General features: G+C 38.2%; 5 protein-coding genes, 1 non-coding gene and 7 pseudogenes across 9 annotated transcripts; 5 read left to right on the top strand and 8 right to left on the bottom strand.

Annotated features, from left to right (window-relative positions):
* Positions 1-247: 247 nt before the first annotated feature.
* LOC131780940 (GFP-like fluorescent chromoprotein amFP486) lies at positions 248-10,528 on the bottom strand. 2 transcript variants are annotated; one of them, XM_066167586.1, is made up of 6 exons: positions 10,476-10,524; positions 10,231-10,362; positions 1,950-2,047; positions 1,495-1,713; positions 921-1,130; positions 248-476 (listed from the first exon to the last, which is right to left on the bottom strand). In XM_066167586.1, the coding sequence occupies exons 2-6, from the start codon at positions 10,246-10,248 to the stop codon at positions 290-292; spliced, it is 732 nt and encodes a 243-aa protein (XP_066023683.1). In that variant the 5' UTR covers positions 10,249-10,362; positions 10,476-10,524; the 3' UTR covers positions 248-289. The 2 variants fall into 2 exon arrangements, with proteins under 2 accessions (XP_066023683.1, XP_058953550.1); XM_059097567.2 differs by having other exon boundaries at positions 10,231-10,528.
* Positions 10,529-24,692: 14,164 nt separating this feature from the next.
* On the bottom strand, positions 24,693-24,765 carry Trnap-cgg (transfer RNA proline (anticodon CGG)). The gene has a single exon. It is a non-coding gene; the product is annotated as a tRNA-Pro (tRNA).
* Positions 24,766-28,306: 3,541 nt separating this feature from the next.
* Positions 28,307-32,998, top strand: LOC131780864 (fibrillin-1-like). Its single transcript, XM_059097454.2, has 4 exons — positions 28,307-28,723; positions 29,189-31,057; positions 31,238-31,603; positions 31,876-32,998. The coding sequence occupies exons 1-4, from the start codon at positions 28,603-28,605 to the stop codon at positions 31,959-31,961; spliced, it is 2,442 nt and encodes an 813-aa protein (XP_058953437.2). The 5' UTR covers positions 28,307-28,602; the 3' UTR covers positions 31,962-32,998.
* Positions 32,999-33,002: 4 nt separating this feature from the next.
* On the bottom strand, positions 33,003-35,153 carry LOC131780853 (piggyBac transposable element-derived protein 4-like; annotated as a pseudogene).
* Positions 35,154-41,836: 6,683 nt separating this feature from the next.
* LOC131780854 (fibrillin-2-like) lies at positions 41,837-51,584 on the top strand (annotated as a pseudogene).
* A 147-nt stretch (positions 51,585-51,731) lies between these two features.
* On the bottom strand, positions 51,732-54,128 carry LOC131780866 (piggyBac transposable element-derived protein 4-like; annotated as a pseudogene).
* A 4,164-nt stretch (positions 54,129-58,292) lies between these two features.
* Positions 58,293-65,015, top strand: LOC131780865 (fibrillin-3-like). Of its 2 annotated transcripts, XR_010718069.1 has the most exons (5): positions 58,293-58,552; positions 60,744-62,243; positions 62,424-62,789; positions 63,046-64,071; positions 64,136-65,014. XR_010718069.1 is itself a non-coding variant. In XM_066169266.1 (4 exons), exons 1-4 carry the CDS (start codon positions 58,399-58,401, stop codon positions 63,117-63,119), a joined length of 2,094 nt encoding a protein of 697 aa, XP_066025363.1. In that variant the 5' UTR covers positions 58,293-58,398; the 3' UTR covers positions 63,120-65,015. The 2 variants fall into 2 exon arrangements, 1 of the variants encoding a protein (XP_066025363.1); XM_066169266.1 differs by having other exon boundaries at positions 63,046-65,015.
* A 6,570-nt stretch (positions 65,016-71,585) lies between these two features.
* Positions 71,586-73,628, bottom strand: LOC131780921 (GFP-like fluorescent chromoprotein amFP486; annotated as a pseudogene).
* An 848-nt stretch (positions 73,629-74,476) lies between these two features.
* On the top strand, positions 74,477-76,276 carry LOC131796337 (GFP-like fluorescent chromoprotein amFP486; annotated as a pseudogene).
* Positions 76,277-88,948: 12,672 nt separating this feature from the next.
* Positions 88,949-95,213, bottom strand: LOC131771776 (GFP-like fluorescent chromoprotein amFP486; annotated as a pseudogene).
* A 4,098-nt stretch (positions 95,214-99,311) lies between these two features.
* Positions 99,312-100,560, bottom strand: LOC131771766 (uncharacterized; annotated as a pseudogene).
* Positions 100,561-110,478: 9,918 nt separating this feature from the next.
* On the top strand, positions 110,479-121,474 carry LOC131771726 (GFP-like fluorescent chromoprotein amFP486). Of its 2 annotated transcripts, none has more exons than XM_059087581.2 (5): positions 110,479-110,614; positions 119,399-119,496; positions 120,039-120,257; positions 120,613-120,822; positions 121,259-121,474. In XM_059087581.2, exons 1-5 carry the CDS (start codon positions 110,597-110,599, stop codon positions 121,380-121,382), a joined length of 669 nt encoding a protein of 222 aa, XP_058943564.1. In that variant the 5' UTR covers positions 110,479-110,596; the 3' UTR covers positions 121,383-121,474. The 2 variants fall into 2 exon arrangements, with proteins under 2 accessions (XP_058943564.1, XP_058943570.1); XM_059087587.2 differs by lacking the exon at positions 110,479-110,614 and adding an exon at positions 112,040-112,188.
* Positions 121,475-125,633: 4,159 nt separating this feature from the next.
* Positions 125,634-128,280, bottom strand: LOC136279078 (uncharacterized). Its single transcript, XM_066162485.1, is given in 4 exon segments — positions 125,634-125,783; positions 125,785-126,462; positions 127,577-127,640; positions 128,186-128,280. Coding segments are annotated over 4 exon segments (987 nt in total).
* Between the last annotated feature and the right edge of the window lie 15,899 nt (positions 128,281-144,179).

Below are 144,179 nucleotides of genomic sequence, written 5' to 3'. Positions count from 1 at the left end.
AGTACTCTTTCCGGGGAAGCGCATTGAAAGACAAACAGTCGAAATCAAGCTAAAGTGACAACAGTCATCCAGTAACTTTCTATTGAAGAGGCGGGAGTGGGGGGTAGGGGGGTTAGGGAGTTTCAGATTACACAATGGGTTTTTAGGACTATCAGAATATTCCTCCATAACTCGTATAATACTATTTTTTCAGAGTTACGTCTAGCTATGAATGCAAGGTTGCTACAAATTAACACTCCGATGCGGATCATTTCACTGGTGCTTTATTATCCTTCTGTTCTCACTCGCGTTACAATACTTTTAAAGTATTTTCAGGAACTCTGATTTTTAGCACGTTTCCATGATCTTGCAAGGGGTTAACATGTGCCGCAGCATCTTCCTCAAGCTTGACAAGGTTGCCCTCCCTGTCAAGGTCAGTTCTCACAATACGATGTTCCACACAATGGTTGGGTGGTAATGAGACCGGCTCCTTTGTTCTGTAAAATGCAAAGTAAGGGAAAATTTGGTCAATTTCCTTAAGAGTTTCATTATGTTTCAAATTTGAGCGATGGACTTCTTCAATTGCTGAGTGTTGGTGGATTCTTAAGAGAGGAAGGAAATAAAAAATCACTAGACTTGGTGAATACCGTCAGTTGTTGACTATTTTCCACGTAATTAGTTAGGCTTAGCTCAGCTTGGTTGAGAGCTGTGTTTTCCATCCAGCTTAATAAATGTACCAATACTGCTACAGTGGTGTTAGTTTTATACTTCTGTATAATAATCTCACCCACAACCTAGAGAGTTCACTTAACATGAAAGCGCTGAAATGTCTTTCTAAATGGCTATGTTTGTCGATGTGCTCTGTGGAAGGGAGCCCAGAAAATTATCGAGAAAATGCCAATATAACGTCTCGAAGGTGTTCCAACTACAATAGACCTTACTTGTAAGTTGTATTGAAGTGGCATCTGTGATAGCCTCCATTTTTGAGTAGGAGGAACATAGTGACGTCACCCTTCAGAGAGCCATTACAGACAGTCATTTTCTCAAAGGACGGGTCCCAGCCAGTTGTCTCCTTTTTCATGACAGGTCCGTCTGCAGGAAAGTTTACCCCATGAAAAATAGACTTGTGCTTGAAGCAGTTGCCTACGAGACTGTCAGGTGCAAAGAAGCAAAGCATCCATTTCGTGATAATAAATCTTAAAACAAGGCAAACTCTAAGGCGTTTGTTACTTATAACGGAAAAACTGCTCATAAACTATCTTTCACTTTTCAAAAGTTAAGAGGAAATGGCTTTAAAAGCTGCAGCCATTCACGAACAATTCAGCCTGATGAAACGATGGACTCTTAGTTTCCAATGGCTCTTAATGCGACTTTTATCATATCTATATATGTTTCTAGCTGACTACTCTCAAATCTTTCCCAACAGTACAGTATAAGTAAAAGATTCATATGCAAATAGAAAATAGCGATAAAAAGGTTGAACAGGGTTAACCGCATTTGTAATTTATCACATACCTAATGTGTCCACTGGCTGTAGCAACTCCTCCATCCTCAAATGTAAATGTCCTTTCATACGACATTCCAGCAGGAAATGCTTGTTTGAAATAGTCGGGCATGCCCTCAGGATACTTAGTGAAGCATCTATTTCCATATTGCAACGCTGGGGACAGTAGGTCAAAGGAGAATGGAAGTGGTGCCCCTGTGATGACTTTAAAATTGGCCGTCTGTTTCCCCCTAAAATAAGTAAAAAATAGTTGGAAACATCAACACATACAATTGACCCATAATTCTAAGTTGAGAGGCGAGAACTGACAATTTCCCTCAACATTCGCCTTATCAGATGTCTTTCAACATTTGTTTTAGGAATTTCTGTCTGAATTTACTTTTAGTTTAGTTTTTTTAGCTGCGCTAAACAAATGATTATTTTTGTAGTATGTAAATCTATGCTGATCTGTTTAACAGATACTTACTCGTAAGGTTTTCCGTTACCTTCACCTTCAATGGTAAACTCATAGCCATTGACCCAGCCCTTCATTTCATATTCCATTTTCACGTCATCTGGGATAATCTGGATCAAGGAAAAACAAAACGCAATAAAAATTAAACAAGGCTATCATCAAGGGTGGACTCAAGGGTGTATTAGATGCTTAAAGAATTAAGAATTGGTTCATGGAAAGCCATCTAACGATAGCCAAATAATACGAATTTTTAGTCACTACCAAGTCGTGCCCAACGAAATGACGTGCTTTCTATTATGTTTATTTCACTTTTGCTATTTGAGACTTAAAAAGAGAACCGATGAGCTGTTCTTAATCAGTTGATTCCCTCTGCCGCTATTGTTATTCTCACTTAGTAGATGGAGACATGTTAAATGCTACAACCTAAGACTAATCATGTATAGTTTGTGCGTGTCTGATCCATTCCATGGTGTACTGCGGAATCCGAAGGTCTGAGGTTCGATTCCTTACGGGAATCTTTTTTTTTGTCCCACGCTCGTGACAAGACGAAAAACATTTTCCTTTAAGATCGTTTTACTCTTTGCGCAACCCAGTGGCTACGTGGGCAGTCGCCTTATTATGGTTCTCTTTTAAAGCTCTTACTTGAATGTTGGCACAAGGTCACATCATTTTTCGAAAAAAACGTTTTTGTGAGAAAGTCGTTTTTTATGCAAGGATTTTTGTGCATGTAACTTTTGAAGTTGCTTAAGTCTGAATTTCCTTTTATCCATTGGCAGAAATATCGGACAAGATGGCGGCCGCGCTTGCGCATTTCGTCCATAATGGCGTCCAAATAATTTAGGAAACTGTATGGAAATTTGTAAAATTTCTAAAATATAACAATCAGGAACTCATGGCTCCGTCTGCTCTCGATCGTATATTCAGTACTGATTCTGCTATTCATCAAACCTCAAAGGGACTCAATAAATAAAAACAACTTAATTCCCGAGCCAGTTTTTTTGTCATTGTTCATTGACCTAAGTCGCTATACAGTTCTTCAAAATCCGTCGTTCTCCATCCCAAAAACTCGCCTATTATAGGAAAGTACATCAATGAAGTCAACTGCTCTCGATCGAATAGACTTTTTTACAGTTCCCGACGCCATATTGGATCAGTAACCACGCACACACGTTAACGAGGCTGGGGTTGACCCGGCGGTTCTTTCAAACAGCTGATTTGCTGACATTTCACGATCTAATGCACTTTTCAATGCGATTTCTCCCTTCAAAATAGTTCTTTAACACAACAATATGAAAATTTCGTCGTCAGACGACATCCAGAAACTCGAAGCAAGAGATCTCAGGGAGATTTTAAATATGATTTAAAATCGACGGACTGAATTAGAGCCGACTTAGTGTTGAAAGTTTATGCTTTGCTGATGTGACACGTCCTTTCATCGAGTAGTGGAGAAAACCGAGAACTTCTAACAGATGTCCAGGATCTAGAACAAAACCAGAGCGACTTCAGATACGAAGTAACTATGGTAAGGATTTCAGCCCTTGGATGGCGAGCAATCTCCGTAATTTACCCGAGCTGAATTTCAGTCAGCTTTACGATTACCCCGTTGTTTCACGAGAATATCGCCACATCGTGTTGAGAGGAACGCATTACAGGAAGTACCACAGAAGCTGTTCAGTATGGCTTAGAAAGCGAGGCAAAGGCTGCAGCCCTCTAGGTAGAGGAGATTTGTTATTGCTGCTGTTGTTGATGTGGTACTTTTTGTTGTATCATATTCTTCAGTTAAAGTTGTTCCCATTTTGTTCACCAAGATGTCTTTTAGTTTGCCATTTGTACATTTTATCTTATGGGAAACTATACAATAGAGCCTGTAGAACCACTTTATTATAACCCTTGTTTCTATCAACCGACGAGGAAAACTGTTACTGACAGATGTCATAATATTTTCATACCCATCTGGCCCAGGCCAACTTATGCTCGTGATACATCGAAACCATTTCAGTTCGTGACTCATGGTAATTTATTAGGTGGCAAGACACCATTGAAAGAATCAGACCAAAATATTAGACAATTTAAAAACTCACAGAAGTGACTGATTCATGTAACTTCTCCAAACACTATCCAGCAAACAGATAATGTTAATACTGAAAGTTATCAGGCAAAAGTTATCTTGATCTTACATCAAATTCTCTTAACTTATTTACAAGTATATGTGTAGCAACTAAAAGGGAGAATTGACAATCAGATCTTGGGTATTTAAGGGTTAAAGGAAGAGAACAGAAATCTTCCTCTCAGCTACTGATCTCAACAATGTTAGTCCTTTACACACATTTAAGTTTCTGTCAGTGATAAACATTCAGTGAATTGATATTCCCATTCTTGGCACTCAGAGGTTTTCTGACGCAAAGGTTTGCTATACTAGTTCTTACTGCATTGTGTTAACCAATGTTATGATATAATTTTGAGATGTAAAGAAGATACTTAAAAGATTGAGAAATATATGCAAATCAAGATATTTATTTTATCCTGTCATAGTTACCATAAGATTTGTTTGAAAGAGAATCTTTCAGACCATCGAAATGTATGAGAAATTATTTTTTGCGAGACTTCTATCAAACTTTTTATCATGAGGACAATTTTGTGAATAATAAAATTTAGTGTCATAGTTCATCTTTGTCTCAAGAACTCTTTTAGTTGGAGAAACTCACTTTTTCTTTTTTTCAATTTGAAGCATCAAATTGATTGATACATAAAGCACACAAAATATTTTTTGAGAGTTCCATGTGGCATCTATAGTGGATTACTATCCTATCATAAAAAACAAAAACAACAACTACTGAAAACTGCTTTTGTCACAATTGCTACCAAATTTGGGTCAGTTTTCTGGGTCTGTCATAATAAGTGAAAACTCTGAAGCTACAGTGTCATGGTTATTTTATTTAAAACAATTACTTTCCAAGAGTTTCTCGGCTAGGAGTGTTTTAGGCAAGCCATGTAGTAAACAGGTGAGCAGCACTGAACTTCTTGACTTGCTGCCAGAATAAAAAAAACTCTACTGAACTTAAAACAATTCAGGTACCTAATAGAAAATTTTTACTTATTTTGTAACAATAGTTACCCTCATCCATAGTTCACAGAGAATACGATAAGTATAGAACGATAAATACTTAGCAAAAATACATGCCTCCGAGCATAAACTTGAAGAAGTGAAAGCTCGTAGGCAAACCATTGGGGCCATAAAATGTATTTGAACAACCAAAAGCGGCACACTGTTTTCCTTTCTTTTTGGGAGAAAAATTAGCTTTATCGAGATTTCGGCTAGGACCATCCATTTTCCTTAAAAATCGAACAATTTTACTGCTCACGTACGAATTTCACCAAAAGCTCTCACAGAGATTCAACGCGAGTCAACCCCAGCCTCGTTCTCACGTGTGCGCGGTTACATTTCCAATACGGCGCTGGGAACTGTATAAAGGTCTATTGACTGCTACTGAGTTCGAGGCGTCAAAATATCCTGTAAAATCGTCATTTCCTCCTAGCAAAAAACTTCCCAATGCGGCAGAATATCCCTTATTTTCCATGTTGAGTAAGTGACGAGACGCCATATTAAAAACTGACTGAAATGGTCAAACACGAGCCACGCTGATGTTCTTGCTAGGAAATAAATTAGTTCTCAGGTCCTTTTCGGAATAAAAATATGCTAGGCGTTAAATGCAAATTCAGTAATTTAATAAAAGCAAATCAAAATACTGACATCAAGTCATCGCTCTGCCTCGAAAAATCCCAAAAATTTATCTTCAGATTTTCATCAAATAGAAGATCTGTAGTGCTCAAATTGTGTAAGTCATGGTACGAAACACGCTTCTTTGCAGATCGAGCCGTGGTTGCCGCCATATTGAATTCTCTTGATATTCTATTGTTCCGATTGTTCCGGAGTGTAATACGATATACCTCTGATAATAGGGTCCTTTCGACATTCTCGGACGCGTGTTCCTGAGAACTAGAAACCAACATGTGAACGAGGCTTAGAGGACAAAATGGATGCCAGCTCTGATGCGGGCATCTTCAGCACTAAACTAGTTCCTTGGTTAAAAGAATATTTAAAACAAAGAGGCATTCAAAGCTCGGGAAAGCGCAAGAATGAACTAGTAGAACTTTCTGTAAAAAGTGAGGAGATAAAAGTCCCGAAAATCTCAGAAGAAGAAGAGCCAGTCGATCCAGCAATTTCAATGAAAGAGCAACTGAAAACTAACAATGAAGGGTACTTGGCCAATTCGTTGAACAAAGAAAATCAGGCTTTTGGTAAATGGACCCACAATTTTTCGGAAGTACCAGACTTTAGATTTCCTGATCTTTTTAATTATCTAGTGGGAAAGGATCCCGGGTATAACGCCGAAAGCCTAAAAAGTTACAAATCTCTTCTGGGATACAAGTTGTACTTCGATGGACACGTAGAAGACCTTTGTTACCATCCGCCACAATCTAGTGCAAGCAGTTACAGTTATTTTCTGTTTGCTGTAAAGCCAACTGAAAGGTCCAAGGCTGACGATGGGTCAGCAACATATAAGGGTTTTTTTATTTTAAAGAAGGATGGAAGTGTGCATTCAGCCTACTGCCCATGCAAAGGAGGGTATGTATTTTCATTTACTCTTACTATAAGGTAATTAGCCTTAATAAATTGTGGGTCCATTTACCAAAAGCCTGATTTTCTTTGTTCAACGAATTGGCCAAGTACCCTTCATTGTTAGTTTTCAGTTGCTCTTTCATTGAAATTGCTGGATCGACTGGCTCTTCTTCTTCTGAGATTTTCGGGACTTTTATCTCCTCACTTTTTACAGAAAGTTCTACTAGTTCATTCTTGCGCTTTCCCGAGCTTTGAATGCCTCTTTGTTTTAAATATTCTTTTAACCAAGGAACTGGTTTAGTGCTGAAGATGCCCGCACCAGAGCTGGCATCCATTTTGTCCTCTAAGCCTCGTTCACATGTTGGTTTCTAGTTCTCAGGAACACGCGTCCGAGAATGTCGAAAGGACCCTATTGTTAGCGGGCTCGAAATGTCTTTGATTTCTGGCGATGCGTTTCATTGCGGCCCTAACCATCTACAATACGTTTGGCTGATTCATCCCTTCGTTGTCTTTTTGTTTTTTACTAAGAACCACTGGATGGTTTCGCTCACCTTTTCAGTAAATTCAGGTCAGTTTGCGGAAAAGAGAGACTAAAAATTCTCGGCCTGCATCATGAAAATGACTTAAAAACTCAGATCTCCAAATAAATCAATTTAATATCAAAGACCTTAAGAGCTAATGTCAGCATGCATCAAACAAACAGCGGCAAGTCACCCAAATTTGTTTTCCCTCCTACTTTTATATTTTGTAGCCCAATGTGTTCTAATAATTGTGGTGTAGTTTTTTTGTAAAAATATATTTTAGTTTTCGAGAAATAATTTTTTACGTTCGACCGCTCTAATATGCAAATTTTCATCGTGAATATTACCCGGTCCCCGGCGAGGCTCAGTTTGAAAAGGAGGTAGGTTTTAGATATATGAAAATTCACATATTTGCACTGCGGTGGAAAGATGAAATTAGAAGATCCTCGCAGCTAAGAACACTACTGAAACTAGTAGTTGTAAGTAGGACCTGAAAAAAATTTCAGGCCCGTACGGGATGGAGGAGGTAGGGTTACCAAGCTGGTTTTCAACGGTCTTGTGTCAAGGTTGATGTGACCGCGAGCTGTTAGAAACCTCTAAACTGGAAATTTTTGAAGCAAACTGCGGCTTAGTGTCGGTTGCGCGGGGAAGATTGAGTTTTTAGTGAATTGAAATGAAACTACAGTATATTTGCTTGGATTCTGCGTTGGATTTGTGATCGCCCGGTCATTTTAAGCTTGGATTTTTCGCTTCTCGGCTCAGGCGTTCGGAAATGGAGTGTTCAAACGTTGAAAACCTCGAAATGAACAACTCGCTAAATGGGCTCTTTTCATCAAAGTAAGCGGTCAGATAACAAATGATACACTGTGGAAGTAAGGCGAGGTATTTTTTTTGAGAATTTGACGTATTTTGTTTATTCCTGAGGGCGGTCGTAAATATGCCCATACAAACACTCTTATAATTCCGCCATAACTGTTATTGCGCAAGATGATTATGTCACAGCTGGAGCTTGGGCCGCCTATGGTGGGTTTAGTTATCGAGAAGACCAAGTCTTTCCCTTGCGTGATTGTTAAAAAGACATTTCATGTCACTTGCGAAGTTGCAAGTTTGCAGATCCAGAAAAAGAAGTTGATCTTGTTTTGTCGCGTGCCGGCATCTTCGAGACACCAAAAGATATCGATGATTTTACAAATTGCCCCACTCATAGACCAAATCTCGGTGTTGGGTGGAATCGTAGTTCCAATGGCAGATGTAGGGTGCCATAAGAAATGTCCGGCCATGGTAAAGGTAGGGTTAAGTCGATTCCAAAACTGATAGGGGGAATTAGCAAGCGTGTATCACAGATAGTACTCAAGATGTCTGGAAAATTCATACAATCTGGCTTCGGTAAGTAGGCTACTTGCCACCGTGAGCAAAATTACGCGTGGCGTCAGAGTTAAGTCTCTATTGGGAATTGGTTAATAGGCTACCAAAAATTCAGACAGAGGCGGAGTTTTCTGTAGTAATGCCTGAACACTTTGTTGGCTTTCCGCCGTATGGGGGGACGCGTAATTATGCACACGGTGGTAAAGGGCCCTTCCGCACTAGCGACTAGACGCTGACAAAACAATGTTTCTCTTCGCCAAAATCACATCAGAATTTGTCCTTGCTAAATGTCAAGTGTGCTGCACGTATTAGCACCCCCAGGGGACCCCCTTACATAAGAGGGCGGGGGTGCGCGCCTGGAATTTCGAAAACGATCGCTATAAAATTATAAAAGGTAATTAAGTCTTATACGTGTTGGGGTGGCAACAATTAGCCAGTAAAAACAAGTCTTTATGTCCTTTTCTGTCTTTTTCAATGCTTCCCTCGCTCCTACAGAGGATTCATACAAATATGAGAGCCGTGCCGCGTTTACATTGTACAGGTAGAAAAGGCCTCCAGAATGAGTCTTTCGTTCTGTAATAAAAACCCCAATAAACTCACTCAGAAATGACTCATTTCGAATAAATTTTACGCTGGTTATTATGTGGCAACCGGTATGAACTCGTTCTTTTACAAAACTCATTCGGATATCATGTAAAAGGCCCCTAAAAGTTTTTATTCCCAGAGTATCACGCTTTGCTCGCCTGTCTGAATACTAAAAATTTCAGTAGCGTTGAAGCAACAACCCGCTTTTAACTGCTTCGCTGCCGCTGAAACAACGATTAGTGAAGAAAGCACATATTTTAATATTTTCAATTCAACGTAAACAAAAATCTTTATAAATGGTAAATATTCACTTGTGTCGGTATCAACTATTGCGTGACTAGCTTATGATATAAATGAGAGAGGGGAAAACAACGCAAAACCTGAGCTCCGGTCAAAAAGTAATACCCAGACGTAATATAATAAAAGAAGTGGCTAATAAAATCATAAATAAACAAGGTAAGAGTGTTATGTTAGATTTTTTTACAAGTTGTATTGATTTATGTCAATTAACGGTGGCGACAAGTGGGCGCACCATGTACATTTCATAGTCGCTATCCAGTGAATTTTGCCGGACTTTGACTTCGTCTCAAGATAGAACAACGCAAATACACAAGGAAATTTTTACAGTAACCTTATAACCATCCTTTAGTCTTTAAAAAGCTTGAAGCTCAGTAGATTATGTCGTATCGGTCATTGTCAAAACTGTCTTTGTTTTGATGCTACTTTTCGACATGGGAAAAGTATGTCGGACAAAAATATTCATCAAAAAATAAATATTTCCTTGGCAGCTTCAATAACTACAGGGGATTAAATTTAGATGATAAAACAAAGGATTATGTTCACAGAAATACCGTAGGTCTAGTACATTCGTTACATGAGGTCACACAACTCGGGTAATATTCACGGTGAAAATTTGCATATTTGAGCGGTCGAACGAAAAAAGTCATTTCTCGAAAACGAAAATATATTTTCGCAATAAAACTACACCACTATTATTAGAACATATTGTCAACAAAATATGAAAGTTGGAGAGAAAACGAATTTTGGGCGACTTGCCACAATATTTCAAATTTGTTCGATGGATGCTGACATCCTCTCTTAAGTTTCGAGTATGAAACGGCAGACTGCATCGAAATTTCTCCACTTTATTTCTTAAGTAGATTAAATTTTATTCGTTGCTTAGATCTAGGAATTCACTTACCTGCTTTGAAAATACCATGCTGAGAATGAATAGCTTGCTAGCTAAAAGACTTGTATCTGGTGAGGCTTAACTGCAGTAGTTAACTCCTTCACTGGACGCGTGAACTGATCGCAAAGTTAGGGTGGATGAAGTCTTTAAAGAGCCAAATAGAATTACTCCTGGGAACCAAACATTGCTTTCATTGGTAGATTGCGTAACTTTGACATTTACGTCATTAGTAGTTTTACGTTATTTCTTCAATTCACCTTTTGAGCTTTCACAGATATCTTTATCCTACTAGATTGTTATATTTAAATTAATCTTCCGCTCTTCATGGTATCCGGGCACAAAAATGAATGCGAAGGACCCAGTTCCTCTTTTGGGCTTTAGATTTCACGTGTAATTTCACGTGAGTGTCACGTGACTTTTGAAGTAAACAAACCCCGAAAGTTCGGAGTCGAACTCGCGCACGTGAGTGCAAATTTCGGCTTTGGTAATTTTTCTTAAATAACTGCCCACCTTCAAGAAACATTTCTTCGCTCAAAATTGGCATCTTTCTTCTATCATTTATTTGATCGTGTGTCAAGCAAGTTGTCATTTCGCTGCCGTTGAAGCAGATTCGAAGAGTGTTACAGGATGCGTATGGGCGACTCTTGAATTGAATTCGTTCAAGCAATTTCATTTTCCCACGCTGGAAAGATTAGCTCTGAAATCCGAAAAGAAACAAAGGACAAAAGATGGGTGGGGCGGCCATTTTTGAGGGTGTCAAAGTTACGCAATCTACCGAAGTAATGTTTGGTTCCCTGGAGTGATTCGATTTCGCTCTTTAAAGAGTTTATCCACCTTAACTTTGCGTTTGGCGGATTAAGAATTCATTACGAAAATAGCCCTTTTCCAAAATCCCACGAGTCAGAGATCGGTTGCCGAAATAAGGGTGATCGGAGCAAGGATGAGTGGGGAGTTGCTTTCGACGGCACGAAACATGTAAATCCAGGGAAATGAACTAAAAGTGATAAACAATGGGGCGGACATTTTTTCAAGAGAAACGAAAAATAGAAGCTCTCAAGGGAACTTTTCTGGCAATTGTGTCGAATATTTCGTGTCGTTTACAAAATGGTTTATTTTTCAGTATCTTATGGTACCAACGTTCTCGACTCCGCTCTGCCAACCGTTTTCAAACCGAGCAAAGACAGCGAAGAATGCTCGCAACGACTCAGAAACCGCCGATGACATCAAAACACCTGAGGCAAGGCTGCACACGATGCCGAAAAAGAACTCTACAACAAAACAACAACAACAAAAGTTTATTTATTGTAGCAATTAAAAAACATATCAAACAATCCCTACCTGCAAAATAGCGAAGCTAATCGAGGCTCTGGAATGTTACAGAGACTGCACGTCCGAGCAAGGTGACAATCAACATCTTTTTGAGATCTTCGGCAGCGGAATCGGTTAGTTTTCTCTGTTTCATTGCTGCAGATTTTTAAGATTAATCAAGCAGTTTCGTTTTCGCTTTCTTTTGCCAATTATGAATTCCTCTCTCTCTCGCAAATAGTTGTAACTCGACCACTTTAAGAGGCCCTGCGCCTAAGAAACGACCGATGATTTCTAGCTAAAAATTAAAATCGGCCGATTTTTATCTTCCAAGTGGAGGTTACCTAGTACTATTTAAAAATGAATTTCTTTTGCTTCAGTTTCGCTTTAAACCAAAAATATCGATCCGCGAACTTGTTACGACTGATGGCAGCAAAATCTGTCCCAAAATATGCCCTTTCAAAAACCGGTTCGAAAATCACTATCGCAACACAAAATAATGAGAAAACTACGCAGTTATGAAGAAAAAGGCCTTTTAATGCAATATCATTCGATAAACATCGAAAAACTGCAGAAGCGAATGAAAAATTAATTTTCAAATATTGCATATCAAGTTAGATGGAGCGTTGGAGGTGATTTTAAAATAATTATTTCTACAAAATCCAACGCTGTTGAAAGCAATCACAGTGATGAATCAGACATTAGAAGGATATACATTGCGTTTCTGGAAAAATATTTTTCGGCCAAAGTATATTGACCTTGCACGAAGCGTTCAAAGTTGCAGTGTTTACCGTTACGTTGCTACTCCGGCGAAACACTTCTCTGTTGCCAAGACGTCCATGGACAGCGTGATAAATGTCACTTTAAACCTTGCTAGGCGCTTAAATACCATCCTGAATAGAATGATATGGTATTAAATGAGAAAGGAAGATAAAAAATAGGTAAAAAAAGAAAATCATTTATATTTACCATCTGCTGAGGTGAATTGAATCTTGGAAATGTTATCGCGTGACAGCACTCATTTCTCCAAACTACGGCGGAATCCAAGCAAATGCGTAAAATATAAGTTAAAAAACAACTCTTCCGCCACCAGAAATCCTGAAGTGAAACAGTTTTGTATTATTGCCGTGAGTGATGATGAATTCAGGTGAAAATTAGCCTCAGATAGTGTCGATTTAATACTTTGGTGGGCTGCATGTGTTTCGTTACATTCCAACGGACGTTACGGGTCAGCACTTACAAGGGTCAGTGGACGTAAAAATAGAAACAACCAGGTAATCATGGCGGATGCCTGTTCTTTGTCAAAAAAGGGTTTCCTGGACTGCGGATCCTCACGTGGTCGCACGGAGACAGTGTTTCTGTATGAATGTCGAGATGATGTAACTACACGTCTAAAAAATTATTTTTTGTCGCGTGTCGCAGATCTGAGCGTTCTATTTCATTACAACATAGGGCGTCAAAAGTCGACGCTTCGGGTCAGCGGTCTATTGAAACAACTCTGACCATTTTTAACTCGTAAATTGCGCGCATGCGCAAGAGCGAGTTATAGATACGATGTGGGGAATGGCATTCGCTCGCTCGCTCGCTCGATTGGTCGATTCCTGTAAACTTTTTTTAGATTTTAGGCTTTTGAGTGCATTTGATAGTTTTAGGCGAGCAATAAACAGACGAAATGGCGACCTTTGTTGCTAAGAATAGTGGTGGGGTGAAAAAAAAAGCCAATGATAATCTTAAAAGACTTTTTTTTTTGTTTTAGTTTCAACAAGCGGCGCCAGCGACTGGCAGGCATGCAAGGATTCACACTGAAATAACAGAACAACCTTCGTTTTTTCATAAAATTGTAATTTACAATCCTTGGACTTGAAAACAATCTGAAGATTCATTGAAAATATCACTTACTGCGAAGCGCTCGTAGTTTACAGATGTTCAAAAGCTTTTTCTGTCATAGCGTGAGATTGAGGACAAAATTGATCATTACGTTTCGTCGCGTGTGTTTTTCCTGTCTGAAGCAACAGAAGATGCCGGCGACTGACGAAATAACAAGTTAACACGAAAATCAAATAACACCTAAACAAACAATTTTAGCTACCGGTTTTCAGTGAATTTTTAAAGAACAATTTTCTTTTAAGTTTCAAGACAATTTGAAGATTCAACATACATACAACGTACTAAAATGCGAAAGTTACACACCAAAAAATTGATAAATAGGCCTGAAATGAAATTTGATCTTGTTATTGATTATACGTTGCCTAGCACGTGACTTAAATCTACCCAGGCGGAGATCCAAAATGACGGTGGCAGGCTTGGCTTAGTTATATCACTCAAAACTCGTTCCCGTTTGTCTCATTTGATAAAGAGGGAATCGTTAATGTTTTCATTAAGACAGTATTGCCTTGATTTTCTAATATTTACAACGAAAGATAGTAAATTTCACTTTTCACCCACATTTACTTCCAACCTTTTCTTTTGAACCAGAAACAAAAATGATAGACGTTTAAAACACATGACATCATCCACCTTGTCAAATGTAATAGCATGATCATTTCAATTGTAATGCCTTCTTATCCCAACGTTACTTTGTTTCTTTGTTACATTAGCGAACACTGAACTACTGCTCGTACTCTAGATATGACAATCAACCACAAAATTCCCTAAACAAGATAACATTAAACATAATATAAAAAATCATGTGTCAATTCACGAGTTTGCTCACAGAGCACTTTGATTTCATTTTCGGGCCTGACGATAATAATGGTCTTTAAGGAGAAAAAGATTAGCTTACAGATTGAATTCTTAGGAAACTGATTAGCCTAGGGTTAGCGTTTTTTGAAAATCAAAAACTCGGCGAGGACATGGTAAAAACAATTAGGAGAACGATAGAATTTTAAATTCAATGAAAGCGATGGAAAGTGCTTCACTTATTTGGGAATTTTATTTCCTAAAATACTTCATTTGTTTCCTGCGAAACTTCACTTTGCAGAAATAGATCCTTGTAACCTTTACAACGAAAGAACTGTATATTTGATTCATTAATAAGATACATTGTTTCCATTATAGTATTAACAATATTGACATAATAATCATTGTACTACGCACAGTCTGTGATATAAACTCATATTGCAAAGTATCTGAAGTATGACATTGGACAATACCACGCACTCAAACTCTTGTGCTGTAAAGATCGTGATACAGAATTAAATTACTCTTTGCTGCACTCGCATTCCTGTACAAGTTCTGAAACCTTAGCTAAAAGGTCTCTTTTTAGATCTCTAGATTTGTAGGGTATTTCGAAATACCCGCACATGTCTTTTAACATACTGACATTGAAAGATGATAACTTGTTGCTATGGTAATATTGACAAAGATTGTAAACATCAAATATAATTGGGTGTTTAAGCCCAGATTCTTTACCACTTCGTAGCTCTCCAACTTCGTCACCTTCTTTATACTTGTGTCAGCCACGTGCCAACCCTGCCTTCTTCTCGAAGATGCCAAGCGAGAAAAGAATCCTTGGACTTGCAATTTTGTAAGCCATTCTTCCCTTCCAAAACGCCTTTGGTCATCGTGAGTTCTCGCATTGCGCATGTCCTTTGCTACCTGTTCTGTAGAAACTTTCTGTCCAGTTTTCTCAAAATGTCAAACTTCTTCGTTAGATAATCTTTTACCTTTTCAGAAAACTGAGTAGGACCACTTCATGCCTTGGCCAGAGCCCATCCCATGTTTGCTTCGGGAACAGATTTTTCTCTGTGAGCTCATGTTGAATCATTTTGGCAATGCTGGGTTTGACGATCATAGCATAGCATAGCAACCCAGTCTCGTTTTAGTTTATCATATATATTAAGTTGCAGATCGGCCGGTTCGTTTTGTACCACGTGCTCTCCTACATCTAAATGAAGTTCAAAGTCTGAAAATTTTTCAAACGTTTTTGTGCATCCAGGCTCGGGACAAACAAAAACAGTTGCGCTTTTAGGCTTGGTTTTCGTCTCTGGTTTAAGGACTCGAGACACACTTATGGGGAAAAATGCTTCCTTGGTAATGAGCGACGGTGATTTTTGCGGTTTCACTAAATCGCCAGACACGAATGCCTTCACCCTCGAAAGAGAAGTTGTGAAATTTGCTAAAGCCCTCTAATATTTTAACCTCAGCGTTCTTGTTTGATTCATCAACAGAGCCTACGGCTGCAGTTGTCCCTTTCACCAGCCGTTCTTTTAGCGCCGTGTGGATATCATTAGCCGTAACGATATCATGACCTTCGTTGCAAAATGTTCCTATGGCAGCTTTCATTGGACACAAAATACGATCACAAATGTCTTTGCCGTGTTGCGGCTTAGAATGATCAAAGCGTTTGACCAAAATTCCAGTGCGTTCTCCGATGCTTGGTAGAGCTGTGATGAGAGAGTTGTTATGGTAACAACCCGCTTCATCTGAACGTAAATACACTTGAGAAATTGAAGGATGGGTGGACTTGAACTTGACAAGCAGATCTTCTAGAATGGAAGCGACTGAATACCAGTCTTGTGTACAGGAATCGAACAGATGAGCATACGATTGCACCTCTACTTCTTTGCTGTTTTCTTCTTTAAAGATGACACTGCTTATGTGCCAACTTAATCCACGTTTACCAAACCACTCTGACTGTTTCTCTCTAAACTTCATTTGCTGAAATTTCATTGCCCAGTTCATTACAACGATTGCCTCGGAGGTGTTTAAGTTCTGTAAGAGGTCTTGTTTTGCCTTTTCTTGATTGCATGACCTAAGAATGTGTACTTTCCAGTCAAGGATGTTTTGTTTTGCTCTCACAAAATCATACAAGATACCTTCTTGGTGATCTCTGCTGTAAAATGCAATGTCCACGTTTCTTTTTTTGGTCTTCCATTTCCCGCAGTAGGTTCTTTAAGGATTCACAATTGCTACACACAGCATCGTGGACATGATTGCATTCAAATTTAAAAGCATCACCACTAATATCACCAAGAGCAAAATTACAGTTGTGTTCTGGGCGTGTACTCTGCTGGCCGTCTCTACAGTCGACAGGATACTCTGTTTTTGTGTGGGATTTCCCACACTTTGTCAACGCCCGCGAAATTTATTTCTTTATTTATTTGTCCACGAGAGAGAAGTGCTTGTCACGTGGTTTCTATTTGCGTTCAGTGAGCCGTGAAGACTGGATTCCAGTCGGCGTTTTTTCATAGTGTATTGTACGGCGGCCATTTCTCTTCTCAGTCGTTGGGTTTTGGAGAACTTATTCGGAATTTCATGTTTGTTTCTTGGGGATTTTTGTTTCCAAGGTAAGGATAAGTCATTTCATATTTTCACGGGTTCTTTGCGTGCTTTAACTTTTAAATTTTGTTGTGGGAGCTTCACGATTAAGCTCTCACGAAAGGCGATTACGTTTGTACACCTGGTTTGTGTTCTTTCTTTCATAATCTGAGGCGTTTGTTTCGTTATTTCTTCAGGTGTCTATAACAAAAGATTTTTTCACGTAAGTCAACACGCTGAAACGCGACTTGTGTTCAGTGCAGGTTGCACAGGAGCTTTTACGCTTTCACAAGCCAACATTTATCGGCTTGGACCTTCGGTGCGGGTTGTGTCAGATTGAAAGGAGTCATTGTACTCTCGCAAGCCAACATTTGTCGGCTTGAATGTACTTGTGCGGGTTGCGCTTCAAAGAGTCTCAGGGTGTCTCACGAGTGTCTCAAAATGTCTCACAAGTGTCTCAAAATGTCTCAAAGTGTCACAAAGTGTCTCAAAGTGTCACAAACTGAAAGAAACTATTGTTTGCCTTGAACTGTCAAGAGTGTTATCTATTTTAATAAACTGAGTTTCTAGTTAGTTGGATTGTTGTTGTTGCTTGCTCAAGCACACAAGTAAATATGGGGATCTCCATTGACCAATTCCGTTCAAGGATTGGATCTCATGAAGATTTACATCCTGATTTTAGTGAAAACTATGACCTCTTTGATGATCTCAACATTTCATCAACATCGCTGAATAATGAACCACTGATATTGAATGAATTACCTGATTTTGATTTTCGTCAAATGGTCCAGACACCCGATAAAGAGCAAAAAGAATTTTTTTAACACATTTTACATCAGATTAAAACCTCAGAAACCCCTTTCTACTGCTTCCTCAGTGGAGGGGCTGGTGTTGGCAAATCGCATTTAACAAAAGCTTTGTATCAGGCAGTGCTTAAGTATTATAACACTAGAGCTAGTGATGATTTTCATCAGATCATAGTTATACTATTAGCTCCAACAAGTAAAGCTTAAGGGTGACACTCTTCATAGCACTCTGGCCATTCCTACCAATCAATCACTGAGAAATTACAAACAGCTTGATTCAAGTAGACTAAACACTTTGAGAAGTCAATTGATTTTTGTTGATGAAATCTCAATGGTAGGAAATGGTATGTTTGCAATACAGCTAAACAATAGGCTTAAAGATATAAAAGGCTGTAGAGAGGATTTTGGAGGTGTGAGCATAATTGCTATTGGTGACTTATTTCAATTAGAATCTGTTATGGATGCTTATATTTTCAAAGACCTCAAAAATGTAGATTTATGCTGTTCTTTCTCCCAGTTTATGGCATAAACACTTTAAAATGTTTGAACTTAATGAAATCATGGGTCAAAGAGACAGCAAATTGTTTGTAGAATTACTTAATAGGTTGCGTAAAGGTAAACACACAGTAGCTGACATTGCAAAACTTAAAGAGAGCTATACAAGAAGACATCAACAACCCAATAGATGCAGCTCACCTATTTATACAGAATGCTAAAGTAGACGAATTTAAACAAAGGGCCCATAATGCAGCCACAGGAAACAAATTCACAATAAATGCTCAAGATAGTGTTATTGGAGCTCTCTCCAGAGCTAAGAAACAAAATACTAAGACAAATACCCAATGATCCAAGAAAAACAAAACAGTTAGCCTCAACCCTTTGTCTTGCTGAGGGTGAAAGAACACACCTTGTCATGAATGTACGAACCGAAGATGGCATGACAAATGGTGCTGGAAATGTTGTTAAACTAGTTCAATTACATCAACAAACCAAACCATCTGGTATTGTATGGGTACAATTTGACCACTCAGATGTAGGTCAGAAAACAAGGAATGAAAAAAGACATTTGAATGTACAATGAATTGAACACACATGGACCCCAGTAAACCCTGTGACTACACAGTTTGCAGTAGGCAGAAACAGAACAGCACAAGCTGTTAGAAAACAATTTCCACTGCGTCCCGCAGCAGCAAAAACAATTCACAGGTCACAAGGTGATACTGACAGTAGAATTGTTGTGGATTTTAGTACCAGAAATACTATTCCACACATACATTATATGGGACTCAGTAGAGTGACTGCTATAGAAGGCCTATATATTTCTGATTTGTGTGAAAGCAAGATTGCTGTTAATCCAGATGGAGAGATTAAGAACAACTGCAAAACTTAAGCTTTGCATCTCCCTCTCCATGACATAACATTTTCCCTTCTTAAACTGTGTTATCTTAATGTAAGGTCTCTTCACAAACACATAGAAGATATACATAAAGACTTAATTTATCTAAGTGCTGATATCAATATTTTCACAGAAACAAGATTTAATTCTCAAGATAATAATGACATGTATGACATTGCTGGTTATGTTCTCTTCCGTAATGATAACCTTAATTCCAGCAATGGATCAAGGTCTTATGGTGGTACAGCTGTGTACAGTAAAATCCCATACTTACCTGGATACCCCTATTGTCACAATATACATGGTGTTGAAATAACAGTAATTAAGTTAGCAAGGTTTGAGGATTGGACAATCATAGGGATATATCACTCCCCAAACGTGCCTGTAAGACAACTTTATGAAGCAATAACTGAGGTATTAAATAACATTTCACCAGACAACAATATCATTACTAGAGACTTTGATATAAATTGGCTTGTTGAAACAGACAGAAGACCTTTGTATAATTTACTAGTGAGGGATAACCACTAAGTTCATATCAACTTATACAACTGACAACAACACAGTAATTGATCATATATATACAAATACATCTAACATTGATATACAAGCAGATGTTTTAGAAACACACTTCACAGATCATAAAGCTGTTTGGGCCTCATTTCACGGTGTCCTATAACAAATTACTTTATCATGATGTACATTGTTTTTAAGTTAAGAGAGCAACAAAAGAAAGCAGTAAAATTTTTTTCTTTTAAAATTAAGTTTGAAGTCATCTTTCTAAGAGTTGTCCAGTTTAACAACCATTTACAAAAGACAAAAATAAACTACATAACACACAGTCCTGAAATTTCAAGGCAGCTCCCTTAGCATCTTGGCTAATTTCTAACTGCAACCTTTATTGACAACCCTGCATTAAACAATTATTCCACAGTTAAGTCTGCAACCCCTCCTGAAATACTCCAGGATACCAAAAAAAACAACAACAAGCAAACAAACATATTAGTGAAGTGAGCAAACAACCACATGCGTGACTTTCACGTAATATAAAATTCGTGATTGCAGCATTCCCACGTGCGTAAAGTGCTTGTAACTTACGGGAAACACATGCATGTTACACCAAAAAAACCCGCGTGTAGTACAAGAGGCCGATTACTCGCAATTTCTCGTAGTTTTGAATTTCCCTTTTGTTTTTCAGAACACCCATATACCTGTACTTTTTTACACCGATGCGATAGAAATTAATTGGAAAAACATTCCTTGAAATAGGAAGTCGTCCTGTATTTTCAGCGAAAAAGATTGTCAAGTGATCAAAACAACACCAGCCAGATTATAGTCACGTGCTCGGCAACGACTTGTGGAAAGCGATCATCTTTCATTCTTACCATCAAAACAGTCACGTTTGCATAGAAGAATAACAAAACGAAACGATTACAACGGAAAGACCCAAATTGGCGTAGAAAGAAATAATGCTGCAAATTACCATTTTTTTTATGTCATGTGTACATGTTTCCGTGGGAATTTCTGTGACAACAGCTTGCTGTCACTCACAAACTCTTCGTGATTCTCGCTGGTCCTCGTTATGTTCAGCGCATGGACGATTCGAAGACGCTTCAAATTTGGTTTTTAAGTTGATCATAGCACTAATCTGAAACATTTGAAGTCCATTTCAATATAGTAAATGTCGAAACAGGCGTGTAAAGACAATAAATATCGCAACGATCAGTGCAATCATAATAGCGCCACGACTTTGGACTTACTTCTTCGGAAGGATAGATCTCGAGTTCGAAGCCGACTAATTACGACTAATTACGAAGAGTCCACGCTAATTTGCATATCGCAAAGCGCTCACAAGAACTCGTTTCTACGCTATCGTGTATCCACGAGTTAAAAAGTAGTAGCAGAAATTTTTTCAATTTTTTTTCAATGACTGTTACGAAAATATTTACTGCTCCAAGTATTTCCAGTATTGCCGTATAAACAAATAAATAGCCTAAGCCACCAAGAGGTAATTTATTTGTTGAAGACGATTACCAAACGTTCAAAAACACGCCAAAAAGCTTCCAGGGAGGGAAGGAAAGGCTATTGCTTGATAAAAGGAAAAGTTAATACCCCAGATCCCTCCTGTGAATCTGTATTTGTTCAAATAATTCCCACACAAAAATTACTATTCAGACTGTTGATTCCAGGCCTAATATCACCCCTGTAGTACAGTTGACTCACAGTGAGCGACAGGTTTGCTTCCGCTCAAAAACCCCTTCCAAACACTTTGTCAATAAAATCCCACACAAGTACGCATTGCGGACCTATTTTTAAGTACCGTTTGCATCCCCTAAGGGTTGTCGTGCTTTGCGTACACCATTTGGACTCAGCATCCAATGAATTCAGTTCATCTATTACTTTCTCTAGAGTCTCAAATGCAGCTACACCATCAGTAGCGATATTGTCCAAGCCTTGAAGTGACCTTCTCTGGGATGCCTCCCTTACCTCAAGAATCTTAGAAAGAGTTCGGGTGCTGAGGGGTAAGAACGCCTCCTCTTCACAGTACTGTAAATACTGGTTAATCATGGTAGTTCGAGTTACGGTGCGCACGACGTTAGGCATGGCCAGTTTCTCTCCCGTTCCTAGTTTCATTTCTCTTCTACCATAAGCCACGTCTTGATAGAAGTAAGGCCCATTAACAAAATCGACGAAATGATCGACGTTTGCCATTAGAAGGCGAATTCGATGTTGGACTGTTTTTTCCTGTGGAATTCCAGGTCCTTTTTCTTTAGCATGTTTCCTGGCTTGTTTTATTTGCCAGCGCGTGACGGGCTCATCTGGTTCGTGACATTTCATAAGTTTTTTTTGTAGGGAATCTGTAGGCATACAGACTTAAAATCTGTAATTTGACGCTTTCACTAGGTGCATCTCTATAAGCCGTCATCAGCGCAGATAGTTCTTCACTAAGATCGTCTTCTGAAGCTCTTGCACTCGATTTGGATAGCACCTGAAATAAATCCCCTTTTGCGTTCGGGGCTACCACCTCACAAACCAGAAGACAACCTTGAAGAGCTTTTTCCTGGCTTTTCTGGCGATCGAGTTCGGTAATATTTTCCCATGATGTCTTTAGGCGAGATGTTAAGGGGGAGAAGTTGTCTGCAGACGAACTTGACATTGCTAATTTTGACATTGCCGTGTTGTACATATGAAGAATTTCAACATCTCGAGGAGTGTAAAGGGCTCTTCTTCGTCGGAGCTACCACTGCCTTGTACACCCTTTGCACCCAGGGTCCAGGCTGGATCTTTAGGACTCGTGACGATTGTCTTAGGCGTTGCTGCAAAACCTGGACTCGGCTCAGTGTAGTGTTTCATCATCATCATCATCATATTTTTATTTGCCTTATTTACACAATACTAAAAAATTTATTTACAGCGGTTGTAGCTATAAGGCGAGGGGACCCAGGAAGCCACCGGGCTTATGGGAGAGCCATATAGTCTTAAGAGGCTCTCTGTCACAAACAAATTATTTTTAATTTTTATTTATTAATGTTGCCTAGCCTTGTAATCAAATTAAACCTTCATTTATTACTCACAGAAAAGATAAAGTGAACATATAATGAATTTTGTGTACTGTCATGAAACACCTATAGGGTCTCAGCCCGTACTTACTCAGAAAAGATATTTCTACAATTTAAGCATACCTTAAGTTGTACGTTTTTTTAGTAGCATGTGTTTTTGTACAATCCTCTTTAGGAGCAAACAGTGTAGAATTCGTATCTGCTTTATGTTTTTTTACGACAGGGTCAACATATAGCTAATGGAAAGATAAAAGAAAAGTAATCAAAAATACCCTATAAGACAAGCACTGTAAAATAAGAAAATTTTTTACGACAAAGAAATCTTCCAAAAGTTGTATGTTTTATTCTTACGGGAGCCTATCGGCATAGATATGTCAAACAACCGAAACACCTCCTTGGCCATGGCAGGGTTGATCACGTCACGACTTTTTACGCTGGTAGGTGGTCCTTTGTGCCCTGGATACTGACACAGCTTTGAAGGCCTCCAGTACTTGCCCATACCATAGCGATGGCGAGCACAAACGGTCGAGGCCACCCCCTTGCAGGATGACCTCGTTTTTTTTCTGGTTTGCACGCGACAAAAAACAATTTTTTAGATGTGTAGTTACATCATCTCGACATTCATACAGAAACATCGTCTCCGTGCGACCACGTGAGGATCCGCAGTCCAGGAGACCCTCTTTTGACAAAGAACAGGCATCCACCATGATTACCTGATTGTTTCTATTTTTACGTCCGCTGACCCCTGTAAGTGCTGACCCATAACGTCCGTTGGAATGTAACGAAACAAATGTGGCCCACCAAAGAACTAAATGGACACCATCTGAGGCTAATTTTCTCCTGAATTCATCATCAATCATAGCAATAATATAAAACTGTTTCACTTCAGAATTTCTGGCGGCGGAAGAGTTTTTTTTAACTTATATTTTACCCTTTCGCTTGGATTCCGCCGTAGTTTGGAGAAATGAGTGCTGTCACGCGATAACATTTCCAAGATTCAATTCACCTCAGCAGATGGTAAATGATTTTCTTTTTTTACCTATTTTTCATCTTCCTTTCTCTTTTAATACCATATCATTCTATTCAGGATGGTATTTAAGCGCCTAGCAAGGTTTAAAGTGACATTTATCACGCTGTCCATGGACGTCTTGGCAACAGAGAAGTGTTTCGCCGGAGTAGCAACGTAACGGTAAACACTGCAACTTTGAACGCTTCGTGCAAGGTCAATATACTTTGGCCGGAAAATGCTTTTCCAGAAACGCAATGTATATCCTTCTAATGTCTGATTCATCACTGTGATTGCTTTCAACAGCGTTGGATTTTGTAGAAATAATTATTTTCAAATCATCTCCAACGCTTCATCTAATTTGATATGCAATATTTGAAAATTAATTTTTCATTCGCTTCTGCAGTTTTTCGATGTTTATCGAATAATATTGCATTAAAAGGCCTTTTTCTTCATAACTGCGTAGTTTTCTCATTATTTTGTGTTTCGATAGAGATTTTTGAACCGGTTTTTGAAAGGGCATATTTTGGGACAGATTTTGCAGCTATCAGACGTAACAAGTTCGCGGCTCGATATTTTTGGTTTAAAGCGAAACTGAAGCAAAAGAAATTCATTTTTAAATAGTAATAGGTAACCTCCACTTGGAAGATAAAAATCGGCCGATTTTAATTTTTAGCTAGAAATCATCGGTCGTTTCTTAGGCGCAGGGCCTCTTAAGTTTCGAGTGGTCATCGCTCGCTTTTCAGTTGTTTATCCCTTTTATTTCATTTCCCTGGATTTACATGTTTCGTGCCGTCGAAAGCAACTCCCTACTTATCCTTGCTCCGATCACTCTTATTTCGGCAACCGATCTCTGAATCGTGGGATTTTGGAAAAGGGCTATTAATTTTCGTAATAAATTCTTAATCCGCCAAACAATACTTAAGCAGTAACGGGCTGACATTGAGGCACTCTGAAACGAAAGGAACGGCACAATGAAATAAGAATTAGTTTTCAGCATTTATAACTCGGAGTGCATTTCGAATTATTCTTGCAAGATCTTTTTAGATAGAAATAAGAGAGAAGGTAAGTTTTGAGCTCGGTAAAGAAAGAGAAAGATGTTTTTCGTCATGTCACGAGCATGGGACAAAGAAAAAAATCTGTGTCTTCACGAGGAATCGAACCTCAGACCTTCGGATTCCGCGTTCCGATGCTCTACCACTGAGCCACAGAGACTCCAAGGCTGGGATCAGCAATGTCGATGGCCTAATGTTTGTAGATAGAAATAAGAGACTGAGAGATAGTAAGTTTTGAGCTCGGTAAAGAAATAAAAAAGATGTTTTTCAGACATTGCGGATCGTAGCGGTATGCAGGACGAGTGTGATATAAGACTTGTGATATAAAGACTTGTACCCGGTGAGGCTTAACTTCAGTAGTTGACTCCTTCACTGAACGCGTGAACTGATCGCAAAGTTAAGGTGAATGAACTCTTTAAAGAGCCAAATAGAATCACTCCGGGGAACAAAACATTACTTTGGTAAATTACGTAACTTTGACATTTACGTCATTGGTAGCAATTTCTTCAATTGCGTCTTTCGCATTCATTTTTGTGCCCGATACCATGAAAAGCGAAAGATTCGTTTAAATATAACAATCTAGTAGGATAAAGATATTTGTGATGAATCGTTGGTGGGTCAATGTGGAGAGTGTCCAGATTTTGTCCGGTGACTCTTGAAGTGAATATATGGCGGAGGCTACAACTTCCACCTTTTTGAATAAGGTGCGCGTACATTTTATCTTATGGCTTGTTAGGCGCACATGAACTGCGCCTTCGCTGCTTTGAATTCGTTTACGCAATTGCATTTTCCCACGCTGGAAAGATTAACTCTGATCCGAAAAGAGACAAAAGGACAAAAGATGAGTGGGGCGACCACTTTTTAGTTACTCAAACAATTTGGGGGATAAAAATTTACTTAACTGTTCTAGTGCACGAATTAGCGTTCAGTTACAGTGAACTGGGAATAACAAATTGGCATGAGAAAAATGCCATCTTGGCAAATATCATTTAAGTCGTCATAAGAAAATTAAGAGAAAAATACAGTCTAACGTCGTTTGAAAACTTAACTCATGAACTGATGATAAAAACACACCAAAAAGGAAGGACAAATCTTCACCATTCGCAATTTTTAAGTGGCGCTTACTATTCAAGTTGTGTTTGATACGGTGAAAACTGGAAGATTTGTTTCAATATCACAACCAATCAGGATAAAGATATTCGTACACCACTTTTAGGACGTTTGTTACTTTTGAAAAAAAAAAAAAAAAAAAGTGGACGCTCTAACTTATCGCGTGTTCAACTTACACCTAGAACAGCTTTACATTGCCTCTCTGGTTTGAATTCGTACAGCTCATTACATTTTATTATACTGGTAGGATTAGCTCTTGATCCGAATAGAAACAGCAAAACCAAAGATGAGTAGGACGCGCCAGTTCAATTGTGAACCCCTCTATCGCACCGACGAGCGATCAGTTACAGTCTGCTGAACTATCACCCTTAGTTACCATTATGTTTCTCTCGAAATCAATCTTTATAATGAACGGAGCCGCTTTCCGAGTGAGAGAGAATTGACTTGAGTCAACGTCTCTAAAGTTTTCTTACAGCAGTGGGTACACAATCATAGCTACATTTTTTTTTCTCCATTTCTTTTAAAAATAACGCTGGCTTTCATTTAGACCTCTGCTGGATACCTGGCAGCTTTTGTTTATTTCGTGAAATTTCTACACTTCACAAAATTCGATGAATTCTACGATCATGTTAATTAAAATCTACTTAAACCGGGTGTGAAATTCAATTCAGAGTAACAGTTGATAAATTTTCAAGGTGCCTTATTTACATTGACCGTCTGATAAATTTTAGGGTCTCACGAAACAATATTCCATGATCTTTCTCCATTTTAATGGCTGAGTAATTAACTATTGAAAGCGTGGTAGAAGAGCTGCTTGTAGCTAATGATGTTATCAAAATATTATCTGGGTATATTATCTGGGTGTATTGTTGGTGGGTCAATTGAAAGAATGTCCAGATTCTTATTTTTTTTTTCAGGAGACTCATACAGCAAATATCAGCCTAAACCCTACTACTTAATTGAAGTATATTGAGTTACGCTCACTTGAAATACATCTTTACCGCTTTGAATTCGTTAACCTGATTGCGTTTTCTCAAGCTGGAGATATTAGCTCTGATCCGAAAAGAAACATACAGCCTTTCGGTGGAAATTCTGTGAAAACCTCTGACTGCCGTACATTTAGCCACAGAGTTAAAATTAGTCTGCTTAAACCTTTGTGTTTTTACTAAGTTATGCAACATAATAGGAAAGAAGTATTTTTCCAAGTGTGTTGTTACGGCTTTTCTCAGGGCTGGAAATCCTTGTATAACACCGTAGTTTGTATGATAAAATGATTTCTCACAACATTTTACGTCGAATGTAAAGTAGGTTGGATTATGTTTCGCAAACATATCAGTTTTAGGCTGCTTATTTGTTTTCGGTTTTAATCTTGTTTATCATCTGTTCATGCACAAAGATAGCTCAGCTCAATACCCACATCGAATAAAATTTAAGGCTTGAAACCACATCGAGGCTTCGGTGTTTGTCTGGGTTCCGGCGTTTATTTACGGTCGAGCCCACAAAAAATTACGCACAATTGAACAGCACTTCTGTGACATACTGTTGCTCTTAAATCTGTTTTAAAATTTTCAAAGGAAGTGCACCCGTTTAAATATCATGACAAAAATGAATGCCAAGGAACGAAATGAAGAAGAGCTGTTTGCCATAATCCAGACACATTCTTTTAATCTTGATTTCATCATCTGGTGCAATACGCACGCCAATTGTATTAATGCAATTTTTATACACAAATCAGGAGCGTTGAATCGAAATCGACCATAGCGTGACAAGGATCGAAGTCGTCCTCTCTGAGGCTACATCAAATCTATTACATGTACAGCACACAGCGTGACATGATTTAATGAACAGGTCAATTCTTTCCTTTTTACTTATTTTATTTTTTTTTCGTTTAATTCAGTCGAGAACCAACAAGAAGCAGTTGGCCAAATCAGTCGGGGGTTCCCCAGAATTCCGAGAAACTAAAGATATTGAAATCAACAAGATCATTGGTTCTTTGTCGATTCTTCGCTTTTGGGAAGCGGTGGCGTAAATTTTCATCTCGTAATTATCCTTAAAGATTATTAACGGGAACAATTATATCACATTAAAAACCTGAAGTGAGCTTCTTGACCAGAAAAATTGATATAGACATTAAGGTAGACAGCGCCATCCGTAAGAACATATTTCTGTGGATTGTGTGCCGTTCGGAAATCACCCTATTGATCGTTTTGGCCGTCAGGCTAGTTATTACGAGCACGTATAAACTTAGGAAACTACTACGTATCACTAACAACTCGCTGAGTTGCCACAGAAACATAATTGTCACAATTTTCTACCATGAATCATATTAACGTTTATAATTAGGTTTAATTCACTTGCTTGATATGCGCTTTAGTCTTGTTTATTCTATATTTCTTGTCATATCTTCGATCAACACAATGCTCAAACATTATATTTCTATTTTTGGGTGGATCTTTTCATTAATAGTTGTAGTGTAATACCTGTAACAGTAAACAAAAGTTATGAAATGGCAACTGTCTGTCAAAATTATAATTTTGCATTCATTTCCCTGACCAATGACGTAATTATTCGATGCTAACTTGCTAAAAAAAATTTTCGGTAAAATTCCCAGTATGATACGAAATTGTTTATATCGGTCAGCTCAATAACCAATGAGAGGTTAATACGTAGTAGCATTAGGGGGTTCCCCCGGCAGATTTCTGAGAAACCGAAAGAGCAAAAATATTCTGAGGTCGTGATTCACATTTGGATAGCGAAACTCGTACGTTCGACTCCCTTTTGAATATTTCCTTGGAGATAATAGTACATCATATTAGTAAATTATTAGGGGCAAAAGTAGACTCATCAAGGGAAAGAAGCGAAGCATTAGGGCTTCTTCTTAACAGCCATGAACGGATCGACCAAGTCGAAATGGATGACAGGACTTGTGATTCTGTTGATCGCGATTGCTTGTATTGTTGTGGTATTTGAACTGATATCATTGCATAAAAGATCTCTCGAAGATAAAGGTGAGTATTGAAACTATCTTTTTATTGCTGGGTAAAAGGATTGAATACAGAAATCACAGGAAAATTTTTGCGAGTATAAATCTCTGAAAATACAACTGTTGGCGTGAGAGTTGCTCAACTTTCTTACACAAGTTAACCAGCTCATTCATCAATAACTAGTTTCAGCAACGACCTTTTCTCCGATGTTTGCCTAAGTCTAAACTTATTTGTTAAAGATACTAACAGAACAGCGATGGATATCAGCAGTTTAAACTTATTTTCGACTGTGAACTTGAGAACGAGAAAATGCTTCGATAGGCATTTTGCACGAACTGATGTAAAGCTTTTGACTCTCGGTTTGATCTGCTGAATAATTGATGTAGGGTCTCCTGAAAATTCGTTGAAATTATAAAGAAAGTTCATCAGCCGTCTAGAATTTTAAAGTTCGGTAGAAAAATTTTTATCCCTCTCATCTCTCCTTAACAGATGCACCAACACTAGCGACAAGTTTTAACTGCCGTCAAAAGCCATTTTGTGATGGAAACGCTACATGCAAAACAAATCCGAAAGATAAGACTCATTTCAACTGTGTTTGTAATAATGGCTTCCAAGGAGATGGATTCTCGTGTAAGGACGTTGATGAATGTAAAAGAAATTCTGCCACATGCAGTCAGCATGCGTTTTGTGTAAATTCCATCGGCTCGTACGATTGCCGCTGTTTGACAGGATTCCAAGGCAACGGTTACTCCTGCGAGGATATCGATGAGTGTCAGAGCAAAATGCACAGCTGTAGCGACCATGCAGTGTGTGACAACACTGTAGGTTCCTATAAATGCAGTTGTTTCGACGGATTTGCGGGCAACGGACGGTCTTGTTACGACATTAATGAATGCAAAACTAATGCTCACAACTGTAGTGTTCATGCATCATGTAATAACGCTGTCGGCTCCTACATGTGCAGTTGTCTGGAGGGATTCCAAGGTGATGGACAGTCTTGTCATGACATCGACGAATGCAATACTAACAGACACGCTTGTAGTGTTCATGCATCCTGTAATAACACTCAAGGCTCCTACATGTGCAGTTGTCTGGAAGGATTCCAAGGTGATGGAAGGTCTTGTCATGATATTGATGAATGCAAGAGTAACACACACGCCTGTAGCGGTTATGCATCCTGCAATAACACTGTCGGCTCCTACAAGTGCAGTTGTCTGGAAGGATTCCAAGGTGATGGACGGTCTTGTCATGATATTGATGAATGTAAGACTAACTCACACTCCTGTAGTGTTCATGCATCCTGCAATAACACTGTCGGCTCCTACAAGTGCAACTGTCTTCAAGGATTCCAAGGTGATGGACGGTCTTGTCATGACATCGATGAATGTAAGACTAACACACACGATTGTAGTGTTTATGCATCCTGTAATAACACTCAAGGCTCCTACACGTGCAATTGTCTGGAAGGATTCCAAGGTGATGGACGGTCTTGTAATGATATTGATGAATGCAAGAGTAACACACACACCTGTAGTGTTCACGCATCCTGCAATAACACTGTTGGCTCCTACAAGTGCAGTTGTCTGGAAGGATTCCAAGGTGATGGAAGGTCTTGTCATGATATCGATGAATGCAAGAGTAACACACACGCCTGTAGCGTTTATGCATCCTGCAATAACACTGTCGGCTCCTACAAGTGCAGTTGTCTGGAAGGATTCCAAGGTGATGGACGGTCTTGTCATGATATTGATGAATGTAAGACTAACTCACATGCCTGTAGTGTTCATGCATCCTGCAATAACACTGTCGGCTCCTACATGTGCAGTTGCCTGGAAGGATTCCAAGGTGATGGACGGTCTTGTCTTGACATTAATGAGTGCAGTACCAATAAACACAACTGTAGTGTTTATGCATCCTGCAATAACACTGTCGGCTCTTATATTTGTACGTGTCACAAAGGATTCATGGGGGATGGACAATCCTGTCATGATATTAATGAATGCCATACCGATAAACACAAGTGTAGTGATCATGCATTTTGCAATAACACAATCGGCTCTTACGAGTGCATTTGTCGACGGGGATTCGTAGGGGACGGACTGTCGTGTGATGACATTGACGAATGTGGCGATGGAACTCACAAGTGTGATAGAAATGCAGAATGCAAAAACATAATAGGCTCTCATGAATGCGTGTGTCGTTCTGGGTTTTCCGGCGATGGTTATGTGTGTCAAGATGTTGATGAATGCAGCGACGGAAGTCATCTTTGCAGCCCTCACTCCAAGTGTGTAAATATCCCAGGGTCGCACAGCTGCATATGTAACAACGGCTATCGTGGAAATGGACAGTCATGCAACGGTGAGCATAAAATTAGCAGTTGAAGCGCTATAAATAGGTAGCCAATGGCCTTCACCATAATGGCTCTTTTCTAGACACTCCTGGTCTTGTGGTGGGAGCTTGATATTTCTATTATTGCTGTTCGTTTACTATTTTATCGCTGGATGAGAGGAATAATTAACTTATTTAATTCCTTCGTAGATATCAACGAGTGCAAGGAAGGGACAGCCCAATGCAGTTCGAAAGAAAGTTGCATGAACACGCCTGGTTCTTTCAGCTGTAAATGTATTACGGGATACCAAGGCAACGGGAAAATTTGCCACGATGAAGACGAGTGCAGTAGTGGTTGGCCTTGTGCCTGGAATGCAGATTGCAGAAACACTGATGGCTCTTATAGATGCAGTTGCAATTCTGGCTTCCATGGTGATGGTTTTTCGTGTTTTGATGTGGATGAGTGCAAAGAGGGTAACCATGGCTGTCACGCAAAAGCTCAATGCATGAATAACTGGGGATCATACAGTTGTTCCTGTAACAAAGGATATCATGGAAATGGCAGGCAGTGTAAGGGTAAGCAGGCTGTGCTTCTAAGTTTTTTTTGCTTTGAATTTATCACAACCTTCAGTTAAATGGCTATCACCTTGCATCAATAGCTAAACCTTCAGGCGGAGTGTACTGAATTTGTGAACCATCATTTAATTGTTTAAGGGGTGGCATGCCCCCCACTTGAGCTCACCCAACAGCCTTAACAGTGTTACATCTTTGAATGCACTTATGAAAACCTTCATTTGCAAGCAATGCTGATTGAATCTGTTTTGACATTGTTTTTGTTTGTTTTGCAGCTTCTTCTGCTGGACGGCCCCACCCACTCATTGGAATTTTTCTATTTGGCACTTTCATCGCTTTTATGTTATTATTACTTTGTTAGTAGAAGAAATAAGTTGTTGCATGGAAGTTGATGCATGGAAGTTGATGCATGGGAGTTGATGCATGGAAGTTGATGCATGGGAGTTGATGCATGGAAGCTACTTACAGTTTCCTTCAACACCATCCCATAAAGGGTTTGTAATGCATTTCAGCATGCTGACCTTGAAAATAATAACTTGGTCCTTAATCCTTTGTTTCTAAAGGTTTCCAAATACAATGACAGTAAAGTTAAAGAAGATTTAAATATTCATTGAAAATTAATATAATTAGCTTGTATGTATTAACAATACATACAATGTAGAACATGGGTAAATTACAATAACAATAATGGGCAGGCAATCATAACAGTGATAGCCAATTACTGTGGTCCCAGAAGTATTAAAATAGTAAAACGATAATTGATAATTAAGAACAGCATGGAGTTGTTTTCAGGCTGCCATATGAATTAAATATTGCACAGGTAGTTTTATGAGTCCTGGCATTGTCAATGTCATAGATCTCTTGGAGTGCAGTTGAATAATAACATATCAAAGCATGTTTGAAGTCATTTACATTGTTAATACTTAGATTAGCTTGCCTGAAAGTGTGTTCCACATTCTTATTATTTGTACAATAAATGACTGTAGAAAGGTTGAAGTCTTGCATTTAGGTTCAGAGTATTTGGTAACAGCTGTATTGGCAGATGATCATGTGTGTCTTTTAGAATGAGCAATAGGAACAATTGTAGGGTCTATATCCACCAGACCATGGGTAATCTTAAAGAACAGTAAAATATCTAAGTACTCATGCCAGTACCTGATAGGTAGTAAGGAAAGGGTTTTTAGCCATTGTTCATAACTCTGACTGCACGAGAATGGTCGTGTCAAGATATATTTTGTAGCCTGTCTCTGTATCTTTTCTAGATTTGAGATAAGATAAATAGATTGTGGTACCCAAACTTGTGTAGAATAGCCCAGATGTGGTCTAATGATAGTTAAATAGATTGATCTTCTACATTTTGTATAAATTAAGCCAATAAAACTGTTAGTTTCTAACTTACCAACTTTGCACTGGTATCAGTCCTGTTTTAAAATCTAGTTGAGAAATAAAAATGTCAGCACACTAGTGTGCTGACAAGTTTTGTTTTTTAATATACCATAAATTTTATTGCAGAGTTTCTATCATCTCATTTTTTGGACTAAATTATATATTATATTATTATTATATAGTATTATTGTGTTTGACCATACTTGAGCAAAGTGTTAGAGTTTGACATTGGTTTTGTTTTATTCAAATGCTATCTTAGTGGGTCCAGTTTTGTTAATATAAATATGTGATGCCTTTTATAATTTACCCCTTAGCATACTGACTTTGAGGTTCAGGTTACAATCCTTACTGACTTACTGACTTTATTCTTCATAATGCACTTCTACATGACAGCATTTTTTTTTTCTCAATACAGTAGCAAGACTGCATATTTGTCAAGTCAACACATAATCAAAATTACGAGTTTATATACATTGTTTGGTTTTGAAGTAGTTCAAAACAGTCAGCTCAGTCATATGGGTCTATGTTGTAACTTTATCTATTTCTGTGTTTGAATTGAATTCAAAACCTAACAAAACCAAACAAAAGATGAATAATGGTTATGATTAATCAATAATGGTTATAGTTAATGAATTAGTTTCAGCATCCACATTGTCATTATTAGCATCATGTCTTTGAATGTAGGCAGCAACATACCTGAACAGTGTGGTACAACTGGAAGCAGTCTTGCATACAGAGGGCTACTTTGCAGACACTGCACTGAAAGCTAGACTCTTCTCCTGACCTCCACCTTTTATCTCCTGTCCTTTTTAGGATCTTCTTTAGGGCAGGAAAGCAAACCACATATGCCCAGGTGATGATGAACTTCTTCCCAATGCCCAGTATTTTCTCTGGGAAGTGACCTCCAACTTAAAGAGAATGGGAGATGCCAGAATTCCTAACAAGCTCCTTCAAGAGCTCCCTTTGAAAGGTCCTTTGCAACACAGGTGACCAGGCTCTTTGCTTGTAGAGAATATAAGCATTCAGGATCAAGAAAAAAAGGTGGAAGAACTTTTTCTTCCACCACCTCATGGTGGAAGCAAGAATAGGCCACCATCTGATCACACCTGTCAACTGCCCCCATGAACTTGTTGTAGTCATGAATAATCTCAGGTTTAGTGATTGGGTGGCCAGTTCCAGGGTGATTTTGGCCTAATTCTACATCCACTACGGAATGAACTGATGACAGCATCTGGAAAACTCTGCGGCCCTTTAATTTAACTGCCAGCAAAGTTCCATTATTCATAACAAACGTGTTACCATTTTTTTTTCACTTGTGCCCTTGTAAATTCCTGGGGGATACCTTTCCTGTAGTGGGATGTTCCACAGGCCGCAGTGTTCTGCCTACAGAGCTCAGCAAATAAAGTAGGTAATGTGTAGTAGTTGTCAACAAACAAACACCTACCCACATTCAAATAAGGTTGCATGAGCCTCATGACCAAGTCACATGTTTTACCTTTAGCACTGGGTGGACCAATTACACCAGTGTAAATTTCAAACATACAACAATACCCATTACTTGAGTCACACAACTGGTATGACTTAACACCATGCTTATTTGGCTTGTCTAAATCGTACACTTTGAAGTGGACTTTTCCTCTGAAAGGAATCATTCCCTCATCAATGCGAATATTTTTTCCTGGCTTCCAGGCACCTGAAAAGTTCCCAGTGACAACACTGTATATAGTGCCAAGCTGGTTTAACCCCCCCCTGTCCTTGAGGAATTTATCACTATGACACAAGTGAAAAAAATGATGATATAAATTTGTTCTGTTGTCTCACGACAAAGTCGCTGGCTTTGATGTTTTCTAATTGTCGGCATCCACGCTTCCGGTATTTCGGCTCCGTTGTCCCTGTTTATGTTGTTAGGGTTAAGTCTTATGTGAATTGCCTCTTTCACTTTCCATGTGTACCAATGGTTGTCTCGGTCAATAAACTTTTTTTCGTTCCACAGCGGCTTGTGTCCGGTTCCGTTAGCATGTTCTGAAACCGTGGAATTCTGAGTGCGTGCGAGTAGTATATCCCTGTCGTGTTCTTTCTTTATCCATGTTTTCATCTAAATCGTTATCCTCACCGCCGAAAACTTCATCGATAGTTCCTTCATCAACAAATACAATATTGGCACCCATCTTTGTTTATCAGTGTTTCCGGGTTGTGACCAAAGGTAGGATGGGGATGTGGGGACTGGGACTCGGGCACGTGAGACTCGGGCACGTGAGACTCGGGCACGTGAGACTCGGGCACGTGAGACTCGGGCACGTGAGACTCGGGCACGTGAGACTCGGGCACGTGAGACTCGGAGACGTGGGACTCGGAGACGTGGGACTCGGGCACGTGGGACTCGGACACGTGGGACGCGGGGACTCGGGGACGCGTGGAGACTCGTGATAAACAAACCCGATTTTTGCGCTGAATTTGTAAAGTATAATTTTCGGTGGTCTCGAGAAAGTTGAAATATGCTGGAGAGCTTGTCAGTAGTGGCCGATAATTTCTAGCGTCTATGGTTCGGCCGGATATTTTTGCTTGCCTGTTTGACCGTAAGAATTCTGGGTAAAGAATGGTTTCTACGCAGGGGGTTTTAAACATCGTGGGCAGCCATGGATGACTTTCTTGGTAAGTAATTGTATTTTCTTCCTTATTCTTTTTTAGCAGGGGCAAGGCACGGATGTTACAGGATCGAGAAGAAAACATAGCTACTTACCAGGAAAGTCCTCCATGGCTGCCATGCCCACGATGTTTTTAACAGTTTCAAGACCCCCAGCGTTGAAAATTTTCCGTTCCCAGAGTTCTCACGGTCAGATAAGCAAGCAAACATGTCCGGCCGAACCATGGACGCTGAAAACCATCGGCTACTACTAACAAGCTCTCCAGCATACAATAGCTTTCTCAAGACTACCGAAAATTACACTCTACAAATTCAGCGCAAATATCAGGTGTTGTTTGTTTATCACGTCCACGAGTCCCCGCGCGTCCGCGAGACCCCGAGTCCCACGTCTCCGAGTTCCACTTCTTCGAGTCCCACGTCTTCGAGTTCCATCGCTTCGAGTCCCAAGTCCCCGAGTCTCAAGTCCCGAGTCCTACGTCCCACGTCCCACGTCCCACGTCCCACGTCCCGCGTCCCACGTCCCACGTCCCACGTCCCACGTCCCACGTCCCACGTCCCACGTCCCACGTCCCACGTCCCACGTCCTCGAGTCTCAAGTCCCGAGTTCCAAGTCCTACGTCCCCGAGTTCCACGTCCCAGTCTCCAACTCCCCGTCCCACTTTAAGTCACAGCCGTGTTACCGTGTGACAAAGTATATTCCATGCTAATTAGTTATTTTATTCTACTCGGATCTTCGGAACTCTGTCGGATGCTTAAGAACGGTTTGCTGTAAGGAGCGACTAAGAGTATACAAAATAGAAAAATCCGATTTCCCCAAATTTTGCCAGAATAAAGCCCTTGGTAAACTATTTCTAAAAATATAAGTTTCGTTTTCCTTGGAGCTTTATTTATTTTTGGTGAATTTCTAATCACGCTAAAGTAGGCACTTGAAAAGGTTAGCAGCGCATAAGTCCTTTTAATTAAATACCGTGTTTTGTTTGACACTTAACTGTCGCTTTAAGAATGGACTACCTTTATATGACAAACGGCACAAGGCAACATTGTACTGAATATTAGATTGAAAAGAACTGCTAAAGCAATTTTAAATAATTTTACAAACTAAGTGAACCACAACATCTATCGAACGACGCCACTACTGATTTCTGACGGTGCCTTTGTTACCTACATACAACTTATCAGTCCCAGGAGCCCATTACTTTTAAGTAATGGGCTCCTTTCAGTCCTCATTACAATTCACGAAACTGTGATACCATTGCGAATAGTATACGCTAATTCTAAATTGTGTCAACCATTTTTCTCTCTTGTGATCTATCAAGTTAAATATTTAGTCAAAAAGGGCACATATATTTCTTACATCACAAACAAGTAAAAAGTGTTAAAAAAATTATAAGCAGGAAATTAAACTTAAGACAAAACAATGGATAGGAATGCGGCAACTGTCTCAGGTGAGTAGTTAGACTGGGGTGTCACAACCACTACACCCTTTTACAAGATCTCTTAACGCGGAGAGGTACGCTTTGCGTCTTGGGTGAAATCCGTCTGTAGACACGCCAAAAAAGTCGCGATACTCTTTAGCATCGCTAAGCTGAGTGCTTTCATGCGGCCTTTTTTATTCAACTTGCACAGGTTCAGGCTGTCGTACGCAATAGGGTGTTGTAACTGGACTTGATCCAGCATAGCCTGACGATTTTCGTGGTATTCTTGTTCCTCCTGTGCCGCTTTGATATCTGAATTGCCAACCTCCACAGCGTGACGCAGTTTAGATGCCAATCTTGAAAAAAAAGACTGCATCTGCTGTGTGGTTAGAAACTCTTCGCTCGAGAACAGCCTCGAACTATCTTTTTTTTTCGCAAAACGCATATCTTTCACCACATGCTCAGGGTTTTGTTTGTGACCTGTTCGCTGCTCAATGTTGAATTTTTCCTCTAGGTACTTTTTTTGTGCTTCATTAAATCGTGCCGACTTCTTCACCATTCCACACAGATCTTCGAAACCCTTTGCACCATCTGAAGCAATGTAATCGAGCCCTTGTACGGACGTTCTCACTGAAGCCGCACAGGCAGACAGGACTCTTAACATTGTCGCTGGGCTGAATGGGGTAAATTCTGTTTCCTCACAATAAGCTTGGTATTGCTTTAATAGCTTGTTAGGAATAATTGTCCTTATGACATTTGGAGTCTCTAGAATCTTGCCTGAAGAAAGGTGGAGGTATCGCTGCCCAAAGGGAACATCCTGGATCACGTGCGGGCTAGTTATGCAGGACAAAAAGTGATCTAGCTGTTTATCTTCCACTTGCATCCTCAGGCTTCTTGGCCGGGGTAGTAAAGTACCATGCCCATATTGAAGAGAGTGCTGTCTCGCCACTTTAAACCGGTACTGTGTGAGCCCTGGAATATAGTTCTGGATACGCTTAAACGTTGTCAGGTGAACACTGAAAAAGGGCAGTAAACAATGAAAAACACGGCGATGTTTTCGATACATTCACGAAATGCAATAACTTAAATTAAATTTAATTGAGTTCATTTAATTAAAATGTTAGGGTCAAGCTATGGAAGAGTTTTGGTTCTAAAATTGCGGTTCAGCGTTATGTTCATTTACACCTAGACGATGTGCAAACTTTGACTTAACAAAAAAAGGACTTTAAAGGTAAACTTATTGATCTTCAACGGTGCTTGATATATATGAACGAGATACCGAAAATTAAAATTTCCACGCTATACCGACTTTCTCAATTGTGAAAGTGTAGCGAGGCGACCAGTTTATGTTGGAAATACATACATACTGTTACTACATACCTGCCCGCGCCAATAATAACGTTGCATCAGAGTCTGACGTAGTGTCCCGAATGTTGAAATAACGCAAGTGCCCTTGCATGGATTTAGTACACTTGGTAAGAATTACAATTTTCACATCGCCAGAATTGTCGACACTTGAACCGCATGTTCCCCCAACAATCTGCCCATACTCGCACGCTGCCATTCAAAAGCGCCGTTCCGGTTGTCTTATCTTACTCCGTCAAACTTCGCTTTATGCTCAGTAAATAGACTATGTAAGGTTAAGAAAAGGAAATCTTCGCAGCCTCTTTAGAACACGGCTCTCTTCTCAATTTACGTGATCGTTGAGTAATTTAGATATAACGCCCTCACGTCCAAAAAATAAAGGAAAAAGTTTAACCTATTCATTGGCGTGAGGCGTTCGGCAATCTGCATTGAATATGCTGCCTGTGGACCATTAGGCAGGGAAACATCTCAAAGGTTAGAATATTTGTTAAACAATTCATAAACTCGTAGTTATGCCGTGTCTGTGTTGTAAACATACTTTGAAATTATGATTTCGTGGTAAACAAACACGAATTGCCTACTGACGAAACTGGGTAAAATTGCTAATTTTACTTTTCAAGTTGTCCTCCGTGGCTAATACTTGATTCCAAATTCAAATTTTCAAATTCAAAGCTCGTGTTAGAATTTCCGATCGATATGAAAGGTCAAAAGATCGCTCAAAAGTGACCTGTTTTGAAAACGCTCTAAAAACTCGCTGTTTAATTTACCCCAGTTTTTTTTCGACCAATGTTTCGTCGAATTGATTATGTTTTCCTGGGGTGTAGTTTCGTGGAGCAAAGCGATGTACCAATATGTTTTTTTTGTCCCTGAATTCAGCCAAAATTGGGCTGTTATAATCATTCCTAAAAGGGCACAACTTCAAAAAATTGGTCAAAAATTCATGTTTACGTCTTATTAAAATTTGACACCACCAGTCTTCGAAGGAAGTATAATTATTTGATCTACAGGGTTAGTCCTTTCAAGAAAAAGCTCTGTGTATAAAAGGGGGCTTCTGTGAAAGTGCCTACTTTGGCGTGATTTTAGTCGGCCTCCACAGGCAAAATTGAAAAAAAAAATCACAAAAAATAAATAACGCTCCAAAGAAAACGAAACCTATGTTTTTTAGAAATAGTTCACCAAGGGCTTTATTCTTGCAATAAAACAATAGGGACCTTAAGCAGTCAGGAAGGCAACGCTAAGGAAGACTTCGATTAAAAAATGAATTTCTGCCTTAAATTAGAATTTCAAAAGTGGCAACACTTGTTTACCGTCTCATACGGCGCCACACCTCAACTTCAGCATAACGTATTGCGTGGGGCGGCCAAGAAATGTACAAAGTTTTAAAACGTACGTGCTGAGCTATTGTTCTGCCAATTAGATCTTTTCTTTTTCCATGTCCTCGTTGCCGTCGCCGTCGTGGTTTGCTTAAGGTCCCTAATGATGTTCGGAAACCCGGAATATTCCGGGACGAACACGTGCGCCCAAAATATTGCGGGAGCCGCACGATAAGGGCTAAACATCGAATCCAGCGATGCATCTTAAGAAAGCTTTCAAATCAAACTTGCTGCTGTGAGATGAATAACCTTAAACCAATTCACCTAAGAGTGGCTTGCATCATGGACGGGCGGAGGAAGAGTCTTTATTCATTGAAAGCGGCCTTCTGCATTGAAAGCTGCAACTACGTAAAATAATGTTTACTCCTAGCTCGTGAGTGGGATACTGGTCTATCGCAAGCTACTCCCAGTATTACATCACGTTTTCTTCTACGGCACCAGATTGGACTCCTCGGCGGTGAGAGACACTGGGAGAGTCAAGCTTCTTGCTGAAATCTAACTATATGATATTCATTTATCATCTTAAAAGGTCACGTTAAAGAGTAAAGCGCAGGCCGAAACTTAATGTTCCAGGCGTAATGATGAACAGTTTATTAGATTTTTTATGCAAGAAACAATAAATCGTAAATTGTATTTGACTTATTCGGTATTTCATTAAAACTCCTTTATAACATTTTAATTGCAACCCTGTAAGTGTGAACTCTGCAAAGTGCCTTATGATGCCACGAATATGTCATATTATCTCTTACTTCACTTACATGCATCTGTCATGCAGTAACCAGTGAGGGTTAAACTTGTACCAAGAGGGGGTTCCCCTATTTAAATTCCGAGAAATCGTGCTTGCGGTGAAAAGACCGAGTTAGTTATGACTCCGCATTGCATTTGAAAGAAACAGGTATCGAATTCATTTTTGATACCTATTCTATAATTATCGTTCGCCGCCAAATCTACAACCTGGGAAAATAACTATGTCATGTCAAGAAGAAAAACCCGGGCCGAAACTTAACCTTTCAAGTCCGAAAGAATTTCGGTACGTGCCTTGTAATCATAAAGGAGTGAGAAGCATTTCTAATCCATATTTAGTATCCAAAACAATTCGCGAGTATGCGATTAGCTGATGTGTATGATCGAGATATATGTAGGGGCATGTTCGTGAAAGATTTATTATATTTTGTAATTCATCTTAAATTTTTGTCTTATCGGCATAAACCCTATATTCGATGCTTATTCTGGAGACAGTTTATGTAGATCCTTCTTCAAATTTCTTAGAGCAGCGTCAAATGATAGATTTCAGTACTTCTTCTTTACTTACATTTGGACCGTGAAAAGCGACGGAAATACTTTGCTAAGCACATTTGGATGACCCAAATGTTAAAATGAAACTACAGTAATTTTAGCTTAATGCTATCACTTTTAAGAAAAAAATGCCTTACTTAAAAGCCTGAAGTAAGGTTCCTGAACAGAAAAAATGGTACAGACATTGAGGAGGTAGACAGAGCCATCCGTAAGAACAGATTTCCGTGGATCGTGGACCGTGCGGGAATCACTCTGTAGATCGTTTTGGCCGTCAGGCTAGTTCTCACGAGCAAGTATAAACTTAAAAAATTCCTACGTATCTCTAAGCGCCGAGTTGCCATAAAAACATGTACTATAAATCACTCACGATTGTCTACCATGAATCATATTAACCTTAGATAATTAGGTTTAATTCACTTGCTTGATATGTGTTTTAGTCTTGTTTATTCCATATTTCTTGTCATATCCTTTGATCAGCACAATGCTCAAATATTAAAAAAGCGTTATATTCTCCTTTTTCACTTGGATTTTTTTCATTAATAGTTATAGTATATTATCTGTAACAGTAAACAACAGTTATGAAATGGCAGCTGTCTGTCAGAATTATAATTTTGCATTCACTTCCCTTGACCGATAACGTAATTATTCGATGCTTCTTTGCTTAAAAATAATTTTCGGTAAATTCCCAATATGATAACTAATTGTTTATAGCACTAGGGGGTTCCCCGGCAGATTTCTGAGAAACCGAAAGAGCTCAGATATGCTGAGGTTTTAATTTACATCTGGATAGCGACACTCGTACGTTCGACTCCTTTTTGAATATTCCTTAGTTATAATAACATCATATATTAGTAAACTACTGAGTCCAATGGATAAGACACATCAAGGGAAAGAATCGAAGCATAAAGTATTCGTCTCAACAGCCATAGACGGATCGATCAAGTCGAATTGGAAGGCAGGACTTCTAATTCTGTTCATCGTGGCTACTTGTTTTGGTCTAATATTTGCACTAACATCACGAACTAAAAAATCTCTCAAAATCGGAGGTGAGTATCGGAGTATTTGTCACTGAGTGAAGGAGTGAAGGATTGAATTCAACGCAGCAATATAAAGCAATCACATGCACATTTCTGCGAATGCTGTAGCATGAATCCCTGGAAATTTAACTGTTAGCGTGAGAGTTGCTCAACATTCTTTCACAAGTTAACTTGCTCATTCACCAATACTTTGCTTCAGCAATGACTTTTCATCCGATCTTTGTCTTAGTCGAAACTTAATTCTTAAACATACCAACAGAACAGCGATGGATCGGATATCAGCAGTTTAAGCTTATTTTCGACGGTGAACTTGAGAACAAGAAAATGCTTCGATAAGCAATTTGCACGTACTGATGTAAAGCTGTTGTCTTTGGGTTTGATCTGCTGAATTATTTGTGTAGTGTCTAATGCACCGAAATAATGATAATTCAAAAAGTCATAAGCCGTCCAGAATTTTAAAGTTCGGTATAAAAATATTGATCCGTCTCGTCTCTCCTTAACAGATGCACCAACACTAGCGACAAGTTTTAACTGCCGTCACAGCTGTAGCGACCATGCAGTGTGTGACAACACTGTGGGTTCCTATAAATGCAGTTGTTTGAATGGATTTGTGGGAGAAGGACAGTCTTGTTACGACATTAATGAATGCAAAACTAATGCTCACAACTGTAGTTTTCATGCATCATGCAATAACACTGTCGGCTCCTACATATGCAGTTGTCTGGTAGGATTCCAAGGTGATGGACGGTCTTGTCATGATATCGACGAATGCAAGACTAACGCACACGATTGCAGTGTTCATGCATCCTGTAATAACACTGTTGGCTCCTACATGTGCAGTTGTCTGGAAGGATTCCAAGGCGATGGACGGTCTTGTCATGATATCGACGAATGCAAGACCAACACACACACTTGTAGTGTTTATGCATCCTGCAATAACACCGTCAGCTCTTACATGTGCAAGTGTCTGGAAGGATTCCAAGGCGATGGACGGTCTTGTCATGATATCGACGAATGCAAGAATAACACACATACATGCAGTGTTCATGCATCTTGCAATAACACTGTCGGCTCCTACATGTGCAGTTGTCTGGTAGGATTCCAAGGCGATGGACGGTCTTGTCTTGACATTGACGAGTGCAAGACTAACATACACACCTGCAGTATTCAGGCATCCTGCAATAACACTGTCGGCTCCTACATGTGCAGTTGTCTGGAAGGATTCCAAGGCGATGGACAGTCTTGTCATGATATCAACGAGTGCAAGACTAACACACACGATTGCAGCGTTCATGCATCCTGCAATAACACTGTTGGCTCCTACATGTGCACTTGTCTGGAGGGATTCCAAGGCGATGGACGGTCTTGCCATGATATCGACGAATGCACGACTAACACACACACTTGTAGTGTTTATGCATCCTGCAATAACACCGTCAGCTCTTACATGTGCAGTTGTCTGGAAGGATTCCAAGGCGATGGACGGTCTTGTCATGATATCGACGAATGCAAGAATAACACACATACATGCAGTGTTCATGCATCTTGCAATAACACTGTCGGCTCCTACATGTGCAGTTGTCTGGTAGGATTCCAAGGCGATGGACGGTCTTGTCTTGACATTGACGAGTGCAAGACTAACATACACACCTGCAGTATTCAGGCATCCTGCAATAACACTGTCGGCTCCTACATGTGCAGTTGTCTGGTAGGATTCCAAGGCGATGGACGGTCTTGCAATGACATTGACGAGTGCAAGACTTACAAGCACACTTGTAGTGTTTATGCATCCTGCAATAATACCGTCGGTTCCTACATGTGTAGTTGCCTCGAAGGATTCCAAGGCGATGGACGGTCTTGTCTTGACATCGACGAATGCAAGAATTACACATACGATTGCAGTGTTTATGCATCCTGCAATAACACTGTCGGCTCTTACAGTTGCAAGTGTCACAAAGGATTTCTGGGGGATGGACGGTCCTGTGATGATATTGATGAATGTCATACCAATAAACACAATTGTAGTGATCATGCATTTTGCACTAACATTATTGGCTCTTACGAGTGCACTTGTCGACAAGGATTCGTAGGGAACGGACTGTCATGTCATGACATTGATGAATGTGGCGATGGAACTCACAAGTGTAATAGGAATGCAGAATGCAAAAACATTATGGGCTCTCATGAATGCGTGTGTCGTTCTGGGTTTTCCGGCGATGGTTATGTGTGTCAAGATGTTGATGAGTGCAGCGACGGAAGTCATCTTTGCAGCCTTCACTCCAGGTGTGTAAACATCCCAGGATCGCACAGCTGTATATGTAAGGACGGGTATCGCGGAAAAGGACAGTCATGCAACGGTGAGCATAAAATTAGCAGTTGAAGCGCTATAAATAAGTAGCCTATGGCCCTCACTATTATGAATCTTTTTTAGACACTCCCGGTCTTGTGGTGGGAGCTTGATATTTCTAGGGTTGCTGTTCGTTTACTATTCTATCGTTGGATGAGAGGGATAATTAACTTATTTAATTCCTTCGTAGATATCAACGAGTGCAAAGAAGGGACAGCCGAATGCAGTTCGAAAGCAAGTTGTACGAACACACCTGGTTCTTTTAGCTGTAAGTGCATTGCGGGATACCGAGGCGACGGGAAAAATTGCCACGATAAAGACGAATGCAGTAGTGGTCAGCATTGTTCCAGGAATGCAGACTGCAGAAACACCGATGGCTCTTATACATGCAGTTGCAATTCCGGCTTCTATGGTAATGGTTTTTTGTGTTTTGATGTGGATGAGTGCAAAGAGGGTATTCATTGTTGTCATGCAAAAGCTCAGTGCTCGAATACCTGGGGATCATACAGTTGTTCCTGTAAGAAAGGATATCATGGAAATGGCAGGCAGTGTAAGGGTAAGCAAGCTGTGCTTCTAAGCTTGTTTTTGCTTTGAATTTATCACGACCTTCAGTTAAAAGGCTATTACCTTGCATCAATAGGTTAACCTTCTGGTGGAGTATCCTGAATTTGTGAACCATCATTTTATTGTTTGAGGGGTGGCATGACCACAACTTATGCTCTCCCAACAGCGTTAACAGTGTTACATCTTTGAATGCACCTATGAAAACCTTCATTGTAAGCAATGCTGATTGAATTTGTTTTGACATTGTTTTCGTTTGTTTTGCAGCTTCTTCTGCTGGACGCCCCAGCCACTCATCGCAATTTTTCTATTTGGCACTTTTATCGCTTTTGCGTTATAATTACTTTGTAAGTACGTAAAGAAGAAATAAGTTGATGCATGGAAGCTACCTTTACAGTTTCCTTTAACACCATCCCATAAAGGGTTTGTAATGCATTGGAGTGTACGGTCCTCGAACATAATAATTTGGTCCCTTAATCCTCTGTTACTGGAGGTTTCAAAATACAATGACAGGAAAGTTAAAGAAGATTTATTTAAATATTCGTTGAAAATCAATATATTTTGTATAAATGAGGCCAATAAAACTGTTACTCCGTAACCTTTCAACTTTGCACTGTTATCAATGCTGTTTTATAATCAAGTTTAGAAATAAAAATTTCAGTACACAAAATTGAAGCACATTGAGTCGATCACTGTTTAAGTTTTGTTAATACACCACAAACTTTACTCTAGAGTTTCTATCGCCTCAATTTTCCGGTTAAATTAAAATTATTGTGTTTGACCATACTTGAGCGAAGTGTTAGGATTTGACATTGGAAATATTGTTTTATTCAAACGCTTACTTAGTGGGTCCTGTTTCGTTGATACGTGATGCCTTTTATAATTCTCAACATCGAGTCCAGCGATGCATCCTAAGAAAGTTTTCAAATCAATCTTGCTGCTGTGAAATGAATGACCTTAAACCAATTCATCTAAGAGTGGCTTGCATCATGGACGGGCGGAGGAAGAGTCTTTATTCATTGAAAGTGGCCCTTTGCATCGAAAGTTGCAACTACGTAAAGCAATGTTTACTTCTAGCTCGTGAGTGGGATACTGGTCTATCGCAAGCTACTCCCAGTATTACATCACGTTTTTCTCTACGGCACCAAATTGGACTCCTCAGCGGTGAGAGAAACTGGGAGAGTCAAGCTTCTTGCTGAAATCTAACTTTATAATATTAATTTATCATCTTCTCAAGCAGCAAAATAAAAAGGTCACGTTAAAGAGTAGAGCGCAGGCCGAAACTTAATGTTCCAGGCGTAATGATGACGGTTTATCAGATTTTTTATGTAAGAAACAATAAATCGTAAATTATATTTGACTTATTCGGAATTTCACTAAAACTCCTTCATAACATTTTGATTTTAACCCTGCTCTTACGTCAATTGCATGCATCTGTCATGCAGTGACCAATGAGGGTTAACCTCGTTCGGAGAGGGGGTTCCCCTACTTAAATTCCGAGAAATCGGAAAAGCGTTGGTGAGAAGACTGAGTCAGTTATGACTCTGCATTGCACTTGAAAGCGACAGGTATCGAATTCATTTTTGATACTCATTCTATAATTATCGTTCACCGCCAAAATCTACAACCTGAGAAAATAACTATGTCATGTCAAGAAGAAAAACCCGGGCCGAAACTTAACGTTTCAAGTCTGAAAGAATTTCGGTGGAAAAAAGCCAGATGTTGGATTGCTGGTGTTACGTGCCTAATAACTGTGGTCATACTTGCACTGATATTTGGAAGCTCCAAAATTGAAGGTGAGTTTAGTTAATCATAAAGGAGTGAGAAGCATTTCTAATCCATATTTAGTATCCAAAACAACTCGCGGGTTTGCTATTCGCTGATGTGGATGATCGGGATATATGTAGGGGCATGTTCGTGAAAGATTTATCATATTTTGTGATTCTTCATAAATTTTTGTCGTATCGGCGTAAACCCTATATTCGATGCTTATTTGGGAGACAGTTTATGTAGATCCTTCTTCAAATTTCTAAGAGCAGTGTCAAATGATAGATTTCAGTACTTCTCCTTTACTTACGTTTGGACCGTGAAAAGCGACGGAAATGCTTTGCTAAGCACATTTGGATGATCCAAATGTTAAAATGAAACTACAGTAATTTTAGCTTAATGCTATCACTTTTAAGAAAAAATTGCCTCACTTAAAAGCCTGAAGTAAGGTTCCTGACCAAAGAAAATGGTACAGGCATTGAGGTAGACAGAGCCATCCGTAAGAACAGATTTCCGTGGATCATGAACCGTGCGGGAATCACTCTGTAGATCGTTTTGGCCGTCAGGCTAGTTCTCATGAGCAAGTATAAACTTAAGAAACTACTACGTATCACTAAGCGCAGAGTAGCCACAAAAACATGTAATAAATCCCTCACGATTGTCTGCCATGAATTATATTAACCTTTGATAATTAGGTTTAATTCACTTGCTGATATGTGCTTTAGTCTTGATTATGCTATATTTCTTGTCATATCCTTCGATCAACATAGTGCTCAACATTGAAAAACCGTAGTATTTTCCATTTTCGCGTGGATTTTTTTTTTGTTAATAGTTATGGTATAACACTTGTAACAGAAAACAACAGTTATGAAATGGCAATTGTCTGTCAAAATTATAACTTTGCATTCATTTCCCTTGACCAATGACGTAATTATTCGATGCTTCTTTGGTAAAATTAGCATTAGGGGGTTCCCCTGGCAGATTTCTGAGAAACCGTATGAGCTAAAATATGCTGAGGTTGTAATTCACATTTGGATAACGACACTCGTACGTTCGACTCCCTTTTGAATATTTCCTTGGAGATAATAATACAACATATTAGAAAACTATTGAGGGCAATAGTAGACGCATCAAGGGAAAGAATCGAAGTATTAGGTCTTCTTCTTAAGAGCCATGAACGGATCGACTAAGTCGAAATGGAAGACAGGACTTTTGATTCTGTTCGTCGTGACTGCTTGTTTTGTTGGGGCATTTGAACTGATATCATTGCTTAAGAGATCTCACGAAGATAAAGGTGAGTATTGAAACTATCTTTTAATTGCTGGGTAAAAGGAATGAATACAGAAATCACTGGAAAATTTTTGCGAGCTTAAATCTCTGAAAATATAACTATTGGCGTGAGAGTTGCTCAACATTCTTACAGAAGTTTACTAGCTCATTCACCAATACTTTGTCTCAACAATGACCTTTCCTTCGATGTTTGCTTAAGTCCAAACTTATTTGTTAAAGATACTAACAGAACAGCGATGGAAATCAGCAGTTTAAGCTTATTTTCGACTGTGAACTTGAGAACAAGAAAATGCTTCGAAAGGCATTTTGCACGAACTGATGTAAAGCTTTTGTCTCTCGATTTAATCCGCTGAATAATTAATCTAGGGTCTCCTGAAAATTCGTTGTAATAGTATAAAAAGTTCATCAGCCGTCTAGAATTTTGAAGTTCGGTACAAAAATTTTGATCCGTCTCGTCTCTACTTAACAGATACACCAACACCAGCGACAAGTTCTAACTGCTGTTCTAACTGTGATGGAAACGCCACATGCAAAACAAATCCAAAAGATAAGACTCATTTCAACTGTGTTTGTAATAGTGGCTTCCAAGGAGATGGATTCTCGTGTAAGGACGTTGATGAATGTAAAAGAAATTCTTCCACATGCAGTCAGCATGCATTTTGTATAAATTCCATTGGCTCGTACGATTGCCGCTGTTTGACAGGATTCCACGGCAAAGGTTCCTCCTGCGAGGATATCGATGAGTGTCAGAGCAAAATCCACAACTGTGGCGACCATGCCGTGTGTGACAACATTGTAGGTTCCTATAAATGCAGTTGTTTCGATGGATTTGCGGGCAACGGACGGTCTTGTTACGACATTAATGAATGCAAAACTAATGCTCACAATTGTAGTGTTCATGCATCATGCAATAACACTGTTGGCTCCTACATGTGCAGTTGCCTGGAAGGATTCCAAGGCGATGGATGGTCTTGTCAGGACATCGACGAATGCAAGACTAACACACTCGATTGCAGTGTCTTTGCATCCTGCAATAACACTGTCGGCTCTTACAGTTGTGAGTGTCACAAAGGATTTCTGGGGGATGGACGATCCTGTCAGGATATTAATGAATGCCATACCAATAAAAACAATTGTAGTGATCACGCAATTTGCAATAACACCATTGGCTCCTACACATGCACTTGTCAACAGGGATTCATAGGGGATGGACAGTCATGTCATGACATTGATGAATGTGCTGATGGAACTCACAAGTGTGATAGGAATGCAGAATGCAAAAACACTATGGGCTCTCATGAATGCGTGTGCCTTTCTGGGTTTTCCGGCAATGGTTATGTGTGTCAAGATGTTGATGAGTGCAGCGACAGAAGTCATCTTTGCAGCCCTCACTCCAGGTGTGTAAACATCCCAGGATCGCACCGCTGCATATGTAATGACGGGTATCGTGGAAATGGACAGTCATGCAGTGGTAAGCATAAAATTAGCAACTGAAGCACTATAAATAGTTAGCCTATGGCCTTCACTATTATGACTCTTTTCTAGACACTCCTGGTCTTGTGGTGGGAGCTTGATAATTCTATGGTTGTTGTTCGTTTACTATTCTATCTCTGGATGAGTTTGATAATTAACTAATTAATTAATTGCAGATATTGATGAGTGCAAGGAAGGGACAGCCCAATGCAGTTTTAGAGCAAGTTGCACAAATACCCCTGGTTCTTTCAGCTGTAAGTGCATTGCGGGATACCAAGGTGATGGGAAAAATTGCCACGATGAAGATGAGTGCCTTAGTCGTCAGCATTGTGATTTGAATGCAGATTGCAGAAACACCGATGGCTCTTATACATGCAGTTGCAATTCTGGCTTCCATGGTGATGGTTTTTCGTGTCATGATGTGGATGAGTGCAGAGGGGGTATCCATGATTGTCATGCAAAAGCTAAATGCAGGAATACCTGGGGATCATACAGTTGCTCCTGTATTAAAGGATATCATGGAAATGGCAGGCAGTGTAAGGGTAAGCAGGCTGTGCTTCTAAGGTTTTTTTTGCTTTGAACTTAGCACAACCTTCAGTTAAAGGGCTGTTACCTTGCATCAATAGCTTAACCTTCAGGCAGAGTATACTGAATTTGTGAACCATCATTGTTTAAGGGGTGGCATCTCTCACCACTTCGGCTGTCCCAACAGCCTTAACAGTGTTATATCTTTGAATGCACCTCTGAAAACCTTCATTTGTAAGCAATGCTGATTGAATTGGTTTTGACATTGTTTTTGTTTGTTTCGCAGTTTCTTCTGCTGGACGACCTCACCCACTCATTGGAATTTTTCTACTTGGCACTTTCATCGCTTTTATGTTATAATTACTTTGTAAGTACATAAAGAAGAAATAAGTTGATGCATGGAAGCTACCTTTACAGTTTCCTTCAACACCATTCCATAAAGGGTTTGTAATGCATTGTAGCGTACAGACTTCAAACATTGTAACTTAGTCCCTTAATCCTCTGTTGCTGAAGGTTTTCAGATAAAGTTACAGAAAAGTTAAAGAAGATTTAAATATCCATTGAAAATTAAAATATTTTAATTTTAATGTAATTTATAATTTTAGTTTATTAGCTTTGCCAACACTACATGTGATGTAGAACATGGGTAAATTACAATAACAATAATGGGCAGGCAACCATAACAGCGATAGCCAATTACTGTAGTCCCAGGAGTATTAAAAGAATAAAACAATTACATCAATAATTAATATTTAAGAACAGCATGGAGTTGGTGTTGTTTTCAGGCTGTGACATGAATTACATTTTGTGCAGATAGTTTTATAAATTCTGGGACTGTAGATAGATCTCTTGGAGTGCAGTTGAATAATAACACATCAAAGCATGTTTGAAGTCATTTACATTTTTTATACTTAGGTTAAGCTTATCTGACAGAGTGTTCTAGATTCCTATTGTTCATACAATAAATGGCTGTTGAACGATTGAAGTCTTGCATTTTCATGAAGGTACAGACTATTTAGTAACAGCTGTATTGGCAGACGATTGTATGTCTTGTAGAATGAGTGATAGGAACAACTGTAGGATCTATATCCACCAGACCATGGGTAATCTTAAAGAACAGTAACATATCTAAGTACTCATGCCAGTAGCTGATAGGTAGTAAGGAAAGGGTTTTTAGCTGTTGTTCACAACTCTGACAGCAGGAGAATGGTAGTTTCAAGATACATTTTGTGACCCATCTCTGTATCTTTTCTAGACTTGAGATAAGATAAAATATTTTGGTAAAATAAATTGTATTTTGGCACTTAAACTTGTATAGTATAGCCCAGATGTAGTCTAACAATGGTTAAATAGATTGATCTTCTTCAAGTTGTACAAATGAAGCCATTAGATTTGTTAGTCTTTAACCTACCAACTTTTCACTGGTATCAGTGCTGTTTTAAAATCTAGTTGAGAAATAAAAATGTCTTTACACTAAGTGTACTGACAAGTTTTGTTTTTTAATATATCACGAACTTTGCTGTAGAGTTTCTATTATCTCACTTTTTAGGTTGAATTAGTATTATTGTGTTTGACCATACTTGGGCAAAGTGTTGGAATTTAACTTTGGTTACATTGTTTAATTAAAATGCTCTCTTAGTGGGTCAGTTTTGTTTATATAAATATGTGATGCCTTTTATAATTTAGCCCTTAGCATGCTAACTTCAAGTTCCGGTTATAATCCCTTAAACTGACTTTATTTTTAGTAACGCACTTATACATGACAGTTGTTCCTTTGACTAGCAGTGAAAGCTTTACTTTTCATCAAATCCCAACAACCTGGTATATATCAAATTAAAGCTTAAGAAATTTCCTTTCTGATTATTCTATTACAATAACTTTTAACTTAAATTGCTTTTAAAATTTAGCTATAAAATCATGTTTTTGGAAAAACTTGACAAAAATTACACATTAACAAAAAACAGATCATATTAATTTCTTCCAAAAATTATCTGTACAAGCCTAAAATGGAAACCAGAGTAAAGCCCCAGTCCACAAGCCTAATAAAACAATTCCTGTGACTGTGACAGTATTTTTTCTCAATACAGTAGCAAGACTGCATATTTGTCAAGTGAACACATAATCAAAATTAGGAATTTATATATATTGTTTGGTTTTGAAGTAGTTCAAAACAGTCAGCCCAGTTGTATGGGTCTATGTTGTAACTTTATCTATTTCTGTGTTTGAATTGACTTCAAAACCTAACAAAACCAGACAAAAGATGAATAATGGTTATGATCAGTTAATCAATTAGTTTTGGCATCCACACTGTCATTATTAGCATCGTGTCTTCGAATATAGGCAGTAACATAGTCCTGAACAGTGGGGTACAACTGGAAGCGGTCTTGCATACAGAGGGCTACTTTGCAGACACTGCACTGAAAGCTACACTCTTCTCCTGGCCTCTTCCTTTTATCTCATGTCCTTTTGGGCAGGAAAGCAAACCATACATGCCCAGGTGATGTTGGACTTCTTCAAAGTGCCCAGTATTTTCTCTGGGAAGTGACCTCCCACTTCAAGATGGGTTAAGCCTTTGGCTGACCTTGCATGGCCTCTTGGAGTGAGAGAACGGGAGATGCCAGAATTCCTAACTAGCTCCTTCACAAGCTCCTTTTGAAAGGTCCTTTGCAGCACAGGTCACTGGGTTCTTTGCTTGCAGAGGATGTAAGCATTCAGGATGCTTAAAGAAAACAGGTGGAAAAACTCTCTCTCCCACCATTTCATGGTGTGTCACATTAAGTAAGAATAGACCACCATCTGATAACATCTGTCAATTGCCCCCATGAACTTATTGTAGTCATGAATAATCTCAGGTTTAGTGATTGGACCACCAGTTTCAGGGTGATTTTGGCCAACTTCTACTTCCACTACAGAATGAACTGATGAAAGCATCTGGAAAACTCTGCTGCCCTTAAATTTAAGAACAAGTCTCTGTAAGAATCAAACGTCTTGGGAAATGAAAATTTCAACCTCCCTTCAAATTTTGCATGCAGTTAGGTACTCAGGGGGGATGCACAAAAATGCTCTTATTAAAGGGTGCAGCACTCTTGTTGCCATGGTAACAACGGCTGCTTGTTCGAGGCCTGGGGCCTCATTTTCATACAAAAACGTCGCAAAAAAAGAGTGAAATGTTTTTTTCTCTATCTCAAGCTAAATACAACATTACAAATTGGCACTTCTGTCATACATAGTAACATCATTCATCTTCACATTGATACAGTCAATTTTCCCTGGGAGTGAAGCTGAACACACTAACAGATTATTCATTTCGGTACAGTTCCGATCATCTTTGTTGTCGGGTGAAACAGGGAAAACGTTTATCTGAATTTCTCCAAAAGTACACCGATTCTGGAACTGAAACTACCCACATAGCTGGTTATAATATTCTAGTTTTTAAAAATGTTAAAATTTCTGCGGGCCTGCTTCTACTTTCCATAGGAGCAATTCGCGAACGAAGCTCAAAAATCAGATATTGTATAATTTGGCGATGTTTACATCGAATGTTCTCGACAACAAATGTTTCAGAAAAATGAATCATGTAAAGCTTTGAAAGAATGTCATCTTATGAACAATATCCCGAAGAGAAATCTCGCCTCTGGTCGTCATCTTTTAAAAAAAAATTGATCAACCTTCATGGAGGACCACTCGACGTAACTACAAAGATATACCTCAAATCGTGTGCATATCATCCAGATTCCGAGTGCTGCACCTTCTTTCATGGGAATTTGAGCGACCTGAAGTCCTCTGAAGATACACTGTTATACTTGTATGTCATTTGAAACATGTTAAGTCGGCTGATCTATATGAAACCTATCCTCACACCGGTCATTTGTCATAACCATGTACGTTATCACGATGGCGTGACACTGTATTTCTCCGTGAAGTTTCTATCGGTCGCTCCAAAAAAGACGAGAAATTGATATTTTTCGTATATATCAGCAGATTTCCGCGCACTCCGAAGTAAAAACAACCGAAAAAAAAAAGAGGAAAACCCTGACTGAACGCTCGTAAACACTGAAAATCTGAGAGTATCAATCGTAACCTGTCAGCGGCAGTACTACATGTAAAACCCAGTTGTAACAATAGCAATTTGAACGACATAGGCATCTCCCTACAAAGAGCAGATTCGGGCAGTTATCATTTCCTTGTGACGGGAACTAAGATAATTCGAATCATCTGAAAACTGTCAGAAAACTGTTAGAAAATTTGCATAAGATATGATGAGGAGAGACTTATCACCGTCGCAGTGCAATCGAGTCAATCAATGTTTCCTTCTATGTCTTGTTAAAGAAAATATCATAACAAAGTTCGAAATAAAAGATTAAATGAAATAATAATGTCATTATTCCACCTTTCAAACAACTTATTATCCACAGGCAAATCGCAACTCGTAACTTGAGCGAAACTCCCCATGGTTAATATGTAATCTGGATTGCTTCAGGACCTTCAGGAAAAAGAACAGCGATTTCATCACCATTATTTTCCATACTTTTCTCCCGGATATCTTTTACAAGCTTACAGAAAGATGAATATAGCGCAATCTCCTAGTGATTTACACGAGAGGAAGACAAAGGTCTCTCTGATTTTCCCTTTAGGTGGCCGGCTCACCAGGAAGAAACAGGAGATCGTTCGGTCCAATAACGTTAGTCTGTGGAGATTATCAATCTAATAACTGAGAAGATTGTGCCCTTTGGTTCATCAGTGACAGCATTAATTATTACAAACATGTATTTCTCCGTCCAAGCGACAACAAAAATAGTTCCTTTGTAATTTTGTAAGCACTTCCTATAGCATTTTATTGTCAAGGGAAATAAATCTCAAGGTTCAAAGCCAATATAACGTTCGAGAACGAGAAAGACTCCCTAAAAAAAAGCTACATTTCTGGAAATTGGTTGTGATGAAATCCCTGTTCCATTTGCTGTACTGCAAGGATACTGAGTAGTTCAAAATCTCCACTTTGTGATGATTTTTGCGCGAGTCGTACAAATTGCTATTATTGGCGACTGGGTTTTACATGTAGTACTGCCGCTGACAAGTTGCAATTTCTGCTTTCAGATTCTCAGTGTTTACGAGCGTTCAATCGAGGGTTTTTTCTTTCTTTTTTGGTTGTTTTTACTTAGAATGCGCGGAAATCTGCTGATATATACGAAAAATATCAATTTCTCGTCTTTTTGGGAGTGACCGATAGAAACTTCACGGAGAAATACAGCGTCACGCCATCGTGATAACGTACATGTTTATGACAAATGACCGGTGTGAGGATAATTTCGTGTAGATCAGCCGACTTCAACATATTTCAAATGACATACAAGCATAACAGTGTATCTTCAGAGGACTTCAGGTCGCTCAAATTCCCATGAAAGAAGGTGCAGCACTCGGAATCTGGATGATATGCACACGATTTGAGGTATATCTTTGTAGTTACGTCTAGTAGTCCTCCATGAAGGTTGATCAATTTTTTTTTAAAAGATGACGACCAGAGGCGAGATTTCTCTTCGGGATATTGCTCATAAGATGACATTCTTTCAAAGCTTTACATGTTTCATTTTTCTGAAACATTTGTTGTCGAGAACATTCGATGTAAACATCGCCAAATTATGCAATATCTGATTTTTGAGCTTCGTTCGCCAATTGCTCCTATGGAAAGTAGAGGCAGGCCCGCAGAAATTTTAACATTTTTAAAAACTAGAATATTATAACCAGCTATGTGGGTAGTTTCAGTTCCAGAATCGGTGTACTTTTGGAGAAATTCAGATAAACGTTTTCCCTGTTTTACCCGACAACAAAGATGATCGGAACTGTACCGAAATGAATAATCTGTTAGTGTGTTCAACTTCACTCCCAAGGAAAATTGACTGTATCAATGTGAAGATGAATGATGTTACTATGTATGGTAGAGGTGCCAATTTGTAATGTTGTATTTAGCTTGAGATAGAGAAATAAACATTTCACTCTTTTTTTGCGACGTTTTTGTATGAAAATGAGCCCCCAGGCCTCGAACAAGCAGCCGTTGTTACCATGGCAACAAGAGTGCTGCACCCTTTAAAAAGAGCATTTTTGTGCATCCCCCCTGAGCGCCTAACTGCATGCAAAATTTGAAGGGGGGTTAAAATTTTCATTCCCCAAGATGTTTGATTCTTACAGAGACTTGTTCTTAACTGCCAGCAAAGTTCCATTGATCATAAAAAATTTGTCACCTTTTCTTTTCTTCTGAGCCATTTTAAATTCTTAGGAATACCTTTCCTGTAGCGGGCTGTTCGGTAGGCCCCAGTTTTTGTCCTATAGAGCTCAGCAAATAAAGTAGGTGATGTGTAGTAGTTGTCAACATACAAACACCTACCCACATTCAAATAAGGTTGCATGAGCCTCAAAACTAAGTCATATGTTTAACCTTTAGCACTGGGTGGATCTGGGTTTACACCAGTGTAAATTTCAAACATATAACAATAACCATTACTTGAGTCACACAACTGGTATAACTCAACACCATACTGATCCATTCCCTCGTCAATGCAAATATTTTTGCCTGGCTTCCAGATATCTGAAAAGTTCCCAGTGAAAACACTGTATATAGTGCCAAGCTTGTTTACTGGGTTATACCCTTCCTGTCCTCGAGAAACATAATTATCATTATCACACGAGTGAAAAAATATTAAAATGTTCATAAATTTGTCTCTTGACATAATTTGAGGGAAAAAGGACGTAGATAAAACCTCGACGGTTGATCAGTAATCCTGGATATTCTCTTGATTCACCAGGCCTATTGCAATTATCATGGCAAGAAAAGCTTTCAGGTCACCAGATGTCACACCATCATCAGGCCAATTTCTAAACCTCGAGTGCTGAGGTAAACGATCTCTTTGCTGTAAAGATGCGATTGTTTCCGTTGCAGATTTATGTGCTTGGGAAGCAATATCATCGAATGGGTTTTCAGGGAAGCGGAGATGAATGTGGTCAGAGAATGATGGATTGTCAGGAAGCTCCACATTCAACCCTCACCAAGGACCCAGTTGTCTTCTTCGGTTTTTTCTTCGCTCTCCTCCTCGCCATCACTGTTTTCTTCTTTTCTGTCATCTTCTTCTTTGCTGCTTTCAGAATTATCCGTGTTTTCATCTAAATCGCTATCCCCACCGCCGACAACTTCATCGATAGTTCCATTATCAACAAATACAGTGTTGGCCGCCATCTTTGTTTACCAGTGTTACCGCGCAACAAAATATATTTCATGCTAATTAATTCTTTTATTCTACTCGGATCTTCGGAACTCTGTCGGATGCTTAATTTATGTCCTTGGATTGGCCCATGAAGGTAAACCCACACAAGCCCGACAAATTCCGAACTTCTCCGCCAATAAAACAATGATGTTCGGAAACCCGGAATATTCCGGGAACCCTCTACATGGGTAAAAACGTGCGCCCGGAATGTTGCGGGAGCCGCACGATAAGGGCTAAATATCGAATCTAGCGATACATCCGAAGAAAGGTTTCAAACCAGTCTTACTGTTGTGAGATGAAGGACCTTCAGCCAGTGACTTAAGAGTGGCTTGCATCATGGACGGGCGGAGGAAGAGTCTTTATTCATTGAAAGTGGCCTTCTGCATCGAAAGTTGCAACTACGTAAAGCAATTTTTACCTCTAGCTCCTGAGTGGGATACTAGTCTATCGCAGGTTACTCCCAGTATTACATCACGTTTTCCTCCACGGCACCAAATTGGCCTCCTCGGCGGTGAGAGACATTGGGAGAGTCAAGCTTCTTACTGAAATCTAACTTTATGATATTCATTTATCATCTCCTCAAGCAGCGAAATAAATAAAAGTCACGTTAAAGAAGAGAGCGCAGGCTGAACTTAACGTTCCAGGCGTATTAATAACAGTTAATCAGTTTTTTTTATGTAAGAAACAATAACTTGTAAATTCCATTTGACCTATTCGGTATTTCAATAAATCTCAAGGCTTTCTGGCGTCTGTGGGAAAAGCATTTTATAAACTGTTAACCGCAACCCTGCGAGGTTGAGCTCCGCAAAGTGCCGATGATGCCACGAATATGTTATATTATCTCTTACGTCACTTGCATGTGTCACGCGGTGACCAATGAGGGTTAACCTTGCCGAACCGAGCGGGGGTTCCCCGACTTAAATTCCGAGAAATCTTACTTGCGTCGTTGAAAAGACTCAGTCAGTTATGACTTCGCATTGCACTTGAAAGCGACAGGTATCGAATACACATTTTATATTTATTCTATTATTATTGTTTGCCAAAACTGCAACCTGGGTAAATAACTATGTCATGTCAAGAAGGAAAACCCGAGCAGAAACTTAACATTTCAAGTTTGAAAGAATTTCGGTGGAAGAATTTCATATGTTGCATTGCTAGTGTTACGTGCCTTGTAGCTGTGGTCATATTTGTACTGATATTTGGAAGCCCCAAAAGCGGAGGTGAGTTTAGTTAATCATTAAGGGGTGAGAAGCATTTTTAATCGGTATTTAGTACCCGAAACAACTCGCTGGTATACTATTCGCTAAAGTGCATGATCGGGACACATGCAAGGGCATGTATTTGAAAGATTTATTATATTTTGTAATTTCCAAAGGGTCTTGATATTAGCAGGCAGGTCAGGAATTTAAAGAAAGCGACAAAACTTTTAAGTCCGTAAAACATGTTTCGACAGATACTTCTGTCATCTTCAGTTAATTAATGTACAAAGCGTTGAAGTTGAATTATGTAGTAAGTAGAACAATGCTAATTATGATAAATAGTGACAACAAGAAAAGCGGTAAAGCATGAAAGTGTGAGAATTCTTTACTTACACTACTTAGACCGTGAAAAGCAACGGAAATGCTTCGCTAAGCAAATTTTGATGACTCAAAAAGTTAAACTACAGTCAATGTAGCTTAAGGTTATCGCTGTGGTAACTTACTCTATGCGTTCACAAAGCGACTTTTGAGATTGAGATTAACTCGTTTGATATGGTCACTTGAGAGGTTTCAACAGTCGTAATAATAGTGGTTAATGGGATAACTTTTAATTTCTCCAAAACAGAAAGGCAAAGTTCGATTAACACTTTTAACTGCATACGGAAGTCCTTTTGTGATGTTAATGCTAGTTGCAGAGTGTATTCTAAGGAAAGGGAACTTTCACTTGTGTTTGTAATAATGGCTTCAATAATCTGCCTAGATCAGATCGATAAAATTATTTCTCACAACATTTTACGTCTTATGTAAAATGGGTTGGATTATGATGCAAACATATCAGTTTTAGGCTGCTTATTTGTTTTCGGTTTTAATCTTGTTATCATCAGTTCATGCACAAAGAGAGCCTAATGCCCACATCGAATAGAACATAGGGCTTGAAATCACACCAAGGCTCCGGTGTTTGATCGGGGTTCCAGCGTTTATTTGCTGTCGAGCCAACAAAAAATTTACGCACTATTGAACAGCACTTCTGTGACAGACAGCCGCTTTTACATCTGTTTTATAATTTTTAAAGGAAGTGCACCGGTTTAACATGGCAGAGATGAATGCCAAAGAACGGAATGAAGAAGAGCTGTTTGCCTATTTCTTGTCATAATCTAGGCACATTCTTTAGATCTTGATTTCATCATCTAGTAAAATGACACCGCAAATTAATGCAATGTTTGTACACAAATCAGGAGCATTAAACCGAAATCGGTCGCAGCGTGACAAGGATCGAAGTCACCCTCTTTGAGGCTACATCAAAACTTTTACAGCACGCAGCGTGACATTAGTTAATGAACAGGTTAATTCTTTCAATAACCAATGAGAGATTAATACGTATAGCATTAGAGGGTTCCCCGGCAGATTTCTGAGAAACCTAAATAGCTCAAATATACTGAGGTTGCAATTCACATTTGGATAGCGACATTCGTATGTTCGACTCCTTTTTGAATATTCCTTAGAGATAATAATACCATGTATTAGCAAACTACTGAGTGCGATAGAAAAGAAACATCAAGGGAAAGAATCGAAGCATGGAGTACTCTTCTTAACGGCCACAAACGGATCGATCAAGTCGAATTGGAAGGCAGGACTTCTAATTCTGTTCATCGTGGCTACCTTTTTTGGTCTAATATTTGCACTGACATCACTAACTAAAAAAACTCTCAAAACCGGAGGTGAGTATCGGAAATTATTTCTTTGTCGCTGGGTAAAGGATTGAATTCAGCATAGCAATATATAGCCATCACATACATGTTTTTGCTAGTGCTTAATATGAATCCCTGAAAATTTAACTGTTGGCGTGAGAGTTGCTCAACATTCTTACAAAAATTAACTAGCTAATTCACCGATACTTTGTTTCAGCAATGTCCTTTCATCCAATCTTTGTCTAAGTCGAAGCCTAATTCTTAAAGATACGAACAGAACAGCGATGGATATCAGCAGTTTAAGCTTATTCTCGACTGTGAACTTGAGAACAAGAAAAGGCTTCGATAAGCGATTTGAACGTACTGATGTTGTCTCGTACGAAAGCTTTTGTCTCTTGGTTTGATCTGCTTAATAATTAACGTTGTGTCTCCAACAAATTCGCCTAAATAATAATAATGATATAATGAGAAATTATCAGCCATCTAGAATAAAAATTTTGATCCGTCTCGTCTCTCCTCAACAGATGCACCAGCACCAGCAACGAGTTTTAACTGCCGTCAGAAGCCATTTTGTGATGAAAACGCCACTTGCAAAACAAATCCAAAAGATAAGTCTCATTTTAATTGCGTTTGTAATAATGGCTTCCAAGGAGATGGATTCTCGTGTAAGGACGTTGATGAATGTGAAAGAAATCCTGCCACATGCAGTCAGCATGCACTTTGTATAAATTCCATCGGCTCGTACGATTGCAGCTGTTTGACCGGATTCCTCGGCAACGGTTACTCCTGCGAGGATATCGATGAGTGTCAGAGCAAAATGCACGACTGCAGCGACCATGCAGTGTGTGACAACACCGTAGGCTCCTACGAGTGCAGATGTTTTGATGGATTTACGGGCAACGGACGGTCTTGTTACGACATTAATGAATGCAATACTAATGCTCACAACTGTAGTGTTCATGCATCCTGCAAAAACACTCAAGGCTCCAACACATGCAGTTGTCAGGAGGGATTCCAAGGTGATGGACAGACTTGTCATAACATCGATGAATGCAAGACTAACGGACACGTTTGTAATGTTCATGCATCCTGCAATGACACTGTCGGCTCCTACATGTGCAGTTGTTTGGAGGGATTCCAAGGCGATGGACGGTCTTGTCATGATATCGACGAATGCAAGACTAACATACATGCTTGTAGTGTTCATGCATCCTGCAATAACTCTGTTGGCTCCTACATTTGCAACTGTCTGGGAGGATTCCAAGGCGATGGACGGTCTTGTCATGATATCGACGAATGCAAGACTAACAAACATGCTTGTAGTGTTTATGCATTCTGCAATAACACCCACGGCTCCTACATGTGCAGTTGCCTGAAAGGATTCCAAGGTGATGGACGGTCTTGTCATGATATCGATGAATGCAAGACTAACACACACGCCTGTAGTGTTTACGCATTCTGCAATAACACCGTCGGCTCCTACATGTGCAGTTGCCTGGAAGGGTTCCAAGGCGATGGACGGTCTTGTCAGGACATCGATGAATGCAAGACTATCACACACACTTGCAATGTTCATGCATTCTGCAATAACACCGTCGGCTCCTACATGTGCAATTGCCTGGAAGGATTCCAAGGCGATGGACGGTCTTGTCAGGACATCGATGAATGCAAGACTAACACACACACTTGCAGTGTTCATGCATCCTGCAATAACACCGTTGGCTCCTACATGTGCAGTTGCCTGGAAGGATTCCAAGGCGATGGACGGTCTTGTCAGGACATCGACGAATGCAAGACTAACACATTCGATTGCAGTGTCTTTGCATCCTGCAATAACACTGTCGGCTCTTACAGTTGTAAGTGTCACAAAGGATTCATGGGGGATGGACGATCCTGTCATGATATTGATGAGTGCAGCGACGGAAGTCATCTTTGCAGCCCTCACTCCAGATGTGTAAACATCCCAGGGTTGCATAGCTGCATATGTAACGACGGGTATCGTGGAAATGGACAGTCATGCAACGGTAAACATAAAATTAGCAAGTGAAGCGCTATAAATAGGTAGCCTATGGCCGTCACTATTATGACTATTTTCTAGACACTTCCGGTCCTGTGGTAGGAGCTTGATATTTCTAGGGTTTCTGTTCATTTAATATTCTATCTTTGGATGAGAGGGATAATTAACGTATTTAATTCCTTCGCAGATATCAACGAGTGCAAGGAAGCGATGGCTCAATGCAGTGTGAAAGCAAGTTGCACGAACACACCTGGTTCTTTCAGCTGTAAGTGTATTGCGGGATACCAAGGTGACGGGAAAAATTGCCTCGATAAAAACGAGTGCAGTAGTGGTCAGTATTGTGCTAGGGATGCAGATTGCAGAAACACCGATGGCTCTTATACATGCAGTTGCAAACCCGGCTTCCATGGTGATGGTTTTTCGTGTCGTGATGTGGATGAGTGCAGAGAGGGTATCCATAGTTGTCACGCAAAAGCTCAGTGCTCGAATACCTGGGGATCATACAGTTGTTCTTGTAGTAAAGGATATTACGGAAATGGCAGGCAGTGTAAGGGTAAGCAAACTGTGCTTCTAAGCTTGTTTTTGCTTCGAATTTATCACAACCTTCAGTTAAAGGGCTATTACCTTGCATCAATAGGTTAACCTTCTGGCGGAGTATACTGAATTTGTGAACCATCATTTTATTGTTTAAGGGGTGGCATGTCCCCCACTTGAGCTGTACCTATAGCCCTAACAGGGTTACATCTTTTAATGCCCCTATGAAAACCTTCATTCATGAGAAAACTAATTGAATTTATTTTGTCTTGTAGCTTCTTCTGAAGGACGGCCCTACCCTCTCATGGGAATTTTTCTATTTGGCACTTTTATCGCTTTTTTGTTGTAATTATTTTGTTCTTACGCAAAGAAGGAATAAGTTGAATATCTCAACTGGACAATTATTAAAGCAGATGCCCGTTGTGGATAACCGTGATGTTAGTAATATCGTTCCTACGATCGACATTGATGCATGGAAGCTTCCTTTACAGTTTCCTTCAACACCATCCCAGAGAGGGTTTTAATGCATTGCAGCGCACGGACCTCGAGCACAATATCTTGGTCCCTCAATCCTCTGTTGCTGAAGGTTTCCAAATAAAATGACAGGGCGGTTAAGAAAGATTTAAATATTCGTTGAAAATTAATACATTTTGTATAAAATTAGAACTTTTAGTCCGTAAACTTCCAACTTTGCACTGGTATCAATGCTGTTTTATAATCAAGTTTAATATAAAGATGTCAGTACACTAACTGAAGCACATTGAGTCGATCACTGATCAAGTTTTGTTTTTTTAATATACCACGAACTTTACTCCAGAGTTCCTATCGTCTCAATTTTCAGGTTAAATTAGTATTATTGTGTTTGACTATACTTTAGCGAAGTGTTAGAGTTTGACATTGGAAACATTGTTCTATTCAAAAGCTTTCTTGGGTTCAGTTTCGTTAATATAAATACGTGATGCCGTTTAAAATTCTCAATGTCGAATCCGGCGATGCATCCTAAGAACGGTTTCAAATCAATCTTACTGCCGTGAGATGAAGGACCTAAAGCCAGTTCTTTTAAGAGTGGCTGGCGTCGTGGACGGTCGAAGGAAGAGTCGTTATGCAAAGTGGCACTTTGCATCGAAAGTTACAACTTAGTGGAGCAGTTTTTACTTCTAGTTCCTGAGTGGGATACTGTTCTATCGCAGGTTACTCCTAGCATTACATCACGTTTTCCTCTACGGCACCAAATTGGCCTCCTCGGCGGTAAGAGACATTGGGAAACGGCTGGATTGTATCAGATCTAGAACGAAGTGGAGGTAAGGACTGCTGAGGGCTATGCTTTGAGTAGAGGTAAAGAAGTTCAGTTTTGTCTTTGTTTAGTTTCAGCTTGTTTAAGGACATCCAATTATCAAGATCGGATAAGCATTCCTCAATTTTAGCGATGCTGCTGGTTAATTCTAAATCGTCGTTAGCAGAAATGTATAACTGAGTGTCATCGGCGTAGAAATGAAATTCCATGTAGTGGAAACGCAGAATGTCGGCAAGTGGAGCAGTGTAAAGTAAGTAGACGATGGGCCCAAAGACAGAGCCTTGAGGTACTCCACACTGACTTCTTCTCGTTGATTAAGACAACTTGCGTGCGGTTAGTAAGAGTGCAGTGCCACAAAGTGTCAATCCTTTGAGCAGTATTTCATGGTCAACAGCGTCAAATACAACGGAGAGATCAAGTAGCAGGAGCATGACACAATGCCGATTATTAGTAGCAAGCAAAATGTCGTTTTGAACACGGACAAGGGCGGTTTCGCAGCTGTGAAATGGCTTGTAGGCCGATCGTAGCGGCTGTATTAGTTGGTTAGAATTAAGATAAGCTTGAAAACGCAAAAAACGGTTTTTATGGTGATGGTCTCTTCTTCGGCGGAAAGGCCTGCGTCGCTTATTGAAATGTTTCTCCGTGTTATCACTATCCAGTTTGTGTTACGACAGATTTTAGGCCTGCATCTAAATATGGAAGAAGTTACACATGATCAGAATTTATGCTTGTTAATATTAACATCATTTCAAACGCTGTAATCACGGAAGGAGTAGGGATGCTCCCTGCCCCTTACATACATACATAAGCACACACATACTTTATTTGTTAACGTAGGTCGCAAAGTGGCGGCTAAAAAAGCTGCTGTGGACCTACCTATTATCTATACAAAGTTATAAATTAAGCCTAATTATTAAAATGTTTATAGAAATTTTCTCACAAAATATACAAAATCATTAAGTGAACCTTTCTATTAAAAATATTTTCAGGGGTATTTAAGAAAAAAAAATGTTTATAGAGTCAAAAATATATATTACCTTAGAATACCACTAGTAAGTTAATAATTAACAAAATTCCGTCTTTCATCTTTTCTAAGATTAGTAATGGTTCCTGGAACAAATGTCACTTTTCTTAACTGAGTATTGTTGCCTTTTAGCTTTGTTTTGAAATTCTCAAATTTATCTAAGAGCCTTGATGAACTGCCAAGAGAACTCCATGAAATCGGGGCCCTGAAATTGAAACTGTTCCTCCCCAAGATCTGTTTTTATGCGTTTGATTTCAAGGAGTGGGCCTTTGCGCTTCGATTAAGTAAAAGTGAAAAAACGAAAGTGTTCTGCTGTTCAAGCCTTGCTTGACTTTAAAAACCTCAATTTCTAATCTTCTTTTATATAGGTATCCCAAGTCTTGCCACTTGATAAGGTCAAGGACTTCATGGTCCAAATAGTTCTTCTATATTTTATTTATGGTTCAAACTACCTTGATGCGCACGTTTTCCATATCAAACATAGCAACAGAGCAACTTCCCCAGACTCCGATACAATAAGTCACTCAAGGGATTACAGTCTTAAAATAAATTTCTACCAAAAGACGTGATTTAAGATAACTAATCTTCCTCAAAACACGTAGCTGTTTACCTAAAGCTTTTTGTGCTCTGTCTATATGTTCTCTCCATAGCAGTCGGTTATCAACCAGAACTCCTGATAGTTTTGTTTTGGCAATGTATTCAAAAAATTTATCGCCACATCCAACTGGTAATAAAGGTCCTACAAATCGATTCTTTTGCATTATCATTACTTCAGTTTTTCCAGTATGTAGGGTAAGTTTGTTAAATTCACACCAAGTATGGCGAATTTCTCAAAAAAGAAGATTTAACTTTACCACGAACTCATCGGTGCTATTTCTTATTGCGAAAGCTGTTGTATCATCCGCTTCACCTTGTGATATACTATCAGAAAAATCGTTTGCATAAATGGAAAGAAGTATTGGGCATAAAAGTGAACCCAAAGGAACCGCATATCTTACTTCTAATAGAGGTGATATGATGCCATTTTACTCTACAAACTGCCGTCGGCTTGATACATAGCCATGCAACCAGTAAAATAACTGTCCACTCAGGCCGCAAGCATGCATTTTGTAGTATAAAATGTCATGATTTACAGAGTCGAAAGCCTTTTAAAATCAATCAAAATTGCTTCTACAACTTTCCCTTCATCTATTGGTCGTTTCCAAGATTCCGTCAGGAACAGAAGGAGTGACTCTGATGACTGACCCTTTCTGTATCCCCAATGGTTTTTATGCAGCACCTCATTTAAATAAGGGTCGTTTGTATCACAAATGATAGACTCATTGATTTTAACTGGGATGCTCAACACAGTCAGGGGTCTGTATTTACCACACTCCCCACTATCACTTCCCTTGTGCAAGAGTTTGAATTTACCAATTTTCCATTGAGTTGGATATTTTCCTTCATAGTAGCTCATTTTGCCTTTGTGAGCAATACTGCAGCAGATCTCCTTGGCAACGATTTCCATTTCCTTTGGTGTTATACCATCACAACCATAAGCTTTACTGATGTTCACTTTTCTCAGCTTATTATAAAACCCGTCGGTATCAAGCACAACTTCAGATATCGTTGGGTTTTACTCTTGCGATGTAAGACTTATCTGCGGCAGTTGGAGGAAAATGGGATGCTAGTTTTTCGCCAACTGTGGCAAATAACGAATTCATGGTTTTCGATTTGACAAGATCGTCATGAATTAATGTATTGTTTTCATCTCTCATTGGGCCAATTATCTTGCTACAAGTATTTTCTTGTCTGTCAGCTGTCTCACAATCTTCCAAAATCCTCTGGTCCTCCTTTCGCTTCACTTAACGTCTTCTTCCAGTATTCTGCTTCCGCTCTTTTCAAAGCTTTGTTTATACTCTTCTCAGTTCCTTATACCTTTTCCAGTCGTTGAAAGTAGTTGGTGAAAAAACACGGACAAGGTACTTGTTCTCGTCGGATAAGCTGTCTATCGTGTTACATACTAGTTCCACTAGTCGCGTAAGAGTCCTGATAGTTGTGGCTTTGTGTGATGTCGGGTTGTAGGATGACTCGTCCAGTAATCTGTCGGTATGTGTCGGTTTCCTGTAAACTGTTGTCCGTAGTGAGTTGTCGTCACGACTTACCATGCAGTCTAGAAAAGGTAGTTTACCATTTTCTTCGTCCTCTCTAGTGAAAGTATCGTCAACGTAGCGTAACCAGAGCGGTATCGTTTGTCGGCAAGTTGAGAGGGCGCTTTCCTCGATGTTCTGCATCACAATTTCTGCTACAACAACAGAAACTGGAGACCCCATAGCTGTACCATGTAACTGTTTGTAGTGTTTACCGTTGTACTGAAAGTAAGTTGACATAAGGCAAAGGTTTAGTAAGTCCATAATGTCCTCTGTCGGTAGTGGTAAGGGGTCGGTAGATTGTAAGATAGCAGTCTCAGTACATTGTAGTGCCAGTTGAAGTGGAATGCTTGTAAAAAGCGATTTCACATCAAATGACATTAGTTTATAGTCGTCAGGTATCTGTACAGTGAAGTCCTCGGCGGATTGTGGTTTACGTCTGGCGGATTGTGGTTTACGTCTGGATTTGTCGGTGAGCGGTTGTAGTATTTTCGTAAGGTACTTGGACAGTTGGTATGTCGGAGAACCACAGAAAGAAACAATAGGTCGCATTGGGAAACCAGGTTTGTGTAGTTTCGGCAGACCATAAAGTTTCGGTGGCTGTGGTACTGAGCACCTTAGTCGAACAACATGCCCTTACATGACTGAAAAACGACGAGGACATAGTTTTTCAACCAACCTAAGAGGAACTCAAAAGTGACCCGACTCCAGCGCTTCAACGCAAGCTCAACAGCACATTACTGACGCTCAAAAAGACAAACGCCATTGACACCCAGCGCTACTACCGACTAGGGTGTTCAGTACCACAGCCACTGAAACTTTACGGTCTGCCGAATCTACACAAACCTGGTTTCCCAATGCGACCTATTATTTCTTTCTGTGGTTCTCCGAACATCACCGACTTATGAACCACACTTTTGACTGGGACTCTGCGCAATGCCTAACCTACAGCACCAATGACTTTCAACGACTGACCCTGCATAGCTGGTTTACTAAATTGGAACAGACTCCCCTTAACAAGTGTCAACCACTACTGGCACCATACAAACGACTCAGTCACGACATTAACATTATAAACGAAGTGAAAAGAAAGACCTAACTTCACAACGGATGGAGACCGACTAATCCCAACCGACCTACGCCACTTGAGTCTTACAGCCAATAACATCACGGCAAAACTGACCAATCAGTTTATACAAACCGGACTAAGAACACTTCAGTGGCAACAACTATTCACTCGACTCCGATAATGACTTCCGCTCACTCTCCCGGACGATCAAACTACACTATTACATGTTACCCCCAGGTTCAAACCATTTACTGTACAGTTTTCAATAACTACGTGTCGAAAAGACATAATTAACATCTACCGGAATCAAAATTGGTCTGAAAAGTCAAAACGTGTCAGGAATTCGCCTCTCTTAAAATCTCAGACGTCTTTAAACGACTTCTAGTTTCTATTTATAGCGAGACTTCGTGTTCATTTTTTCGTTTTATCTCTTGTTCGTTCAATATGTTAACTGCTTGTCTAAACATGACGTTAGTGTCTTTAATGATTATGGAAAAGCTAGCGATCTTTACCGAAGCTGCCAAAGAAAATTCAAATGAAACACGTAAGATAAATTTTTAATATTTTTAAAAGAAAAACTGTAAATGGTAACACGACTAAAGCTGAAGGATACTGTTTAAGTTTAAACGGTAGTGCTTTGCTAATGAAAGTAAAGCTTGAAATGATTTAAGATCAATAAACAGCGGCTATCACAAAGGTGCCACATAGACATGACACTTAATACATCATCAGTGTAAACTGGTGGCAGAAGCAAATAGAGAGGGAAAAACCAGAAACGTCGAATGTCGTTAGATATCGCTTTCCAGCATGTGGGTGTCTTTTTTTTAATCAGCGTAAAGCATAAAGGGATTTATGATCGACATTGGGCAAACAAATAATGATCATAAGTGTTCCAGCAGGAGAGACAGAGACTTGACACTTGTAATTATTTAGAACTTTAACAGACGCTAAATGGAAACCATTGTCAATCAAAGCTAAAAATCTAATATTTCCTTTGTCAAAGTCTTTCAAACTGTTAAATAACTTATTACATTCAAACTTTGAATAGTTAAAAGATGTATTGATTGCATGCTTATCTACAAAGATGGTGAAGCATGACGTTTCGCTGGTTTAAGTGGCCTTTCACAACTCCCCCGTTTACATGTACTTTTACATAGTAGGGTATTTTTTTTATTGTTGTATGTTCTTTTTTTTTTGTAAGTATGCACTAAATATACTAATATGATAAGGGTTATGTGTGCAATTTATGATGGTAATAGGACCGAGTGGAGTCCGAACTAGACATTGGTTGTACGTTTTCATAAAAAATAAATAAATAAAAAACATTAGTCAACTCGTCGAAATGCAAGACAACAGCGCGCGCTCATAACGCGTTCTGTCCACTTACATAGTTATGACGTGTTAACTGCCTCTTTAATTGTCCTATTGCACTTCCCAATTACAAGGATGACGCGTACACTATCCTATTAGTGCTGGAATCGGGCTGGTGATAACCAATCACGTTCGAGAATTTTGTTGTAGTTTTGACTGGTGCGGGATTTACTTGTCATATAAAACCAGAACGCTCTCATGAAGTCATCCTCAACGTCAAATTTCCTTTCTTAATTTTGTATTCAAAATAGGAGCCGTTAAGTGCCGCTCGCATACTAACATTATCTTGTTGTTTAATGCTTTGCTAAAAGTAAAGATTAAAAACTGCGGCCCCTAAAAGGGCGATGCACAGGCACAACTGATAACATAATCAGCTTGGATTAATCGCAGATCCCCGTAAAAAAGGGGTAAATGACACAAAAGTCGACGGACCCATGAAACGATACTAGGCAAGGTCGCAGTCAAAAGGTATTACTACAAAGAAGGAATTTTTAGTTGACATCTGAATGTAAAAAAAAAAGGAAATAGAAGCTTCTAGTTGACTTCCACAGTATTTTCTCTTTTGCATTTTGGTTATTCAAAAAGTCGGAAGCCATGATTATTGCGTCCCACAAAGCACTCAAAACCAACCGAGACATTAACATTTTTTACGGAGACTCAATATTAAAACAGCAGAGACATTTTAAGTATCTTGGCGTGGTGGCAGACGAATCATTATCATGGAACAATCACGTGTCATATGTTGCCTCGAGAGTTTATCCTAAACTGAAACTTTTAGGTAAAATTTCATCTTTTCTTAGCCCTGAAATTTTATTGAAGATTTACAAAACGACAAATTTACCTATTTGAGACTATGGCTGCATCGTATGGAGCTTTTGCAGCAAGAAGAACTCCGATTTTCTGGAAAGGTTGCAAAACAAAGCAATGCGAATAATTTTAAGAACAAATCACTCAGCGTGCACACAGTCAATGACGAAGAGACTTGGCCTGTTAACATTATCTAAAAGGCGCCGTTATTTACGTCTCCAACTAGTATATAAAATCGTACATGATTATCACTGTCCCAGGCAACTTCAAGGGTATTTTGCATTGAGATCAGAACTTCGCCGTAAAGCCCTGAGAGATAGTAAGGAACTTCATCTCCCAAGATACAAAACAGCTATGGGCCAGTCAATATTCGAGTATGCCGCTGCAAAGTAATGGAATGACCTCCCCAAAGAACTGTGTGTTTGTGAAACGCTGAAAAGTTTTAAAATTAAAACTTTTAAACTTTTAGTAGAATCACATGAGGCACAACACAAATGACGTGTAGAAATTTTTTATCACTGTAAATATTTTTTGGTAATTTTTAATTTAATCTTAACTTGTATCGATAGTGAATTGTATTTTTAACAGTATTTTTATTGCTGATCACCAGTTCATACCAGCGTTTTCTATGATGAAAACAAATTTAAATAAAGCATTTATTCATGGGGATCTGACTCTTTCCATTCGCTTTAAACTTGCACTATGGTGGTAAGAACTGACTGCGGAAAGTATGGGATTCATGATGTATCTGAACTTTATCATCTCAACTCGAAAACAGAGATGTAAATCAGTTGCTGTTTTCTTAGATTTAGTTAATGATATGTTTATTTTTGTGCTAAGTCATAATTTCTCAAAAGTTATGTCCTCATTTTACAGTGTCTAATTATGATGACCAGTTGACTCGCGCAATGCGCGGTGGCTAGGGAAAGGACAATTGTTCGGAATGGGTTGCAAGTAGCTACCAACATCATTAGAAAGTGAAGGTAGTCATGAAAAACTGTCGTTTTGAACAAATCGACAAAATGTTTGTATCCAGTTTTAAGTCTAAGGGAGTATTTATGGCTGTAAGAATTGAGAGGATGACACTACACAGTTGATCACCAATGTTTTTTATCTTTTTTTTTTTTTTTTATTTTTCAACTGACCTGATTCGTATTATAGTGAAGTCAGAAATTTTCTGGGAGGTAGTGAAAATACTTCCATCCCAGTTACACAGGGTTAACATGAGCCTTAGCATATTCTTCCAGCAGGACCTTCTTGCCATCTTTGTCACCAAGGTCGGTCCTCACTATGCGATGTTCTACAACGTGGTTCGGAGGCAGTGTGACTGGCGCCTTTGTTCTGTGCAAATGGAAAAAAATTCTTCTTAAAATACAAAATATGCGTTTTACGTTTCCCATCAGCGTTGGTTTTTTTACTGGGTTTTTTTTTTTTACTTTTTTATGAACTTTACCTTTTTTGGTACAATGTAGTTTAGCAATTAATTGTGATTATTTAAAGGATATCATTATAGATAACCTTTAGTATCTTGTGAGGAGTCTTATTCTCTCCCAAACATTTTATTGACACAAGAAATTAGTATTAAGCCGTTCTCTCCAGGCCTTATTCATCCCAGCGTTCTCTTCGGTTGCTTCTATCCCGTAAAACTCAGAAGATGAGAACCGATAGCTTAAAAGAAATAATATTGAACCGTTAGAGCTGTTACAGTACTTACTTGTAAGAAGTGTGAAACTGGCAACTGTGATAACCGCCTTCTTTGAGTAGTAGGAACATAGTCACATCACCTCTCAATATGTTGTTAGAGACGGTCATTTCTCAAGGACGGGTCCCAGCCAATTGTCCTCTTTCCCATTATGGGTCCGTCTGCGGGAAAGTTTACGCCATGAAACATGGATTTGTGTGTAAATGAATTACCCTCAAGACTGCAAAAATTAAGAGAAATTTGAGAAATCAATAAACAAAAATGGAAAATTACCTTGTTCTGTGTCACATACCGAGCGTGCAATGTGATCTGGAGAATATGCGTTTGCGCATTTTGTTTTTAGATTTTGTCATCTCCGCTACGATGTTTTTTCAATTAAACCCATTTTCCCATAGATGCCTCTTTTAATCTTTATATTTAATATAATATATATATTAATTTAATCTTTATAATACTCTTAAAAGAAAATCTTTAGATTTCTTTCATGGAGTATTATCTCAGTCCCATACTAAACATCACTTTCCTACCCAATGTGACCACTGCTGTGGCAACTCCTCCATCTTCAAATGTAAATGACCTTTCATACGACATCCAGCAGGAAAGGCTTGCTTGAAATAGTCGGGCATGCCCTCAGGAGAATAAGTGAAGCACTATTTCCATATTTGAACGCTGACGACAGAATGTCAAAGGAGAATGGAAGGGGTCCTCCCTTGGTGACCCGAAAAGTGGACTTCTGTATTCCTCTAGAATAAGATGATAAGAGTGTTGAAATTATTTTCAGAAACAGCTCATGTATGCCCTGAAACACAGGAAAATTAGGAAGATCAAATATTTTAAGATTCATGCATAATCAGAACTTAATCAAAATACTGTATAAATTTTCATGTTAAGTTGTAAGAAATTTTAATTTAGCTGTAACTGAGCTTTTACAGGACAATTTGCAGTAGCCTTTACACTTCGCCTCACTCTGGAAGCAGATGAAGAAGTCGAATGTCATAGACTGTTGGTAATTTGCAAACGGAAAAAAACAAGCCCATAGTTTATGACTGAAAATCTTATTATAGAATCTTTGATCTTGTTCACTTTGCTTTTTTAAAAAAGGTCTTATTCACTTTTAGTAATTTTTCAAAATCATTGATACCGTGACACCAGGCCTTATTAGACGACAACAATGTGATCTTATTCAAATATTGTTTAACAATAACTTTTAATCCATAGTAATGAAATAATTCATCGTGGTCCGTCTTTTAAGAGACACTTACTCGTACGCTTTCCTTTTCCTTCACCTTCGATCTCAAGTAATGTCCACTGACATTGCCCTTCATTTCAAATTCCATCCTCATGTCTTTTAGAACGACCTGAATAAGTAAAAGGAAAGAAACGATATTTTCTAATGACATTAATATTTTTCAAAGACCTAAGTGGTTTTAATTTCCAATAGATTTACTTGCTCACCATCCATCAATTTTTTTTTTTTCTACTATTAAGATACAGCTTACACCATATCAAATAAACAGTGCGCCTCACACCATTTGGCTATATATATAAATGTCCTACTCTTTGACCTTCTTTTAAAATATTTCCTTGCGCTGCATATTTCATCGCATCAGAAACAAACACTGGGACTAACTTCAGCTTAAGGTGAGTTGGAAGCTTGAGGACATACAGAATGAATTAAATAAGCCATAACTGACACATGAAGACCGGTTAATTAGTATAGCGACACATTACCACGGCATTTTTCTGTCTGGGGTTTGTGGGGCATGCATCTGATGAAGCTCAGATATCTCCACTTTTGAAACAATATTTCATGGTAAAGGCTATACATTTTTCCTTTGAAAATTTTGTTCTTCTCAAAGTATGGCGACTGCAGACTGCAGACCGGGGATAAAATGTAGACTGAAAACTGCAGACTAGAGGTTAAATGCAGACTCGGTTTTAAAACAAACCGCTTTCCCCGGGCAGCGTTAGTCATGAGAGGCTGGCAATAATCTTCATTGCGATTGATGTTTCGAACTTCACTTCCTCAGGTGGTTTTGGCGTTGACATCATTGTTTCAAGGTAAGAACGAGAAACGTAAGTGTTTGAATATGCAGTTCACAGCCAGCTAAATACATCTCCCTTGTCAAGGAATAGGCAGTTTGCTGAGCAATATTTGGTAGCTTTAACATATACATGTACCTCATATATACTTTTGTTCGGCTTTGAAATGGGCGTCAATAAGCATTATAAAATGCATCTCTGAATGAAGTTGCATTGCGCGTGACATTAGAATTTGTATAAAAATATTTGAGTGAAAATAATCCAAATATGATGAATTATTTCGCGTTCACGGTTAACTAAAATATAAATTCTGTTAATAAACTAGCTGCGTGTGACACATTTAAAAACAATGAATACAATTTGGTATAAAATAATACACTTGAGTAAGCGCAAGTTTACAATAATATTTTGAAGATAACAAAAAATACACAAAAATGTAGCGTGGAAACAAGAAGTAAATTAATGCGCGGCATACTCATTTCTTATTCATCAGGCACCGTGTTAATTGATATGGCGTAAGCTGTATCTTAATTGTAGAAATCAATAATTTCTATTGAGAAGTTTCAGATAGTGAACAAGTAATACGCTGGCAAACTAAAACCGTCTTAAGTCCTTCAATTATTGGTAGAAAATAGCCGTTTCTTTGCTTTTTCCTTATTCAGGTCATTCCAGAAGACGTGTTTATGGAATTTGAAATGAAGGGTAGTGTCAATGGACATTACTTTGAGATGAAAGGTGAAGGAAAAGGAAGCCTTACGAGTAAGTGTCTCTTAAAGGACAGACCACGATGAATATTTTCATTATTATGTATCAGTATCTATTTTTAAAACCAGAGTTGAATAAGATCACATTGCAGTCGTCAGATAAGGGCCTGATATCACGGTTTCAAGGATTTTGGGAAAGAAACAACTATCAATAAAGACTTTTTTTGAAAAGAAAAGTGAACAAGATCCAAGATTCAGAAGAAGATTTTCAGTCATAAACTATGACTTGTTTTTATTCGAGTTTGCAAATTACCTACAGTCCATGACATCGACTTCTTCATCTGCTTCCAGAGTCCGGCGACGTGTAAAGGCTACTGCAGAGCTAAGTCACGACTAAATTAATTTGCGATACTTTAATTTTTTACAAGTTAACATGTAAGGTTATGCAGTGTTTGACTTAAGTTTGAATTTTTCATTAGCATAAAATATTTGTCGTTCCTAATCTTCGTTTATTTCAGGTATACATGAGCTGTTTCTGAAAATAATTTCCAACAATCTCATCATCTTATTTTAGAGGAATACAGAAATCCACTTATTGGGTCACCAAGGGAGGACCCCTTCCATTTTCCTTTGACATTCTGTCGTCAGCGTTCAAATATGGAAACAGATGCTTCACTAAGTATCCTGAGGGCATGCCCGACTATTTCAAACAAGCCTTTCCTGCTGGAATGTCATATGAAAGGCCATTTACATTTGAGGATGGAGGAGTTGCGACAGCCAGTGGAAACATTAGGTGATGATTAGTATGGGATTGAGATAATAATTTTTAAAAGAAATCTTCAAGGTCATTTTTTCACGGAGAAGCACCCTTTTTGAAAGTGTAACTTAATTGTGTTTCTCCCGAGAACACTTCCTGTCTAGCTAAATGGGAAACAAACCACACAAAAAGCTAGTGGCCAGCGAATATGGAGACTACTAAATTTTGATATGGGCATTTGTAAGTAATGGTTTAGTTTGAAAACATCGTAGCGGAAATGACAAATCTCAAAATAAAACGCATTATTCTCCAGGGCACATTGGTGTGGTGATACAATTACAAGGTTGATTCCAATATTTTTATTGATATCTCAAATTTACTTAACTTTACAGTCTTAAGGCAATTTGTTTAAGCACATATCCATGTTTCATGGCGTAAACTTTCCCGGCGACGGACCCATTAATGGGAAAGAGGACAATTGACTGGGACTCTTCCTTTGAGAAAATGACCGTCTCCGACAACATATTGAGAGGTGATGTGACTATGTTCCTACAGCTCAAAGGAGGCGGTTATCACAGGTACCAGTTTCACACTTCTTACAAGTAAGTATTTTGTTTCTGTAACAGCTCCAACAGTTGAATATCATTTTGGAGCATTAATATTTGGATTGCATCTTCTATGTTTTAACTTTGAATGTTTTCCTATTTGGGTTAGTTTATTTAGTAGGAGGGCCACGGTGGAATTTTCACCTGTTTGAAATAGATATTAGCCTTTATCGTTTAAGTTTGTTTGTAACATCACGAAATATTGCACATGTTGAGAGCGTGGTGATTGAGCGGACATTATGGCATTCTTCACCAGTTGTAAGACACTCCTGAGTAATACAAGAACCAACAAACATTCAAAACGGAAAAGTGGAACACACAGGAACACACATCCCTGAGTTGATGCAAGGTTAGACTTGACATCCGCTTTTGAACGCGTAATTTTCGAAAGAAACCAGAAAAAAACGCTGTCGACCGCTGCTTTAGTGGAAAAAGCTTGCCATGTAAGCATTTGGTTAGACAATTTCGCTCATTCACAACTGAAGCAAAGTCATATTAAGATGATAATGTTAGTGGAGAGAGTTTAGGAGGCCAAGAAATGTCGTAAAATTCAATCCACGCCAGGGAGTATATTTCATCTATTCATACGTGATACCGACGAAGATGCATTTAATATAGTATATCAGAGTTAAATTTCAAAAAATTCACCCACGATACCAAAAAGAATGACAACTTACGATTGGTAGCCAATTGTGTCCTTGAATTGAATCCTCGCAGTGGTAACAGCGTCGGGAAAACTTACTAACACGGTGTATGCAAACACGGAAGTTACAGATTTCTCTCAAATAACAGCGAATTAATTTTAGATAAAAATCTTATTTTGCGCAATCTTTAAGGGGTTAGGCAGCCCACAAGGACGAAGCGAATAATCAAAACAGTGTAAGGTCTGGCTCAAATTAGGAATGCGTAGTTCCTTAACAGCTAATTGACTGCATAAAAATTATTCAGCTGGTCATCCATTCAATAACTAGATTTACGACTCAATGGTCTATATTATGCTTGAGGCGTATTCTCACCGCAGTTCTATAAAAAGAAAGGGTCTAAAGAATAACTTGTCTGTTGGCACGTTCCTGTTTAAACTAGGAGGCGAGGATGGAAAAGGAAGCCTAGAAAAATGTTAATTATCACACGAAAAGAATTTATGATATAATTTTGTGTGTGTAAAAATAGCTTCGCAGGCTTAAATTCCACTACATAAATACTATTTATAAACGATCACTAGAAATTAAACCGCCCATTTCGATAATTGAGCACGAACTAGTTAGGCCTTTGACATCAAAAAGTTCTTTCAAAATTGACAGCCAATTAACGATTCTCTTGTCGCGCCATCGGGGTGTTGATTGTTGGTGTGAAGATTTTCAAAGAAGATATTGCATCTTCTCGCAAAGAAGTCGTGGTGTGCCTTGGTTTGTTCTTCAGTCAAATTGTGTCTTTGTAAATGAGAATTTACCTTATTAATGAGGTTAAATTTTCTGTCTCCAGCATAAAAGTCTGTTGCATTCATCACGCTCTTTCCTTTTCCAAATCTTTTGAAGACCTCTTCCTGCATATCTCTTGTCTCCGTTCCTTGACTGTAAACCTCATTGGGATTCCATTGGCAACCACCTTCACTTCAGTGATGTCGGATTAAACGTTCTCACTGTCTCTCGCACCAGCGACATACGGCTCATAAACAGAAGTCCCTTCCTTGATGCTCTCATTGATGGTCGTGTCTAATCCTTTATCTACTGAGTTTGTCTCGAGATGAGTGAATTGCTCGTACATGAACCTCTTTCCATTTCTGTAGTTAGAAAAGTCCTCATCAGCAAGTTCTTGACTGTTAATGACTTCATACTCAAGCTCGATGTTAGTCAATTAATAGGCGAGCTGTGTTTCGTCACATCCTATCACAACATTGCTTTCAGGTGCAAGCTTGAACTCGAAAAGGAGCTCATTAGAAAGAACTCTTGGAAATAATACTCCATGATCCTTCAGAATCTCATGATCCAATTGTTTCCCATATTTGTTTCAATAACCATCATTGAGCTTATTCTCCATGTCAACTCATGATTTTTTCTTCATCTTCAGCATTTAATCTGATCTTCGAAAGATCAACAGACTGAATACTTTCTCTGAACATGCTTGCTCTGTCATTCTCCACAGTCAAGAGTAGGTCCTCATGGAGCTTGAGTAGATCATAACCATCAGTGTTCTGAGCGATTTCTCCTGCGAATTTCTCAGTCAACTTGTCAACAAGACCTCTTGCGACAGCTTTCACGATATAATTTTTTGCGGGAACACTAACTGCCAAGTCAAAGATGAGTGACAGAGATCCTGGCACATGGACAACTCCGCCATCAAACTTTGGAACTGGGACTCTGAGAGCTTGAACTTGACTTTCGAAATTTGGGTTGGTTTTTTTCACTGACTTCCATTTTAAAATAATAGATATTTTATTTTAAAATGGATGATTTTGGAGATACTGATACTATTTTGGAAACACAACGACGGTGATGATGAAAGAAATATAAGAAAAACATTTTCGAACAGATTATTATTCAACTCCAGGGCCACCAGGTTAAGAAATTCCAAAGACCAAATGAACAAGGGACAAAAGAAAGCATCAGAAAATTCTGAAACATCTTTCATTGAAGGTGATACAACTAATTCACTAGTCTGAACTTCGAACGAGAATGCATGGTGTTATGAGTAATTGTTGTTGTAAATATAAGCTTCTAGAGATCTCCAGACTGCCTAGTCATGCTGACATGCGTGTCATAGAGCTTTCTAGAACATTTCATCGAATTATGTGGCTATTACGTAATGTTTCTGTATTAGGGTTCGTTATACACTACTATAGAGTAACAAGTGCACAGCCCAAGTGCTCTATACAACTGCTGATTTCTTAGAATACGATGAACTTAGTTACATACAATGTACTAACCAATAGAATAAAGATTATGTAATAGCTGAGTTATTTATCCAATAGGAAAAAAACACAACATTCCCCCACACTTATTTCAGAGGCTTGCTAATCACTTACTTAAATCATTATGTATTAAATCCTAAACACTGCGGTGCTTTACGTTGTCGAGTTGGATAGCGTGGTTGAGGTCGATATTGCGCTGTCGCGACTGCCTGCGTATTCGCATTGTTGCCATTTTTGCTACCTTTGGTTTCATTTGGATTTAGCGTGGCGTTCTCCGTGGTTTGCGTTTGCGGAGGCGTTACCGGTTGGATGTCAACGATCTCGTTTGAAGGTATTACACTAATTTCTGGTTTGCTATCTTGGTTCCTTCAATGCTTTTGATGCACTTAGTCAACATAGCGTTCCAGAATTGTTCTTCGACCAGAAATTTATAAGAGACGGGACCGGTTTGCTTACGTAACGGTGCCACCAAGCCATTTCGGCTCACCTCGGAAGTTTTGCACCAAAAATTCTTCACCAAGGTGGAATTCTCTTCCTTTACTACTCTTATCGTGTCCAGCCTTCTAATCCGTCTGCCTGTCAAATACTTTCCGACAGAGGTCAGGACGCATTGAGTCTAACCTCGTCCAGTCTTATTCGACGATTTAGAAATAACTCGGCTGGTGTGTAGTCTTTATTACTATTTGGTGTCGTTCGGTTACTGAAAATAAATCACGCAAGACTTTGCTTAATCGAATCCCTGCCCTCTGCCTTAAAAAATTGCTTAAACGTTTTAACAAAACGCTCTGCTTGGCCGTTGGATCGAGGGTGATACGGAGCAACAAGCGTGTACTTGATGCTGTTTGCTTTCATAATTTTGCAGAATTCTTCCGAAGTGAACTGTGTACCGATATCACTCACGAGTTGCTGTAGATTGCCATACCGAGTAAACATATCGCGAAGCTTTACGATGTCGCTTCAGTGGCGATACTGGGCATTATCTCTACTTTAAAACCATTTTGAGTGGCTATCGAAGACAATTAGAAACATTTTACCCATGAATGGACCTGCAAAATCGATATACACTCTCTGCCATGGCAGTTTTGGGGTGAAGGTGGGGCTTGTTACCTAAGCTCTGACAGTTGTCGCATTTCCGTAAGACTGTAGCAGTCTCTGTCGAGATTAGGCCACCAAACGTGAAGTCGCACGAGTGACTTCATACGGACAATACCTGCGTACCCTGTGTGTAATTCGTATAACATACGTTCGCAAATTTTTTTCTCGATCGCATGCATTCCTTGCGTATCTATTCGATAACCTAGATATTCAACGGTAGGCTGCATGAATTTGCACTTGCTAAGTTTAAAGTTCAACCAGCGCTTCCAATCTCGCTGAAACTTAATTTAGATCTTGATCATTTCTCCCCGATACAAAAAATATTGTCCACCCTACAAACGAGCATTGGTATACCCTAGAATACTTGCTCAATTCTTTGATTGAAAGATAGTTGACGCGGAGGATATCCAAAAAGGTAAACGTGTGAGTCTATATAAAACCATTGCGAGTATTTATGGATATATACTCCCTACAATCCCCATCTAAAAGAATTTGTTTGTAAGCCCTAGATAGATCTAGCTCGCTGAATTTTTCTCCCCCACTTAATTCAACAAATAACTCTTCGGGGTTTGGCAACGGGTGTTGGTCAACCTCCTATACGGAATTGAAGGTGACTTTATCATCCCCACAAACTCTAATCGAATTATGCGGTTTAACGAAAGGAACTATCGGTACCGCCCATGCTGAGCAGCGCACCTTTTCGATTACTCCCAAGTTTTCTAAGCGACCTAATTCTTACTCAATGGTTCCTTCTAAAGCATTCGGAACTTGGCGCGGTTTGATTTGGGCTTGACGAATAATTTAGCTTTAACGCCTTGCATAGTGCCTAACTCGTCCATAAATACTGATTGATGTTTAGATAACACGCCATCTAAATTACAACTTATCTTCTTAATGGATACCCAATTTAACTTAATGTTCTTTGACAAGTTCCTTCCAGTTAGGCTTAGTCCGTTCCCTTTGAGAATCTGGGACTCCTCTAATGGAACTTTAGGGAGCTGCCTTCTCCACGCCTCCTTGGGTATGATTGAAATTGACGCACCGATGGACAAATTCCATCGAAGATTTTTCACCATTCACCTTCTCAGGAACCATGATGGATGATTCTGGCTTTTTATGATAAATGTAAAACAGTCTGAAGTCGTCATTTGGCTCTTTTGGAAGGGTTTCATCTTCCACGTACCGAACTGGTTTTCTTCTCCCACCTGGATTCGGACGTGATCCACCGACGTAACTACCTGAGGATGACAGTACTTTCTCCCTACAAACTTTGGCGATTTTCTCTTTTTATTTACAATTCCGACATAATTCTTCTTAAAATCGGCATTTTTGCGGGATATGGTCGTCGCCACAACAGAACAGTCCCTGTGCCTTTATCGCTTTTAGTGGGTGCGATGATTCAGTTCAGGATTCAAGAGAAAAGCAGACCCAACAGAAAGAGGAAAGTGAAAAATTGTGAACTGTCACTAGAATATGGATAGTGATGGCGATGCTGTAGTAAATTCTTCTTCTTTCTGGCGCAACAGGAAAAAGCTTCTCAACTTTAGTGCAAGAGGAATTCCTTACATTAATTATCTATGGACTTTGAATTTCACAAGTGATGTTGTGATAAGGCAAAGGCATGAAATCTTCGCAATCTTCGCACAAACAATCAACACCCCGACGGCACGACAAGAGAATCGTTAAAGAGGATAATATCCACACCCTCCTCCGAATTCACGATTAAGACATTGTGAATATTATTCGCCTGTGAAAATCAAGGTTCTCTCCAAAATGCGCAAGAAATGTTTTTTTTTAATCAAGTTTGATTTCAATGTTGACTTGAAATCAAGGTTAAATTTCATGAGTTGCCTTAAATCAAGTTTGTTTTCAAAGTGCGTCAGAATCCTCTGACTGTTAGGAAGCTTCGGGGAGTGTTTTTTTCTCACGGAATTCCGACCTGCACTGTTCTAATTGGCACCTAGTTCGCGGGAAGGGGGAGCAAATGACAGACGCGCTTGATCACTTCTCTATCACTATAAATTGGAAAAGGAGCAGGTCTTCGTTTCCGGGTCTTATTTTTGAGGTCTTCGTTATCGGGTCTTTGCTTTAAGGTGTTCGTTTTCGCTACAAGCCGGAACTGTGTTGACAAATTGAATTCATGTTTCAACTTTATTACAAATACGAAGTATATGTGAATTTACATGAAATTATATAGATATTCCAGCCCGTGATTAGAAAAGTAACATGTGATTGGCCGTGTAGATCACTGATTTAATCTCAAAATTAAAACTATCACGGTTCCTGCATGGTATGTACAATGAATTCTGTCACATTTTTTTAAACCATATTCTAAGGAAGCGGTGTAGGCACGATGAAGTGGTGTGGGCATGATGCGTGTCGTTTTGTGCTTTTTTTTTAGTTTGAAAATAATAACAAGTTCGAACTGTGTTCTTCTTAAAAAGGTCAGTACCTTTATGAGTTCAAGTCTTACTGAGTGTCGTGTTTAGCATCCCATTTTAGTAACAAATACCCACCGCTGACACAAACGTGTTCTAAAAGAGAGGCATTTCTACCACGAAGTTCTCAGATAAATCATTACTTTCATTTTGGGAAAAAAACTGCAAAAAATGGCAAAAAATGCTCTTGGAACTCATTTGGAAATTTTAAATCTCAAACAAACCGTCCAGCTATAAGTTTGCGTATTAGTTGTATCTCCACAGACCTTCCATTCACTTGCATCGTACCAAGAATTCCATTGAAACGTTCAAAGCTGAAAAACCAAAATGAATGCACTGGTCCACAATCAATGACACATTCCTTTAAGTGGCAGTGAAGATGCATATTTGGTGTCACAGCTTTTTTGTCATACAGGTTTTCAAATCTTTCGCCGAACTTGACAAATAGCAGATCAGCTTTTATAATGTCTGTCTTGGACAGAACTGGAGTACAAAGATACTGGCAAGCAAGAACAAACGTCTACCAACATCTTAAATGAGTTTCTGGTAAAGGATCTTTCAGACAAAACATGGAATAAATCATTATCCAGTTCTTCCACTGAGACGCCATGTAACCACCATAATCTGATGCTATTTATGTGCATCAATCGTCCAATTCCAGTTCCAACATCAAAATAATTAATCCTATCTTCTAAGACTTTAAGATATTTCTTTGATAATAAATTTTTCTTAATCAACAGATTGAAAAACAGATTATGCATGGGATCAATTGCTCAATTGCAGTAAACCTTACTGGATTAAAGTATTCGAGTTGTAACAGAGAACTGTAATAGACCCCATACTTTGTTGCTAATGTCTCATGCTTACTTTGAGTTGAAGCTTTCCGTACCATTTCCGCATGAATTCGATGACTGCTATTATGGCGTGGTGGCCACATGTCTCTGTCAAAGCCAGAGTAATCTGTTTTCTCTCCGAAGCTCCCTGGGAAATACTTAAAACATTTTGGACAGCCCCGGTGTGTAGAATGACCTTTAAACCCACAGAGTTTTCGCACAGCGGGAAGATCAGCTGAAGCAAGGAGAAGGGCATCCCGGTATGTTATTGGTATCTTACTCTGAAGGTTTTAAGTTTTACACCTATCCAAAATGCCTTGAGCTCATCAATAATTGGCGCTAAAAATGTATTCAGTGACTTAGGCTCTTTGCTCATTTCTAGTACAATTCCTGCCACAATAATGTTCTCCCATTTGAACCGCTGTTCTCTTGGAAGATTTAAGAAAACCAAGTAAATGACTCCCACAGATCTGTCATTTCGCCTCTTAAATGGTTGAAACCAGTCCACATTGATTGCAAATGCAAGGTTTCTGGGTGCATTCAGAAAGTCATTTCCTTTGAACTTTAGAAAGTCTCTCCAGATGCTGTCACCATAAACATCTGTCACAATTTTCTCATCTACTTGATGTTCACGCCACTGTTGACACATTTCAGGAACTCCAGACCTTTTAAGTAATTCTTCAACTCGATCAATCACACTGTTAAAACAGTCAATTTTGTGTGGATAAAAGCACACTTTACCACTGCCTGAGATCACTTTTCTTGCCAATGCTGTTCCACACTCCCTGACATGGCCTTTGTTGAATGGTTTCTGGCTATAGATAATTAAAACAATCTGACCTCCAACTAGCCTTGTACAGCTCTCCAGCTGGTAAAGTGATGCACATTTTGGGCAGACTGCAAACTTGACGAAGTTATCAATTGTAATGTTAATGTGTCTCTGTACCTGAATAGAAGGAACTTATGTACAATCTATGCACCATGCATAAAAAGGATCCTTAATGTAAGAAGCATTTTCCTGTGTGAAACTTTTAACAATAACCAACCTCTAACTTGATAATTATACACCTCCAACACAAAGTGACAAAAAAATATTATAATGCTTCCCAAACATATCACTTAATAAAAGGACATTTAAAAAATTAAGTTGTTTGTCAGGTTAATTTGTTTCCAATAATTTTAAATTAATTGTTTTTCCCATGATTACACTAGTAAAATAAACCAAATAACCTAGATTATGTTGAAAACATATTAACCTGAAAACAATTTTATCTGTAGTATGTACCTGTAGCTAACACGTAAAGATACATATAGCACCTACCTCATCAGATGTATTTCCCTCCAAATCACCACTCACTGCACTTAAAACTCTTTGTCGTCATCCAAAATATCCTCAAAATCATTATGTTGGGAACCTGTTCTAGCAAAGGTGAATCGAGTCACCAAGAGTTTAAAAGTACATGTTTTATCGTGTGATAAAAATTGCACTTGTGTGTTGATATGCAGATTGGCTTTTGTAAACAATTCCTTGAAAGGTATCAGAATATGTCTAAATGATAGTCTTTCCAGACTAAGTTATCCCAGGCTGGTACAGAACAAATTATATTATTTTTGGTACCTCTTTAAAGTATATTTATCATTGCTGCTAGAATTATTATGTAATGAAAAATCATGTGATAACGTATTAATAATATACATGAAAAAATACGATATCATAATTATGCAGAAGCAAAGCGCACTCATCAAGTGCAACATAGTTTATTTAAACCTTCTAAGTGATATTGTGCGTTCGGTCAAAATAACCGCGTACGATCAAAACGATAATATACACTGATATTTTCACATCTTTAAGGCGCAAAAAAGTTCAAAGTTCGGCTAAACAGTTTAAGGAATTGTTCAGTCTGGTTTGTTTCTTCTTTGCACTGAATTAACCCTCTTCTGCATTGATCTACCTGAAAACTGCATCCATCTTAACCAATCAGAACTGATTAATTTTTTCATGTATCTTCTAAGGTCTGAAACCATACGTGTGATTTCATGTCAAATGAGCGCACAATCACAAATGATCATTTACCTAATTCGCAGAGAAATGCTGGCCCGATACTGCTTCCTCAGATGCTTAGGACTTTATTTCGTGTTATCTGTTGATCAAAATTACTGTATGACATACCTTGAGTAGATTTAACTGCCTCAAGATCCTCATCGCCAGAAGAACCCGATGCCCACATTTCTCCGCGCGACTCCTGATCCTGACATGGCTTTGGTCTCTTTGCCCTGTGTTCCAAATGCTCAACGTCAGTTTTAGTTATCCAGCGTTCCCTATGCACATCGTAATAAGCCTTGCGATGTTTCCAGAAAGCTGCTTTAGATAAATATTCATCGCAGTGCCCACACAACAGTCTTCTTTGTTTTCGCAAGCGGGAAGACATCTTTGCAGCCTAAACAAGCTAAATTACAATCTAATTGTTGTTTAAAAGCGTACAGGGTTGCCGCTGCCGCCATCTAGATTTCTTTCGGTACACTTTGTCGGTGATTTCTGACGGCGTTCCGCGTCCTTTTCCTCGTGAATGTTGTAAGTGGCTGTGTCGCTGCGAAAAAGTTGAATTTCTTGCAATGACCTTCCTGACCTCTTCTATCAGCAAAATGGACGACCAGTATGTTGTTTTGCTTGAAAAGGTTATTGCAGAAAATATACGCTTGAGAGAAGTGATCGAAACGCGAGATAGCGATCAGCGAAACATGATACAGGAATTGACATCCAAAATGGCGAGCAGCTCTAATTCAGGAACTGAAACAGCGAGCAGAGAGAGAGAGCTCTGGTAATAACTCTTTGTTTTCTGAAGAAAGGTGAGAAGTGAAGTAGTGTGGCAGCCTCTTTTTTTTTCTAATTTATTACAGCAAGACTTCCGAAAGATCTACAAATCACTCAAAGGGAATGAAGCTAGCTTTTGAAGGCTTCAAGTTGGATGACAGGTAAAGTAACAGCCATAATATTATATTTATCCATGCACAGTGCATATCTGACATAGCTAAAATCAATGCCATGTCAGTGTCAATTTTGTAAAAGCTTGCACAAAGAAAAAAGCCAACTAGAACTCTAACTTTATTGTTAAAGCATCTGCTGTAAGTAATTGTAGGGTCTTATATAGGCAGGACTCCTATTCGGAACCCAGAGTTTTCTTTTAGTCCCAGAAGGATTACATTGTTTACAAAATGGTTTTTACTGAGCTTGTCATATGCAATATTTTCTCTTTTTCATTGGGTTTATTAATTTGAATTTTTCTAGCTTGTCAGCTGATGCTAATCAGGAAGTCACCAAGAGGGTAATTGAGGCAGTGGTGGCCGATCACAGTAGATCCAATAGGTTCCCTTAGTCAGCAGCTGAGATGAAAGGTAACTGTGCCTGTAGTAGTCTGCTGCTGGGGTTGTTGAAAGCCTTTAGCACTATCAAGCAAATACATACTTTAGAATTAAATGTCTCTCTTTTAGCATAGAGTTTTGATAGGGTATATATTTGTCTAAAAAAACTGTGCTTGGTGACAACAACTGATTGATGATTGCAATCAATCATATGAGTCATTGGTCATTGATATTCAATATAATTCAACTGGCATTGAGTTTTATCAACTGATATCGCTTATCATTGATTGATTTTACAGCAAATGGTTGGTGTCATTAAAGTCTATTTACTGGGGCTTTAAGTAGGTGATAAAGCTTTTATGTACTAATACCATTGTTGTGAACGTTTTATTGGAAGGTGCTGGTGCCACGTATTTGAAGAGTCTCTGTGATGCTTCCACAAGAGCAAAGAAAGGCAAGCGAGAGGCACACAGAAATCTCAGCAGGAAACAGAGAAGAATGAGAGAAGTAGGTTGTCATAATGTGTAGGCCTACTCTGAGACCTTAAGTCGCCTTAAGTCATCTAAAGTCGCCCAAAGTCGCCTAAGGTCACCTTAAGTCGCCTTAAGTCTCCTTAGGTTGCTATTGGTTACCCAATGTCATAACGGTTCCACCCTTCCCAATTGACCCTATCCACTCCACTCCAATCATAGTTTTCTGCAGCTAGAAAAGTAGTTGGAGAGACTGGAAAGGAAGTAGTTTTACGAAGGACCTTATCATTTGGTTCTCAGTATGGTATTGGGGTGTTTTGTCTAACTGAGGCAGGAGAACAACAAATTGGTTGGGTCACTGAAAAGGACCCGTGCAATTTTGGATGCTGTTGGAAAGGCAGGCGACTTGCCAATCTTTCATGCCCAAATTGACAGTGCAAGTGCCAAAAATATGGGAGACAAGTTTACCAAGATAACAATTTTTATAACTTGTGGAGCTTTGTGAAATAATAGATACACGTAAATAATCATGTTATTTTTAATTAATTATGTGGAAAATTTATGGATAGTTTCATTAAAGTTATCTCTTTTCTTAAATTAAAGATTTATGGCACTATGTGTATATTTATGATAGGTTTGCTTGATGTTGGGCATGTAACCCATGATGTTTTCCTGGCTAGCTTTGAATGTATAATTTTACAATAGCTGTTGTGGTAATTCTGTCTGAACATTTTTAGCTAAACTGATTTGCAATCTGGATATTTTAGACTATGGTGACTTATGAGCATACCTAAGTAACCGAAACGACTGTTGTGTTTATTGCAAGGGATTCTATAGACATTTTTAAAGTTTATGGACAGACTGTTGCTAACTTTAGTTTTATCGCTTTAGTCAAATAAATTCGCTTTAAGTCGCCTTAAGTCGCCTTGAGTCGCCTTAAATCGCCTAAAGTCGCAATACTTCTTTGTGCCAGTTTTGCTAAAGTCGCTTTAAGTCGCCTAAAATTGCACAAAGTTGCCAAAAGTTACGGCGACTTAAGGTCCCAGAGTAGGCCTGTCCTGACCAGAGCACGAAAATCCGTTACCATAGAAATCAGATTTGCACGTGCACAGGGATTTATGATGTACTGAACTTTACCACCGCGAATCAGCAACAGAGATTTAAAGCACTCAGTAGATTCTAAGATGCTTATTGTGGTGCTAAAGTCACAATTTCTCAAAAGTCATGTCACAATTTCATAGTGTTTAATTATGATGACCAATTGACTTGCTCAATGCCTATTAGCTAGGGAGAAGGGCAATTGTTCAGAAAGAGTTGTAAGTAGCCACTAGCAAGATTAGGATTAGTAAGAGAAGGCAGTCATGATAAAACTGAAGTTTTGAACTAATCGACAAAACATTTGCACCCAGTACAATGTCGTAAAATCTTAGGGAGTATTTATGGCTTTACGAATTGAGAGGATGACACTTCACAGTTGATCATACCAATGCTTTTTTACTTTTCCACTGACTTTATTCGTATTACAATAACGTCAGAAGTAATAAGGTAATAAAATTACTTCCATCCCAGTTACAAAGGGTTAACATGAGCCCCAGCAATTTCTTCCAGCTAAACCTTCATGCCGTCTTCGTCATCAAGGTAGGTCCTCACAATCCTCACAATACGATGTTCTACGACGTGGTTCGAAGGCAGTGTGACCGGCTCCTTTGTTCTGTGCGAAAGAAGAAAAAAAATTATTAAAATAAAAAATATGCTCCCTATCAGCGTTGGGTTTTTCACCTGTTTTTTTAACATAATGCGCTTGAAATTTGTTTTTTTTGGGGTACAGTGTAGTTCAGCAATCACTTTTGTTAATAATGATTATTTTTTCCATCGCCGTGAACATCTCTTACTGAGAAATGCAGGGAAGGAAACAAAGAAGAATCTTTTTCGATCTCAAACATTTTATTGACGGGGGAAATTAGTATTAAGCCGTTCTCTCAAGTCCCTTTTCATCCCTGCGTTCTCTTCGGTTGCTTTTGTCCCGTAAAACACAGAAGATCGATCCAAATGCTCCAAAGGAATGATATTCAACCGTTGGAGCTGTTGCAGAAACAAAATACTTACTTGTAAGAAGTGTGAAACTGGCACCTGTGATAACCGCCTCCTTTGAGTAGTAGGAACATAGTCATATCACCTCTCAAAATGTTGCTAGAGACGGTCATTTTCTCAAAGGACGGGTCCCAGCCAGTTGTCCTCTTTCCCACTTTGGGTCCGTCGGCGGGAAAGTTTACGCCATGAAACATGGATCTGTGCTTAAACAAATTGCCCTTAAGACTGTAGGATTAAGAAATTGTTTTCCATGTGAAAAATGACCTCAAAGATCTCTTCTTAAAAACGTTGTCTCAATGCCATACTAATCATCACTTTTAAACCTAATATGTCCACTGACTGTAGCAACTCCTCCATCCTCAAATGCAAATGTCCTTCAAACAACATTCCAGCAGGAAATGAAAATGGTCGGGCATGTCGGTAGGATACCTTGTGAAGCATCTGTTTCCATATTTGAACGCTGACGACAGTATATCAAAGGAAATTAAAATGGAAGAGGTCCTCCTTTGGTGACTAAATAAGTGGACTGTTGTATTCATAAGATGATAAGAATCTTGGAAATTATTTTCGGAAACAGCTCATGTATGCCCTGAAATGAACGAAAATTTGGAAAGACCTCTTATTTTATGCTTACGATAATTCAAACTTAAGTCAAATACTGTACAACCTTTCATGCTAACTTGTAAGAAATTAAAGTATCGTATGTGACTTTAGCTGTGACTTAGCTCTACAGTAGCCTTTACACCTCGCCTGACTCTGGAAGCGGATGAAGAAGTCGATGTCAAAGACTAGGTAATTTGCAAACTCGAATAAAATCAAAATTATAGTTTAAGAGAATGATGAGAATCGTTGATCTTGTTCACTTTGCTCTTCAAAATAGTCTTTAAGGCCTTTATCTCACGACTACAATGTGATCGTATTCAATTCTGTGTTTAAAAACAAATTGTTATACTTGATAATTAAATGACTCATCGTGGTCTGTCTTTTAGGGGACACTTACTCGTAAGGCTTTCCTTCTCCCTCATCTTCGATCTCAAAGTAATGTCCATTGACACAACCCTTCATTTCAAATTTCAAATTCATATCTTTCAGAATGACCTGAATAAGTAAAAGCAAATAAACGACTATTTTCTACTTACACTTATAATTCAAAGACCTAAGCTGGTTCTAATTTTCCAGTGGATACTTTCTCACTATCGGAAACGATACAATAGAAATGATTGGTTTCTACTATTAAGATACAGCTTACGCCATATAAAATAAACACAGTGCGTGTCTGGTGAATGAGAAATTAGCTTGCCGGTGCATTAGTTTACATATTGTTTCCCCAGCTACAAATTTTGGGTACGTTTTCAAAATATTACCAGAAACTTGCGCTTACTCTAGGTGTATTGTTTTATACCAAATTGTGATCAGTGTTTTAAATGTGTCACGCGCAGCTAGTTATTAAAAGAATTCTTATTTTAGTAAACTGTTAACGCAAAATAAATCCATCATATCCGGATTATTTGCACTCAAATATTTTTATACGAAATTCTGATGTCACACGCAACGAAACTTTATTCAAAAATACATTTTATAATGCTAATAATATACATGGAAAAATTACTCAATTCTAATTGGTTAAGATTAGTTGCAGTTTTCAGGGAATTCAGTGCAGAAGAGAGTTAATTCAGTGCAGGAGAGGGTTAATTCAGTACATAGAAAGTAGCAAATCAGACATTCTGATTGGTCAATAACCAAAGAAACTCGTAGATAGCGAGCCTTGGATGTCGCGACAAAATTTCAAAATTTCAAAATTTGCGAGCGAAACAATGGCCGGCGTTTTAAGAACGTTTTCTTTTTCCACCGCAGCTGAAAAACAGCTCAAACAACGAAAACACTGTAAAAAGCACTGAGTTTTGGTTGTCGGTTTGGAAAAAGTGGTGTTTAGCTGCAATTTTAAGTGCAATTTTGTAAGTCTTTAAATAATATTACTAATGCTTATTCATTCCAAATTGCGCTCGAAATCATGTGATTACCCACACTTATTGACGCCCATTTCCCACCCGTCTAATCATTGAGTGTTTTAATGATAGACTGAAATAAATACTTAAAAGCAAAATCTGTTCATGTTTCCCACGCTTTTTATGAGTAATGTGTGGGTAGCTACTGTTGTCAGTGTTTTGCCACGCGTGACAATATGTTTTAAAGCGCAAACAGAAGATTCTTTAATAATATTTTACTTTGAATAAATATAGATGATGATATTAGATTTAGTTAATGAGTTTCATTTTCAAAATGATAATGTGGCTTAAACAGATCATAAATTTTGTCAAAACCAAGACTTATGCCCCATTCACACCAAAGCTTAAACATGTTTAAAAGTTGTTTTGTTAAACACAGTTTAATTTTTTTTTTCTTCATAGAAACTATTTAGCCGAATATTTTTGACTTGAATGTAGCACATTGGAAATGCAAGTTAGCAAGTACTTGAATCCAATGGAAAATCAAGTTTTTCAGTTCTCTGTTTATAATTTTCATTCAATGAAAACCAGTTTAACAAAACATGTTTTGCTGGTGTGAATGGGGTATTAGTTCATGATAATTGAATGATTCTTTGCCATCAATGCGGTCAAGTCGTTAATTATGATTTTGCGACTATTATCGTCTAAGTCATAGAAAAACAAAGAGTCAGTCTACCGAAGAAAATATATTTATTTGATAAGGAACTTGGTAAACAAACATTGACGAAATATGACAGCATATTTGAAGATATTGTTTTTTCTTATATGATCTTCTTTTCTTTTTTTGTCATACTTCTTATTATAATCATCCATATTTGGTGTTGATTCATTAATTTATCTTCTATATGTTGTAATTTTACAATAAGATCATGGTCATTGAATTCACTGTCACGCAAATAGCTCTTGATCTCATTTACATGCACAAAATTTTCAAGGACAGCATTGCACATCTTCCATGGAAGTTCTATCACGACTTGAGCGACACAAGGACTTAAGGATTCGGGAGTTTTAAAGGGTATACTAACCAGAAAACTCTTAAACGCGGACGAAACCACGATAGACTACCGATTGGCTAACTCAACTTTACGTTGTGACCTTATTAATGATTAACATTTTGTTATAAAGACAATTTTCCTCCAAAATTCGTCCTTCTTTTGCTAGTGCGTCAGCATGCAGCTCCTTTTGCGTATCACATTAGTCGAACCTGGACCGCGTACGTCGGACACCATGAGCCTCACGCCATTTGGCTTTCTACATAATTGTCCCACTCTTTGACCTTCTTTTAAAATATTTTCTTGAGCTGCAATATTTCATTGCATCAGACACAAACACCAAACTGGAGTTTAGCTTCAAGGTGAGTTAGAAATTTGAGGACATAAGGATGAACTAAACGAGTCATAACAGACACATGAAGACAAGTTTGTTAGCTAGTATAGCGACACACTACGACGGCATTTTTCTGTCTGTGGTTTGTGGGGCATGCATTTGTTTTAGTACCTTTTCAAACTAGCGAGACAAAGCGATCAAACTCAATCTATCCTTTATTTTTGCCTAGAAAAAATTTTATTCTGGCTTCATTCATAAGATGCATAAGTATAAACGGCGAGCTATACAAAATTGACTGGAAACTAACTGTAGTGACGGGGGGGAGGGGGGGGGGGGGGTTTGGGAGTCATAAAGTGTGTCAAAAGAATATTTCGTGAATCAACCAAAATACTTCAACTCCTCCTCTTAGGAGATAGATAATGAACAGTACCAAATATTAAGTTTTGTACCCTCAAAAATTGCGAATTCTACTTGAAAACAGGCTGGAACACCCAGGAAAATCGAGGCTCACCTGCGAGGATCATTTTTTTACTAGCTTTTCATCCCCACGTGAAATGATATTCATTTCATTAGAGATGAAGCTCAGATTTCTCAGGGGAAAGAAAAACTCTCAAAAACGTCCATTGCTTCTTAAGTGTGGATTCCTTGTTGGTTAGTAGCAGCGCCTAGCTAGTATTTGTCGAAGTCTAGTTTTATCAAGCTTCCTTTCTGCAATTGCTAAAATTACATCTTATCTGTCAGAATAATTGCTTTACTTGATTTTAGTGTAAAGTCATAACGTTTGAAGAGCATATTTTTTGGATGTGGCATACCAATTTGCGTTCGGACGACTCTACCCTATTTTTTGTTACCGGGGTAGATTCTACTCCCTTTGTTTAGTTTCATCAATTCAATAACCTGCTTTGAGAGAGACGCGTTGAGGATAAACCGCTTGATTTTCAAAACTGGATTACGAGTTGGGATAGCCTGTTGTTCATTCGGGTGGATTCATTTGGGTGAATTGATGTTTAAAGCTAAGATGGAACAAACAAACGCTCGTTGATACTGGTGATGCGACTTGAACCATAGTGTGATATTCAATAATTGGTCCATGCTCAGTGCGCGTGTATTTCGAACTTAAACTATCAGTAAAATTTAAAAGAAGTCTCAAATCTTGAAACAAAAGTAATCATTCGATTCCTTTTTCTTAGATTTAAGACTGTCTGTAGCCTACGCAATTTGTTGGTTAGTAATCCGTTTCGTCAAACAAGGGTCCACTAAGGGATAATTGTAGTAAAATTTAATTTCTTCTTTTAATTGAAGTACCAGTTGGATAGTATCTAAAGCTAATTTAATAATACATTTGAGTTTATGTGTTTTATGTTAGGTTTTTTGGAGAAGTTAGAAATAAGATAGATACACTTACATTTTTCTTTCTTTTGTGTTTCACTTAATGTTATCTTGATAATGTTATGATATGTATTATTGTAATTGTGAACAATGTCTTGTAAAATATTATTACGAGTTCTATCATTCTTTACTGTAAATTACTTGAAGTTCAAATTGCTTTTCAGTGTTCTGTTTAATCTTTCTATAAAAGATGATTTTTCTTCGTTCTGTGTGCCGTAAAGTGTCACTCCATTTTCTTTTTAAGAACTGTACTTATTGTATAATTCCGTCCCTTAGTATTCCATAACAATGCAGGTTTTGTGTGTCAAAATTTGTCTGTTTACAAAAGCATTGACAATGGTTTTCCCACCTTTAATTTTTTTTATCGGAATTACCTATGAATATTGCTGAAAAAAACAATAATTGCTAATAAGTATTTCTTATCCTTATTCCACTTTGAATACCTTTGCATGTCAACAAGATCAGCTGTCCAAGTATTATTTATTGCCTATGTTTTTGTCACGTTTGAATGATATTATCGGAGGTTGCAAAAAGATAGAACCAATCTCTGAATCGTTTTGAAGTAATTAAAAGTCTTTAAAACGCCGGCTTTTAAATCTTTCCGGTGGCCAACTTACGTTATCAACTCAGTCGATAATAATAAATTATCCTGTTATAAGGTACCACCTACGCAGCACATTAGTTTCTTTAGAAACTTACACCCTTTATTAATATATATTAAATTATATCAAGAGATATTTGCGTGACGATGAATTCAGACTATGATCTTATTGTAAAATCACAGCACATAGTTTATAAATTAATGAATCAACAACGTGGATAATTATCAAAAGAGGTATGACAAAAAAATAGAAAATAAGGTTATATAAAAAAAAAAAACAATACTTCTAACTCACCTTGAAGCTAAACTCCAGTTTGGTGTTTGTGTCTGATGCAATGAAATATTGCAGCTCAAGAAAATATTTTAAAAGAAGGTCAAAGAGTGGGACAATATGTAGAGAGCCAAATGGCGTGATGCTCATGGTGTCTGACGTACGCGGTCCAGGTACGACTAATGTGAAACGCAAAAGGAGCTGCATGCTGACGCACTAGCAAAAGAAGGACGAATTTTGGAGGGAAATTACCTTTATAACAAAATGTTAATCATTAATAAGGTCATAACGTAAAGTTGAGCAAGCCAATCGGTAGTCTATCGTGGTTTCGTCCGCGTTTAAGAGTTTTACCGGTTAGTATACCCTTTTAAACTCCTGAATCCTTGTGTCGCTCAAGTCGTGAGAGAACTTCCATGTAAGATGTGCAATGCTGCCCTTGAAAATTTTGCGCATGTAAATGAGATCAAGAGATGTTTGCGTGACAGTGAATTCAATGACCATGATCTTATTGTAAAATTACAACATATAGTCTATAAATTAATGAATCAACAACATGGATAATTATCATAAGAGATATGACAAAAAAGTATAAAATAAGGTTATATAACAAAAACAATACTTCAAGTATGTTATCATATTTCTTCAATGTTTGTTTACCAAGTTTCTCATCAAATAAGTATTTAACAACGTTGTCAAATAGGTATTTTATAACATTATCTATTTAACTATAGATTCTGAAGATATAATTAAACTTACCAAACCTTTTAATCTTCATCTCTTCTGCTTTTTGAAATAAACGGTGAAACTCGTTTATTTCGTCGTAGCTTAACATGATTAATACTTATCAATTGTGTTATTTAAAACCTTCGGTAGACTGATTTTTTTGTTTTTCTTTAACTTAAATGATAGTACTCGCAAAGTCTTAAGTAATGACTTGACCGCATAAAGGCAGACATTCATCCAATTATCATTAATTAAGTCTGGCTTTTGACAACATTTATCATCTGTTTTAGCCACTTTATCATTTTGAAAATGAAACTCATCAAACAAATCTAATATCATCACCTATATTTATTTCAAAAGTAAAATATTTTTAACAATCTTCTGTTTGCACTTAAAAAAATCGTTACGCGTGGCAAAACACTGACGATAATAGCCACCCGAACATTTTTCAGACAAAGCGTGGAAAACATAAAATTTTTTTTAAAAGTATTTATTTGGCTAGTGCATTTCAGTATAGCATAAGAACACTCAATGATAAATGGGAAATGGCCGTCAGTAAGCATTATAAATTGTATTTCTGACTAAAGTTGCGTTGCACGTGACATTAGAATTTTGTATAAACATCAAACATATTTGACTGGAAATAATTCTGTAAAAAAACTAGCTACGCGTTGGACATTTAAAAACATTGAATACAATTTGGTATAAAATAATGTACCTCGAGTGCAAGTTTAAAGTAACATTTTGAAAATAACAAAAACTACACAGAAAATGTAATTGGGGAAACAAGTCAGAAGTAAATTAATGCGCCAGCATGTCCATTTCCCATTCATCAGGCGCACTCTGTTAATTTGATATGGCGTAAGCTGTATCTTAATAGTAGAAATCGATAATTTCTCTTATAAAGCGCTAGCAATTAATTAAAACCAACATAGGTCTTTGAATCATTAGTGTCAGCAGAAAATAACCGTTTCTTTGCTTTTTATTTATTCAGGTCATTCTAAAAGACATGAATTTGAAATTTGAAATGAAGGGTAGTGTCAATGGACATTACTTTGAGATCGAAGGTGAAGGAAAAGGAAAGCTTTATGCAGCAAGGAACAGTAAAAATGTTTAATTTTGTAGTGTTGTATAGTTCTGGGGCGGCATTCTTTTTACCCTTTTCTACGGTTGATGAAAGGATTGATTATTAAGACAAGGTAAACATCGGCTTCACTGAAATCAAACGACTGGTTTCCAAATTTAAAAAATATATATAGTCAACCCTAGCTGACAGTGGCGCTTAGGGGCAACTTGTTGTTTGACAGTTCAAAAGTATTCTCAGGGTCTCGGGGTAGACCCCAAAATTTATTCAGCAAAACCTGATACCCTGAAAGTTAAATTTTATAAATCATAAGTATATTTCCCTTGAACAGAATTCAATTTTGACTTCTGAGTGCCGAATTACCGTCTGCATTCGACTTATTAGACAAAAAAAAAATATTTAACTGATTCTTGATGATTGCATAAGTTAAGCTTCAATGTCTACTTTAATTCGCTAAATGATGTTTGAAAGATGTACACCCCCGCATGCTGAGCCGCAAAGTGAAAATTACTTTGCCTATCGCTTTACGCGTCAATCTACGTTTCTCGTTTTCCTTTTCAATTGAATAGTGCAAACATGGGCGGCATTTGATGGTAGTCATATTGATTAAGATTGCACACCCTTGAAAACTACGAAAAGAAGGATGAAATGTGCAGCATTCAACGGTCTCCACAGCTTCGCTTCATTGAAAATCAAAATATAGCTTTTAAAAGCAACGGACTCATACTGTGAGGAATTGAAAGTTAACAGTATTTTGTCGATATTTCTTCAAAAGGTAAAATGGAATATACCTCTGAAAAACATGAAGATTTATCCTGCAATCAGGAGAAGTTTCGAGCGTTAGTCCTACGTCAGCAAGTCACGTTGTCAACTCAGTTGATAAAACCAAACATCTGATTATGTAATCATTCATTTTGTGCTGCCCTCGAGGGTCCCTTTTTTTTCTTTTTGACTTCAGCAAAGCATTGACTAATGCAATAGTGCTTTATTCAACTAGTATTTCAATTACTGAAACAAGAAATGAAATTTGATTGCAATCCTCCACCACTGATGAGACGGATTACAGAGTAATAACCAAAAAAATTGCAAAGGCTATAAACAATCTCAAATTTAACAAGTAGGAATCGAATGATCACTTTTATGTTACAAGATTTGAAACTTCTTTTTAATTTTACTGAAAGTTAAAGTCACAAATACACGCGCACTAAGCACGAACCAATTGTTAAATATCTCACGATGGATCACGTGGCATCATCATCATCAAAAAGCGTTGGTTTGTTCTATTCTTGCTTTTGATATCAATCTACCCTAACACTCCAGTCAGTTCAGCTTGGTCGGCGACGGAATGAACTACAACAGACTATTTCAACTAAAAATCCAGCCTTGAAAATCAAGCGGTTTATCCTCACCATTTCTCTTTCAAAGCAGGCTAGTGAATTCTTAAAACTAAGCATATATAGTCGAATTTACCTCGGTAACAAAGAATAAGGTAAAATCGTCCGAACGGAAATTAGTACGCCACATCCAAAACATGCTCTTCATAAGTTATGACCTTACACTAAAATCAAGTAAGGCAATAATTCTCACAAGTGAGCTGTAATTTTAGCAATTGCAGAAAAGAAGCTTGAAAAAATAAGACATCGACAGGATTCAAATCCGTGCCTCACAGATACAATTTGGGCGTTGGTACTAAGTTACTAACCGTGGAGAAATCTGAGACCCCCCTCTCCCTCTGCCCTTCCCCAGCGGTTAATTTGCAGTCAATTTTGTATACCTTTATACTTTGTTTCCCCTGTCTACCGCCTGGTAGCAGAACCCATCTCAGTAATGACACCACGCCAATAAAAATTCTACCAGGCGAAAATAAATGACAGATTGTATTTGATCGCTTTATTTCGCCAGTTTGAAAATTTGGTGAAACAGATGCATGTCCCACAAATCTCGGTCAGAAAAATACCGTCGTAGTCTGTCGCTATACACAGTAACCTGTCTTCATATGTCAGTTATGGCTCGTTTAATTCGTTCTCCGTGTCTTCAAGCTTCAAAATCACCTTGCAGTTAAATTCAGCGCAGTGTCTGTTTCTAATGTAATGGAATATTGCAGCTCATGGAAATATTTTAAAAGAAGGTCAAAGAGTAGGACAATTATGTATGGAGCCAAATGGTGTGAGGCGCACTGTGTTAATCTGATATGGCGTAAGCTGTATCGTAATAGTCGAAATCAGTAATTAGTAGATAGTGAGCGAGTAATCTACTGGAAAATTAAAACCAACTTAGATCTTTGAATTATTATTGTCAATAGAAAATAATTGATTCTTTGCATTTTACTTATTCAGGTCATTCTAAAAGACATCGTAGCCGAAGGAAAGGGAAGGCCTTACGAGTAAGTGTCTACAAAAAGAGAGACCACGGTTAATTATTTCTTTACTATGCATTACAATTTACTGTTGAGAAATATAAATAAGATAATAACGGAGCTCGCAGCGCGCGCAGCTTAGCCTCATAATAGACCCTTCTCCAAAATGGCGGCGAGCGAGGGAGGACTGGAAACTGGGCGAACAACCCATCCAGTAAATATCAGGATGAACCAACAAGCCACATTTGAAAACTTTAACTTGAGCACCTGACAATTCCTTGAACTCTTTGACAACCACTGTTTCGTTGTCCAGACCATATTTCATGGCCTCAGTCAGCATCTTTGTTGATGAAAATAAACTATGTAAGAATCTATCATTAACTGGTGCTTTCCTGAAAACAACTTCACCAAATCTTGAAGTAGTGATTCTGAATGCTCTCTCTTGATACCAAGCTGAGCAATTGGAGTGACCTCTCGTATTTCTCTCGATTTCCAACGCTTTTTCTCGAGATAACATGATCTTTGATAGGAAGGGTTTTTCTTCTTCTAGCACGGTTGGTGGTGGCCCTTCGGGAAATTCAAACACTGCCTCAAGGCCTTCACTGTAAACAGTAGCTACAAAGCCCGGGGGATATATATCTCTTAACTGATTTGCTAGAGGACAGCCCGCCAAAAAATTCCCCCATGGAAGAGACTGGTGGGTTGCTGAGTTAAAGTATTGGAGCCAAGCAGCATGAGTGGTAGGACTCACATCTGAGATGTTTTCTCTATGTTGTTGAACATGTCTTTCAGTCATTAGCCGTTGTTCGATAGGTCTGGGATCGTATAAATACTCCTGTACAATCTTAGGTGCTACTTCGCGAGCTTTATCTTTCTATTCGTGGTTTCACAAACTCAGAAGCAAACCATTTTTGTGGTTCATGCGACGGACCTCGAGGTTTATGCCACTGTTGTAGATGGTAGGTTGGAGAGTCGTCATCGAGTAGTTTTACCGTTACGTGTGCAAACAAAGCAGCTAAATGCTGGCATTTCCCAGTTCCAGCTTTACATGAACACTGAGTGGTAACTTCGACGCTTTCTTCTTCGGAACTATCAAATACAACTCTTAGTTTATGTGGCGCTTCAGTCTTCCTCATCGAACGATAACATTTTCCTTTTACGACGGAGCAATCCTCAGAAAACAAGATTTGGACACCCTCAAGGTACGTTTCCAGGTAGTACTTGTCTCCTTTTTTCCTTCCCTTTTTACTTTCGAGCCACTTATTCGCAAACTCTAAAATAGCGCGCACGAAGTTTCCATTCTGCGGCACATTTCTCTCCGTGCTTTCCGCCATATTGAAAACTTATACCCCCAGTTTGCAGTCCTCTCTCGGCCGGTGCCATTTTGGAGAAGGGTCTATCATAAGCAATAGTAGTAACCCATCAAGCCGAGAAAATTTGAACTTACGTCTGTACAACCCAACGTACAAGGTTCTACTTTTAGCATGCGCAGTCAACTGCATTGCGGGCACTATCTTAGCCATTCCCTAACGGAACGACGAGGGAGAACATAACACGCAGGCGCGATTGCGTGAGCAACTTGGATACCCCACTAGTGTACGCCAGGAGACACCGGCAAATGAAAATGCAGTGCGCAGGCTCTTAGTGCGGGGTACCGCGGGCACTCGGTTAGGCATTACACGGGGGCTCCACGTGGGCTAGTAGATGTAAAGCTGCGAAGGTAAATGATTGGCAACCCGCGTTTCGAGTGGGAAATCAAACTGGTGAGGTTTTAGTCGAACAGTAATTCTCAGTCTTTTTCAGTTTCTAATCAATAATACGGCTAAAGCTTTGTCAACCGGAGGAAAGTATTTTAATTCAAGTTCGTGGAGAAAGGGTTTTGAGTGAAAATAGGCTGGAAAGGAGACAGAGCGAACAAAAAAAAAAAAACAAGAAGCAAAAGGCGTAAAGCGAGTCCAGAAAAACGGGCAAGAAAGTTAGATAGGACGACAACATAGATAGAATACGGGCGAGAGGAACGTTCCGTTTAAATTTTCATTATAACTTTCTGATCCTTGTCTCAGATGCTTAACCTTTAAGGAAACCGATCCAATTTTACAAAAAAACGGGCGTTACTTTTGACATCGAACTTGGTATACCGTCCAAGAGCTGTTGGTAATTTAATTCGATGATTTTCAGTGGTCGTAGAAAAAATATAATAGCGTAAACCCTGACCCGTAGGAAGTTAGGCGTCTCAATCATGGCCAAACTAAGAAGCCTACGGCAAAGTCGAGATTCGTTCCTCAACCGATCCGAATTGAAACAGGCGTTCTCAGTTGATCATGGCGCCCTAATGTTCAAGAAATTGATTCAGCTGATTGAAAGTCAGACTCAATCAGTTTATAGATATCGTTTTAAAACATAAGTTTCAGATTTAAGTAAGATATACTTTACTTTATTCAACTGTCAACGTAATAGGTTCCGCTACATTAAATTCTGACGTCTCGGAACCGTCACCGTTGCGTAAACAGTCTTAATGTCAAATAAGGAAGTAGAAGCTTCTATTTGGCTTCCTTAGTACTTTCTCTTTTGTATTTTGGGTATTTACGGGTATCTAACTCTTTCCATTCGCTTTAAACTTCATTATGGATTAGTAAAGGAAGGCGGTCATGAAAAAACTGAAGTTTTGAACTAATCGACAATACGCTTGCACTCAGTGCAATGCCATAAGATCTCATGGAGTATTTATAGCTTTACGAATTGAGAGGATGACACTTTACAGATGATCTCATCAATGTTTTTTTGGCTGATTGCTTTTATCCCGTAAAACAAATGCGATATTCAACCGTTTGAAGCTGTTACAAATACAAAATACTTACTTGTAAGCAGTGTGAAATTAGCACCTGTGATAACCACCTCCTTTGAGTACTAGGAACATAATCACATCACCTCTCAAAAGGTTGTTAGAGACGGTCATTATCTCAAAGGACGGGTCCTAGCCAATTGTCCTCTTTCTCATTATGGATCCGTCGGCGGGAAATTTTACGCCATAAAAACATGGAGATGTGATTAAAAAAATTGACCTCAGGACAGTAGAATTAAGAAAATTTTTTTCCGCATCAAAAATGACCTTGAAGATTTCTTTTAAAAAATATTATCTCGATCGATTATCCCATACTAAACATCACTTTTATACCTAATGTGTCCACTGGCTGTAGCAACTCGTCCATCCTCAAATGTAAATGTCCTTTCATATGACATTCCAGCAGGAAATGCTTGTTTGAAATAGTCGGGCATGCCTTCAGGATACTTAGTGAAGCATCTGTTCTGTACTATTGCACTACCTTTCATGCTAACTTATAAGAAATTAAAGTACCGTACATAAATTCAGCAGTGACTTAGCTCTGCAGTAGCCTATACACGTCGCCTGACTCTGGAAGCAGATGAAGAAGTCGATTTCGTAGACTATAGGTAATTTGCGAACTCGAAGAAAATCAAAATCATAGTCTATACATACAAGTATAACAGTATATCTTCAGAGGATTTCAAATTGCTCAAATTCCCATCAAAGAAGGTGCAGCACTCGGAATCTGGATGATATGCACACGATTTGAGGTATATGTTTGTAGTTACTTCGAGTAGTCCTCCATGAAGGTTGATCAATTTTTTTTAAAAGATGACGACCAGAGGCGAGATTTCTCTTCGGGATATTGCTCATAAGATGACATTCTTTCAAAGCTTTGCACGTTTCATTTGTCTAAAACGTTTGTTCTTAACACTTAGCACTAACACTTTAATTCCTGAGAGTGACTAGCATCTAATTTCTCCTTTTAATATCATCCCTAAATCAAGCATTAAAGTCATGAGAAAAAAGGAAAGGATAATCAACTGAAGAACCTCTTGATTGTTAAACAAATTCTCCTTGCCAGCACATTAGGAATTGTATAGAGGACAGTATGGAGAATATGCATACTGATGTAAGGCTGTAAAGGGTTAAAGACATCAGGTAATCAGTTTGATATATGTAGAGTATTGCTTGAATATATAATTATGGTGGGTGCAAGTGCCTAGTAAACATCAGTCTATGGTCTTCTACTCTTCCATCCTGGAGGGTGCCTTGTGTACTTAAAAATTGAAGTTCAGTGCCTTTACCAGCTTTTTTGGCTATGAATATCAAGAAAGAATAACAGCCACACCAAGAAATATTTTTCATGGCAGACACCTTTACAACGGTAGATACACACAACTGACATGTTTGAGGGAAGCATGTCAAGCAATGAAGTAAATTTTTCAGTTTGCTTTTCATTACTTGCAACCAGCTTATTTCTATCAGCTTTAAAAACTTCTATATCCTCGCTTTCAAAGACAAGTATTTCCCGTGAACATTTAAACATTAAAGACATAAGCCACCAGCAACAGGTTGTTCCATTGTTTCATAACATCAGATTCACATCATATTTTTTTAACATTTGAAAGTATAAGAAAGTTTTAATCATTACCTATACAATATAATGAAATCCCCCATTTTAACCCTTTTAGTCCCACCAGTGACCTAGACAGAATTTCTCCTTACCCAATCAGTACAACATCAGGCAGACGATTGATGAGAATAAAGAAAAATATCAATTAGGGGATAATTGGTTGATCCAATTCCAAATTCTCCAACCTAACATCACATAAATTGTATGACAGGCAGTAAGGAGAATTACTAATAAAATCTTGAGAGTTAAAAGGTTATGTAATCATATGTACCAGAATGACAGCAAATAAAAGTAAGAAAAGTCAGAAAAGTATTCTTATGTACAATGAAATTTCAAACTCATTGAAATTAAGTTGACTTCATCATTCAGATTTTAGTATAAGAAATGTGTAATAGCTCTTTACATGGATGAAAAGAGAATGCCATTTATGAATTCTAAAATAGTAAATGCCAAAAACTTGAATGTGGAATTTCATAAAAATACTACTAAAATATGGCATACCTATTCACTGAGATTTTAATCATTAGCTGGCACACAGAGATATAAAAGAGGCTTTGTGAGAAAGACCGGGGCAATAAAATTAAAGATTCAGGCGAAGCATATGACATCAACTAGTTTACTAATGTTCTCGCCTGAATTCAGTCTGGAAAGAGAAGTCTACGACACTTCTGTTTTATCTTCTCACACTTGAATTAAAACAAAATTTAATTATTTGCGGCAAGTTAGGGAGGAAATTAAAAGAATGGGTATATGTTAGAAAAAAAAAACCCATACGACAAAAATAAAACAGAAGCATATTACCTACATGTCTTTGCTTCCGAATACGGCTATTATGGGTATTTTTCAAGCAATTATCTACATATGTAAACCGGGTGCAATATACTCAATATACGGTCGTAAAAGCAATTTCATTCTAACCTTCCTCCTTGAGAGGTGCCTTGTGTATCAAATATATCAAGTTCAATACCTCCAGAGTCATAAGCCGGGCTTTTGGGGCTACAAAATAATAAAATAATCAACGCGTTATGGCAGGTCAATTTACCGAGAGTCGATTAAGTATAATTTCCTAAAATCGAATGGAAAGTTTAAAATCTGCTTCACTTGTGCTAAATACACGGATGTATCGTTCTTAACTACTGATGAAATTCTTAGAGTGTGACTCGATTAATTCAAAAGAAATTATCCAAGCAGGTTACAAAAATGGTTCGCGAATTGTAAACTGATAATGTGTTAACAAAACCTTCCTAAATTAGGGTGACGATACGAATTTATTGTTCATAATCACTAATGAAATTCCGAGATTGTACCTCAATGAATTCAACAGAAAATATTCAAGAAGGCTACAGAAACGGACTCTCAAAAATGGCACATGGCAATATTGTCAAAATCAAATCACCAGGTCAGACTTAATGTAAACATGGACACCACTGACTCAATCTCATTTTAGTTTAATTTTGGGGACGGCTGTTACTTCGTTCTTAGGCTGAAACAACACTCCTTGGACAAAGCGCAATTTTTTTAAAATGAATAGGGTAAATCCTGCGATAGTTGACTGAACAGAGAAAGAGGTTGAAAGTTGTGCTCGCGGTTCGCTATCAATTGAAAGCTTTCTGGGCAAAAAAAATCCGTAAGATGACTTCTTTTCCATAAACACCACGACTGTATAAAACACTCCGAAGGACAGGACAAGGAATAACTTGAAGAAAACGAACACTTTGAAATCTTATTCGGGCAATGAACCGGCCAAAAATTGTTGTTTTACCGAAACGTGATTTTAATTATAAACTGAAGCTAGTATCAAACGTCAATTGTTAAAAAAGGTTTGAATTTTTCTAGGCCCTAGCGTTAGAGAAAACCCAGATAAGACACAACTTACCTGCTCTCCTTTCTCGGATCCTTTGTAGTTCGCTTCTCTTTTAACTCTTCTCAGTCTGTTTTTAGGAGCGTCTTTGTATTTCCTTCTAGCGTTGCTCTTCGCTAGATATTCGCCTTTATACTAATGTCTTTCCTTGTTCTCTTTCGCGTTCGTTTCACCGTATTCTGCCTATATTCTTCCCATTTTGGTGTCCTCTCTAACTTTCTTGCGTGTTTTTCTCTATTCGCTTTACGTCTTTTACTTCCTTTTTGGTGGCTCGGTCTCTTTCTTTGTTGCTTTGCGAGTTGATTAGAAATGACAAAATACTGAGAATTACTGTTCAGCTCCAACCTCACTAGTTTCATTTCCCGCTCAAAACGCGGGTTCCTAATTTTTAGCTTACGCGGCTTCACATCTACTTGCCCACTTGAAGCCCTCGTGCAATGCCTAACCGTGTGCCCACGGTACGCTACACTCGAATATGCGCACTTCATTGTCATCTGCCTGGCGCAAACTAACTGGATATCCAAGCTACGCACGCAATCGCGCCTGCGCATTACCTTCTCACTCGGCCTTCCGTTACGTAATGGCTAAGATAGTGCCCGTGGTGCAGTTGATAAAAGCAAACATTAAATAGCTTAATTAAAGAAAGAGCTCTGATGAAGCAAGAGTTCCACTAACCACAACGGATATTACTGTTACGGTCCACGAAATTAGGTGCTCTTTAGCAGTGGGAACGATTTACGCAACTCTTGTACTTGAGACACTGAAGTGAAAACAATTGTCTGCAAAGTCAACGGCAGAGAGTAGTTACAAGGTGATACGTTGACACGTGCAGGACTGTGACTGCACATTGAAGAGACACTCTTCCTGTATTTTAAAGTTTAGTCTCATTTCAGCATTTCAAGAAATGTCGAGAAAGTACAGTTAATTTTAAAAAAGAAGTTCCTCAACAGAAACTGGGAAAAATACTAAATTTAGAGTCCACGTGTCAACTTTTTTGCCCCATCCCCATCCCTCTTCCTCTCAGGACAGGTCGCCCACATTATGTGTTCGTGGTTAATAATTGTTGACAATCTATGAGGCCTATCAATAAAGCTCCGGAAATTTCATATCTTAATTACATTTCGGTCTGAGTATCTCAGTAAAGTTGAATGAAATCGACGAATTTGTAATATGTTTTGGCCTTCACGGACCGTTTAAAGCATGCAGGCCGTTACAAATGCGGTTAAAAGTAATATTGAAAAAAAAAAAGCTTAAAACAGCCCATGGAGGCTAAAAAATATTACAAGTGCGGATATAACATTTCATTTAACTTTATTAAGATATTCAGACCGAAATATATTTTAGATATGAAATTTCAGAGCTTCATTCATAAATCTCATATAATTTAATGGTCTCATGTCAACAATTTGCCCAAATTCTGTTGAAGCACTTCTTTTTGAAAGTTAGCTGTATTTCCTCGACATTCCTTCAAACGCTGAAATGTAATTAACCTTCAAAACACACGAAGAGTTTGTGAGTGTGACAATCTGCAGTACAGTACTCGTGGCAAAACTGAATATGCTAAATGTATCACGTTGTAACTGAGTCTCTGCACCATTAACTTTGCAGACAGTTGTTTGCATTTTAGTGCCTCAAGTACCAGACTTACGTAAATCATTACCGCTGCTAAATAGAAACTAATTTCGTGGACGTAGCAGTAATATTCATTGCCTTTAGTAAACCTCTTACTTCATCAGAGCTCTTTTGTGTCCGTGTGCTGCTCTCGAGGGTCCCTATTTCTGTTTATGTTTTTGACCTTGGCTTTAGCAAAGCACTTACTAATTAATTGGTGCCTCTTCCAAGTGGTATTTGATTTTATAAAATCCAGTAGTGCGTCTTTGTTTGAATGAACCAGTTACTAACCATCAAATTCCTTAGGCTATAAGCAGTCTCAAATCTAAGAAAAAGGAGTCGAATGATCCTTTTTATGTCACAAGATTTGAAACTTCTTTTAAATTTTACTTAAAATTAAAGTTTACGACATCAGGTAGTTTCCACGAGGAATGTTGAAGATAGTGTTTATCTTTATTTTTTATACTTATTTATTGATTTTTTTAAGTTAGCTGTATTTCCTCGACATTTCTTGAAACGCTGAAATGAGATTAACCCCTAAAACGCAGAAAGAGTGTTTCTGCAATGTGCAGTGACAGTCCTGCACGTGTCAACGTATCACGTTGTAACTAGTCTCTACCGTTGACTTTGCAGACAATTGTTTTCACTTCAGTGCCTCAAGTACCAGAGTTACGTAAGTCGTTTCCACTGCTAAAGAGCACCAAAGTTCTTGCCTCATCAGAATTCTTTCTTTAATTAAGCTATTTAATATTTGCTTTCATCAACTGAGTCGATAATGTGAATTTTCACCCAAGAGCCATTCTAAAAAGATGTTTCGTTCGTCAGCCAAGTCACGTTCTCAACTCAGTTTATTAAAAACCGAATCATCTGATTATGTAATCATTTGTGTCCGTGTGCTGCCCTCGAAGGTCCCTGTTTGTAATTTTAACATTGATTAATTAAATGGTGCCTTATGCAAGTGGTATTTTAATTAAAATAAGAGATAACATTTAATCCATTCAAAAACAATGAATGGGTGAGGCTCTTTCAAGCGACGAAAATAGCTTTGCATACTCAGAGGATACACGGGAACTAAGCATGAACCAATTGTTAAAGAACACACGATGGTTCACGTGGTATCATCTTCAACAATGAATGTTTGTCTGTTCTATTCTATCTCTTAAAATAAAGCTACCCAAACGCTCCAGACAGTTCAGCTTGGTCAGCGACGGAGTGAACTACAACAGACTATCTCAGCTCGCAATCCAGTTTCCCCATCCCTCTTCCTCTCAGGACAGGTCGCCCACATTATGTGTTCGTGGTTAATAATTGTTGACAATCTATGAGGCCTATCAATAAAGCTCCGGAAATTTCATATCTTAATTACATTTCGGTCTGAGTATCTCAATAAAGTTGAATGAAATCGACGAATTTGCAATATGTTTTGACCTTCACGGACCGTTTAAAGCATGCAGGCCGTTACAAATGCGGTTAAAAGTAATATTGAAAAAAAAAAAAGCTTAAAACAGCCCATGGAGGCTAAAAAATATTACAAGTGCGGATATAACATTTCATTTAACTTTATTAAGATATTCAGACCGAAATATATTTTAGATATGAAATTTCAGAGCTTCATTCATAAATCTCATAAAATTTAATGGTCTCATGTCAACAATTTGCCCAAATTCTGTTGAAGCACTTCTTTTTGAAAGTTAGCTGTATTTCCTCGACATTCCTTCAAACGCTGAAATGTAATTAACCTTTAAAACACACGAAGAGTGTGTGAGTGTGATAATCTGCAGTACAGTACTCGTGGCAAAACTGAATATGCTAAATGTATCACGTTGTAACATGAGGGGACGCAAATCGTCTGTACTGTAAGTATCCCGGAGAGTCCCCTACATGTTATTAGACTTTTAGTCTAAGAAAATGTATGGGACTTTTTTAACGCTCCAGGCAGCTTTCCTGTAAGGTGTCATAATCCTGTTGCTGCTGACATCCATGTGACAGATAATTGCTTTTGCACTGTTTTCTTTGCCGGCTTATACTTGTCATCAAGTTTCATTAAGACGGCTATCATATTTCACAAGAATAATGAAGTTTTCGTAAATTGTGATATGTACTTACAGTGCAGACGATTTGCGTCCACTCATGAGTCTCTGCACCATTAACTTTGCAGACAGTTGTTTGCATTTTAGTGCCTCAAGTACCAGACTTACGTAAATCATTACCGCTGCTAAATAGAAACTAATTTCGTGGACGTAGCAGTAATATTCATTGCCTTTAGTAAACCTCTTACTTCATCAGAGCTCTTTTGTGTCCGTGTGCTGCTCTCGAGGGTCCCTATTTCTGTTTATGTTTTTGACCTTGGCTTTAGCAAAGCACTTACTAATTAAATGGTGCCTCTTCCAAGTGGTATTTGATTTTATAAAATCCAGTAGTGCGTCTTTGTTTGAATGAACCAGTTACTAACCATCAAATTCCTTAGGCTATAAGCAGTCTCAAATCTAAGAAAAAGGAGTCGAATGATCCTTTTTATGTCACAAGATTTGAAACTTCTTTTAAATTTTACTTAAAATTAAAGTTTACGACATCAGGTAGTTTCCACGAGGAATGTTGAAGATAGTGTTTATCTTTATTTTTTATACTTATTTATTGATTTTTTTAAGTTAGCTGTATTTCCTCGACATTTCTTGAAACGCTGAAATGAGATTAACCCCTAAAACGCAGAAAGAGTGTTTCTGCAATGTGCAGTGACAGTCCTGCACGTGTCAACGTATCACGTTGTAACTAGTCTCTACCGTTGACTTTGCAGACAATTGTTTTCACTTCAGTGCCTCAAGTACCAGAGTTACGTAAGTCGTTTCCACTGCTAAAGAGCACCAAAGTTCTTGCCTCATCAGAATTCTTTCTTTAATTAAGCTATTTAATATTTGCTTTCATCAACTGAGTCGATAATGTGAATTTTCACCCAAGAGCCATTCTAAAAAGATGTTTCGTTCGTCAGCCAAGTCACGTTCTCAACTCAGTTTATTAAAAACCGAATCATCTGATTATGTAATCATTTGTGTCCGTGTGCTGCCCTCGAAGGTCCCTGTTTGTAATTTTAACATTGATTAATTAAATGGTGCCTTATGCAAGTGGTATTTTAATTAAAATAAGAGATAACATTTAATCCATTCAAAAACAATGAATGAATGAGGCTCTTTCAAGCGACGAAAATAGCTTTGCATACTCAGAGGATACACGGGAACTAAGCATGAACCAATTGTTAAAGAACACACGATGGTTCACGTGGTATCATCTTCAACAATGAATGTTTGTCTGTTCTATTCTATCTCTTAAAATAAAGCTACCCAAACGCTCCAGACAGTTCAGCTTGGTCAGCGACGGAGTGAACTACAACAGACTATCTCAGCTCGCAATCCAGTTTCGAAAATCAAGTGGTTTATCCTCAACATGTCTCTTTCAAAGCAGGTTAGTGAATTCTTGAAGCTAATCAAAGAGAGTCGAACTTACCCCGGAAACAAAGATAGGGTAGAATCATCGGGACGCAAATTGGTATGCCACACCCAAAACATCATCAAACATCTTGAAACGTTATAACCGTACCCTAAAATCAGATAAAGCAATGATCCTAGCAAGTGAGCTGTAACTTTAGCAATTGCATAAAAGAATCTTGAACATATTAGACTTCGACAGGATTCAAACCTGTGCCACTCAGATACTAGTTGGGCGCTGTATGCTACTAAACAACTAAGAATCCACACATTCGGAGTAATGGAAACTTTTGAGAGTTTTCTTTCCCGTGGAGAATTCTAAGCTTCATCTTAATGAATGAATTTATTTGACCTGCGGATGAAAATCAAGTGAAACAATAACCCTCACAAATGAGACCTTTCGGATTGTTCCAGCCTGTTCTCAAGTAGAATTGGCAAATGTTGAGGGCACAAAACTTCATCTTCGGTATTGGCCATTATCTATCCACTAAGGGGAGGAGGCGAAGTATTTTGGTTGATTCAGGCAATATTCTTTTGACCTCCTACATGAGCTCCCCCGTCTTTGCTGTTAACTTCCAGTCAATTTTGTGTAGTTCCCTCGTTATACTTATGTATCTCATTAATGAAACCACGCCGGAAAAAATTTCGCTAGGCAAAGATAAATGATAGGCTGAACTTGATCGCTTTATTTCGCCAGTTCAAATAGTTACTAAAACATATCATGCCACACAAACCACAGACAGAAAAATGCCGTCGTAGTGTCTCAAGCTTCCAACTCACCTCGAAGCTAAATTCAGTGCAGTGTTTGATTCCTAAAGCGATGAAATATTGCAGCACAAGGAAATATTTTAAAAGAAGGCCAAAGACTACGACAATTATGTAGAGAGCGAAATGGCGTGAGGCTCGTGATGGACGGGAAATGGGCGTGCCGGCGCATTAATTTACTTCTTGTATCCCAAAAGTCCTCAACTACTTTTTTTGGTTATTTTTGTGTATTTTTACTTTATTTTGAAATATTTCTATAACCTTGCGCTTGCTCTGGTTATATCATTTTAAAACAAAATGTATTCAGTGTTATTAACCCAATTACGTTTTAGTAAGCTGTTTTTAATACAAAATTTTAATGTCACGCGCAACCCAAATTTATTCAGAAATACATTAGATAATACTTATACATGCCCATTTACCATTCATCACTGACTTTCCGGTCAGCCCCTTGGCCGATCGTGCAAAATTGCAGGATGACGTTGACCTTTTCGGAAATGCTTGGATTACATCCGATCGCTCTGAAATTTCGGCTGTAGCATGTAAACATTCTAAGCCAATCACATGGCGAGTTTTAGCTCAAACGTGACCTCGGGAGCCCGATCCGAAAATTGTTTGCCTACGATTTCAGTCTGCGATAATGGCGTCCGATGCGAAACGCTAGAGATGCAGCGTAGCTAAGGCTTTAGAGGTGATTTTTGACGATGGAAGTGAGCATGGTGGTATCTCTAGTGGTGAGGAATCCGAATTAGATAGAAAACTGGAAAATCTTAGCAAAGAATCGAGGTAAGTAATCTGTAAACATGCTTGCGATATTTAAATGCGTGACGCATGTGGTGTTGAAACATTTACTTTTACTTTTCGCGCACGAATCCTTGTTTTTTGCCTTGAGACAAGCCTGTAAATGTATATTTGTGAATGAAAAGCAACATATATTGAGCGACAGAGAAAATAGCCTTCCATGGAATGTTAGAACGCAACGACCTAAATTATCAGCCGATGACAGATATGATGCAGTGTGCGTCCGAACTAAATCAAATAAAATCTTTTATTGTTTTTTCGGAGGGCACGGTAACGAATCTTGCAATCTGATTGGTTCTTTACCCGGTCAGTATTTTCCTATCTCTGCCCACGGGCCACGGTAACGCTTTCGTGAGTCGCCGAGTACATCCCAACTTTCGTTGTCATTTTTCATAAATATACCTCGTTTTCCGGCTGGGCAGTATTTTTAAGCAAACACGTCGGTCACTACCTCAAGCCGATAAATAACTTATGAATCCTCTCTTTTCTCTCTATCAAATCACTTTGGTTGACAGAAAAATATTGGTTTCAGAATGAATTTGTATAAACAATAGTGTCATTACGTTGGTTGACAAGCGGCCTAAAAACCGTCTGCAATTAATTTTAATCGTTCACAAAAAGTACCCAGAAAGTTGAAACGTGAGGTATTTGGTTACAGTTAAACTGAACGATGGAACTTTCATTCATTTAATATCTGAATTTTCTCGAGCGATTTGTTCATAGTGAAAGAGCGAGCGAAGTTTTAATTTAAGTTCTACAACAAATATACGCTCCTGGTGAGTCTTTCCAATTCCGTTCAATTTGGACATTTGTACCTTAAATTGCACAACAGAAATTGAAGGAATTTTTTGAGAAAAGGCCGCATTACATTCCCTTATGTCTCGTTGGAGTGTGCCGTTCGAATTTAGTTTTTGTGAAGGAAAGATCAGAGTTAAACACGCCATTACAGCAAACAAACGAGCAAACTCTCACAACTTCAAAATAAAAAAATTGAATTTACTCACAATTACTTTCCTCGCCGTTTACTTAATGAACAGAGGTAAATCTTCGTACATGAATGAATGGTCGATGAGAGTGAATAATACTTTCCGTTAGATCATTAACTGATTTTGAAGAAAACATTGTCGTGACAGTCCTGCCAAACTAGTTCTGTTGGTTTTCAAATGTTCCTACGCTTTTTTTTTCTTGCGTGCTCTCTAATTGACAGGTGTCAGATTGTGACAGATACTTGTAAAAATAATGTTTCAAAGTTTGTTTGGAAGCCTTTTAAATCACCTTTATCGTTACGGAAATGAAAATGTTTCGCTGAGGCATCTCTCTTAAATTTGCATCACCCCTATTTTAATTACCATTTACCCACTCAAAAATTGTTCAGTTTATGTATTCTTGCCGTATTTACGTCCATAAATCATTCGGGTTCTTTTGGAAAGAATTTCGTTAAGTTTAAAAACAATAAATATGTTATTTACCGGCTAAGGGTCGGCCCGTATGGTGAAAAACTGTGACCTCGGTCTTGAAAATGCTGCCCTCGGCCTACGGCCTCGGGCAGTATTTTCAAGACCTCGGTCACAGTTTTTCACCATACGGACCTCCCAGCCGGCAAATAACATATATTTATTTTTAAAACGATAGTTGAATATATATCGACCTGTACATTATCTTATATGTTTTGTATGTTTTTTAGATGTGGTTCTACTTGTTACATGCTGAAAATTCACAAAACAAACAAATTATGCTCGAGAATGAGTGGAATGATATAAAATGACAGTTTCCGGTTTCACTTCTGAATTGTTTACTCTTGTAAATACTGGTGGTGCATTGCAAGTGAAAGGCTTTTGATATATGTTGCGCTTTATGTATTTTGAGGTTGATTATCTCATTTGTCCCTGTTTCAAGGCAAAATTTCAGAAGTCAAACAAAGAAATATAGTTCCAATGATTGCACCGTAGACTTTAAGAGGGATTAGTAAATTTGGGCTTGGGGTGATGATGAGGTCAGACTAATTAGTCAGTGTGTCAATCAGTGTTCACAAGATATGTGTAACACGTCTCAGATTTGTTATCTTCCAACCAATTTTTTATGAAGATGTTGCCCATATAACAAGGAACCTCTTAAGTTAATTTTTGCCTTATTACTTTGTATTATTTGGGTATCACTTAATTCACAGTTCAAATTTAGATGATATTTTATGCTAATTACTGTTAGTTTGAAAGCATTCAATGAGGTTGTTTCCTTTTTCTGGAGAGGAAACATGCATTTCAGGAAAGCTTATTTACTGCTGTTTCAAGTGAGGTATAGTTTACTTCCCTTGTGTAAATACTTGGTGAGGAATACATTTTTCAATAGTCTGGGTCAATTTTTATGGTTTTGGGGTACAGTTTGGAAAAAAATTCTAATTAATTCCATATTTGTTCTTTTTCAGCCAGAGTCTCTGGGTGTCTTGCCCATAAAGATAAGGAATATTTTATCTAAGAAATGTTTCCTTTTAACTCCAATCCATTCAGGCTCAGGCTGTTTCAAAGTCAAAAGTTGTACAATAATTTATGCAAATTGTATACCATTTTCTTAGCATGATTTAAAATCCATGGATTTTTGGAGGCTAAATATATTTTTTCTGAAAAGCTAATTTTGTCCTCTTTCAAATGAGATATAGCACTAATCACTAGCGTAAATACTGTTGACAAAAAAAAAATAAAAGAAAAAAGGTTACCATCATTTGTCATTTTTTTCAGTGATACACCGAAATGCGTTAGCCCAGTAAATATTTTAAAAAATATATTTATATAATATATAGTACCAGTACCATAATACTGACCATAATGCACTTGTTAATAAAAATAAATTAAAGAAAACAAAATTCTTAAAACCATGTCAAATGAGTTTAATGAAAAACCAGTTCCTTCTCCAAGAACAAGAAAAATGTGCTTACAAGAGAAGAAATTATGTCGAACTTAAAACTAGTACCTTTACCAAGAACAAAAATTTTGTGGAAAACCTCGTAACTTTTAGAAGAACAAAACATTCAAAGAAAAAAACTTACACCTTTTACCAAGATAAATTGTTTACTGCAGAACAAAATAAAAGAATATGCAAGTTCTCCTGAAAATTTAGTTAAAGATCTTGAACTGTCACAATATAAATACACTCCAGATGCACTTTTAACGCACAAGGGCATTTACTCAATTTATATTTACATTTCATGTTTACAAAAAATATGAATGAAAAATTATTGGTGATTATTATGATATATATTTGTTAACTGACATTGGCTCACTTACAGATGTTCGTAATAGTTTCAGGAGTACATTATCTTTCCACGCCTAATTTTGCCTTTGATGCAATGCTTAAAAGATGAATGTTAAACTCGAGTTCATTGGTAATATTGGAATAGAAAAAAACCAGTCAACAAATGATGCAGGGTTACATAGGCAATATTACACATCGATTTGCAAAAGTAAATAATAAATATTTCGCTAATTTTAATGAAAATGAAGATTCTTCTTGTATTATTTATCTTGATGTAAATAATCTTTATGGCTGGGCCATGATTCAACCATTGCCAGCGGGTAAGTTAAGTTTTGTTGATCCATCAAAATTTAAAATTGAAAATTATGTTGATGAAGGTGCTATTATTGAATATGATCACATCTATATTGACAATTTACATGGTTCACTATAAATGTATCAACTTGCGCCAGACAAATATGTTGCATGTGATGATTTATCGCCTTATTGCAAAAAAGTGGATTCTGAATTTAACCTTTCTAACAATAATGTTGCGAATTAGTTCCCAACTTTACATAATAAAAAGAACTATGTATTATACATCGAAAATCTTAATTTATATCAGTCTCGGTATGAAACTTGGAAAAGTACATCGTGTTTTGGAGTTTGATCAATCACCTTTTCTCAAAGATTATATCGACTTTTACACTGAGAAACGTAAACAAGCCAATAATTCATTTAAAAATATATATAATAATGCTGTTTTGGCGAATCAATGGAAAATTTATGAAACAGATGTAATGTGAAATTCGTGATTCATCAAGAAAAACGTTAAAAGATTTCTGCAAGACCAACGTTTCAGAGTTGCATCATTTTTAATGAAAATCTTGTTGGAGTAAAACAAATTAAATAGATGCTAACGTTGAACAAACCATCTTATGTTGGTGCATGTATTATGGATCTAAGCAAATCTCTTATGCACAATTTTCGAATTCATAACGGATACTTCCTTAAAAAATATGATATCGATGATGTAAAATTACTATTCAATCAACTGATTTGTTGTGCTATCACGTGAAAACTGATGGTGTTTACCAAGATTTGTTTCTAAATGAAACAACGTTTGATGATATTGATCATGATAAAAATTCCAAATGTTATTTTCATTACCACAAAAAAGTCAATGGAAAAATGAAAGATGAAACTGCAGGTGTAACCACTAAAGAATTAGTGGTTTTTAAGATTTAAAATGTATGGTTATGTGCTTGGCGATCAAAAAGAAACCGATAAAGCAAAGAGCGTCAAGAAAAATGAAAATGAAATGAAAAAGGAAATACAACGTTAACATTATAAAGATTACATCTTGGTAATGCCAAGTAAAAAGTATCACTTTCTTGTTATGATGATAAAAGATATATATTAAATGATGGTATTTCAACTTTAGCTTATAGATATCAGCGGAGTGAAACCAAAGAATTAATTTTATCAGGGTAATCTTTCCATTTAAGCAACATTCGTTTATTTTTGTAGTCATGTTTTATTATTCTTTCTATTATAAAAATTTCTTGATCATGTGATTTGCAGTTCTTTTTCATAAATGCTACCTGCCATATTTTCACCCATTAACGTTGATTTCAGAGGTCGCTGGCATTGTTGGCTCTATTGAATTTATAATATTAATATTAGCTTCAAATACTTTCCTCTTAAAGTTACTTATATGTACTTTATAACCATTTCAAATTTAGCTTTATGTGTCATCAGGTTTTTTGGAAAAGTAAGCATTAAGATATAATACACCTACATTTTTCTTTCTTCTGTGCTTCACTTGGTGTTATTTTGATAATTTTATGATATGTATTATTGTAATTATGAATAACGTCTTGTAACATATTAATACAAGTTGTATTATTGTTTACTGTCAATTGCTTGAGGATCAACGGTGTTCCGTTGAATCTTTCTATATCAGATGATTTTCCTTAGTTTTGTGTGTTGTAAAGTGTCACTCCATTTTATTTTTAAGAACTGTACTTGTTTTAAAATTCTGTCCCTTTGTAATCCATACCAATGCAGGTGTTGTGCGTCAAAATTTTTTGTTTTAAAAGCATTGACAATGGTTCTCCCATCTTTAAATTTTTATCGGGATTACCTGTGAATATTGCTGAAAACAACAATAATTGTCACTAACTATTTCTTACCATTATTCCACTTTGAATACCTATGCAAGTCAACAAGATCAGCTGTCCAAGTATTATTTATTGCCTATATTTTTGTCACGTTTGAATGAAGTTAGTGGAGTTTGCAAAAAAATAGTACCAGTCTCTGAACCGTTTTAAAGTAATTAAAGTCTTTAAAACGCTAGCTTTTAAATCTTTAAATTTCCTTTATCAACTCAGCCGATAATACTAACTTACCCTGTTCTAAAGTCCCGCCGACGCAGCACATCAGTTTCTTTAGTAACTAACCCCCTTTATCCATACATATCAATGAAATTAAGAGATATTTGCGTGACGGTGAATTCAATGACCATGATGTTATTGTAAAATTACAACATACAGATGATAAATTAATGAATCACTAGCATGGATAATTATCATAAGAAGTATGACAAAAAAATGGAAAATAAGATTACATAAAAAAACAATACTTCAAATATGCTATCATATTTCTTCAATGTTTGTTTACCAAGTTTCTTATCAAATAAGTATCTTGTAACATTATCGATATAACTAAACTTAATAAGCCTTTTAATCTTCATCTGTACCATTTGCTGTTCTACTATTTGAAATAAACGGTAAAACTCGTTTATCTCGTCGTAGCTTAACATGATATGGTACTTATCAATTGTATTTTTCAAAACTTTATTCACACGATATTTCCTTCAGTAGACTGACTTTTTTTGTTTTTCTTTAACTTAAATGACAGTAGCCGCAAAATCGTAATTTATGATTTGACCACATTGCGGCAAATATTCGTGCAATTATTATTAATTAAGTCTGGGTTTTGACAACATTTATCATCTGTTTTAGCCACTTTATCATTACGAAAATGAAACTCATCAAATAAATCTAATATCGTCATCGATATTTATTTCAAACGTAAAATATTTTTAAGAATCTTCTGTTTGCGCTTAAACAATTATTGTCACGCGTGGCAAACACTGACAACAATAGCCACCCACACATTATTCAAACAAAGCGTGTGAAACATTTTGGGCCGGTTATTTACACGAGGTCAAACCCAAACCGCGGTTTCCCGCAAGCAGTGAGCCTCTGGGATTTTCTATAAGAGAGCTGTTTTCATTAAATATATATCCCTTAACTGCTAGCTTTCGGTCTTCTTGGCACTGTTCGCAAAAAAAATTTTCGGATAAAAGACTAAGCTGAATTCAACAAAGTTTGCAACGCGGTTTTGTTAACAACGGTTAAACTTTGTTTAAATAACCGTCCCATTGTTTTTAAGAGTTTATTTGGCTAACACATTTCAGTGTATCATTAAAACACTCAATGATGAATGGGAAATGAACGTCAATAAGCATTATCAAATGCATTTCTGAATGAAGTTGCGTTGCGCGTGACACAAGAAATTTGTTCACAGTTCACAGTTTATTAAAATATAAATTCTATTAATAAACTAGCTGCGCGTGGCATATTTAAAAACACTGAATACAATTTGGTACAAAATGATGTACCCGGAGCATCCGCAAGTGTACAGTAATATTTTGAAAATGACAAAAAAAGCACAGAAAATATAATTGGAGAAACAAGAAGTAAATTAGTGGGCCGGCATGCCCATTTTCCATTAATCAGGCGCATTAAGTTAATTTGATATGGCGTAAGCTGTACCGTAAGAGTAGAAATCAATAATTTCTATTGTAATGCGATAACGATTGCAGCTAATTAAAACCAGCTTGGGTCTTTGAATTATCAACGTCAGTAGAAAATAATAATTGCTTTACTTTTTACTCATTCAGGTCATTCTAAAAGACATGAATTTGAAATTTGAAATGAAGGGTAGTGTCAATGGACATTACTTTGAGATCGAAGGTGAAGGAGAAGGAAAGCCTTACGAGTAAGTGTCTCTTAAAAGACATACCACGATGAATTATTTCATTATCATGTATTACGATTTATTTTTAAACACAGAGTTGATAAGATCATACTGCAGTCGTCACATAAGGACCTGATATCAAAGTATCGATGATTTTGGGAAATTATAAAAAATTAATAAAGACTTTTTTGAAAAGCAAAGTGAACAAGATCAAAGATTTATGTGAAGATTTTCCGCGAAAACTATGTCTTGTTTTTGTTCGAATTTGCAAATTACCTACAGTGTATGACAGCACCTTTTTCATCTGCTTCCATGATCAGGCGAGGTGTAAAGGCTACTGCAGTGCTCAGTCACAGCTAAATTCATTTGCGATACAAATTACCAACCGTCTATGATATCGACCGATTCTTCATCTGCTTCCAGAACCAAGCGAAGTGTAAAGCTACTTCAAATTATCGTATAAAAGCTCAGTCACAGCTAAATTTATTTGCGATACTTTTTTAGGTCATACATGAGCTGCTTCTGAAAATAATTTCCAACACTCTTATCTTATCTTATTTTAGAGGAGTACAGAAGTCCACTTTTTGGGTAACCAAGGGAGGACCCCTTCCATTTTCCTTTGACATACTTTCGTCAGTCTTCAAATATGGAAACAGATGCTTTACTAAGTATCCTGCCGACATGCATGACTATTTCAAACAAGCATTTCCTGCTGGAATGTCATTTGAAAGGACATTTACATTTGAGGATGGAGGAGTTGCTACAGCCAGTGGACACATTTGGTATAAAAGTGATGATTAGTCTCGGATTGACACAATACTCTCTAAAATTAATCTTCAAGGTCATTTTTTACACGGAGAAGGGAGCGCCCTTTTTGAAAGTGTAACTTAGTAGTGATTCTCCCGAGAACGCTTCTTGTCTAGCTACAGGGGAACAAATGTACACAAAAAGCATAGTGACCAGAGAATATGAAGAATATGCTAAATTTTGAAATAGGCATCTGTGAGAAAATGGATTAAGTTTGAAAAGCGTTGTAGCATTATTCTACTGAGTATATTGCACTCTAGGTATGTGACACAGTTACAAGTGTAATTTTACATATTTTAATTGATATCTCAATTTTTCTTAATCATACAGTCTTGAGAGAAATTGGTTTAAGCACACATCCATGTTTCATGGCGTTAACTTTCCCGCTAACGGACCCATAATGCAAAAGAGGACAATTGGCTGGGACCCTTCCTTTGAAAAAATGACCGTCTCCAACAACATATTGAGAGGTGATGTAACTATGTTCCTACAACTCAAAGGGGGCGGTTATCACAGTTGCCAGTTTCACACTTCTTACAAGTAAGTATTCTGTCTCTGTAACAGCTCCAACGGTTGAATATCATTCCTTTTGAGCCTCTGGATCTCATCTTCTGTGTTTTAAGGGAATAAAAGCAACCGAAGAGAACACTAAGATGAAAAAGGCCTTGAGAAAACGGCTTAACACTAATTTCCCTTGTCGATAAAATGTTTGGGATCGAATAAGATTCTTCACAAGATACTAAAAGTTATCTATTATAATATCCTTTAAAACTTAGAACGTTCCCTTCCCTGTATTTCTTAGTAAAAGATGTTCAGGGAAAAACAATCATTATTAATACGAGTAATTGCTGAACTTCAGTGTAAAAGCAAAGTTTAAAAGCATTGATGTTGATAAAACAAGTAAAAAACCCAACGCTGATAGGCGAGTAAAACACATATTTTGTATTTTTATAAGTATTTTTTTCCTTTTGCACAGAACAAAGGAGCCGGTCACGCTGCCTCAGAACCACGTCGTAGAACATCGCATTACGAGGACCGACATTGAAGACAAAAAGGTCCGGCTGGAAGAAACTGCTGTGGCTCATGCTAACCCTTTGTAACTGGGATGGAACTATTTTTATTACCTCATTGCCTCTGACGTTATTGTAATATGAGTCAGGTCAGTTGAAAATAAAAAAAAAAGCATTGATGATCAACTGTGTAATTGTCCTTCTCCCTAGTTAATGGACATTAAGCGAGTAAATTGTTCATCCTTATTATAAAATTGAGACGTGAATTTTGAGAAACTGTGACTTTAGCACAAAAATAAACAACTCAGAACCTACAGAGTGATTTACATTAACGGAAATCCCTAATAGCAGCAACTGACTTACATCTCTACTGAGGAAGCCAAATAGACGCTACACTTCTACTTCCTTTTTTTTTACCTTTGGTTCGTTTAAGCAAAAAAAGCAACCGTTAGGAACTGAAATTAAATGTAAACAAGGTCGCTACAAAGAGTTAAGACTGCTCATAACTCTTTGCATATTTATTGAAACACCCTGGATTATGGGTTATATGCGAATTCAAAATGTACACTGCAACTGGTTAGCGAAAAATATGTTACATGAGTACATATCGAAGTAATCTCTGGCCAGCACCCCGCTAATACGGGGCACGAATTTGTGGTATCAAGGGAAAGCAGCGCCACAAGTACGAGCGTTGCCTTCATCTTTTCGCTGAATGAGAGCACCTAAGGGAGTGGACATAAAGTATCGACAGTAATATTCCTTGCTTTATTTCGGGATCGGGCGAAACAGTCCCCCTCCTTCAACAGGGCCGTTCAGCCGACCTCCACAGCACTGACCAAGTAGACTGAATGTTTTAGATATAAAGAAGGCTTTTCACCAGTCTTCATCCTTGTTGAACTAGCTTTACATTGTCTCCTACTTACTAAACTAACTTCAATGCCAAAGTTAACAGATAACTCCTTAAATGTGATTTGATCTGAACAAGTGCGTTTGAATGAGCTTGACCACAAAACCATTTCTATATTAAAGAGACAATCAACGATTTCATGTCATTTGAAGAAATAGTTGAAAAAAACAGATGATTTTTCTGTAATCCGATTTAATATACAATAAATAATGTTTCTGCTTAGATCAACCGAGAAGGTTGACTAGAATACTAAAATTAGTGTGGAAAAAATAATGGCATTGGGCTTTTTAAAACTGTTTTGACGAAATATTTATCAGTTCTGCTATTCTATTACACAAATTTTGAAAGCTACACAGCCTTTGCTAAAAAAAGAAAAAAGGGGAAAGGGAACAATTTCACGCCACTTGAAGAGATAGTTGGAAAAAACTGATTGATATTCTCTCCTCATTTCAGGCTAGAATACTCGTATTACGTTGAGTTAAATCGCCTGGTTTTGTAAAAACTGATTAAAGCGTCGCATGCAGAGGGCAAAGTTCACAATCAAAAATAAAAACTGCTTTCCATCGAAAGGGAATATCTGTGACCCTTCACGGGAAAGCATGGAATAAGGTACAAGAACGCGTGCAAAGACACGACACGTTAAGCGAGTCACCAATCTCACGGATATGTGCATATTTTAAAACAACTCCATCTTGATTCGCTTGGTTTCTACATGGTTTTGCAATGCATCGAAACTCTAAGAAGGCGGTGCTCAAAAGAGATGTACTGTCATGATTTTTCAGTAAAAAGAGAAAAAACGACAACGATTTCCAAATTTTAAGAAATTATGAAGAAAAACAATAGGTGCTGAAGTCTAGTGGCACAACACGAAATAACAGCGGCATCAATCACAGAAAAAAAAATACGTGTAGTGGGACTAGAGACTGAAATAGAATTGAGCGAGTAAAAGCGCTCGGTCATTTTAAACGACAATACTCGTTGCACGTGCATCTTGGGGCCTGCTTTACGGAAAGTAACATGATGTACATAAACGGTCATATGCAGCAAAGGAATAGTAAAAATGTTCAATTTGGTTGTGTAGCATAGGTCTAGGGCGGCATTATTTTTCCCTTTTTTACGGTTGATAAAAAGATTGATCACTAAGACAAGTTAAACATCGGCTTCATTCAAATAAAACGACTGGTTTCAAAATTAAAAAAAAAAAAAAAATATATATATATATATATATATATATATATATATAGTCGACCCTATCTGACAGTGGCGCTCAAGGGCAACTTGTTGTTTGACAATTCAAAAGTATTCTCAGGGTCTCGGGGCAGACCCCAAAATCTATTCAGCAGAACCTGATACTTGAAAGTTAAATCTAATAAATTATGAGTATGTTTCCCTTGTACAGAATTCAGTTTTGACTTCTGAGTGCCGAATTGCCGCCTGCATGCGACTTTTAAATCAGTTTTCAGAAACAAGCAATCCAAACTCGACAATGAACATTGCTCTGGGGCCAAATATTATTTGACAGTTCAAAGCGCAAAAGCTAGTCGTTACGAAACCTCGCTAAGCAGCCCTCATGGGTCCTCTCTATTAAACTCTTACTACTGGTATTATTATGGAGAGATGACACTTGTTGCCCCTGAATGGGGAAGATCAACATGCATTCAAAACATTGTGGAGCCTTCGATGCGATGAGTCATTAAACAGTACACCCTCGCATGCTGAGCCGCAATGTGAAATTACTTTGCCAATCGCTTTACGCGTCAATCGACATTTCTCGTTTTCCTTTTCAATTGAATAGTGTAAACATAGGTGGCATTTGATGGTAGTCATATTGATTAAGATTGCACACCCTTGAATACTACTAAAAAAGGATGAAATGCACAGAATTTAACAGTCTCAACAGCGTTGCTTCGATTGAAAATCAAAATGTAGCTTTTGAAGGCAATAGACTCATACTAAAAGGAATTAGGATGGGGCAAAAAATCTAGTTAATGTGAATTCTGTAAAATTCCTTTAATATCAATCCTCCTTAACACTCCAGTCAGTTCAGCCTAGTTGGCGACGGAATGAACTACAGCAGGCTATTTCGACGTAAAATCCAGTTTTGAATATCAAGCAGCCTATCCTCAACATGCCTCTTTCAAAGCAGGTTAGTGAATTCTTGAAGCTAATTAAAGAGAGTCGAATGTTCCTCGGTAACAAAGAATAAGGAAAAATCGTCCCAACGCAAATTGGTATGCCACACCCAAAACATGCTCCTTAAACATTATGACCTTACACTAAAATCAGGTAAAGCTATGATTGCCGCAAGCTAGCTGCAATTTTAGTAATTCCACAAAAGCTTGAAAAAAATAGGCTTCCACAGATTCAGACCTGTGCCTCTCAGAACTAGTTAGACACCGCTACTAAGCTACTAACCAACTAGGAATCATTTTAAAAGTTTTTCTATCCCGTGAGGAAACCTGAGCCTCCTGCCTGTCACTGGCGGTTAATTTGCAGTCAGTTTTGTATAGCTCCACCTTTGTGCCCTGTTTCCCCCGTCCTGATAATATGTAAAGACTTGCCCCCCTAGTAGATGAACCCTCCTCAGTAATGACACCACGCAAACAAAAATTCCACGAGACAAAAATCAATGATAGACTGTATTTGGTCGCTTTTGACAGAAAAATACCGTCGTAGTGTGTCGCTATACTAGCTAATTAACCTGTCTTCACGTATCAGTTATGGCTCATTTAATTCATTCTGCATGTTCTCAAGCTTCAAACTTACCTTTCAGTTTAATTCAGTGCAGCGTTTATTTCTAATTCAATTAAATATTGCAGCTCATGGAAATATTTTGAAAGAAGGTCAAAGAGTAGGACAATTATGTATAGAGCCAAATGGTGTGACAATTGGTTTTATAGGGCGTAAGCTATATCTTAATAATAGATATAGATCAGATAGTGAGCAAATTATCCACTGGAAAATTAAAATGCCAGCTTCGGTTTATGAATTATTAGTGTCGGTAGAAAATAGTCGTTTCTTTGTTTTTTACTAATTCAGGTCATTCTAAAAGACATGAATATGAAATATGAAATGAAGGGTAGTGTCCATGGACATGACTTTAAGATCGTAGCTGAAGGAAAAGGAAGGCCTAATAAGTGTCTGTAAAAAGATAGACCACGATGTGTGTAACTTGGAAACCCGATTAGTGTGCGCCAGGAAACACCGACGGATGACAATGAGGTGCCCATACTCGAGTGCTGAGCCTTAGTACAGCTTACCGCGGGCACACGGTTTGGCATTACAGAAGGGCTTCACGTGGACTTCACGCGGGCAAGTAGTTGTGAAGCAAGTGGATGTTGAGCGGGAATCAAACTGGTGGGGTTGTTGTTCAACAGTAATTCTCAGTATTTTCCAATTTATAATCAACTTGCAAAGTAACAACACCGGCAGAGCTAAAACTTTGTCAACCGGAGGAAATTATTATAATTCAAGTTCGTAGAGAGAGGGTTCTGAGTATAATGTGAATCTACCATTGCCATTAGGACAATAGAGTAGAAATTCTTATAATTATGTTACTCTTTGCATGTCTGAAGTCCTTCCGGTTGGGCATTTCATGGAAATATGACCACCCTCTATTGCTGTCCAGCAGCAAGGAAATTGCCAAAATTCTTCCATGTCGAGAATTTTTTGTTTGAACTCCTCTTCCGTCTGGAGCATGTCAGTTGACACAGTCTCATTCCACAAATGGTCCACCAGGACTTGACAGACTTCCTGACAGATTGAGGAGACAGTGGAGACACCTAGTCCAGACATTTCTGAAATGGTATAGAGATAATCTCCTATGCCTAGTGTGTACAGACAAATAGCAAGCCTCATTGCTGACGTTATTGGTTCTTCCGTCACAGTTTCCCGAACAAGTAAGGGTGCAATACGGTTTAGGATGAAATTAAATGTTTCCCGGGATACTCTGAAGGTTTTCTTGAACCTTGCATCTGAAAAGGTATTGCAAACTTTCTCCCACCAGCCAGTATTTCTTTTCAGCCGACGACAAGAACGAACTGGACGAGGAACAGTGATGTTCCTTTGGGAAATCAGCAATGATAGAAGGCAAGTCAAACTCAAAAATCGCTTTCTCCTGGCAACGAGGTTGCTTAACGCTAACTGCATCTGAAGTGGCCTTCTTCTACCCTCCTTGATCGCACATGCAAGAAAAACAAGCTCTTCGTTTCCATAATTTGCCTTTCCCGCAATTTTTTTTTCGCCATTTTTAAGCAATAACCGCTGACCACAAAAGTGTCATGTTCACTTTTGCAATTAGGTTCGACCCAATTAGCCGAACTCAATTATTTGGGTCGACCCAAACTGGTATTAGGTTCGGCGCATGTAAAGTTCGACGTTTGAACCGGGCCTAAGAGAATAAAGAAGAGGTTAAAAATAAATCTCAGATGTACACTATAAAAAAGAGTATAGAAGATATTAAAAATAACTCTCAGGTAAACATTACCCAAGAGGGTATAAAAGAGTTTAAAAGTTACCCTCAGGTAAACATTACCAAAGTGGTTAGAGAAGATGTTAAAAAACAGCCCTCAGGTATACACTGCCTAAGAGGGTGTAGAAGAGAATAAAAGTAAACCACAGGTATACACAACCAAAGTGGGTAGACAAGATATTAAAAATAGCTTTTAGGTCTACACTTCCTAAGAGGATATAGAAGAGTTTAAAATTAACCTTCAGGTATACACTACCCAAGAGGGTGTAGAAGAGATTAAAAGTAAACCTCAGGTATACACTAACAAAGTGGGTAGAGAAGATATTACAAATAGCTTTCAGGTCTACACTACCCAAGACGATAAAAAGAAGATTAAAAATAACCCTCAGGTATACACTACTCAAGAGGTTAAAGGAGAGATTAAAAGTAGCCCTCGTGTATCCACTACAGGTGCTTCGCCCGCAAACCACATACAGAACAATACCGTCGTAGTCTGTCGCTATAACAGCGAATTAACCTGTCTTCACGTGTCAGTTATGGCTCATTCAGATCATTCCAGGAGAAGTGTCTATGGAATTTGAAATAAAGGCTAGTGTCACTGAATGGACATTACTTTGAGATGAAAGGTGAAGGAAAAGGAAAGCCTTACGAGTAAGTGTCTATCAAAAGACAGACCACGATGAATAACTTCATTATTATGTATTACGATTTAATTTTAAACACAGAGTTGAATAAGATCACATTGCAGTTGTCAAATAAGGCCCGATATCCCGTCATCAATGATTTTTGGAAATTACCTAAATGAATAAAGACTCTTTTGAAAAATAAAGTGAACAAGATCAAAGTACATAAGAAGATTCTCAGTCATAAACTATGAGCATGTTTTTATCCGCATTTGCAACTTACCAACAGTCTACATATGACATCGACTTCTTCATCTGCTTCCAGAATTAGGCGAAGTGGAAAGCCACTGCAAATTATCGTATAAAAGCTCAGTCACAGCTAAATTTATTCGCGATATTTCAATTTCCTACAACTTAACATGAAAGGTTATGCAGTATTTTACTTAAGTTTGAATTATCATGGGCATAACATATTTCGTTCTCCCTGATTGTCGTTTATTTCAGGTCATACGTTTCTAAAAATAACTTCCAACACCCCTATCATCTTATTCTAGAGGAATACAGAAGTCCACTTATTGGGTCACTAAAGGAGGACCCCTCTCATTTTCCTTTGATGTACTGTCGTCCGCGTTCAAATATGGAAACAGATGCTTCACCGAATACCTGCGACATGCCCGACTTTTTCGAACAAGCATTTCCTGCTGGAATGTCATATGAAAGGACCTTAAAAATTTGAGGATGGAGGCGTTGCTCCTATCATCTTATTCTAGAGGAATACGGAAGTCCACTTATTGGGTCACTAAAGGAGGACCCCTTTCATTTTCCTCTGACGTACTGTCGTCAGCGTTCAAATATGGTTACAGATGCTTCACCGAATACCATGCCGACATACCCGACTTTTTCGATCAAACATTTCCTACTGGAATTTGATATGAAAGGACCTTTAATATTTGAGGATGGAGGACTTGCTACAGCCAGTGGACACATTAGGTATAAAAGTGATGTTTAGTTTGGGATTAAGATAATACTCTTTAAAAGAAATCTTCATGCTCGGAGCGAGGAGCGCTCTATTGTCGTAGGCCGCGCGACTTGACAAACAAATCACTAGAATAACTCTTTCGTTCTCGCGCTTTTGATACTGAACGATAATTCATTAATTATTTCCTTAAGACAAACTACTCGTTCATCCATTACACCATGTTGATAGTAACTAACATGTTAGGCGATTCTGCACGGAAAACAAACGAGCGCGATAAATGCTCTGGATCGGCCGGCAGTACGCGTCAGCACCCCATTGTTAGCAGAGAAGACTTGCAAATGTTTGCTGTTTTACATTCTTTGAAGAGGCATCGACCCATCATTGTTTGTTTTTATCCTGTGCTAGACAAATTTGGGCACTGAAATATTTTTGGCCGCGAAATGGCACTATCGAGCCGAATTCCAGTAAGGTTGGCACAGGGCGCAGAAAGCACCTCAAACTTTCGCAGCGGCACTTGACTTTTTAAACAGCCACAAAAATATCAATGAGTGCTTACGCGTGAAACGTTGGTGCAAATTCTTTTACATCATTTACCATAAGGCGCAAGCAAAATTTTTGTTGTTCTGGTCGTGCTTTCAGCGGTCTGACAAGCTGATTTACGTTCATTTTCTCTTCGACAGATGAACAAGTGTTTCATTCAAATCGGTGTTCAAAACCCAACAACGAAAAACGCGTTCTCTGAAGCTCAAAAATTTATCATTATTTCAGTTATTTCAAAAGGCTTTAGCAGCTGTCTCGCGAGTGAATTTTCCAGCACTCATCTTTCTCTTTCCACTGAGCAGGATTTGAAGGATTACTCAGAACATGGGAAAAACTGGTTAAAACGTCAAATATCTATCTGCAAATTAAATCACCACTTCGAGTTCCAAATGTATTTCCTCTTTCTGGTGATAGCTTACAACTCTGACAGTCAGCCGTGATCGTAAATGTTCGTCAGAGATCACAAGAACTACATCTCCGATTTAAAGAGAAGTCTCTCCTGGAACAAGACGATCTTCCGACGATCAACCCTCTCTACGTGTACGTCTGAATAACTGCTGCTGACAACTTACATTAAGCCAACACGTTCATTCGTGCATTGATGGACGAGCTATTATTAAGTATTAATGACTTTCAGCATCTTCAAAACATGAGCGGGAGAGTGCGCTAAGAATTCGTTTCGTAAGCGCATTGTCCGCATTTAAAGCAAGTATCGCGCGAATGATTGATCAGCTCTGGATAAGATAGAATGAAATGTAGCAGTAGCAAAGACAGAAATTGCGTGTGACGTTCGTGAACAAATAAAACTAGCTGCTTCTGCTCACTGAAGTTTGGAAAGAGGACAAGAGGCTTAAATTGCGTTGAAACCTCTCCTAACATTAATTCTGAAGACCACAAAGGCGTTTCGGGGAAAGACTGCTGGCATTTAATCGAAATTCAGCGCAGCTGTCCGGCGCAAATGAGATACATGGTTGACTACTACATAATCCTATGATCGGATAAGCGATCGGGATTGCTTGGAACTCTATTATTGTTCTCTGCTTGTACATTTGATGGACAGCTCAGTTCCACTGGGTATTCGCAATTGCAGGCAGTTTTGCATTTTTAAGGCAAACTGCAACCAATTATAGCCCCTCGACAACCCACATGGGAGCTCTAGTGCGACATAACTAATTCGTGCCATTAAGTAAGTATATGTCCTTCAAACAAAAGCCATTCTTCGCGAAATTTATCTAAGCTCAGGTAATAACAAACCATTAGTATAGAAGTAACCCTCAGGTATACACTACCCAGTAAGGTATAGAAGAGAATAAAAATGACACTCAGGTATATACTACCCAAGAGGGTATATACTAGGTAATTTAGCGTTAACAACTGGGTTGAAAACGTAAATTAGCCACCGTAAAGGGTAAGAAAGCTGACATTTCGAGCGTAAGCCCTTCGTCAGAGCGATTAGAGGAATTGTGGGTTGTGTCTGGATTTATATGCAGAAAGAGCTACGCCATTGGTGGGAATATGGAGACGAGAAAACAGGAATAAATTAGTTGAATGAACAGCGCTCGTTGATTCCGTGGGGATTAAGGGTGCCGATTTGGAATATAAATTTTTGTTCTAGTGTTCTACGGCTTTCCGAACTGCCTAGATGTAAGGAAAGGCCGCAAACTGCCATGTGCTGTTTAGAATGATTAGGAAGATTAAAGTGTCTAGCGACTGGTTTGGATGCATCCTTGTCATTTCTTTCCACATCGCGAAGGTGTTCTCGGAATCGGTCACCCAGTCGTCTTCCTGTTTCGCCGATGTATAACTTATCGCAATAAGTGCAAGTTCTGCAATAAATAATATTGGCGGAGGTACACGTAAAGTGATCAATGATCTTAATGGATCTTTTGGGTCCCGATATTTTCTCTACGTTATGAATGAAAGGACAAGTTTTGCATCGTGAGCGAGCGCATTTAAAAGTTCCAGATTGGTCATTGGTTTGAAATGAACTCCTGACTAAAAAGTTGCCTATGTTTTTGTCACGTTTGAATGAAATAAGTGGGGGTTGCGAAAAGATAGTGCCAGTCTCTGAATCGTTTTGGAGCAATTTAAAGTTTTTAAGAATGATAGATTTAACTGTGTGGTTGTGGAGTGAAATGTAAGAGTAAATGGAATGCGGTCAATGTTTTCCTTCTCGGCCGTTTGTAGTGCTGAATGTCGATCGATTTGTTGGGCACGGTGGTAGCCCGCTTGAACGACAGAAACAGGATAGCCACGTTTATCGAAAATCTGGCACATTGCCTCTGATTTTTCGGAAAAATCAGAGTCGTCACTACATAAACGACGAAGTCTGAGAAACTGTGAAACTGTGAAATACCCAGGAGGGTATGGGTGAGATTAAAATTAAGAGGTAGAGAAGAAGTTAAAATCAACCCTCAGGTATATACTACCCAAGAGGGTATAGAAGAGATTAAAATTAAGCCTAAGGTATACATTACCAAAAAGGGCATTGGAGAGATCAAACATAACCCTGAGGTACACACTACCCAAGAGGGTATAAAATGAGATTAAAAGCGAACTTCAGGTATGCTCTGCCCAAGAGGGTCTAAAAGAGATTGAAAGTAATTCTCAGGTAAACAGTACCCGAGAGGGCATAGAAGAACTAAAACATAACCGTCAGGTATACACTACCCAAGAGGAAATATGAGGAATTTAAAATAACAAAAGGGTAAAGAAGAGATTGAAAGTAAACAACAGGTATACACTACCAAAGTGGGTAGAGAAGATATTAGAAATAGCTTTCAGGTCCACACTACCCCAGAGGGTATAGAAGTGATAAAAAAGTAACACTCTGGTATACACTACCCAAGTGGGTATAGTAGAGATTAAAACTTACCCTCAGGTATACCGAACCCAAGAGGGTATAAAAGAGATTAAAAATAACCCTCAGGCATACACTAGGAAGGATTTAAAATAACCATCAGTTATACACTAACTAAGAGGGTAGAGAAGATATTAAAAATAGCTTTCAGGTCCACACTACCCAAGAGGGTATAGAAGAGATCAATAGTAGCCCTCAGGTATACACTACCCAAGAGGGTATAAAAGAGATAAATAATAACTCTCAAATGTACAGCACCCGAGAGTAAATAGAAAAACTAAAAAATAACCCGCAAGTATACACTACCAAAGTGGGTAGAGAAGATATTAATTATCGTTATAGAGCCACCCAAGAGGGTATAGAAGAGTTTAAAAATACTCCTCAGGTGTATACTATCCAAGAAGGTATAGAAGATATTAAAAATAACCCTCAGGTGTACACTATCCAAGGGAGTATAGAAGAGATTAAAAAAACCTTAGGTATACACTACCAAAGTGGGTAGAAAAGATATTAAAAATAGCTTTCAGGTTTACACTACCCAAGAGGTTAAAGAAGATATTAAAAGCAACCCTCGTGTATCCCTAAAGATGCATTGCTTTCAAACCACAGACAGAAAAATGCTGTCGTAGTGTGTCGCTATACTAGCTAATTAACCTGTCTTCATGTGTCAGTTACGGCTCGTTTAATTCATTCTGCATGTCCTCAAGCTTCCAACTCACCTTTAAGCTAAATTCATGCAGTGTTTGTTTCTGTTGCAATGAAATATTGCAGCACAAGGAAATATTTTGAAAGAAGGTCAAAGAGTAGGACAATTACCTATATAGAGCCAAATTGTGTGAGGCGCACTGTGTTAATTTGATATGGGGTAAGCTGTATCTTATAGTAGAAATCATTTATTTATATTGTATCTTTTTACATAGTGAGCAAGTAATACGCTGGCAAATTAACACCAGCTTAGGCATTTGAATTATTAGCGTCAGTAGAAAATAATCATTCCTTTGCTTTTTACTTACTCAGGTCATTCTGAAAGACATGAATATGAAGGGTAGTGTCAATAGAAATTACTTTGAGATCGAAGGTGAAGGAAAAGGAAAGCCTAAGGAGTAAGTGTCTCTCAAAAGACAGACCACGATGAATTATTCAATTATTATGCATCACAATTTATTGTTAAACAAAGAGTTCAATAAGATCACATTACATTTGTCAAATAAGGCCTGATATTCCGTTATCAATGATTTTTGGAAATTACCTAAATGAATAAAGACTTTTTTAAAAAGCAAAATGAACAAGATCAAAGATACATAAGAAGATTTTTATTAACTATGAGCTTGGTTTTATCCGCGTTTGCAAATTACCAACAGTCTATATATGACATCTACTTCTTCTTCTGCTTCCAGAATTAGGCGAAGTGGAAAGCCACTGCAAATTATCGTATAAAAGCTCAGTCACAGCTAAATTTATTTGCAATACTTTAATTTCCTACAACCTAACAAGAAAGGTTAAGCATTATTTTATTAAGTTTGAATTATCACGGGCATAACATATTTATGTTCTCCCTAATTTTCGTTTATTTCAGGTCATACAATAACCGTTCCTGAAAATAATTTCCAACACTCGTATTATCTTATTCCAGAGGAATACGGAAGTCCACTTATTGGGTCACTAAAGGGGGACCCCTCTCATTTTCCTTTGATGTACTGTCGTCAGCGTTCAAATATAGAAACAGATGCTTCACCGAATACCCTACCGACATGCCCGACTTTTTCGAACAAGCATTTCCTCCTGGAATGTCATTTGAAAGGACCATTAAAATTTGAGGATGGAGGACTTGCTACAGCCAGTGGACACATTAGGTATAAAAGTGACGTTTAGTTTGGGATTAAGATAATACTCTTTAAAAGAAATCTTCAAAGTCATTTTCATTGTCCTGAGGGCAATTTATCTGAGCTCAGGTAAAAATAACCATGAGGGTATAGAAGAAGTTATCCTCAGGTATACACTACCCAGGAGGTATAACAGATATTAAAGTAACCCTCAGGTATACACCACCTAGGAAGGTGTAGAGGAGACTAAAAATAATTCTCAGGTATACCCTACCCAAGAGGGTATAAAAGAGATTAAAAGTAACCATCAGGTATACATTACCCAGGAGTGTATAGAACAGCTAAAAAACACCTTCAGGTTTACTCTTCCCAAGAGGATAGGGGTGAGATTAAAAATAACCTCAGGTATACACTACCTAAGAGGGTAGAGAAGAGATTAAAATCAACCCGTAGGTATACACTACCCAAGAGGGTATAAAAGAAATTAAAAGGAAGCCTCAGGTATACACTAACCAAGAGAGTATGGGAGAGATTTAAAACAACCCTTAGGTATACCAACCCAAACGTTTATATGAGAGACTGAAAATAAATCTTCAACTATACACTACCAAAGAGGGTATAGAGGAGATTAAAACAAACCCCCAAGTAAACACTTCCCAAGAGGGTATAAAAGGGATTAAAAATAACCCTCAGACATACACTACTCAAGAGGGTATAGGAGACATCAAAGATAACCCTCAGGTATACACTACCCAAGAGGGTACAAAAGGGATTAAAAATAACCCTCAGATATACACTACTCAAGAGGGTATAGGAGACATCAAAAATAACCCTCAGGTATACAATACCCGAGAGGGTATAAAAGGGATTAGAAATAACCCTCAGATATACACTACCCAAGAGGGTCTAAAAGAGATTAAAAGTGCCTCTTAGGTATACAATACTGATATATATATATATATATATATATATATATATATATATAAGTGAAAGAATCAAAGAGGATGCATCGATTCTCTGTTACTCTGATGATCTTATCTACGCGTGAAATAAAGATTCTATAGGGTTATTGTTGGTGGCTTGTGAAATTTGCTAAGTAAAACTTATTCTCGTGGCGGCACTTAGAAATGAGTTCTGTTCTTTTGTTTAACATCCACCAATGCGCCTTTGTTTGACAAAATTGGATCACTAACCAACAAATTGTTATAAACAGTCTAAAATCTAAGAACAAGGAATCGAATGATTACTTTAATGTTACAAAATTTAAAACTTCTGTTTTATTTTAATAGGAATTAAAATTTACGAAATCAAGTAGTTCCCACGAAGAATGTTGTAGAAAAGATAGTGTTTATCTTTATTTTTTTTAATGCTTATGACCTTTTATCTTAGTTTTGCAAGTTAGACTACGCTAACAAACTCTAGGCCACGTTGTAAGGCGGGTGCGCGTAAGTCCTATCTAATTCCTAATGAGCCACCAAGGTGGCCGTGCGTATATAAGATAACGCGTGCAGTTTCACTTTGCTGGAAAGTTTCCGTAGAATTCAGCTGCAAGGCTTTAAAACTTTTAAGATTGTTTTCTGTCTGTAGCGATCGAGACATACCTTTTGGCGCTCAAAATGAATATTAAACATGCTTAATGGGAATCTATTCGAAAACAATGAATGAATGAAGCTCTTTCAAGCGACGAAATTAGCTTTGGACACTTCATTGCGGTAGTCTGTAACTTTCGAACTTTTGTCAGCCACTTCATTCCTTCGATTTGGCTAAATTTGGCATGAAATCTTGCTTTAGGGTCTTAATCACGAAATGGAGACGAAAAAGTTCCGGTTATTTTTGCTTTGCAAAAAAAGGGAAAAGTGCACTTGGTCTGCCCATAATTGCCCGTCAAAATGGCGGATCGAAGGTGATCTTTTGAATTCAACTCGAGTCGTATGGTAAAGATTTCTCAAAATCTCGTGATATTCATGAAACGATCTTCCCTTCCTATTAACACTTATTAAAAAATATAAGGCAAATATCTGGTTTTAGCAACATATGATCCCAACGTTCTAAGGTAGCTTCAGGCCGCCTCGAGCAATGAAAAATTTACCCCAACTTAGTAAACTAATATCTCCAGTGTTACCTCGATTCACAGGTTACCATTTACTATGAACAACTTTTGTTCAAAGATGAACAGATCATATAAATAAAAAAAATGGGGGTAATGAGACGGTCAAGGAAAAAAAAATCAACCCGTAATGACCTGGCTGTATATGGGACTTGGTCCTAGAAGCTCTTATATCAATTCACCGATCAGAAGAAAACGGTTAAGGAACATTTATCGCCCAGAAAGTTTCCCAATACAGTGAAAATATTTTTGATTTAACATACACGTCTTGATTTTTAAGCAAATGTGTTGCAATGGGATGATTTTTGGTTATTCATTGAATGTAAACAAGCCACGTGCAATTACGCTCAGAGTTTATTCTACTCACCGTTTTGAGAACGAAGGATTTTGTAAAAGAAAAATTCTCATCAATTCTGATATACTGTTGGTGATAGCAGCTAGTCATTTATTTGAATTAAGTCGCGCAACCGGTTTCGCAGATATGCAAATTCGTCATGTTTTCTAACTAGATGATTTACCATTTCCTCAAGTTTACAGCATAAGAAAAACCCAACCTTTTGGCAAGTCCCTAAGACGAATTGGCAGTGATATCAAAATTAAGCCTTAAATACCAACGTAATATACTCTGGCAGTGGCTGTACACACAAAACAGAATGCGGTTTGAGAAAGACCTCCACTTGACCTCGTGGGAATGCACGGGTAATCACAAATTAAGTTTATTCTTAAGTCTGAGAGTGGAAATTTATTGCTTTATTTGAGGATCCTGTTTGGAGAAGGTCAGTGTTTTTTTATTATTAATATACTTTCCTTCATACTTCTTTTACAAAGTTGTCCGCAACAAGTGTGAAATTGAAATTTGTTTTGATTTATAACGCACATTGAATTGTTGGTATCATTTAGCTACAACATTGGAAAAGTTCTCGTTTTGAAAGAACGCCAAGCTTATTATTTCAGTAATTATTTTCCCGTCTTCCTTCAGTTTTTTCCAGTTCTTTGTAACCTTGCATGAGGAGAATGATCTAGAATGATATTGGTCCAGCGTGGCTCTTCGAGGTTTGCTGAGGATAGTTTCGCACATACCATCGCTTCGAGCGAGTGCAAATCCTATGTACGGTGTACTCAGGATATAAAGCCTCATCAGTATGGGGCTTAAACGTCGTTGATGCTTCTTTGAGAAGCGTAGGCTGGAGTAGGTACTGAGACGAATTTTATGCGTCGATCGAAACTTTCACTTCTTCCCCCCCCAGACCGGGTATTTGAACCCTTGAAAATTACTTCCTTCAAATTCCATCCCGCCAAGGTCAAGATTATGTTCAAATGCCCTACCCAAGTTAATTTTTGAAAAAGGAAAACTCAGCGACCGTGACTTTCTACTCTATTACCAAGCTTTAAACTCAAGACCTTTACTTCTACGGTAGGCATTTCTGATTAAAATGGGATGCGAAATATGACACTCAGTAAGACTTGCACTCATATTTAAGAAAAACACAGAACGAACTTCTAATTATTTTCAAGATAAAAAAGGCATGCATCATGCCCATGCTATTGCATCGTGTCCGCGCCACTTTTTTTACCCCTCTCTAATTGCAACCCAGAAGGAAGTAAATATGGTTTAAAAAAGATGCGACCAAATTCGTTGTATGTACCAGACACCGTAACTGTGTTTACTGTCTTGTATTTGTAATAAAGTTGAAACATGAATTGAATTTGTCAACACAGTTCCGGCTTGTCGTGAAAACGAAGACCTTAAACCAAAGACCGGAAAACGAAGACCTGAAAACTAAGACCCGAAAACTTTGACCCGAAAACAAAGACCTCCCTCTTTTCTAATTGATATAGGAAGTGAGGTAGTGATAGAGGAAGTGATAAAACGCAACTGTCCATCTTTTCCTACCTTGCTACCCTTTTCCCGCGAACTAGGTGCCAATAAGGCCACTGCAAGTAAGAATTCCAAAGCTTCCTAGTAGTCAGAAAAGGGGGACTCTGACGCATTTTAAAAACAACCTTGATTTTTAAGGCAATTTATAAAATTTAACCTCGGTTTCAAGTCAACCTTGAAATCAACTTTGATTTAAAAAAAAGGTTCTCGCGCATTTTGGAGAAAATTTTTATTTCAAGGCAACTTGAATTTTTCACAGATGAATAATATTAACAATGTCTCACTCGTGAGTTCTTAAAAGGGGTGAATATAATCCTCTTTGACGATTCTCTTGTCGTGCCGTCGGATTCCTACATTTTTTGTGCGAAGATTTCATGCCTTTACTTCATCACAACATCACCTGTGAGATTCGTAGTCCATACATAATTATTATAGGTAATTCCCCTTGCACTAAAGCTAAGAGACGTTTTCCCATAACACCAGAAAGAAGAAGAATTTGCTACAACATCGCCATCACTATCCATATTCTAGTAACAGCGACAATTTTCCACTTTCCTCCTTCTGCTGGGTTTGTTTTCCTTTTGAATCCTGCTGAAGGCTTAACATCAATAGAAACAAACTTTAAGTCTTTTCTTTGTACTCTGAATGATTTTGTGTTTTCTCCAACAACCGTGAGCGGTATATATGGTCTTGATTTTGGTACTACCGTTCCACCAATAACAACATCTCCATCTTTATCAAGAGAAAGAAAAACAATTTTGACTTGCATTTCCAACCAAGTAGTTTCTTGTATATATTGTTGTTCCATTTAAACTTCTCTTATATATCTTGATAGCACTAAAGACATTTAGAATTTTAGGATAAGTGATAAAAGGAATATAAAAATACCTATATCCATCAAAAAAGAAAAAGTGTCCTCCATTTTTTATAGAAGATTATATTTTTGATCTGGGTGAAATTTTATTTTTTTTGTGTTGCGTGTTTGTTCAATCCTGATTGATCGAAAGCAGTGACACTGAAGTTATTACAATGAAGTAGTCCAATATGTTGTGGTATGTGTGATACCGTCACGTTACTTTTTCTTTGATGAATGTCTTACTAAAGAGATTTCTAGGGGCATGCTCTTACAAAAAAGAGTATAAATCAATTGTTTCCGTTTTTTCATCAACATACTTCTTGTCTGCAACGTCTTTGTGGTTATTTTGATAGGCAAGATTGACGATCTTTTTATTGTTCATATATTTATCAGTTGATGAATTAATTCATTAGGATTGCTTGGGTCTATTGAGAAACTCATTTTTTATTAGTGTTTTTACAATGAACAAATTTCTTCAGGAGATAACTTAGTCCCAGGAAGAACAATCTGAAATTCTTCTCCGACAAACTCACGCTTTGGTCCATATTTGAGAAAACGGAGTACAAGCTCGCCTTCATTCTCAAGTGTTCTATCGAAATTGAAGTTACCGCCTTCCAGCTCACCAGCGGCTTAGAGATATCTCACATTCTGAGTCGAGTCTCTTTTCCCTCGGGCCAACTGGTCTCGAAAAGGTCGTCGAACTGTTTGCGTCAACCAAATTGTCTTTGATGGCATCCACAGCTTTTATTTCCAGTCAGCCCACAAGCGGCCCAAGCTCCAGCTGTGAGATGATCATCTTGCGCAATAACAGTCATTACGGAATTATAAGAGTTCGTATGGGAATATTTACGACCGCTCTAAGGAATAAAAAAAATACGTCAAATTCTCAAAAAAACTCCTCACCTTACTTCCACAGCGTATTGCTTGTTATCTGACCGCTTACTTTGATGAAAAGAACGCATTTTAGCGAGATGTCCATTTCGAAGTTTTCAACGTACCCCAGAAAAGCGCAAGGCTGAACATTCCATTTCCGAACGCCCGATCTGAGAAGCGAAAAATTCCAGCGCAAAATCCCCCTCGCCGGGGACCCCACTGTAACTTGGCATGAAGAAATTGTCTTAGCACCACAGGTGCCAAGTTACAGTAGGGTCCCCGGCGAGGCTCAGTCTAAAAAGGAGGCAAGGTTACCTGGCTGGTTTTCAACGGTCCTGTGCCAAGGTTGATGTGGATGCGGGCGGTTGTCTCCTCGTGTACCGGTACACAAAGAAACGAAACATTAACTAACTGCGTCACAACTCCATGTATGGATACGAAAACAATAGGAATTCCCCCGTGTACCGGTACACCAGGACAGCCCCGACGCGGGCTGTTAGGAACCTCTTGTTTGGATTCTGCGTTGGATTTGTGGCCGCCCGGTCATTTTGCGCTGGAATTTTTCGTTTCACAACGCTGTACTGGTTTTGGTTTATTAACGTGCGCCATCAACTCTTTTCTCTTATAATATAGACCAGCCAGTGAGAGAGAATGACACTTCGCACTGAAAGAATTTGAGTTGAGTTTGACTCCCTAGTCTGCCCCTCAGGGTTGGCCCCTCTGGTACTTGCAAATTGAATGGGAAGTACTCGAACATGAACTTGAATAAGAACTTAAGTTCTAATGTCGGCATGCATCAGACAAACAGCGGTAAGTCACCCAAAATTTGCTTTCACACCTACTTTTATGTTTGGAGCCCAATATGTTCTGATAATTGTGGTGTAGTTTTTTTTGTAAACATTCATTTTAATTTTCAAGAAATGATTTTTTTCGTTCTGCCGCTCAAATATGCAAATTTTCATTGTGTGACGAATATACTAGACTTATGGTATTTCTGTCAACATAATCCTTTGTTTTATCATCTAAAATTATTCCCCTGTCATTATTGAAGCTGGCAAAGAAATATTTTTATTTTGGTGAATATTTTTGTCCGACCTACTTTTCTATGTCAAAAGGTAGCATCAAAACAAAGACAGTTTTAACAATGACCGATATGACAGAATCTACTGAGCTTCAAGCCTTTAAAAGACAAAAGGATGTTATAAAGTTACTATAAAAAGTTCCTTGTGTATTTTTGTTGTTCTATCTTGAGACGAACTCAAAGTCTGGCAAAATTTACCCGATAGCGACTATGAAATATACATGGTGCACCTACTTGTCGCCACTGCTAACCGGCATAAATCACTACAATTTGCAAAAAAATCTAACATGACACTCTTACTTTGTTTAACTTCGAACGTTGAGATAACCTGTCATTATAATCTGTCACTTACCTCATTTATTTCAATAAATGTTAAGAAAAAGGGTAGATATTTTTATTTATTTCAAGAGATGTTGGGAAATCTTTACAAAAGGACTCGAGTTGACGTCATAAAAACACCTTCTATGAGCCGTGTTGGCGGGCAAGGATGGGCAGACTTGGATAGTAGGTACGTTTCTATTAAATTCACATTGCAGCCCAAAGGCTGAATTACGCAATTGTTTACATACCCACATTTGTAAAAGTTACAATATTGACTAAAGTATAATATAGATGCTAACTATGTTTAAAAAAGATCTAGTAATGATAACCATTATAATAAAACCTCAATACACTTCTTATAGCTATGATATGTAATTTGGAAAACAACCTACAATTATCGTTACAAGTTCCACTGATAAAAAATTACCTATAGAATTCAATTTTCTTGGCGGCCATTGCAAGTATAGAAGATTCTTTGGCCAATTGGGGCAGACATGTGGCATATTGTAGAGGCGATGGTTTCTTAAATTATACCTCGGAATCTTATATAATGGCGGAAGTAAGCTGTTCAGCGTATGGTCCTTGTCAAATGCGATGCTATGAAAAAGCTTATCACATAGTGAATCGACATAATCCACCATTGGTATTATGCCAAGGATTTGGCATGCATTATTGTAACTCGTGCCGGGCATAATGATTGAGATCACCCTTTCCTCAAGACGAACAAGCTCATTGATGAGAAATTGCGGCAGGGCGTTCTAAAATACCCGAACGGCATAATCGACCACGGACTTAACGCCAGTATAGATTTGCTGGCGATAATTTCGCGCGTGTAAGCTGCACTAGGACATACAATCGCTTATTAGCTTTCCTAACTACTTCTTCAATGTGTGCGTTCCAAGTCAGGTTAGCGCTTATAGTAAGCCCCAGCAACTTGACGGTAATGATAATGATAATGATAAGGAATTTATATAGCGCTAGAACTATAAACAATATTCAGAAGCGCTTTACATAAGTTAAAGCTCTATACTAATTAAAATTACAATATTCAAAGGCAATAAACATTAGAACTATTGAAACAAACTAAAAGCTTTCCTAAATAGAAATGTTCTAAGTTGCTTTTTAAAAATGGCGAGGTTACCACTTGTTCCTATAGTTAATGGCGGTGAGTTCCATAAAACAGGTGCAGCATGAGCCAAGGACCGATCCCCAAGTGAAGAGCAGTTGGCTTTTGGAACAAACAGAAGAGATTGAACAGACGAGCGAAGAGCATAATTAGTAGCTGGCTTCAGGGACAAAAGATCTTTAATGTAGGGAGGACTTTTGTTGCGTAATGACCTGTAAACAAAGAGGAGCAATTTAAACTGAATTCTGGACGTTTTTGGGAGCCAATGTAGGTCGATAAGTGCAGGTGTGATATGATCAAATTTCGGAATCTGAAAAATCACTCTAGCCGCAGCATTCTGAACTTTCTGTAAGCGATCGAGTTGATATTTAGGTAGACCGAAGAGAAGTGCGTTACAGTAATCAAGGTGTGAGGATATAAAGGCGTGGGCTAATGTCTTAGTCGATTGAACAGTAAGGAATTTTCTGATCTGTGCTTATGTTGTATAATCCGTGAAAAGTCTTGCTACAAATCTTGCTTATATGAACGTTCATTCGCATATGGGCATCGAACCAGGACCCAAGGTTCCGGACGATTTCACAGTGGACGAGAAGTTGTTGAATTGCAGCCTTTTCCACTACCTTGGAAATGAATGGAAGATTACTGACAGGAGGGAAATTGTTATAGACCAAATCAAGTCCAGATTTTTTCAATAGAGGAAGACAACGGCGGTTCTCCAATTTTCTGGAACGTGACCACAGAGAAGAGAGAGATTTACCATTTCAGTGATAGGGTGTACTAATACATCAAGATAGGACCTCAGTAGCCATGTAGGAACAGAATCCAGCCGACAAGAGGCATTGGAGGATTCTTGAACAATCTTAGACACTTCTTCGATGGACGGCGCGGAAAAACTATCCAGATTCTCCCTAGGAGTGACAGGAATGAGTCGAGGTTCTTGAACTTGAAACTTGTCGAGATTTTCCTTTATGATTTCACCTTTTTGAGGAAGAAGGTGCCAACTTCGTTTGCTAGCTTTGTGGGGTCAGTTTGCTCTGGAAGAGCCGTCTTAAGTGGTTGCCTACATAAAGAATTAACCACACGAAATAACTTGCGATAGTCATCGGCACACTGATCAATTAAGTTTGAAAAATAATTCACACGTGCAGATTTAAGAAATGCAGAGCACTCATTACGAACTTTATGGTAATTATTCCAGTCACCAGGGAAGTCAGTTTTCACGGCTTTCATTTCAAGGCGACGACGTTGACGCTTGAATTGTTTAATGTCATCATTAAACCATGGAACCTTTGGAAGATTAACCATAGTCCTTGTTTTAAGCGGGGCAAACTTATCCAGTATGTCAGCAAGGGTCTTGTTAAAGCAATCGGAGAGTGCATCATTTTTGTCCCAGTGTACGCTTGCACAAAGCATAGAAGAGGCAATATCAGCTGAGAACGTAGCAATATCAATATTTTTGAGTTTACGAAAAGTCAGTTTTTTGCATGACAAAGCTGGTCGTGAGAAACCAACAGAACACTGAATAATAAAATGATCGGAGATGGGAAAAGTAGATTTAGGGGAAACAAGAACAATATTATCTGAGGAACGAGTAATAATCAAATCTAAGGTATATGACCTGATAAATGGGTCGGGCCGAAACGTGTTGCGATAGACAGAAAGTTTCCGGTTAATCCACAAATTTCTTGGTGTCATTGCCACGGAGGTCATCTAAACTAAGGTTGAAGTCTCCAGAAATAACAAGGGCCTCGGGACACATAACAACACTCTCTAAAACTGAGAGAATTCATCGAAAAAGATAGAGGTTTAAACTGGATGTAACGAAGAATATGGAGGTCGATACACTATCACATATCTCATAGCGCGATCGTGCACTTTAACAGTCCACTCCGAAAAATTCAAAGAACTTGTTTTCCTTCCCATCCACTAATGAGATTTTGAGAGAGTCTCGAAACAGAATTCCATTACCACCACCACGGTTGTGCGATTGTCCAGGAAAATTCTTGAAGAAATAGCCGGCCATAGATAACTGAGCAATACTGACGGAGTCGGCGTCATTTAACCAGGTCTCAGTAACGGTGCAGAGGCCGATGTCATTTTCAACGAAGTGGTCAATGATGCTACAACAGATCTTGAATTGAAGACCGCAAAGTTTAGAATTGAACGCGGATCAACGAGCGAATTTCTATGAAGGGAGGAGTTAGTCTAAGTAACGTTAGAGGATACGTGATTGTTTGTGTTCACAGGTGTGATGAAGTAGAGGTTATTTGAAATGGATCCTTTACGCAAATTATCGCTTCCTCGACTAGCGCGTGAGTAAGAAACTAGGGATTCAATTCTGTGAATATTTCTAACTTTCCTTTCTCTGACTCGAAGGCCAGCGCGGCATCTCCTGTAGGTTGATGATAATGGATATGAACAAGGCCAGTGAGAAAATCGAT

The sequence above is a fragment of the Pocillopora verrucosa genome, chromosome 1 (genome assembly GCF_036669915.1).
Source record: "Pocillopora verrucosa isolate sample1 chromosome 1, ASM3666991v2, whole genome shotgun sequence".
Lineage (NCBI taxonomy): Eukaryota > Metazoa > Cnidaria > Anthozoa > Scleractinia > Pocilloporidae > Pocillopora > Pocillopora verrucosa.
Note: the sequence above shows the minus strand (reverse complement) of the source record. Positions and strands in the feature narration are given on the sequence as shown.

Excerpts from the sequence above, each read along its gene's own strand:
- LOC131780940 (XM_059097567.2), bottom strand. Across the intron at positions 1,714-1,949 it reads GGTAACGGAAAACCTTACGA|GGGGAAACAGACGGCCAATT; the intron begins GTAAGTATCTGT and ends TACTTATTTTAG. Across the intron at positions 477-920 it reads CACTTCAATACAACTTACAA|AACAAAGGAGCCGGTCTCAT; the intron begins GTAAGGTCTATT and ends TGCATTTTACAG.
- LOC131780864 (XM_059097454.2), top strand. The coding sequence starts at position 28,603 with ATGAACGGATCGACCAAGTCGAAATGGATGACAGGACTTGTGATTCTG. Across the intron at positions 28,724-29,188 it reads AAGATCTCTCGAAGATAAAG|ATGCACCAACACTAGCGACA; the intron begins GTGAGTATTGAA and ends TCTCCTTAACAG. Across the intron at positions 31,058-31,237 it reads AAATGGACAGTCATGCAACG|ATATCAACGAGTGCAAGGAA; the intron begins GTGAGCATAAAA and ends ATTCCTTCGTAG.
- LOC131780865 (XM_066169266.1), top strand. The coding sequence starts at position 58,399 with ATGTCATGTCAAGAAGGAAAACCCGAGCAGAAACTTAACATTTCAAGT. Across the intron at positions 58,553-60,743 it reads TGGAAGCCCCAAAAGCGGAG|ATGCACCAGCACCAGCAACG; the intron begins GTGAGTTTAGTT and ends TCTCCTCAACAG. Across the intron at positions 62,790-63,045 it reads AAATGGCAGGCAGTGTAAGG|CTTCTTCTGAAGGACGGCCC; the intron begins GTAAGCAAACTG and ends TTTGTCTTGTAG.
- LOC131771726 (XM_059087581.2), top strand. Across the intron at positions 120,258-120,612 it reads ACAGCCAGTGGACACATTTG|TCTTGAGAGAAATTGGTTTA; the intron begins GTATAAAAGTGA and ends TTAATCATACAG. Across the intron at positions 120,823-121,258 it reads CAGTTTCACACTTCTTACAA|AACAAAGGAGCCGGTCACGC; the intron begins GTAAGTATTCTG and ends CCTTTTGCACAG.